Source organism: Tetrao urogallus, assembly GCF_951394365.1.
Source record: "Tetrao urogallus genome assembly, chromosome: 7".
Lineage (NCBI taxonomy): Eukaryota > Metazoa > Chordata > Aves > Galliformes > Phasianidae > Tetrao > Tetrao urogallus.
The window spans coordinates 28,181,934-28,326,112 of record NC_136820.1 but is presented as its reverse complement, the minus strand read 5'-3'; the positions used below and the strand labels follow the sequence as shown (position 1 = coordinate 28,326,112).

At 39.6% G+C, this 144,179-nt stretch overlaps 3 protein-coding genes across 5 annotated transcripts; 2 read left to right on the top strand and 1 right to left on the bottom strand.

Moving 5' to 3' along the window:
- Positions 1 to 36,511: 36,511 nt before the first annotated feature.
- On the top strand, positions 36,512 to 73,925 carry COL1A2 (collagen type I alpha 2 chain; the record flags this gene model as incomplete). The annotated part of the gene is made up of 50 exons (XM_079538435.1): positions 36,512 to 36,607; positions 39,698 to 39,733; positions 41,334 to 41,417; positions 42,711 to 42,767; positions 44,749 to 44,793; positions 44,894 to 44,947; positions 45,235 to 45,288; positions 45,646 to 45,699; positions 46,170 to 46,223; positions 46,439 to 46,492; positions 48,101 to 48,145; positions 48,381 to 48,434; positions 48,544 to 48,588; positions 50,827 to 50,880; positions 52,106 to 52,204; positions 52,293 to 52,337; positions 52,456 to 52,554; positions 53,079 to 53,132; positions 53,232 to 53,339; positions 54,186 to 54,239; positions 54,341 to 54,439; positions 55,227 to 55,280; positions 55,624 to 55,722; positions 56,439 to 56,492; positions 57,207 to 57,260; positions 57,350 to 57,403; positions 57,512 to 57,565; positions 58,397 to 58,441; positions 60,047 to 60,145; positions 60,756 to 60,863; positions 62,284 to 62,337; positions 62,888 to 62,941; positions 63,452 to 63,505; positions 63,611 to 63,664; positions 63,770 to 63,877; positions 64,806 to 64,859; positions 64,953 to 65,006; positions 65,842 to 66,003; positions 66,985 to 67,092; positions 67,524 to 67,631; positions 68,855 to 68,908; positions 69,011 to 69,118; positions 69,329 to 69,382; positions 69,707 to 69,814; positions 70,390 to 70,443; positions 70,577 to 70,684; positions 71,087 to 71,333; positions 71,731 to 71,921; positions 73,032 to 73,274; positions 73,779 to 73,925. 50 exons carry the CDS (start codon positions 36,512 to 36,514, stop codon positions 73,923 to 73,925), a joined length of 4,089 nt encoding a protein of 1,362 aa, XP_079394561.1.
- An 11,490-nt stretch (positions 73,926 to 85,415) lies between these two features.
- On the top strand, positions 85,416 to 109,105 carry CASD1 (CAS1 domain containing 1; the record flags this gene model as incomplete). 2 transcript variants are annotated; one of them, XM_079538525.1, is made up of 18 exons in its annotated part: positions 85,416 to 85,599; positions 92,696 to 92,792; positions 93,221 to 93,341; positions 94,758 to 94,802; positions 95,910 to 95,972; positions 96,565 to 96,609; positions 97,058 to 97,181; positions 98,759 to 98,973; positions 99,779 to 100,204; positions 100,608 to 100,697; positions 101,242 to 101,361; positions 102,914 to 103,070; positions 104,382 to 104,461; positions 105,379 to 105,480; positions 106,530 to 106,670; positions 107,188 to 107,265; positions 107,501 to 107,593; positions 108,839 to 109,105. In XM_079538525.1, 18 exons carry the CDS (start codon positions 85,467 to 85,469, stop codon positions 109,103 to 109,105), a joined length of 2,397 nt encoding a protein of 798 aa, XP_079394651.1. The 2 variants fall into 2 exon arrangements, with proteins under 2 accessions (XP_079394651.1, XP_079394652.1); XM_079538526.1 differs by lacking the exons at positions 85,416 to 85,599; positions 92,696 to 92,792; positions 93,221 to 93,341; ... (2 more) ...; positions 96,565 to 96,609; positions 98,759 to 98,973 and having other exon boundaries at positions 97,161 to 97,181.
- Positions 109,106 to 113,754: 4,649 nt separating this feature from the next.
- On the bottom strand, positions 113,755 to 141,495 carry SGCE (sarcoglycan epsilon; the record flags this gene model as incomplete). Of its 2 annotated transcripts, XM_079538595.1 has the most annotated exons (13): positions 113,755 to 113,805; positions 115,135 to 115,169; positions 116,244 to 116,287; positions 118,026 to 118,214; positions 118,971 to 118,997; positions 119,695 to 119,906; positions 122,979 to 123,141; positions 124,253 to 124,451; positions 125,094 to 125,166; positions 127,364 to 127,521; positions 130,276 to 130,398; positions 134,371 to 134,475; positions 141,375 to 141,495. In XM_079538595.1, 13 exons carry the CDS (start codon positions 141,493 to 141,495, stop codon positions 113,755 to 113,757), a joined length of 1,500 nt encoding a protein of 499 aa, XP_079394721.1. The 2 variants fall into 2 exon arrangements, with proteins under 2 accessions (XP_079394721.1, XP_079394722.1); XM_079538596.1 differs by lacking the exon at positions 134,371 to 134,475 and having other exon boundaries at positions 141,375 to 141,393.
- Between the last annotated feature and the right edge of the window lie 2,684 nt (positions 141,496 to 144,179).

Here is a 144,179-nt window from a genome sequence, read left to right as displayed (position 1 = left end):
GCATGCATCGTCCCAGCTTCTTGTGCGTGTGAAATGTACATGAAGATGGGTTGAGTGAGTGAAGCGGGATCCTTACCCAGACAGGAAAATGAGGAGTTGGAGCAAAAGGGAGCTCCCCACTCCTGCTGTGTTTCTGGTGATCCTAAATGTCGTGCCTTGCACTGTGGTCCAGTGAGCTCTGAGCAGATTGGCCATAGACTATTTGGAATTCCCACTCTATCATTTAGAATAACTTTATTTGGCATGCTGAGGCTTGACCTCCTCTGGTTGATTATAAATAACTGTCGTTACTGACAGCCACGTCGCTCCTCTTACCTCAGCTTGCATTTTTTATTTTCAGATAATTCCCTATCATCTTCATCCCACAGATCACTGCCTTATTTCAGCAAAGCACTAAGGAGAGATTTTCCACACAGCCCAGTTTGCACTGAATGAACGTCACTTCTCTAAATTAGATGTTAGTTTGATTTTGTGTTGGCATTGCATTACAGGCACTGCAGTAACTTCTGTACTAAACAGCCCATAGTCTACACCAGGACAGTACTGGGGGCAGCCAGTTCTAGAACTGCTATAGAATCAGAGAATGGTGTGAGTTGGAAGGGACATTTAACAGTCATTCATTCCTGCTTCCTGCAATGAACAGGGACACCTACAGCTACATCAGGTTGCTCAGAGCCCATCCAGCCTGATCTATAGGAAGCACTGATATGCACAGTGAGTGTATATAGGACAGGAAAACAATCTTCTCAGGCTAAAATTAAAGTGCTTTAAAACTGTGTAATATGATGCTATTGTACAGACTTTCAAACCCTGATTCTTTGTGAAAGTCTGAACTCACAGTATAGTGAAGTTCACTATTCTGGCAGCATTACACTTTGTACATTTCTGCCAATAGCTGAATTTGATTACTTTGCTTTTGTGGAAATACTTACCTAACTGGAGGAGCTGCATATGAATTTCATCAGTTTCATATAAAATGAAGCAAATGCAAAGAGAAATACTGGCCTTCAGAGAGAACGCAGAGAAGTTTAAAACAGAGATTTCAAAATCATCTCTAGGTTTCATTTCTTTCCTTCTCTTTTCAAATGAATTTTAGCATGCCTAAAAAATGCAAGATTGTGACTGGGGAAAATAAACTTCTTTCTCTGACTACAGTGAAGTCGGCAGTCCTATGATGTAAGGGATGATGTCACAATGGGAGAAAGGATGGTGATGTTTTCAAAAGCAATGGGGGCAAAATGAATTCTCATTCTCACAATGCTCCCTCAAGCAGTAGTTTTGCGCAAGCAGCATCTAGAGGAGGCATCTTGCTCATTCAGCCTTAATCCAAATACCAACCGCATCATCTCATTTCCTTTCCCTTCAGAAGGTGGAATGGTTTCTGCAGAGCTTCCTAGTATCAGTCCTCCCTCCTAAGAGAGAGACTCCTCACAATTTGTTTCTGTTAATGTCAGGTTTCTGTAGGCTCCATTTTGTTCTCTGTGCATCAGGCATAACTCTACAGTATGAAAGTATGTATATGTGCCTCAGTAGTATCATATTTTGGGGAGACATAGCAACCCTCACCATTTTATAATAGAGTGAATTTTAGTTCTCCATGGAATATCACTGCATAAAAGAGACATTGTGGCTTGAGTGACTGTATTTATCATTATTCTAGGTACTAAGTCAGTAGAAAAAGTGTCCAAACACTGATTTTAGCTGAATTTAAATCACACTTCAAAGCTAGGATAGCAAGTCACTCCCTCTAGCCCCAGTCCAGCAACATGTCAGTATTTATCCTATGGGAAGCCTGGCAAAACAGAAATATTGTTTTTAGTGTAATGCTGCTATGGCATGTTTCTGTGAGCACTTATTTAAAACATGTGAACAGAACTGTAGAAAAAGTTAGTGAGCACTATGACCAATAAACAGCCACACAGGGTTAACAAGATTCAAGATAGGCCTTCATCAACCCTTAGGAAAAGTTGTGGCTGGAAATGAATCTATATGAATGATGTTGCACAAGAAGTGTGTAAGTAGCATGGAAAATAAGATGTTAATCATTTTGTAGTGAGATTGAATAGCAAAATGCATGGGATGGGATTGTAAATGATGATACTGGCATGGAAGCAAAAATGAGAATTTTTGATTGATGAATTAGACACTAATTCACTAATGCGATCTCCAATGTGATTTGCTTAGTAACTTACAATATTTAACACAAAGCATAATTTGCAGCCTGGCAATCACTTTCCTTAGCTTCCAGAGATATGAATTAAAATGTTTCTCACTCCGTAATAGTGAACAGATTCATATCTTGGGTATAACTTTATATATTCATTTCAATATGGTTGAATTTTAATGTGTGAAGCTTTACAAAAACTATCATTAAAGAAAACAGCTTCTTAGATCAGTACAGTCACTTAAGCAGCCTACCAGTGATTATAATTCGCTTTTTTCATTGCCTGTTTCTCTCTAAATCAACCAAAACCAAATTAGTGTCATTTCCATAAGCTAATTTTAGCATAATAACAATGTTGTTGTAACTGAGGATGCAATAAGCATAAGGGTTCTTGACAGAGGAACAAGTCATTGTTAGATTAATTTATGTATCAGATGTAGAGAACAATGTTTTGGGCACATAGAAAAAACATAATTCCAATCACATTGCATTTTATGTGATCAGATAATGAAGATGAGCATCAGAGGGATGGATTTACTATTTAACCCTGTAAACAATTTAAACATGTGAAAAAATAGGTTTAAATTATTTGTTAATAAGTTCGAGGTGGAAATTATCAGGCTTGTAACCATCAGGATAATCAAATTCAACAGAACAAATGGGACAAGAAATGTAAATAATTTAAGAAAGTTTTTACAAAAGTAAATGTAGTCAATGTAATAGCAGCAGACAGCATGCAGTAATCAGGAGTCCATTTAAAGGCACTTCCTTTATGACGCGCAGAAACCCTTTGGTTTCCTTTTGAATTTTGTTTTCTCATGTATGTTTTCATCCAGAGTTTCAAACAGGGATTTCTCTAGTTGGTCTTGTCCCACCGAGTAAATCAAAGGTGAAAAGTATGGTGGCATCTGGGCAGGACCTGGAGGAATAAATCATATATACCTTAGCAGCACTCTAAAAAGGAAATTAAAAATAAAACTGCAAAACCTAATCCAGACTACAGTCCAGTGGACGCCAACATATATGATATGATTTGGTGAGACAGACTTCTGTTTAAACTTATTGTTATCACATGAACTGAAATGCCTTCACTTTTACAGTAGAAAAGAGGTTAAAACAATTTTTCTAAACCCTGGAGAGAAGCTTTGTAAGTCAATGCCTATAGGAGTTTGGGTGGACATGGCATCCCCCCTGCATATATGAAATACCAATTTTACTTTTATGGATTACATGTCTTAGAATTAACTTATTAACTTTGATGTAGTTGAAGCACACAGTGCGTTTGTTGCTGTATGAAAGTAACATCATAATAAGTAACATCGCATTTTACTTAACATTAATGGCATCATGCAGCAGAAAGTCGAGGTAATTTGAGTTTCAAAAAGAGATTTGTTTATTCTTCCTCCAATTTCCTTACATGCAGAACCGGAAGACTAGCCCAAAGCTAAGCAATGAATGGCAAGTCTAAATAGTTGCAGTTTTGCAGATTGAGACACTATGTCTAAAAAACTTAATGCAAAAAACTGACTCTGAAATCAAACTGTCTTCCTTGCGGAATGTTCGGTAGAGCTATTTTAGAGTAGCAGGTACAGCTCTCCATTTTCTAAGCAAACCAGAAGATTTATAACAGAAATATCCCTCATCATCACACAGTAACAACCACTGAAGAAGTTGATAGCAATTACCATGGGATGGGTTACCTTTACACTTAAGGCAAGTTAAGTGATGCTGTAAAAGCTGTTGGACCAAACTCACAAGAAATGTGTGCTAAGAAAGAATCATTTATAAGAGCAATCAATGCTCTTCATTAGCCCTAGTTGCTAACAGCTAGAGAAATTATTCACTTTCATGGACAGACATCTAAGATAACCTCTCCTAAAAGGTGCCAATTTAAGAAGTAAGTTTAGATGTGCATATTTGAATTCCTTGATTTGTTTATCTGGTATTTTTGATCCCAGTACTAAAAAGTACTGATACTTGCACCCCATCAAAGAACTATATTTGTAGCATGATGCTATGTATCCTGTATACCCTCAGTCAGGACGATGCATCTGTTTCAGTTTTACGTGAATGTCAGCAATGAAACACCGATTCACAGCAAAGCAGACATCTTTCATGAATTTGTTACTAGTACTCAAAATGCAGAGGAGGAGATGAACTCACACCTGCAGTCCTTGCTGCAACACTGCTATCACTGCTTTTCAGTGATGTATAAGCACAAGTCTGATGTTTCTTCTGAAACTCATGTACCTGTTTCCAGAGCTTTTAGATGCATACTTAAGGATCCAATGTTCTTTCCTTGCAGATTGCATCCCAGCTTGCTAACATGCCTTCTTCATCATTGCTCCTCTTAAGGAGATAAAATGTTTATTGAACAATGCATGTTCAGCATCAGAAAACCAGATCATATTCCTTTTAATTTTTTGCAACCAGGAAAATATTCCCAGCTTTAAATACCAGGGCTTGAGTGACACGTCAGCATTCTCAGGAGACTTCACTAAAGATGTATTTTCAGCACTGCTTTTTAAAGTGAGAGAGAGAAAGAGTGAGTTTAGGGCGGAAAGGTCTGAGACAGCTGCTGGACTAGTTTCAGACTGGTAGTACAGAAACAGAAAAAAAACAACCAGAAGTCACAGAATCTAGGGAAGGAAGAATGTAAAAGAGAAAAGAAAACAAGCAGGGAAGACTTTATATTTGTTACCAAGGTGCTTTTTTTCATAACGCTCTCAGTAGCACTGAAATCACAGTGTAAGTACAGGAAAAATATATTTACCTTAGAGTTTTGTTTTCTTAGGAGTGGCAGGGAGTTTTGCAGACATCACACCTATTACCGTTCTGGTTCCCAACTGATTACTGAGGCACTAAAGTGTAAAAGGTTTCTCAAAGAAGTGAGCACTACTGACTGCATCATCATTTTGACAGAATTTTTCTTATGCAGAAGGGACTTAATGCCCTTTCACCAGGAAGGAATCAGGTTGCCATGAGTCCAGCTGTACAAGATAGACAAGCACACAGAAGTATTACAATGGAAAAGTAAAGCCTACCTTTCCAAGGTCACAGAAAACCGACTTGTATCTCACAACAGAATGTAATGAAGGCCATGAGGTTGCCTGGAGCCATCTGAACACATCCAGTGCCTACAGTGCATAACCTCATTGCAATAAATCTTGTGCTAATCAGCTGCAATGGAGGAAACTCAGGATAATTTTGATGTTTCTATTTTTTCAGTGTTTTTACTACTCTAAATTTTAAATGAGGGGTGACATTTCCATTCTAATTCTTTAAGAATTGGAGGCTTGCTATGCAGCCATTTACAAACAAAACTTTATGGAGGACCTAATAAACAAAACATAGCATAAATTATGGTGTAACAGACATTTATTTCGGGAACATTTGAAGAACACCCACTCCACATGACCCTGATACAGAAAGCAAGTCTTGCACTGAGTTGTCAGGTTGGTTTTTTTTGTTTTGTTTTCTGTCCTTGTTTTTCTTTTTTTTTCTTTTTTTTTTTTTTTTTTTTTTTTTTCATTATCTCTGATAAAAAAGAATAGACTTTCTTTCAGTGATAGTACTGACAAGGATATATGCATTAAGAGAAAAAAACAATTCTGATTGTATTCAGGTTATTTTTCAGCACTAAAATGTGAAATTTGTTCAAATGGCAGTTCCAGTGGGAGTTCAAATGGCAGTTCCACTTGAACTGTGATTCTATGACACAAATTATGGTACTGAAAGAAGACAGTAGTTTTTTGAGACTTCTTTATTGTAACCTTGTCAGATCCATTTTCAGCAGTTTCTTCAGTTATGTTGCATGGAGTTTCACAGATGCTACAGATCTACACAAGTCTCACTGTAATAACATGTTCCAGGTAATTGTTGGTTTCTTGGAATGCATTTGCCCCTACTTCATGCCATAATTAAAGGAATCACATAAACTTTGGAACAATCTTTGGAATTCTGAAAATAGGAGTTTAATTTACAAATGCTAGGGTGGAATAGGAAATGAGCGAGCCAAAATCAGCACACAGCCATGCTCATTTGCAGTGCACTGAACAAGGCATCCCTTTTGTTTTGGCCACCAAGACTTACCCAAGGCATCTTTTATATATATTGTATAGTGAGAACAACACCAGGTCCTCTCCAAAAGAGCAAAGTATATTTATTATCAAGACAGGAAGGTATTACTTGAAACTAAATGAAAGGCTTCCTTCAAAGTTCAAGTGGGAACATAGCCATAGGGAAAACAATTTATTAGAAATGAGGCCTTCTCTTATAGCTGTTGAACACTACTGCTCAGAGTAGGTGCTGAAGTCCACAGTAAAAGCCAGGCTCAGGTGGTGTTTTGTTTCAAACAAACAGATGCCCCTAGGGGTGTGAAAGGATTATGCTGCAGTAAGAGTTCACAGAAAAAAATCTGAATGATGCACATGTACAGGGGCCCAAAGGGGAGTGAGAGAGATTTGTCAGGAATATAGTTCCATTGGACTGTTGAACTTGACATGTGATTGAAATCCAGAGGTCTGCAAGCCCTAAGCTGCTAACTCTTTATAGCAGGAGAAGGACTAGTATGCACATCTGTTCTCACATTCCTGTTGAGGCATCTCTGTCAGTTGTATCTGACTTTCAGATGTTCCTTCGGTCCAACACAGTGCAGGTGTATGCTCCTCTGATGACTCCATCAAGTCAACTGCGGGGTGCTCACATAATGTTTCTGTTGTGTTTTCCATTTGTACACTTCCTTTGCATTAAGAGACTGATTTTTGGACAAAAAAAAAAAAAAAAAAAACTCTCAAAATTTCATTGTAGAACCCATGGTTAAACCCAGGTTGCAGCTTATCAAATATATCATTTTTAAAAAACATTTTTATAGCTTTCCCAACAGTGGCAACTCTGATAAGTTAGTCTCAGCAAAGACTTTCTGAAGGTTCCTGTTATTTCCATTGAAACACAGAAAATAATACCATTTTCTATAACCCTTTGAGCCCAACTTGTCAGCCAGTTGTTCACCCATCGCATTATGCTTTTGTCAATCTGTGCTGGACATTTTGTGCAGAAGGATACCATGAGAGCTTTGCTGAAATTGAAAAAGATTACATCAAGTAGCTTCCTTTTGGGTAACTGTCATAAAAGGAAATTATATTCATTAAACTGGACATTTTGCTCAAGAAAGTCCCTTCTTTATTTCTTGTTCCCTGTGACAGAGTGGAAGATGAATGGCTGAACACCAGCTTGCAGTTTACATACCTCTCCCTGAGGAACTGGATGACTCTGTTCAAATGTAAGGTATCCATATAATCATTTGTTTATCAGATTACCAATATCTGATTATGAGGGTTGGGATGATATCAGGAAGGGAATTCACATGAAACAAGATGGTTTTTTATTTACTTAGAATGTATTCCATTTCCTCTGGGAAAAGTCAAAGCACTAAGAATTAGGGAATAAATGGTGTTACATTAATAATCTTTCTAGGCCTGTCATTTATATTTATTGTTTGCTCTGCCTCCTTTGGGTATGCTGACAAAAATACATGAATTTCACAGAGAATTCCACCTGTATGGGTAATAAAAGAGATGTCAGATGAGAAGGAGTGAAAGAGAAATTTGTAATAAGGCAATCCTCAAGTGCATTCAGTGTGCATCAGCAACAAACTGGGAAAGGCTTACAGTTTTCTCCTAAAACTCAGAAGCTCACATCCACCTCAGGCTGAAAATTCTCCTGTTTCAATATCTGGAAAACCTATCAGTTCTGTCCACTGTAATCCAGGGCTGATGCTCGCTGCTGCTCTGAGAGATTTTGCCAAAGAATTGAAACAAGGTATTCCTAATCATTCTTTGGATAACTTAATCTGATCAGAATAATGACAGTTAATGTCCGCTTGCACACGATGATCTTTGTCATGGGAGAGGCACCTCTGACAATGATTTCCAGCTGCAGTCCCAAGTTCGTTTTATGTGTCTCATGGGTGAACAAAAGTAGGCAGCAGTGACAGAAAACATAAATCTTGCACTGCACAGAATGCATTAATGAGCTGACAACAAGCCTGACTTCTTGACTATATTGTGATTACTGTATTATAATGCTCCAGGATTTTGTGTGGAATAAATTTCTCCTGTTCCCAATTCCTCAGTGTTTTCTATAGAACAGAGTATCACAGCATGCTGATGTTCATCTTGCCTTGCACATTTCATGAAGCCTCTGTGTTCCACCATTCCAGATCCACACTTCTAGCAACACAAAGATTTTTTCTTGCATCCATAATTTGCTGCAGATCTAACTACCATTAATTTACCTGTAATAGAGACTGAGCACCCACATTGCTGCCCGTACTGACAGATCAACCTCATCTCTGCCTGAGAGCTTAACATTTCGTGTTTTACTTATGTGAGTATCTTTACTGATTACAATTGTGTTACTCATGGAAGAGAGAAGTCAATTATTATGCATATGGAAGAGCATCTGGAGTCAGTCCTATGTGGTCAAAGTTTCTTCCCACCTTTTTAGGACTGTCATATTGCTTTACCTTTCACTCCTCTTCCAGTTTGACTTCTTTCACTTGTTTGTGCCCTTTGTGAGGGGAACACAACAGAAAAAGACTCTTGTAAGCTTTTTTCCCAGTGCTATTGTAGGCTGCATTTATTCTTCCATTACATCTGCACCTGGCCTCACAGAAATTCAGCTTAGCCCCAGATGATCCATTTTTAATGATGCTTGTAGCAGGAAGCAATAGTTTGACAGCTGATCCACTGGCCCCACTGCAGTTTCCGAACAAAACTGAGAGTTGCCAAAGCAAAAGAAAATATTAGGGAAGGATAATGAGACTATACTATAAGCATCTCCAAAGTTCAAATAAGAAAACAAGTTGGGGGCTATTAAATAAATGAGGTTATTGAGGCACACATCTTAGGCTAAAAAAAGAAATCTTGAGATCTCAAGGCCAAAATAATGCATAGTATAATTCCTTTTAGCAACACTTCTGTGTGCTAAGGCAGTGGGAAGCAAAAAACACACCTGTTTCTGTAACATGAAATGCTACACAAAGTCGACATATCCAGTTTTCCCATAAGCTTTGGGGAGATGCAGGTGCAAGGAGCCAGAGGAAACAGTCATCTGTGCTGAGGCAACCCTCATGGTTCACCTCTGTGCGCTCACATGGGCTGTAGTGGCCATGGAGTAAGGCACATGCTGCTGTCTGCACTGATGACCAAAGCTTCATACCCTTCTTCACTTTCTAGGACTCCTGCCAGGTGAAATGGCAGAAATGGAACACGAACACATGATCTCCTTAACTTTATTTTTCCAGTACATGACTTTATGATGCTAGAGGGCACAGGAAAATGAATTTTAGCATAAAAAACTATGAAACTATGCTGGATACAAAAAGGTGAGTTTCAGCTGCACAGCTAAACCTGTACCTATTTGTTCATGATTAAAGGTCTGCAAACATTTCTGTGTGTGTCCAAGGAAAGGGTCAAATCTACAGTGCAATCCAGCAGCAGAATGCAGTCACTATCGACACCCATCAATATAATGGTTCTTCCACGTTAGCACTGTTTTTCATTTCTTAGGTGCAAGAACACTAAGAATAGCACACAAATAATATCTCTCATTTTACAGAGAAAGAAAACAGAGCATCACAAACTTGCAAGCACAGCACACTAGCAGTGGAATGCTGTACAAATGCAGTATAAGCAGGCATGAAAATGTAAAGTGAGAAGTTTCAACATCTTCATGGTCTTTGCATGTATCAGGAACAGTGTTCATTAATTCAGAAAACGACATTATGTTTATGGTGAAGATGAAATGCTACCAGTGGTTGCTTTTGTATGATGCTTTTCATCTTTTATTTCAGTTGAGAAAAAATCATTCTCAGATTTTTGACTGCAGCTGATTCTGACTTTATAACAGAATAGATTTCATACTACAGAGTTAAAAATGGAATGAGAAAAAAAATCAGACTTCAGCAGAATGATAAAGGATTGATTTTTCAGACTTTTGCATTACCAGACGTATGAAAAAGGATGTCCTATGAATCAGAGAATCATACAATGGCTAAGATTGGAAGGCACCTGAAGGATCATCAAGTTCCAACCCTCCCTCCCTCCCCCTTCCAACAGGAAAGGTTGCCAGCCGCTAGATCAAGTACTAGATCAGATTGCCCAGGGCCCCATCTAACACTGCATAGGTTGGAGGTATTTAGAAAAGGAGGACCTGGCATCACTGAGGTGGCAGTAATTACTGCACTCAAAGCATAAATTGGCAGGAGCTATTGGGAGGAGAGTGGCAGCCTAAACTATAGCACTGATAGCTGCAGCAGGAAAATGGCTACCCACAGACAATTAGATTTGTCAGTGGAAGAGGCTGCAGAAAGATAGACATGCATCTCTTATCCAATTTTTTGAATACTCCACAGCTTTAATATCAAATTATAACACTGTATCTTTCCATTGATTACTATGGAAAAAAAAAGAAAAAAAAAAAGAAGAAAAAGCAAAGCAAAAGTAAAACCGTGCAAACTCTCCCAAATAACGCAGGGAAATATATAAGGATGTGTGACAGAGGAGATTATTGAAGTTGCCTTCAGGAGGGGAATGAGGTGGCAAGAATTTTTTCTTGAATATTCATAAGAGTCCAGAGTTTTGTTTGATTGGTTTAAAGTTGTGTTTGATGGGCTTAGAAACTGTGAAAGAAAAAAAAAAGAAGCAGAAATTCCATCCTGCTTTAATCACTGCCCACTCCAAACTTCCCTAATGACTTCCAGATGCCTTCTTTTTATGCTATTGTTTTGGCACAGTTTCCAGACAACTTTTGGGTCTGTTAACACACACACACAGCCTCACTGCCCTCCTCTTTCTTCTAACAGAAAACATACTTCGCTCTGGTTATATAAACGCGTAATGAGATGGAGAAATAAAAAGCCTGTTGCTGTCTCCCTTCAATCTTCAGGAATCTTTCTGACAGAAAATGGAGGAAATATATTCACATAAATTCCTTGACAGGAAAGAAGTGAAGGCATATTTCCTAAAATCTATTGGTGTTTAAAAAATGAAGCATAATGCTGAATATTAAAAAAACACAACAGATTACAAATGTATGACTACCCATAACAAAATGATTTTCACAGTGCTGTCTGTGCCATTGTTCTCCTGAGCCATCTAAAGCAAATCATCTTGCCCTGTAATGCTTCTGTTAACCCCTGCGAGATGGAGACAGGAATACTCATCCACGCTATAAAAAGCTTTGAAGACCTTCAGATGTAAAGCAATCCTGTCTTCATAAAGGGCTGAAAGAGGAACCTAGGGAATTAGAGTCCTGACAGCATCACATCCCTGGGAAGCTGATGGAGCAGCTTAACCCAGAAATCATTCCCAGGCAAGTGAAGAAGAAAATCATCAGCAGTAGTCAGCATGGGTTCACCAAGGGAAAGTCATGACTGACCAATACGATAATTTGCTCAGTAGAAGAAAGAGTAGTAGATACTGCCTTCCTGGACTTCAGTAAAGATGTTTGACACTGTCTCCTGTAAGATCCTTATAGGCAAGCTGTTGATGTTGTCAGCAAGTCTGAATGGCTGAGCCCAGACAGTCATGATCAGTGAGCGATGCAAAGTCCAATTAGAGGCCAGCAACTAGCAGTGTAACCCATCAGTCACTAGTGGGTCTAGTCCTGTATAGCATCTGCATTAATTAGCCAGATGATGGGATAGAGTGTACCCTCAACAAGTTTGCAGACAACACAAAACTTGAAGGAGCTAAAGGGTCATGCTGTCATCATCGAAAGGCTGAAGAAATGAGCTGACATGAATGACATGGAGTTTGGCAATAAGGAGTGTGAGGTCCTGCTCCTGGGGAAGAACAACCCCAGCACTGGAACATGTTGGTCCCAAAGACTTGTAATGGAATAATTTGTTTACACTGGTATGAGGTACCAAGACACCTGTCTTTCCTATGTATTTATCTCCCTTACCATTCAGCACACTGACAATACAAGAAAGTACAAGTGCAAGAAACCCTCAGCAGGATGCTAACATGTTTTATAAGGAAAGCAATTTTAATTTATTTTTTCTGCTTTGTCATTTAGTAAGTTTAGATAGATGAGCTCTATAAAAGGCCTTCATTAAACAAAACAATGAAATCACCTGGATTTCACTGCTCTGAGAGTATTTAACTTTATACAAAGAACCTTACATATTCTTATATCTATATACATAAAGTTTCAGATGGCTTTGGGGCCTAAGTCAGATGTTTCATATCAGATAATACATACCATATCCCTTGATGTATAAAAGCAACAACTGCTTGAACAGGTGGTTCTGAGACTCACTGGTCTTTGACAGGTTTTTAAGTTCTTGCTCACCAACATTTACATTGTCAGGAAAAGTTCCCAGCTTCTGCCAAGGTTTTGTCAAGTGGAGCTCTTAGGTAGACACTGGAATTAACCTTTGAACAGAAAGTCCATTAAAAATCTAAGACCCTGAGTCTATTAAATCTGATAGAAATACAGAGCTGACAAGTAATATACGACCCAACTCATTGTATATTTATGCAATTGTTTCTTTTTCTTCCTGAAGCTATTTTACTTGTATTCGCTTTCATTGAGCTTTACTTCGCTATTTTCTTCTTTTTCTCCAATCTGATAAGATCATAATGAGCCCTGAGAATATTGGATGGAAAAGAACTCTGCTATGGATTTCTTTTTTTCTTTTTTTTTTTCTTTTTAATACAACAATGAAATGCCCTGAATCAAACATTTGTAATGAAAGATTTTTGATGGGCCACCTGAGTGACAACATTCTCTAGGCTGTTCCACTACAGGACTTCTTATCTTTATCTAACTTCTAAAACTCATCTCCAACCACCATTCTTATTCCTTCATGAAAATTTTAAGGTGATTTTCATGAACAAGTCTTTCTCCCTTCACAAAACTATAGGAATTAAGTGCAGTGACCTGCAATCTGTAATGTAGGATAAAGCTTCTGGTGACATAGCAGGAAACAAGGAATGCCCTTCCCGTATGGACTTGTCATGAAGGAGACTACTTTATTTCATCCCATATTTTTGCAGAATTTCCTGCAAAGTTCTTTATGTGCAAGCTCCCTATTCATTTGTCCCACACCTGACCCTTTGAAAGACTCTGATGAGAAATCTCAACACAGAAGGAAACAAAAATAACAGTGGCAGGAGATGAATTACCTCTTCATTCTACCTCACAACACATGAGCATGCCACAGCTGATGTGACACAGCATTTGCACCAATGTTGTTTCATGCATAAAGCTGAATTAACTGACTTCCAAACACCCTGACCAGAAGATATTTATGTGACTCTGTGCTTGCTATTGATGGGGAGAGGTTTTCAAGTTCTTTTCATGCAAACTTTATTTAAAATAAAAAAAAAAAAACTTCTTTCAAATCAGAAAATTTCCCTGAAGATTACTCTGCTTTATCGTAACTTTGGGCTCTTGTAAACTTTTTAAGTGAAAGATTAAATAAAAATACTGTTTATCAGTCCCCATGTATCTTACTAACGACAGAAGTTTTTCTTAAAAAAAAAAAAAAAAAAAAAAAAAGTTATGGCAAAAAAAGAAAAAGTTTCATAGAAAAGCAGATTTGGTAAAAATGTTGATCACTTGAACTAGCAGGAATTAAAAGGGAGAATGTAAAACTTTTCAGGCAATGTTAAATGCACATTTACAAAACCTTAAAAAAAAAACATAGAAAAAGCCCTCAAAAGTCTTGAATCTTATTTTGCAGAACAATTTTCTCCTTCGTACTTGGTGTCTCCTGTTCCTGAAATCTCAGTAACGTAAAACTCTCCTTCATAAACATTGAGGATTCCTCTTTTGCATGACCATGAGCTGTGATATATTTACTCATGGAGATCCAGGGGGCAGTTTAGCAAAGGCTATTTTGTGCTTTGCCCAGGCCTTGTGCTCAGCCCGAGTATGGTCTGTCATTTGCATCCTCCTGACACGTCACGAAGTGAAACAAGCCAGCTTCCCCTTGCAGAGCTGCTCCATGAGATTCTTTTAATCTGACCGTGCACAGATGGTTTGAAGCCCTACTTCTATCCTGCATGTGTTTTCCAGATGACTTTTGCACTCTTTTGTTGCACAGCTATGTGAAACAGCTCAGATTAGGCTAAAAAAAAAAAAATAATGCCACATACAGTGTTTATGTTGTGGCAAGGAGCAGGGAAACTTTTTCATGAGGGTGGGGAGCAGCAGGGAAGTTGAGACATTTGCTATTCATTAAAACTGCTCTTTCTAACACAGCTGAAGAGACTATTGCTCCTTCTCTGTGTGTTTTTCTAAAATAAAAACAAGTACCTTTCTGCTTAGCTGTAAATTCCTAGTTATTCACTTAGCTTGGTAACAAAATTATAATATTGAAGGTACAGCACAGAGAAGAGTCCTCTAGCTTTATCATGCTTCTTTGTGCTATTTAGAAACACCATAAAGCCACTGTCGTTTTGGATCTTACTTCCAAGTACTCTTATATTGAGGAATTTTATATTGAGGAATTTTATACTGAGGAATGGGAAGTCTCAGAAGTGGCAGAAATTTTCACTCAAGCATGTTAAGCACAGGCACAAAAAGAGAGGGGCAAAATGTCTTTTTCCAAGGTGAAAAGGAAAATGCTAACTACCTTAGTTTTCCAAACAAACTCCCAGGATATAGAAATGCGTGGGGAAACGAATGGGAAGTAGACATGCACTTGGAAGGAATGTTAGCAAAATGTATGCTTATGGGTTAAAGGCACAAGTGCTTGAATAGAGTGCAAGAAAACTTGCAGTTCAAAAAGCAGAGGATTCCCTTCCCCCCTGCTCTGCCTGCATATTTCTTCCAGGGATTTGAGAGCTGCAGGATGACGTGGAAGGGGGTCATAAAACCCTGAAAGGCTCCGGGTGTTCCACAGCCTGGCCCCGCTAACAGCAGCTCCAAACTCTTAAAATTAAAAGTCCCAGGGATGGGTGAGTCATCCTGCCTCCAGCTTCTCCCCTTTCAGAGAGATCAGGCAAGAGAGGTTGAAAGATTTCCCCTATAGATTTCTCGATTTGCAAGCTTTAGTCAAACTCTAACAGTCATTTCTTTAACATTACTGAGAAACTGTAACAAAGGCAATAAAAATCTGGCATCCTGAGATCTAACTGTTCGCAGTCTCTGAGCATTGGGTTGTGCCACTACCAAATTTTTCCTATGGAAAGAAAAAAATAAAGATTATCTTTTTTTTCCTTTTTTTTTCCTTTTTTTTTCCTTTTTTTTTTTTTTTTTTTTTTTTTCCCCAGACTCTTCAATCCTCCTCCATGCTTCTTTTTTTTTTTTTTTTTTTTTTTTTTTTTTTTTTTTTTCCAATTGTATGTATGTATGCTGCATGGCTCTTAACTTGGAATTACTGACTCTCCCCTTGCCCTGACCATCACCAGGGGCATACAGCATGCGTACTGTACCATTGGGAAGCCGCGCTGGGAGCTGCCACGTCTCTAGCGCTGCAGCACACAAAAGGAGGCGGAGGTAGAAGCAGTACCTTCTAGCTGACAAATTTGGAAATTCTAGTGCCACATCAGCAGAAGCCTATCCCAACACAGAGCTGTTCAGTTTGTAGAGAAGTGAAAACCTACAGTAAAAGAATTTCAAGACAGAAAACTCTTGCTAAATGCCTACTTATTTCTGCTCTTCTTTCCCTTGTATCTCAGTCAGGCTTGAAAGGTAACATCACACAATTAAATCTGCACCATTTAAAACAAAATACATGATTTCATTTAGGAAACTAGGAGCATACTACCTATACATCTAGAAGACTCACAATCCAGAAGGTTTTCTGTAGACTGGAAAATAACTGAGGTATGGGGATACTGAGGGTATATCTACACCATATTGTACAATCCCATGTGCAAATACCTGAGCTAATTTGGGAATCAAAGCATGACAGATACAGCCACCCAATGCTGCTCCTACACTCATGCAAATAGCCACAAGTCCCCACTGCTCCTAGTACAAGAACTGATTCAGTTATGTCACTGCAACTCCCATGTGCATATAAATTTCATTTTTAGCTAGCTTAGGTAGCACTAAGTTCACATTCTGAGTACCCACCATGAATGAAATATTCATATTTATCTAGATGCTAGAAAAGGCATTTTGAACCACATGCATGATGCATTACCTGGGTTTGGGCAATAAGGAGAGGTAAATGCAGAAAATGAAAGAGATAAGTAAGTTCTTCCCAAAAGTCATGTTTCATATACATAGAAGCAAGCTGATATGGACATGTAAAAGCAGATATTGAAGTATCCATTTACTTCAAGCATTTTAGAAAAGTTCAAAGAAAACATAAACATAATCATTCAAATGATTGTTGGATCACCTAGAAAATAAATGCAAGTATAGAATTGCCTCAATTAATGACCAGTGTTAAGTCATCTCTCTTGTCTGTCCCTGTGCGCCCTTCTAAATCACCTGAACCTGAACTCCTGATGCGGGGAACAGAGGCAGAATGGAAAAATCTGATTAGTTCACATGTTATTTACTGTATACATTCTGTGATTGAGTGAAATATTAAATAAAATGTGTTCACAAGACTCTTTGATGTCAAACCATCTTCCTCAAGTATCCTTGTGAAAGTGCTGAACGCTAATACAAATTTAACACCTGTAACTCTAATGCCTATTTTAATGTAAAAAATTGAAGAGAGATGAAGTGACTGAAGTGGCATGGAAGGACTGTTTGCCATTCAACCCTTTAATGCCAGGCTGGGGTAAGTATTTATTTTTCTGAAACAACATCTGGCTCCTTAATGAACTTGAAAGGTAGCTACGTTGGTGGTTTCTCATCTCTCATGTGGTTAGAGCTGTGTGTGGACAGCTTAAGAAGCCCATCATGTCAATGACTGATTCATTCAGTCTGAAGTATTTTTGTTGGACTTGGTGAGACTGTGGGATCTGTATAACCTCACTCAGGCCTCTCCTGAAGTAGGTGCTTAAAAGCATCTATGGTTCAGACCGGAAAACAGGACGGTATGTTTGTGTACATAAAGCTTAGCACAGCCAACCTGCTACCTAAACAGTCTTTCTGAAACAGTTTATCCAATTTATAATATAAATAGGAGTTAAAATACATGAAGGCCTAAATTAAAAGAACATTTTAGAGTCAAGCAACCAAATATAAAACAATTAAAGAATTAAAGATTTCTGTGTGGAAAGGAAGTGTTCAGAATCAAGAAAAGGAGTAACAGGTATAGCTTATTCTTTTCTTATCAAAACTATTTTGGACACCTAACACATCACTCAGCAAGAATGTTTATTATGGCTGTAATTTTCTATTGAAAGTTAATATTTTGATTCATCAATGTGGTATGTCCTCAAACTATTGTTAGTGCATAATAAACCATTCTTAGCAATGCATCTGTTCACGCTCTGCAAATCCTGGTGTTTTTCTGTTTTCCAGTATTTTACCTGTTCAGTGTGGAAGATAATGGGTATTAATAATTACATCAAGATAGCAGAGGTCAGAGGATGAGGTTTGGGCTCCACCTTTGTCCAGTTTGGCCCAGGCAAAATGGTCAAAAAGGCTTTCACAGAGACAGCAACTAGCAGATCTTGTGCAGATGGAAAATTCCTATGAAGTAGGAGGTAGGAGATGGATCAAATCTAAGCCAGATCCTGGCCTCCTGGGAAGAAGAGACTTAGCTTCCAGCTCAGTTACAAAAAATAAACAAACAAACAAACCAGAAGTGAGAAAAAAAAGCAAGCCATTAAATGTGTAGCAAAAAAAAGTCTGATTTCCTCCGCCTCTGCTCAGTTACCTGGTGTCCACTAACGTGGCTGTACTGTTATTGTCACTCTCCCAGAGCAGGATGTAGTTTTAATTCATAAGCATCCTGTTTACATCAAACTTTTAAGAGCTTAATACTTCTGAGATCTCTAACCCTCTCTCAAATGTAGTTACAAATGACCATGAAATTAAAACATTATTAGAATAGGAACAGAAAGAAAATGCCACTATTTAAGACTTCTTACTTTAAAAAATTGGTCAAAAAATAAAAAGCATTGAAGAATCACTGCATCACATCTAGCTTTTACCTGATATGTTAGTGTGGGGAAAACTTTTAAATAAGCAGGAGAACATTTTTCTCTCCCTTCTGCTGACTCTCAGGTAAGTTATTCTCCAGTCCCATAAAGTGATAAGAGACAGGGGTCAGACTAGAATAACCTATATTCAGCATATGGGGCAAACAAGTTCTGGAAATCTGGAGCATGCACAGACTGCTTCAGAAAGAAAGGTAAAGTGGGGTCATATGTGCCTTGCCTACATGGACACACCTGTAAGACAGACTGCTCCATGACCCCTTACAAACAGAACATGGATTCCACCTGTACTTATCCCTAGCAAGCCCTCAAGGCCCTCCAAAGGAGACAATGGAGGAATGCAGCCAAGGATCCCACTCAATACAGACTATGTAGCCTGTCCTAACAAGGATTTAGCGGCAGCCATGACCCTACAGCACACTTCCAGCAGGTACATTGATTCCAGACTCCACCCTTTGAAGACCCATTTTTCCTGTAACGAGCCTATGACCACTGAATGAAACCACTGGACTTGAAAATCAAAACCCTCATTGCTACTGGTGAGTCAGTTTCTATTACAAGATCTGCTACTGAATATTTTACTTAATGGGGATGATAAATTCCTGGGACTCTCTCCTGACAAAAGTTCAAAATCTCTCCAGAGATTTGAGTCTGTACAAAGTGGGATACTTCTTACCCTGATGACCATAGATTTTGTTTGGTAAGGTATGATACGGTTCTAGGACAATTCATATTGTTTTTTGGATAAAGGCTCATATGGTGGATTTATCACCTGATGACTTCAGGATATGAATGCTAAAACAAACACCACTGGAGCAGACAATGCAGGGCTGGGAATCTGTGGTCTTCACACTTGCCAAAAAAGCAAGCCCTAGACTGGAGATAAAAAGGAACTCGGTCCTTGGAGAGTGGCATAGTGGCCACATTTGCTCTGCTTTCCTGCAGACAGTTTGCCTGAGGAGGCCTGAACCTGTCTGCAGCCAATACTGTAGCTGCCCCTTCAGTTAGTGGGCAAAAGGTTTCTCTTAAAAGTTTACAATGAGGTTGTTTTCCCTTTACTGCAAACTGATAACAACAACCATAAAAGCAGTTGAAATATTTTTGTTTCTCTCTCTCACTCTCAGGTAAAGAAAATAATGGCAGCATAATGAATTGCAAAAGGGAAATAAATCTTCCTGTTTAAAAAAAAAAATAAAAAATGAAAAGCTTCAAGAAGGGAAGTTAAGCAGAGAGAGAGTATCACAGTCATTCTTTCCATAGCATTTTGTTTATACATTGAAATATTTCTTTCTGGCTGTGGCATTCAGTTGGCTACAATTTCTAGGTTAATGAGAAAGGCTTCGCACGAATTCCATCTCTGATGTGTGACTGCTGCTTCTATGGCAACAAAATGGACATGAAGGGGGTCCCACGTTTATATTAACTCAACCGCAAGTTGCACAATATCATTCATATATAAGGTGAAGCCGCTTGTGACTAGCGAGCCAGTGTACTACAAAGCAACATGAAGTTTTATTTCTATAAGGATGGAGCTTTGCCTTGAGTGAGCCCTTACAAATGCAGAGGACTTATCATTACAGATTCTGTAGTTTTGCTCTGAAGACAGACTCACTCTGAGACTCAGAGGCATCAATTGATAGATATGTACCCATCTGACAGCACCTGTGGGCCTGTCACCTCAATTCTAGTGACACATGCTTAACAACTGTCCATTCATGCTTCCTTTTGTCATCCAGACATGCTGATCTCTTTGGAAATAAGCTACAGGTTGGCAGGAAAATTGACTCACCCAGACACTGGCTTGAATAGATATAAATAAATAGATCTAGATGTTGATATAGATCTTAAACAAATAGATCTAGTGACATTGTTCTGAATTACTTGGATTCTGTAGGACTTCCTGTACTTCTCACTGAAGCATAATATTGAAGTTGACTTCACAGAACACAGAGATATATGTCATGGAATGACAGAGGTTCCATAACAAGCAGAAATACAGTGCAGTTTATTTCATGAGAATATAGTTGCACAGTGATTAATTTCACCAGAACACAAAGGATAATTTCTTTCCAGTTCTGGGTGCCATGGGAGTCTTCAGTATGTGTGTTCACTTCTGTAGCCCATCCGAGATGTGATATCTAAGCAAATGAAGTTTTAACTCCTTACATATGACCACTTTGCTTGTTTATAGAAGCCTCCTCACTTTCTTATTCAACTGAAATAAAATATTTTGAGACGTAACACTGCTGTGTTCAAGCCTGGAACCTGCCACTCTGGTTTTATTCATTTTTATTTTTCTTCTTCTAAATGAAGAAATCAGAAATGATGTAGAGAGAGTCTAATAAATGTCTCCAGGATGGTAGGACTGCAGCACAGCAGGTAGAGCCAGGTGCAGGTAGGGGGTTCCACTGACAGTCAGAGACACAGCAAGGGACAAGCCAGAGCCCAGTAGTGGGTTCAAACAAAGTTGCACTGTGAGACCATGATGTCTACTACAAAAGTGGGGAAAAGACTGGTGGCCCCAGGCTGTCCTGAAATGTCCTGCAGATGGTGGTGAAGGTGCTGGAGTGAGACTGATCACCAGTAAGGCTCATTGCTGGTTTCAGTGTCCTGTCCCTTCTTTAAGGGCGGTATCTTCTAAACTAGGGAAGATGACATGGATAATGCCACTACCTTTAATATACTTTGTCACTTTGTCCATTGGAAAGGACATCATTTGTCCTTTCTTTGTCCGTCATCCTGACCTCTCCAGGTGTATAACTATGAAGAGTGCTTCTCATTTTTACATGCATCATTAACTTTTAGAATTGGAGAGGAAATCTGGAGAAGGCTTTGAGGATACCTCATTGCAGCTTCCCAGTATTTAAAGGGAACTTATAAACAGGAAGGAGCCCTACTTTTTATGAGGGCATATAGTGATATGACAAAGGAAAATGGTTTTAAACTACAAGATGAGACATTTTGATTAGATATTAGGAGGGTATTTTTTATTCAGAGAATGGTGAGGCGCTGGCATATGCTGCCCAGAGAGCTGGGGTGCCCCATCCCTGAAGAAGCTCAAGCCCAGGTTGCATGGTAGCAGCCCTGCCCTGGAACAGGATGGTCTTTAAGGTCCCTTCCAACTCAAGCCATTCTATGGTTCTACGACTTCCATGATTCCGTGGTACCAGTCACCCTATCTTATTTGAAAATTAGCTTTGAAAAAACCAGCAAGAATCAGGATAATTATTTTAGCCTTCCCACAGCATATGCTATACACATCATCTCTGCAGAATGCTACATTCTTCAGGTAACTTTTCTGAAACTGAGCATTCTTCTTTTATTTTGCATAAGATATTTTGAGTGAATGAATTTGAATGAATTTTTCTGATGCAAAAGCAGTTTGCAAGCCACCAATGAAACTCCTACACTCCCACAAGCACAGGGAGCCAACACAGTTTCTTCACATTCCTATGACCGTCACGGAGATTGGACATACGTGGCAGATGGGCCCTGTGCTGGTACTCTGCCCAGGAAATAAATTTCAGCTTCAAATGTCAGTTGCTAACTTCAGAGGCTGAAAATCTGACTCACAAGCTTAGTCCATTTGGTGTCCTCTGCAGAACTGTTCTTCAGTGGTGAGGAGAGGTGGAATAATGTAGAAGTTGACAGACATGCAGCTCAAGGTTTTAATATTAAAGCTGGGATGCAAAGCTCACTGTAAACTGTGAGGGCTTACTCAGCAGGAAAGGAGCTATGGAAATTCTTGCAATGGGAAAACTGAACTTTCTTTCTCCAACTTCATTTCAGGCTGCACAAACATCACAGGAAGAAAAAAAGAAACAAAAAGAAAATGAAAGAGCACTTCTGAATCTTCTTTAAATATTTGTCCTCTCACTCCTGCAATCTAAAGGGTAAATGTGACTGTCATTAAAAGAGAAATGTCCTTTCTTTTAGAAAAAAATTATATATAAAAAAAAAGGAAAATTTATAGTAGCCCTTGAATAAACATCTAATAGGATTTCAGAGATAAGGCAAGACTATACAGTGACTTAGTCTTGATTTGCATGTTCATAAGGAACGAACCTTCCATTAAAAAGAGAATGAAACCATATCCAAAGGCAGCCATTTTTTTAGCTTTGGAATATCTTTTTTTTTTCTTTTTTTTTTTTTAACCAATGTACCTCCACCAATCTGTTGATTCCTATTGTTTTTTGTTTGATGTCAAGACAAAGTTCCTGGGGTAGGAGGCTGGAAAAGAAAATACAGTCTCTTCCTACAAACTGTTAGCAGACTCTTGCTTTGCTTTGCTCACTTTAAGTATTTTGCTTAGTTTGGCTCAATGCTCTGTTTTTTCTGGAAACCTCTCATTTTTCTTTCAGTCTGCCTTCCAAAACCACAGAGCACTGAAAAAGAATTTCTACTATGGCTCATCTCTACTTCAAGGAATGTTAACTTTATACACTCCTATGTACCTGTACCCTATATTTTCAAGACTACATTCTCACAAACAAATAATATTTATCACCCCGTGTTTTTATTTATTGAAAAGCAAAGGTTAGAAGTTTCAGCTAGCTAACAGGGGACGATCCAGCTGGCATCTCTAATGGAAATGATTACCACAAAAACATTTGTGATCACTTAAGCGTGGGCTCCCATGATGCTTAGCAGAAAAGGCTGAAAACAGTTCAAAATAGTTGTAGTGCAATCTAAACAGGAAAGGCAGAAATGAATGACAATTTGCAGCAAACAGAAAAAAAGTCTTTCTCAAAGTCCGCTAGCTAGAAGATTTTAAAAGTTATTTCAGCAACTCTGTTACAGATACATGGAAAATTAACACGTCTGGAACCTACATATATTCTGCAGCTCAGCTGCAGTCCAGCACATCTGTTTCTGGTTTAAGTTATACCTCGCTCTGGCATGGATCCAAAGAGCAGTAGTGGAAGTGAGTCTGGGTCTAACTTGGTGGAGTAAATGGATGCAGCTCTGCTGAGAGGTCTGAAGTGAAATCAGATCATAATGTGGTGCTACATTTCTAGCGAAATATATTTCTAGAGTTTTCCCTCCCTTTTACTCACTTTGTGATCAATCAACTCTTCTGCACAGCAAAAGTAGACTCCATAGCTCAGATACAGGCTTGAGTGCTGTAACTTTATTTAAACTTCTTTGTAATGGTCTGCTGAAAAATATAGTTTGAACGCTATTATATTCAGGAAGAAGTTTGTGTTCCTATCAGGACGCTCTCTTTTTTTTTTTTTTTTTTTTTTTCATTTAAGAGGGTTAGTCACATATTTAAAACATTATTTATAAAATTAAGATCTGAGACATATACATGTGTGTGCATTTGCACATATGTTTTGGTCACTCGTGAAGATTTTCTGTAGCCTATTTTTTATTATCTCAGAATCGTGCAGTGGTGTGGAAGTAATTAAGCACAAAGCAAACACAGAGCTACTGGTCATGAATGAGTTAAATTTTAAACGTTCATTAGAATTACAGGAATAATAGAGGGTTTTTTTGTGTGTTTCTTTAGTATATATTTTTAAAATTCAGTCCTGGCAATCACAGTGATTTGCAGATAAAGATTTCTTTTCCTCCCTTTTGAAAGAAAAATACTGGGAAGATATGACTGCTGTATAAGCATGTCAATGCTGAGTGACCAGTCCACTCCTGTATATTCCTGACACAACCAGAGCCACTTCAGAATGTGTTCATTAAAGGTTTTTATCAAGCTGTAGCATACAGAGAAACGAAGCACTGCTTTACTGTTTATGTTCAGTTTGTCTTGCCTATGCACAGGTTAAGGCACTGCCTCACTTACAGCTGTGTGACATAGTCCAGGACAAAGCACAGGCTGGCTCATCTCAGGCATCACTGCAGCCCTAGGAATGAGCAGGAATGGCTGGGATCAACCTGCACATCCATAGCACCTGCTGTGTCAGAAAAGGACAAGTCAGACATTCTCCTAGGGAGATAGCACAGAGGGACTTGTTCAGAATATTATTTCAGTCCATGAATCCTAACAGTATTTAAGAGAAAAAAAAATTACATGAGCTTTCCCTGTCAGCCAGCATAGGAATCTCCCTTTCATCATCATGCAGAGTGCCACGAGCTCTCCCCGGGAGCCAGCTCTCCCAGATCCCAAGGAACTCTGTCCCCCAGCCCAGACAGGCAGTGAAGCAGGACTTGTGCCTCCCAGGTGCTGCAGCAGCATGGCGGGGCTCACCGCCTGTAGCAGCTCAGCCAGAGGCTGCTGCTTGCTGAGCTTAACCAACAGTCTTTGCCTGCTTGGGGGAGTGTGCGAACACTGCCACATAGTATTTCATATTTCATGTTCAGGCTGCTGGGGGAGGGCAGAAGGAGGCTCTTCTCATTTTTTTCTAAGAGCTGAACAGGCCATGCAGCCTCAGAAAAGAAACGTAATGATGAAAGAATCCTATTGCAGCAACAGCAGCAGTGCCACATGGATAGCGCTGGAACAGAGTGCTCTGCCTGAGACAGAAGCAAACGTGGCTCAGCAGTCAGTTCTCCAACCAAGACTCTGGCTCTCAGATAGAGCAATTTCAGGGAAACTTTGCCACAGTCCTGTCAGGATCAGTAGCCTTTATTATGAAAGCATATCCTATTCATTTCTCCCCTTCCTTCATGCCTCTGAATCCCTTTGCTGAGGCACTGCCTGCCAAAGCTCTTCAGGGTCATGCTGACAGAAATTAGAAGAAACTTTTCAGACATCTGTACCACCGGGTCCATGGGCTACAAACAGCTGCTTCTGACCACTCTCCTCTTTAGAAATTGATGTCTTAATAAAGTTTATCAGCCTGTTTCGCTACTGAAAACTGTAATTGACTCCAGAGAAATAAAAAATGAAAAGGAAACTGCTTCCGATATACAATACAGTAAGAAGAGGAGGCCCATTCCAGTAGATGTTCCAAGCAACTTCCAATATCCCATCAGTGACTCCTCAGTCGCATTAAAAATCAATCTTCATGAGATAAAGTTATTTCCAGCCTTAGACAAGTGCTGAAGCCAATTTTCCAGTTAATTTCTGGGTTGGTTTTTTTTTTTTTTTCCTGTTTTTCTTTTCTTTTCTTTTCTTTTCTTTTCTTTTCTTTTCTTTTCTTTTCTTTTCTTTTCTTTTCTTTTCTTTTTTTTTTTTTTTTGTGGAATTTTCTCATTTTTGATATTTCTATCAAAAAGATTTCCAGAGAAAGCTCATCACTTTTCTGATATTTTGCTAGAAAAAAATACATGTTTTATTTTCACATGCACCAGAGGGTTTGAGTCGTCAAAAATAGGATCTTTTTTAAGAAATGTCTGTAGCCAGCTGAGGTCACTTGGGCTGAGCCCAGCTTGAGCACAGAGGTCATTCTGGGAGCAGCAAGGCAGGGAGGTTAAAAGGGTTAAAGTCCTGAAACACAATCCCTCTAGCAGTGACCCTACCCCAAGCTGTAGGAACAGAAGTAATCTGAACTGCCACTGAATCTTGGTCAGAATGATTGTTTATACTCCGCATGTGCAGAGGCACTTTACACTTTCATAATTTAATCCCAGTTCTAAAAATATTTTGTATTTTCCTTTAGCTGCATGTCCTGGAGTCAGGTGACTAAATACATATGTAAGATTTACATTTGAACAAAATCAAGTTCATCTGTAACATGTATGTTCAAAAAAACAGGGAATGAACAGAGGAGGCCAAGTGTGCACCTCACATTTCACATGTCACGATTTTTAAATCAGTCTCGTGATGAGAGGAGGGGATACAAGACACTGAGCCAAGGATCGCTTGTATTATCAGAAATGAGATCCCAAATCATCCCTTCATGGTGCCATTCACAGCATCTCACCCTGAACCAGGAGCCCTGGTAATCTTTTATTATAAGAACCTGTGGAGTGACTTTAAAATATATTCTAAAATAATAAAAAACAACTTGGGACAGAAAATGTATCTGTTCTGGACCTCTGGAACACATGTAGAGTAATGGCCATATATTTGTCTATCAATAGGAAGTTACACTAAGCTGAGAGATGATACTGCCCAAAAAGCACAGTGCACACGATGCAGTTAAGATGGCTGAATTGCCACTGGAGTCTAAAATGAAAATTTCACTCGATATTGTGTTTAAATAAGAGGAAGGTTGCTAGATGCCACAGACAGTTTAAAACTACAGTGCAAGCCTTCCTTCCCAACTGCCTTTCCTAGGTATCTTAGCATTGTGGATATATTTAGTTCTTTAATGTGTCTGGTTAAAAAAGCCCTGAGCTGTGTGGATTTCATTGAAAGGTAAGTGGTCATTATGCTGACCAAAGGGTGTGCCCTTCTCTGAGCTTTCAATTTTGGGGTCCTTTCTTATATGCCACAAGCTAGCTGCCTGTGAAATGCTGCACAGCACTGATGAGAAATGGAGAAACAGGAAAACAGGAAGGTTTTGGTATCCAAAGGTGTTTCAAACAAACCAGTTAACTCAGCCCTGTATTATTCAGACCACTGTACTCTTCAGGTGAGCTAAAGCATACAGCTGTCCACTTCTGCTCAGGCTTCCATCTGAGACTAATGTCTCTTCTCTTCTGAAGGGATGCACAAAAGAGTGGCTTAAATATAATTATTCGCAGTCAACAACAATTGCCTCTCCCATTTCTGTAACAGCCAGAGTTTCACTTCCATCTCCCTGCCCTCTGACTGCACTCCAGAATAAGGAGCATGCTCAGGATGGATTTGTTCTGCCTGGATACTGAAACTAAGGAGCTGCAAGCAGCTTTAGTGAGAGGAAGGAGGGGAGACGGTTGCAGCCATACAGAGCTTTCAGAGGGCTGGACAGATACTGTACTTCCCAACAGCTGCACTGCATCAAGGCAAACCACAAAATAGTTTTGCAGCTACTCCCCAGAGCACAGTGGAAACAAAAGTCAGACAAGGCTGTTAGGGGTGTTTCTTTTTAATGGTGGAAGGCAGGACACAGAAAGAAAGGAAAGAACAAAACACTGTGACAACACACCACTGTGTATAGGCTGCTGTAAACATATAGGTAGCTGGCAGGAACTTGTAATATCAGGTATTACCCATCTGCTGTGATTCATATGCTGAATTTACAGGATGGAATTAACGGAGCAGTCAGATACAGTACCAAGTTACCAATATGGGTGTCAGCAAATGTAAAGGAATATCTGAAGATGTAAACAATGTTGATTATTCAAATTGGTGGCACTCTGGAAAAAAAAATAATCATTGAATTTACTGGTTACTCCAGATTAAAACTAGTGTGCATGAGGGAGCCTTTTCTGTTACTTTTCAGAAAACTGATGTCAGTTATTTGGTATTTATTCTCTTTCACTTACAGTTTGTGAAAATACAGCTCCTGTAGTAAGAAAAATATGCCTTTCTGTGCTTTTAGCTATTCAGATGCTCAAGTACTAATGAGAGAGTTAAAAAAAATAACTCCTCCCAAGACCTAAAAAACTGCAGCTGAAATGGTAAGAATGTCTGAACTGGTCTTGTCTCCCTCCCTGCCCCCATTCTTCAGACTGTACTTAACTTACATAAACTATTTGGGTTGGAAAACATTCGTTAGGTCTATTCTGACTCATGATTTCTCTGCTGCTTTAAGATCCTTAAAGCACCAAGCAAATCATCATGAGTTTCAATCTACCTAATCTGACAGAGAAAAAAAAAAGTCAAAGAGGCAGCTCCTCAGTTCCTCGAGCACAGAGAGCTCAGTCTGAAGCCACTGCATTGGGTGATGGCTGCTGCTGCATTACGCAGGGGCCCATTCCTAGATTTCCAAGTTGCAAAGCTGGATGCAGAACATGGAACGCCCACTTCTCATTCCAACATTTTTTCTACTTAAAAAAAAAAAAAAAAAAAAAGTTGGAATCAGTACATCAAAATGTAGCCTTTGACCAGTGCAGAATAAAAAGACTGGTAGTTCCACATAAAAACCAAAAGGAAATTGATGGTGTAACAGAGAGCACTGCTCTGGTATTGACACTACAACAAAACTCTCATCTCTTTAGGATTAACACGTTTACTTACCAAACAGTTCCACAAAGAATAGATGTAGGTTCTCCTCTCAAAGATAGCACAATGAACTTCGACAGTCATATGGATTTAGACAGAAACAGGTATAAACCCATGCATACAAATCAAATCAGTAGTTTAAGATATGGTTACACAGAAACTATTTATGGCATTGTCAATATGCACATGTTCAGTTCACATAAAATGCAAACTAATACAATTTACCTTATCCTTTAAAGGAATGGGAATCAAGTAATCTCTTTTTCTTATGTTTGTCACAGATTTCTTAATCTCATTCAGAGATTGCAGCTCATGCCAGTGCCAGATCCCCTGTTAAACCACTCTGTTTGATCAGTGTTAAACCACTGGTATGCATTACTTGTGATCTTGTTGTATGCAAAGACCAGAGAAGACTGATAGGGCTCCACATTTCATTTGTTGATTAGTGTGACCACTTCCCATCCTGGGCCAGCAGCTCTCAGTTATTCCATCTGCATGGGTATCTACACAGAACAATCCAAACATCATGTGGGAAGTGATGTCCATTTCATGCCACATCTGTGTCCATGCACACAGAGCCAGCTGTCTGTTCGCACAGCCCCTGACACCTTGCTGCAGCATCTCCCACACAGCACACTGCTCCTGCTTTCTCTCACAGCTGGCACGCAGCTGCAGGTCCAGGCCCATCAGGAGAGAGGCAGATGTTCAGTGCAGGATGAACAGCAGCCATCTCACAAAGCTCACCTGGGTGAGCATATCCAGCATCAAGCTCACTACACACTGCTGCACAGTCCAGAAAGGATACAGGAATCCAAATCAGCTAGAACGCTATGGATTATGGAACAAGACATGGAACACTTATAAATTATGGGACAAGTCCAGTAACAATGAACTCTGCTCCTGTGCTGCTTTCTTGAAAGGTGGTGATCTGTAGAGCAGATGATGACTAAAGGATGGTTCTTGGAGTATTGAATACTTGGTGAGAAGTAATTACCACATGTAGTTAGAGCTGAGTGAATAAACTCAACACTGAAGGCTCTAACTGGTTTCAGAGCTCAGTGATAGCTTCTGCTTGTGCCAAAATATTAACATTTCTGTGTCAGTTGAAGGTAAGGTAGGGCTGTCTAGAGGAAGAATATTTAGCTCTATTGTTGAACTTCCTATCTTCAAAGTCCTTTGCCAGCATGAAGCTATTAGCCTCACACATCTGTCAGTCATGTAAATGAAGGCTTTTACAGGCATCCTGGAAGGGAAGAAGCAGAGATCCAGGAGGTAAATTACCAGAGGTTTTCTGGTAAATTGGTGGCTTCACATGAAGCTAAATGCTTAAGTATTGGTTTTATGGCCAGTGCCATCGTGCTGCCTTTTTGTATTACTTGTTTGCAAATACTTCATTTGTTGCGTGAATTTAAGAAATTATCTGAAAGCTTAATGAACCTTTGAAATTAGAAGATTTGAGCTCTGTTATGGCAAATAGGGTCTGTACCTAACTAATCTGAGTCCCTTGGCAATATTAATGACCTGAAATCTGAATACTGGGGCATGTGATAGGTTTATTTTGCAAATTATTAAACAAAATTCTGACCAAAATTTGATTAGCTGCTAAGCAAAGCTGTGGAAAGTGAAATAACAACATGCGTTGAAAGCCAAGAGCAGAAAACTATGAAACTAATACCCCAGAGAGTGAATGTAAAGGTGCTCATTGCTTCATTCAGTCTAATTTTGGCAAAGATGTTGAAAATGAGACCCAAATTCCTGTCATTTTTAGTAGTGTGATCCTTGCACCAATGAAACTCTCTGGTGTGCTGTGATAGATTTCCTCACCTGTAAATGCGATTGTTGTTTAGTTCTGAGTCTCTGACAGGTGAGCCTCTGCTCCTGTTCAGGCCTTAGTTTAGGAGCAATTGTTACTTTTGTGAAATAAGAACTGAGAAGCTACTGAATCTCACCTTCTGAGGCTATCCAGACTATCCAGTTTGTAGCCCCAAATTATTCTAAGGAGGCATTGTGCTATGGAGAGCTTGAGGAGGGAATCCATGCAGCTCATGCACTTGAGCACTGCACCATAGCATTTCCTTATAATGCATGATCTTCTTTGCATAACCTGTGATCACCTCAGAGCAGTGCAACCTGCTTGTTAGTGCCATAGCCCAGCTCTTCACCACCACCTGTACTACAGGACAGCATGGCATCAGCTCCACTATGCTAGGTTCCCTACACTGTGTCAAACACAAAACCTGATAGCTTCCTGACGTGAATCCACTGAGATTTACACTGTTTCAGGACTGGGGTCTGCATGCACACCAAGACACCTTACTTCTTAATCATTCTTTCTGTAATACGTAACACTATAAAAATGGACTAACTATATGTTAGCATACACAAGACAGCAGAAATATGAAAATGCATCTTGAGGTGTTCTGTGCAAATCTTATCCATACCCCCTAATGAGCATCTCATTTCATGTCATAAAACAAAAAGCACTTTAAAACGAAATAAGACATCGAAAAGTAATCAGCCCTCAGTTGATTTCCCCTCCGTCCCTATGTCAGGATGAGTTCTAACCACACAAAAAGCACAACAGACGTCTGTCCATAGCTGCTGTAGGACATGAAGGCATTTCAGACACATGCAGAATTATTTTTTTCCTGTGAGATGACAAGAGGTGAAAAGTTTTGAATTCAGGGAAAAGCCTGGACTGACAGGGCTATGCAGTTTCTGAGTCTTGCTAAAACTGGTTGCCGCCTCAACTTTCAAAGCAGGATTCAGATGTATCTGAAAACTACACCCAGTGCCTGTGGGAATTCAGCTGTCTCCAAAGTCAGCTTTAATGATGCGCACTGTCTGAAACAAGCCTTCACTTGCACTGCTTATGTTAGACTGTCAGCGTGCATACCAAGCCTTGTCCACACAGTGAAGGATCAGGGGAGGCATTTCCTCCACCAAGACAGATATTTTTCCATTAAAGTTGCATACTCTTTTTTGTAGCTGGAAATTGACATGGGAAACAACTATCTATTCATGCTTACTGAAACTCAGAACCTGAGGATAAAAAGACTGATTATTTTTCCATCAGCTATAAACAGTCTGATTGTGTTTTTTAAATTATTATTATTTATTTATCTAACTGTGCAGCAAACCTTTTCAATAGTGAATTTCAAGGCAAGGTGCCAATGTCTCCTGTAATGTTGCCTGTGCGATTTTGATTGCCATAATAAGTGTATCAAAGTGATAACTAGAGCTTTATCTGACACTCTCCAGAAACTTTTGTACAAAAACATTTTACACCAAATACAGCCCATGATCCTACTGCTTATTTTCAGCTACTCCACTGATCTCTCTCTTATATTTTCCAGCGCTTCTTTTATTCATGTACTTCTGAGTTCTAAACCTTATCACTTCCAAACCTGTCAAAAATATGAAGGAATGGACCTGTACACATCTGCTACAAATTGTTTATTACATTTTCTTTTTCCTTTTTTCTGTCTACAATAGAAATTCTGAAAGTCCTCAGAATTTGAATCCTTTGTTGCTGTCACTTCACAGCACTATGCCATAATGATGCAGTAGAACTTTTAAAATGCTATTATTTTACCTCCATTTAAGCAATGTGCTGTTTAACAACAGGACAAGCTTGACACCACATGAAAGACTTGCCAGCTTCTTTGGAACCTCATTAATATTTGTGTTTGTATAGGGAAAGTATTCTCACCAGCATCACTTCAGATTGATTTTACTGGAATTCACTGCAACTGATCATCCTTTTTAAAGTACTGTCAGCCTCGATATTATTTTTTCTTCTGTTTTTTGATGAGAATCCTGTGTCCATACACCAAAATTCCTATAATGGAAAATGGAATCAGCCAACAAAAGATGGTTACAGCAAACAAACAAACAAAAAAAAAGTTTATGATGCATCTTAAATGCTTGTGACATTTTTCTGAGGCTTGCAGCTATAGTGATCAGTGGCCTTGCTCTGCTACTTCTGAAGTCAATGGGAGTTTGTATTATATCATCCGATTGAAAACGGAATCAGAGCCAGTGTGGAGGGCCTTTTATAACAGCTGTGTAGACTTACCCTTGACTAAATGGAATGGAGGTGAAGACCAAATGGTCTTAAAATTGTTTTAAAATTAATTCTCAGTTGTAAATTAATCTAGTATTTAATTATCATATAACTTTACAGGATAATAGTTAGCGTTATAAACAAGTAGACTGAGCTGACAATGATCTTAAAAGTAGTCTATGTGTCCTGAATTCTCATAAGCCATAAATTGGTTTGGCTGTAGCAAAGATAAACTCAGTCTTCTATAAATATGTGGACTAAGCCTTTGTTTTGACCTCCTCACTTCCTAATTATGTAATCTTTGAGAAACAATAGAGGAAAACAAAAAAAAGATTAAAGAAAGAAAAACAGTGTACATTTTTAATGAGCAAACAGAACTTAGGAAGCTCAATGACAGTGACTGCAGAAGTCATCCATTAGAGGCGGACAACAAGATATCCCAGTTTCAGTGAAGCAGCTTTGAGTAATACTCTTTTTTGTCTCGACTTAAATATAATTGAAAAAAAATGTCAATTAAATTTGTCCAGTGATCTCTTTAATAGCACTCCTGCATGGGCTGCTGAGGTGCAACTCTTTTCTGTCTGCCTACAAGCAGCTCCTTCCTGAGAATACAGGAGCATTGCTCCTACTGAGAGCAATGAATGATGATTTAAGTGTTCACATCACCCAGGGATCAGGAACTAAAGGCAGCAGTTGCTATAGCTATTCATGTAGAACCTATTTATTTCTCATTAAAAGTCAATTTGATGGACTATTCTCCAAAGCCATTTTAGATGTTTCTGAAAGAACTCTCCTAGAATATCGAGGAAGTCAATGGCTATGGGCTATTTGTACAAAGAACAGCACTCCTGCCTTCATACCTTCAGGTGGCACTGTACAGGCTCCTTCTAAATGCTCGTCCATGTACAGGGCCAAATAATGACTGTGCCATGCTCTTAGATTTCTGTATACCCTCAGCTGCACAAGAGGATGGTGTCCTGCTTTGTTACTCATCTTTTGTTGCCATGTAGTTGGGCTGTATCCATTATCTAAATGAATGTGTGAAGCTTTGTGTTGGAATAGATGCAAAGAAACCAAAAACTAATTGCACCACCCACAAACGCTCTGGCTGTCCATTCACCTCAGTCTGAGGAGAAGTGGGTTCTGAGACCATGCCAGACCCATCTACTCAGCCTGAAGTATGAGGTTTGGGGAAAGCCTAAAAAGATGCAGATTCTTTCTCTGAGCTCTGGCAGTGCTCTACGTGTTCTTGTAATATAGTACTAGCCAAAGAGTATTAAACTGGATGGATGGATGGATGGATGGATGGATGGATGGATGGATGGATGGATGGATGGATGGATAATAAATTTGGAAAGAGCACTAAGGGCAAAAGCTTCCCAGTGTATGTACTGAAAACAGTTATAGCTTTCAGAATTTTAGGTCTGCATTCTCATAAATTGTTCTAAATAATAAGAAACAAACCTGCTTTGACATTACCTGGAGAGTCATTTATTTCAAAGCTTGACTTCACAGAAAATTTTCCAAAGATAATTTTTTATTATAATTGATCTCAGCTTAAATTATGCCACAGGCATTACTGGCTTCACTGTGAAATAGTTCCTTTAACTAAATATGATGCAAAGGGAAAAGGAGTTCTTAGATATTTCTTTGGTAAATTGGCTGATCAAATCACTTTCTGTTACGCTAATGGCTCCAAAAGCAGTAATATTACTTTTATTAATTCAGGAGTAGAGATAAAATGAGTTTCCTCTTTTCCCTTACTATTTCTTTCTTCAAAAATAAGGAAAAAAAATTATGGATATGTGTTAGATAAGAAAATGTCCAAATGGTCCATACCTTGTGAACAGCACCACTGTTATCAAAGCTGCCAGTCCTATAGAACTTCAGTTATGGTTTTTTCAGCATAGGAGACCTACAGTCATAGGGAAAGAGCCATACCACTGAATTATTCTTCTGTATCTCCAACTCCTTTTTTCTTTCTTCTAGGCAAGGGCATCCTTAGCTACGTGCTCCAATCCTGAAATGGTTGTAGCACACCAAAAATGTATCTTTTGAAGTCTGGGAAGCTGTAATGCACAATGTGCATTGCTGAGCTTTTGGTTATATCCCTCTCTCAGCCTTTTGCATTGTGGTAGGAGAATAATTGAAATTCCATGTCTTTGAGGGTTTTTTTTTTTTCTGAGGTAGAGAGAGGGAGACATCTTTTCCATGTGAAATTTGAGGATGGAGGGAAATGGTAGTTTACTTTGGTTTGATCAGGATACGTGTCCACGTTCCTGTAGCTCCAGAGAATTCCATTAGCAGAGAAGGGCTATTGTTTCTTGAAAATATGCATTTAAGTAGGCAAGCAGTAGTTACCTGACATTATATATACACCATTAGAACAGATTTCATCACAAAATGCTCTGAATCTCATTATAAGCAGGCAATGAGTGTCCTGCTGATGCAACAGCAAGAATTCGTTGGACCAAATGAAGAAAAACTGTGGCTATAGGGTTAGATGATTGATTTCAAGGGACAAGACTGAAAAAACCTGCTATTCACTGGAAATGGAGAAGTCAGGAAATAGTCATTCTTGGACTCAAGCTGCAGCACTTTGAGTCTAATTTCAATCATTATTTCAAGTTATCTGAAGCCTACTGAGTAACTTTAGATTTACGCGAGCTTTCAAGCAGCTCACTTTGCTGCCCAGCTTAGTTTTACATCCTATTTGATTTAAATTGTTACAATTCACACCGAGGAAACAGTCTGAAAGAGTTCTGTTCAAGCGGTACACATTTATTACAGCTTTTGTATCCCCATCCACGCTGTGCGCCCACTTTGCGGTCAGACATTCTTTGTTGGATTCCCTTTCGCTAGTGCTGCGTTTCAGCCTCCCCGTAGGGCTGCATTCAGCCGGGCAGCTCCCGGACGGGCTGCGGGACCCGCCCGTCCCCCCACAAGCACCGCGGCCGTTCGCGGCTCGCTGAAGCATCTGAGCGAGATCCGCCCGCGCGGCGACCCGCACCCGCGAGGTGGGTCCACCCGGGGGGAGGGAAGCGGGCCGCCACGCCCTCCTCTCCCCCTCCGCCACGGAGAGGGGCCCGCGCCGATCCGGGACTCCCCTCAGCGCGCGGAGGGGCCGGCTGACCGCTTTGGCACCGGCGGGCACGGCACCACGTCAGCTCGCATGGGCTGCGAGGCCGGGATGGGCGACCCCAAGTGATGCAGCCCGCTGGCGACGGAGGAATGGGAGAGTCTGAGCGCAGTTCTTCCCGGCCTCCCTGAGAGCCGACGGGCGGCCTGTGCGGCTCCCCACCCCGGAAGGCAGAATCAGACGTGGCGAGATCCCCTCGGGCTGACTGCCGGGCTCGCAGGGGGGCTGCGGGGTGCCTTCCCTCCTCCGACACCACAGTCACCACACGGCTCCCGGCTCGTGGGCAGGGTGCGCTGGGGACGGGGGACACCCGAGGCGGCCCCGTGCCGCACGCTCCGAGGCCGGGAGGGGGAATGCGCGTCTCCGTGCCCGCAGGGACCTCCGTGAGGAGGGCGGACAGCCGCGACGGGAAGGGCTGAGCTGCGGCCCCGCGTCCGCCGTAGGGAGCGCGTGGCGCTGCCTTCGGTAGGGCGGTACGAGGGCTCGGGCAGGGGGCGCAGCCCTCCCCCGGCCGCTGCCCCAGGCCCTGGACAGCTCCCGCTCCGAGACCCCTCGGAGCGCGCTCCCGGCGCTGCCCATCGCCCGGCGAGGCCAACAAAGCAAGGCGAGGGGCGGGGAACGTCTGAAAAAAAAAAAAAATCAGACGGCGAGTCAGATTTTCCTCCCGAAAGCCTCAAAGTGTCCACGTCCTCAAAGCATGGAACCAATTTAGCGCCGCCGCCTTCCTCTTCCCTCCCTCCCTCGCCCCCCGCCCCCCCCCGACCCCGCAGCCGAGCAGCGCGGGGATGGGGCCGGTGAGCACGTGACAGCGCTGGGAGCCGCGCGGGCCCCGCGGTCGCCGCGCGCCCATTGGCTGCAGCGCTGCCGGTGCCTCGCAGCCGCGGGACCCTCCTGCGGTATAAGTAGGGCGGAGCGGGGCTTGATTAATTTAGCATCCCGGGCAGCAGGTTTCTGCTAAGTTTGGAGTTACTCCTCGCGACTGTATGCCCGCGTCCTGCACGTAATAGCCAACCACGTCCGGGGGCTCTGCAACACAAGGAGTCTGCATGTCTAGCAAGTAGACATGCTCAGCTTTGTGGATACGCGGATTTTGTTGCTGCTCGCAGTAACTTCATACCTAGCAACAAGCCAACGTAAGTTCTTTCCGCTTGTTCGTGGCATGGGTGGCGGCAGGGGGTGGCTGTCCCGCTCTGCGCGCTCCGGAGACCCTCTCTAAAGCTGCCACCTCCGTCTCAGAGCGGCGCCTCTAGTTCAGAACTACCAACGGATGGCAAAAGGCCAACGAGATAACACTCCCCCTCCAAAAAAAAAAAAAAAAAAAAAAAGAAAGAAAGAAAGAAACAGAAGACGCGCTCGCATCCCAAGGAGCACGCAGAGCTCTCTTCCAGGTGCAGAGGCACAAAGTCCTGGAGCAGAGTGCTGGCCGGGATGCACCCGCTCCGCGCTCCCCGGACCGGGCGCGGCTCTTCCCGTCCCTCCGCCGCTTTGTGCCGCGTCGCCGTGCGCCATGGCGCCGCCTGCCGGCCGAGCGTGGAGCGGCCGCGCAGCCAGTTCCCAAGAACGGGGGTCCTCGCTGTCCTCGGGGGTCTGCTGAGAGGGAAAGGCGTTACGAGGCAGGAGAGGAGAGGACGAGCAGGGATATCAGCTCCTGTTGGAGATTTTAAAGGGTTCTGCTCCCTGGCATGAGGATTTGGTTCTCCCGCGCTTTGCTGTGGGAGCAGCGCAGTCCCTCTGCACGTACATCGATAGGGAGTCTCCCCCACACGCGTGCCCAGGGGAGAAGCGCACTTTTCCCTTGCCTTTCGCCGTGCAGCACTCAGGGAAACGCTGCCCCAGCCTCCCCGCTTCTAAGAAACTGCTTTGCGGGGGGAGGGGGAGGCTGGCTGCGTTACCCGACAAGGACCCGGCCGAGCTGCCCGTGGCCGACGCCCAAGAGCTGCGGCGAGATCGTGCCCGGCGGGGGGCCCCGGTTGAGGCCCAGAGCGCTGCGGGCCGCCCTCGGCCCCTCGCCTCCCCCTGATGACGGGCGGCGGTCGGAGCGCCTCAGCCGGAGCTCTTTGGGTGGCTGAGGGGGCTCGGCTGGGAGTCCCACATACCCCCTGTGCCACCATCACCTGAAACCAGCCACTTTTTGCTATAGGCAATCTGTAATCCACTGTACTTTAGCTTAGTGTTGTTCTGCGCTTCAGTATTGCCTTCTTTTGCTGCATGAACAGCTTACATTTATTGTAATAATTCATTGCTCAAGTGGCACTTTATAAGGGGGAGGAATGTCCAAAAGCCAGAGAGTAACGCGTCAGGTTACTGGCACTGAACTGTGGTGTGAAGTGTTTCAGCCAAAATAGATAATTTGCTGCTTTAAATTTGGAAAACAGGCTTTGAAAATCATTTTCTCCAACGAATTAGCAAAAGCATTCTTCGTAGTAAATAGCATGCAAAGAAAATTGCCTTCCATTTGGTGGGTGACAGCTTCAGATAGTTCTCTGCTCTACACAAAGATGTTTTACAGGGAATACTGGAAATAGATGTTCTTTAACATTCTCCATAAGAGTACAAGGGGCCGCTTATATTAAAATTTGAAGTTACCCCTTCTAATTAATATCTTCATGTATGTCATGTCTAGGTTTATTGAGCTGTTGCATGTACGTGTGAAAATGTATATGTGGTTGTTTTGTTTTGTTTTTTTTTAGATATGTATTTCTAAGCACATTTAAGGGAGGATTGTAGAAAATGTTGCTTTAATTTCATTTAAAGATCTGTTTTGATTTGGGAAAATATAACAGTCATGGCTGTGGGTTCACACAGCTTGAGATAATGGCATTAAGAGAAAGCAATTGCATTAAGAAGGTTGACAAAAATCACATTTTTATTCAAAAACATTGAAGTATAAACCTTTTAAAAGAACGGGATCCACATTCTAATTATCTCTTTTTTTTTTCTTCTTTCCCTTCCTTCGGCAGATGTGAGTGAGGTCAGTATGATTCTTTTTTAATCTAATATCTAATCTTCAACTTCCGTTAAGAAGCCAGACTACCTCGTCAGGGCAGTATTACGTAGTAACCTTAGTTCCCAAGGTGGCCCTGGAAAGATACCAGTCCTGAAGGGCTTGCCTGGAAATGTACCCACCCCAATTTCTGCAGTGGGCTGGCCTTTTTGAGGGACTGCCTTCATAGGTGTAAAGACCATGAGGAGAAGTAACAGAGCATTGGTGTTCGGGCATCATACCTGGCAGTTTGGGGTGGAGAAGGCGAGTCTTCAGGCTAAATTTCATTGCACGGAAGGATTATGAGAGAACTCAGGTGTGATTTTCATTTATGTTATATTTGTAGGCTATAATAAGTATAAAATTGCCATCCTTCAACAGAAGTTTCTAATGTAGGTACATATATCTTTACTATATAATAAACTCTTAACCTTGCTAGTAATTTAAAAAGCATAGGGTATACTTAAATATAGGGTGCTGACAGAAATTGTAGGGTTGAAAGGAGATAAAATAGAGTACAAACTTAAATTCTTTTTTTTTTTTTTGAAAGGGATAATTTGTACCTTTTGTTTCTAATTCTCTGCCTTGTCTCTTCCAGGCATCTGCAGGGCGGAAGGTAAGCAGCTTCATTTTTCTTGTGTGGACCTGTAGATGACATCAAATATTCCTGAGCAAAGCAATATTTTGTGGAATGTTGGATGACAAAATTGACTAAAGTCATTATTTCCCAGTGCTCACTGAGATGAGCAAGATGTAAAAAGGAGAACAGTGGGTGCAGTAACTTAGCAAAATGGTAAATGCAGGTTTTGGATTTAAACTGCTGTATCCAAGAGAAGAACTAAGCATACTAAGAATCCAACTGCATCAAGAAAGGATTCTTGTTCAGCAAGAGTTCTTTTGGAAGGGTTTCATGAATTGAACAGTACAGCACTATCTGTACAGATCTGAAAGGCTAAGTAGATAACCATTTCATTTTGAAAAGTCTTGTTATTAAATAACAGACAGTTACTCAGTAGAGAACAAAACAAACTGTGTCTGTACTTCTGTGCAGTGATACTTCAACTGATGTAGTGATGATAGTAACTAATCTGTTTCTAGTAGCATCTTGAGGTCAAAGATATACTATGGAAAATAAGCGTAGGACCTATCTGTGCAGTTTTCTTTCCCTGTTTTCATGTACATCAATGATTCTTCATGTGTCTCTTTCCCGGTATTATCCTGGAAAATTTCCGTGGTAACTGATAAAATTCTATTTTCTTCCAACAGGGCCCTAGAGGAGACAAAGGGCCACAGGGAGAAAGGGTAAGGAAGTAGACTGAGATTCAGTTATTTGTGGTCTTTGAATAGTTATTGGAAGATCAGTAGGAAAAAGCTAAGTTTAGCTATTAGTGAGTTTAATGTTACTTTAGAAGCTTACAAGCTCAATTTAATTAAAGAGAAATCAAATTATCTATGTACCAATGCTAACCCTGGCAATATCTCACCAACCTTACTTACTAGTCATAACTTATAACACAATAACTTATAGTTATTGTGCCTGATCAGATGTGATTCAGTTTGGAGAGCAACCTAGCGTTCCAAGTGATGGTTTGAAAAGCTTTTTTCCAACTGCACCAGTGGAAATAGTGCGTGAAAATGCAGAAGAGAAAGTTGTTGCATACAGATGCTGTCTTTGAACAGGATAGGATAAAGAGAAGCTCTTTACATAAAACCCAAATAGACAAAGACCATTCTTCGAAGATCATTCAATTCCTGTATCTCCAAAGGTAGCTTGGAAAAGCTCTTCTGTTGATAACTATTAATGAAAACAGATGTTGTACCATTGAAGATTTTTGTAAATGTAGCCATAGATGGAAGTGGTTGGATACTTTAATTGTGATGTCCATTCATATTGCTAATACCTGCTTTTCTAATTTGCTTCTGCATCACTGCTACTTTTTGTGAAGTTGTATTCTGAAATTCATGTCCTTATCTGAGTAGTGTGTGGTTATGTATTTTTTGGTATCATCTTCTGAAAATGAAAATGCCTGTTACTGATAGGAAGCTATTGAAAGTTTCTTAGGTCTTAGTATGCAGACAAACATAATGAGAGCTGCTAGGAAGAGTTTATCTATGTGGTCAGCTGGATATTTGCTTTGGACTACCACTGACTAAATCTGTTTAATGTGATGAGGTACATACTTTGTTCTGAAGATAGCAAGTCTAATTCTGTTTCTTTTGAAATCTGTAAGATTTTGAATATGGGTTTTAGCTAGCTCAACTCAGATGCTTCATCTCAAATACTGTGATAGCGAACCTTGACCAGCTTTGTGCATTGAGAGTGATAGAGTGTAAAGGCAAATATTCAGGACCAAATATATGTCATTTCAAGTTGTAGGAGTGGTCATTACAATGATGGCAGAGTGGTATTGTCAAATCCAGTAGAAAGGCAGTATTTTGTTGTGGTCGGATTTGCAGTTTTAGCAGCAAGTAATCTGAACCAGCATTTGACTTGTTCTGGATCTTTGTTAGTTCATGCTTTTAGGGCTGACCTGCCAGTGCTCAGTTTGTCAGGGAAATTTTTTAGCTCCCACTAACAGTGTCTGACAGGCTGTATGGGTCCATATGGGTAACCTGGTCTTCATGGCTCCAGGCTTTTGTTGCCTCTCAGTTTGGAGGTTATTAGTACAGATCCAATATTACCTTTATAAACCTTCTGAAAAATGGCACTATGGTGTATATCTGAAATGAGGAGTGGCAAGGCAGTGTGAACTCAGGATATGCTCATTTTCAGATGTTAGCCATATATTGAGATTGTGCATATAGCTACAGTGTGTGCCGTAGGTACCTGGTTGTCTTATCACTGCAGAGGCTTCATGAGCTACTTCTAATGCTCACTTTATAATCCTCGTTTTGTCTCCAGGGTCCACCAGGTCCACCAGGCAGAGATGGTGAAGATGGTCCACCAGGTCCTCCAGGCCCCCCTGGTCCTCCAGGTCTTGGCGGAGTAAGACATCCAAACTTTTTATTACTGAAATTGATAATCTCTGCTTTGTGACAATTAAATGAATACTTACTGGGAAACACTGACATTGAACTGGGGAGTAGAGGAAGCAATCTTGTGTGATTAGCATGAGATTAGTGGTCTGAGTTCCAGTGGAACTCTTCTTAGGATCTGTATCTTCCTCAGCAGCTTTGGATTCTAGATTCAACAGTCTTATGCATAGAAGCAAATCAATCTTGTTTACCAGCATTTAATTTGCTCCACCATAATGTGTTATGAGTTAGGAGTCAACTCAAAGCCTCTGCTGTTACATGGAAGGGCTGTTATGTTCAAGAGAAAACAACTGTACGGGAATAAGCTGGAGAAAAGTACCCTTAAGCTATGAGTCCATCCTTAGAAGTCAGCACCTCTCTTCCTTTAGAATTCTTTGTATCTATCTGTATTAATACTGCAAACATTAAGTGGACAGGTGTATATACACCTTCTGCAAAAGCGTCTGTTGTGTATGCTCTGAAGAACGCTGGCTTTAACTCTTTGCTTGACATTAGGCAGAGAGCACGAAGACAATGGTTTTTTTGAATGTTACAAATCCTCCTGCATAGAAGAATACACTTCCCTTCAGAGCGAATAGCTAAAATTTATTTTTGTATTAGCAGACCCCAACTGTTTTTATTAGTTTTTCTTATTTTAATATGCTAATAAAACAAGCAAGAAAAAGATTTTCAATCGTGTTGCATGTGACTTTTTTCCATTTTAGTGAAGAAGGCTAGATGTGTGTTTGTCTATAAGATTAAAAAGTGAAAAATCCAGTGCAGTGTTTCTAAGCCTGCATGCTCCACAGATTTTATTGAAGCTGATGGGCCCTCTTCGTCCAACACTCTGTCAGGGGTGGGCTGTAAATTTTACTTAAATAATGTGGGAAAAAAATACACATAACTTTTGTCATTGGAAATTACACAGAATTATTTAAGAGATTCAAGAATATTTTCAATTTTTTAATGGACATTGTACCTACATACTTTATTTTTCAGTTCACACTATTTCAGGGCCTGTATGTCACTACTTGGTAGATAGTTGAGGCCAGTGTGTGAAAGGGCCTTCCTAATGAAATCAAGTCTTTCTGGAAACAGATGAATAGAAATGTATTTGTAATAGGGTCGTGTTTACTGAGTTTTAAATGTGTTGCTTCAACATACTGTCTAGCAAATGAGATGATGGATACATGTAGAATGGGGGTTATCAATGCTTTCGAAAGTAGAAATTGTAATTATTATTTCAAATTTCTGTCATCTACAGAATTTTGCTGCTCAATATGATCCATCTAAAGCGGCTGACTTTGGCCCCGGACCAATGGCAAGTATATGATTTAACACTTGGTAACTTGTGTAAACACGTATTTAAGTCTACTCCAGCTGTGTTAACTCAAAGCATGGTTTTAAAACTAGTGTTTTGATCCCATATGTAGTCAGGTTGTAAACTTATCCCTAGATAGAGCACAACATGAAGTGTCTGATAACAGTCTTAGGACTGTGTCCTCAACTTGAATATAGCACTACTATATTCTCATTGCAATTTCATGAATCAGTGAATATCAATCTGACGTCAGATAGCAATGCAACAGCTTGATACAGTGTACTTCATCTGTGCTGAGACAGGAGAATTCTGTTTTAGGAATGAGATCAATTGTGAAGACACTGACTACAGGAGACGTTTCTCTAGAAAGTAACTCAATATCTCAGATCCAGTTGGTGACCATTTTTTCTCCCAGAGGCAGGGAGACAGAGACAGGGGAGGTTTAGGTCAGATATTAGGAGGAAGTTTTTCACACAGAGGGAGGTGACACACTGGAACTGGTTGCCCAAGGAGGCTGTGGATGCCCCATCCCTGGAGGCATTCAAGGCCAGGCTGGATGTGGCTCTGGGCAGCCTGGTCTGGTGGTTGGCGACCCTGCACACAGCAGGGGGTTGGAATTAGATGATCTTTGAGGTTCTTTTCAACCCAGGCCATTCTGTGGTTCTGTGATGGTTCTATGATGATTCTATGAGTCTGTGATGATTCTATGACTCTGAGCCATTGAAAGCTAGCACTTGCTATCTAGAATCTATGATTCTATAGTTGTATGACTTGCTACTACAAGGCTATTCTGAGGAGCAATCTTTGCCAATTACTGTATATGATGTTGACATCTAATGTGTGTACTACCTCCTTACACAGATTTCTAACCCTTGATGATGTTAGCAAGAATTTTTCAGTGCATATAGACAGCAAAGCTATGGGTTAAGTTTGCCTATCTCAATAACATTACAGACAGTGAGTCTGATGGGTGGGTGAATAGCATGATGAAAGCTGCCCAGGATTATTCTGGTCAAGTATCTATTACTATTCCCCAAAATATTATAATTAATTGTTGAAATTATGTTGACCTGCATTTAGATAATAACTGTAGGAATACAGGATAATTTTTAATCAAGCTTGGCTTTTGATGTCTGACAGTAATATAGGTGGCTATTTGGGGTGTAACAACTCTAAGCTCTAATTTTTTACTCAGTGAGGGTTCACCAACAGAAAAAGCAGTAAATTCTACCTCCTTGAGGGATTTTTTAACTTCCTGAAATCAAGTGAAAAATGTGAGAGAGGGAAAGCAGAAAAGAAAGGGAAGCAATTATGGAATGTACCCTGTGAACAGACTCAAAGGGCTTACGCAGGATAGATGATTCAAACTGTCCAGAAACAAGTTTGGATTAGTTTCTTGACTAGAATTAGTGTATACAACTATAGCTATAGCCCTTTACTGCATTAGCTTTCCAAAATGATGTGCAAGTCTACCAGTTCCTAGTAACACTGACATTTATGCACATTTCTTTTCCTTTTTTTCTTCTCTACTTTTTTAATTATCCTTATTTCAGTATCTCTTCTTGAAAGTTGTGACAAAATTGACAGGCCCCAAAATACAGCCGTTCATAATATGTCATTATGACCTTTAAAGTCTGGAAGCTCATTCCTGAGAAAGCAATGAATATACAGGAATGAGCCAGTGTGTGAAAGCATTTGTTAATGAGCTACAATAGAATGAGATGCCTGACCACAAGGTTCTCGGCCATAATGGCACATTCTGAATCATCTCACAGGATTCACTGGCATCAGATCTATTTGTATTTGGACTGCCTTTGCAAATTCATGCAGATCTTTTAACTTCCTCAAATTTGATTTGAATGTTCCACACTGGAAATTACCATTTTTACCAGAATTTTAGGAACATCAGAACAGGTATTATAGATGAGTTTGTGTAGTAGTGTTTGGGTTTTTTTTTTAATTATTTATCTTTCCTCCCTAGGGTTTAATGGGACCTAGAGGCCCACCTGGAGCATCTGGACCTCCTGTAAGTACAGTCAATATTAATCAGTATAAGGATTTTTTTCATACCTATCAAATCACAAAGTAGCTTGTTCAAACGCTAACAAATCTCCCTTCCTGTCTAGGGTCCTCCTGGGTTTCAAGGTGTTCCTGGTGAGCCTGGTGAACCTGGTCAAACAGTAAGTACAGATTTCACACAGACACTATTAGCATTAGAAATAATCAAAGATAGGTTTGTAATGCTTAGACCTGCTACTCCCATCCACTTACTTGTTCTTGAATGTTCAAATTGGATATTTCTGTTACAGAAGCAGAGATGAACATTCATATTCACTCCTTACAAAGTGCAAAGGCAGTTAGTGTCTAAGGACCTTGAGTTGGTTCAGTCTGCTATGTCTATACTAAAGTCAGAAACCAGGGAAGAAACTCATCTTGCTTGACATAATGCTCAATCTATTTTTAACAGGGTCCCCAAGGTCCTCGTGGTCCCCCTGGTCCTCCAGGAAAGGCTGGTGAAGATGTAAGTCATTAAGTTTTTCATCTCTTTCAGGGCTGTGATTCAGTTCTAGCATTAAGTTGTTAAGCTAAGCATTCTATTGGCTATCACTTTTACATTGTTCTGTAATATTTGATAGAATAAATAAGCCCCTGAAATGATTATTTATTAGTACAGAAGATGCTGTCTGTTGGGAAAAATGGATAAATTTAAAATCTCTCCAAATACATTGGTTCCTGAACATAGGGAAAGAGAAGCTCCCAAGTTCTCTGCTTATTGAAAGAAATCTTTCCTAATGTATTTTCTTTTTTAAAAAAGCTTTATGTTATTCTTTTATGAAATGAACTTTCCCTCTCAGTGTATTTTTACTCTACTTTTTAGGGTCACCCTGGCAAACCTGGAAGACCTGGTGAGAGGGGTGTTGCTGGTCCTCAAGTAAGTAGTGATCTACTGTCTGTTACATGAAATAGTACTCATATCAATTAAACTCTAATGGTATTTCTGAATTGCTCTCCATAAACAATCCATTAATATCCTTTACATGGATTAATCTCAGCATCTCTGTTTCATTTCTTATTTTCAAGGATATTGTGTAGTTATGTTTTTGTTTTGTTTCCTGCCCCCTCGCCCCTCTTTACTAGTAACAGAGGTAAAATAGCATGCTAACATAGCTGTGATGTCACAGGTTAATTAATAAAATTTCTGGGATTCAGAACTGGGAAATGAAGCTGATTATTGTTAGAGCGGAACAAGGCTGATCATGGGATTGCCCTTTCTCTCACTTGAGTGAGCAAGACCCCAATCTACTCGCTAACATTAATGAAAGACACATGGTTTTTCTTTTTCTTTATTCTTTAACTGTGTATAACATGAGAGACAATCCTTCGTGTTCTGTGTCTTTTTAGGGTGCTCGTGGCTTCCCTGGAACTCCTGGTCTGCCTGGCTTTAAGGGAATTAGGGTGAGTATGTGTGTACTTCTTCCCTGAATAGTTAACTGACAGCACTTCAAGATACTGAAAACCCTGGAAGATCCCCTTGTAGTTAAAAGTATGTATTCTAAATGCATTAATATCTTTGAAGTTTTGAATATTTCCTATCAAAAGAGAATGACAGTTTGTGTATAGCATTTAGTCAGAAAGTATATACTTAACATTTAATTTTCTACTCAATATAGGGACACAATGGTCTGGATGGTCAAAAAGGACAACCTGGTACTCCTGGCACCAAGGTAAACTTAAGATCTGAAAATGCAGGATGCATTTGTAGCTCTTTCTGAAGAAATATGTATGAAATCTTCTCCAATTGATCTTCAGTGTTGTCACTGAATATTGCCCAGCTGCAATAATCTGGAAGTCAGCAGGTCATGTAGGACAAATAGATGCAACTCAAGATGAGAAATCATGTTAGGGCCTTTTTCTTGAGTCCTCAGTCAAGTAATAACTGTTAATGAGTGTGGGTTCCTAATAATTGCCTTTATATAGACTGTAGTTGGAGTTCAGGTGTTTTCTCTAAAGCACGTTAAAATGAGAATCTAATTTGTCTAGAAAGCTCTGCTGTGTGATACATGCTTTAGTGTAAGGCTTTCTGCTAAAACTTTGGATAAATGCAGTGCTCTCATGAGTTAATGCTACTCGATTTTCAGACTTCTTCCTTTTTGTCTTCCTCAGCTTAGTACATGTTAGAACACTGTGCTTAAGAAAGCTTTCCTTAAACGTGATCTAGAAACATTTAGTAAGCTCTTCCTCTCAATTTCTTTATCACTCCCACTTCAGTGCCTGTTAGCTGTGTTCTTAAAAAAACACTACTGCTTTTTTGGGTTGTAGGAAATTTTAATGTTGGTGATTCATTCACAGTAGGTCTGCATTCAAAAACTTTTAATGTAACAATGTAGGGGTCAAATTCTAATCCTCATTGTTGCTTGTTTACAAGAGCTTAGCACTACTTGCTTATAGTTATTAACTGTACCCTGGTATTTTCCAATATCACTGCAACTTGTTAAGCTCCAGAAAAAGTTTGGTAATGAGACAGATACCAAGCACTCTGTCCAATCTTGGGAGACTAAAAGCAGATGAAGTAAATAATTAAGTGAAGGAACAGTTATTAGGAATGCTAGTTTAAGTGAAAACACAAGTATGATGTTTGATTTAATTGTGATTAAGGCAAAAACTTCTACAGTTTGCAGCATTTAAGGCTTGGAGCTTTCAAATATGCTCAGGATTCTGGTGCCCTGGAACAGACTTTGTCACTATAGGCCAGTCTAGACAAACTGTGAGCTTACTGAGAACTCCTAATATTAAGGGAGATAAGTCATGTTCTAGTAGTTTCACTCATATCAGTATGATTGGTCATAAGAATTTGACTCAGATACTGCTGTCTTATTTTTAGTCATTTGACAGCACAGATTAGGAATTTTGTCACCTTAACCTAAAGCAAAAGAAATTATTTTCTTTCTCTAGCTAAAAAAAAAAAAAAAGTTGCAGTTTGATCAGAATTGGTAGTTGACAGTTCTCTAGTCCTATCTCTTAGGTGTGTGCTACAGATATACAGATATAACAGAATGAAGAAAGGGAGTAAAGACAGCTGAGATTGGCAAGTGAATCAATTTGCTCCAAGCCTTCTCTTTTAGGAGGATTTCAGCTGGCTTTGCTCCAGTGTATAATGGGACAGTCACAGCCTCTGCACCATTAGGAGCCCATGTTCCATTATTCTATGCAGTGCTACAGCAGACAAGAACAGTAGAATACAGCAACTGAATATTTCCTCTTTAGCTGGCTTTGTGCTGTCAGTCCAAGGAATTCTTTGAGTAACTTAAGCATGGTAATTTTTTCTTTCATAGGGAGAACCTGGTGCCCCTGGTGAAAATGGTACCCCAGGACAACCTGTAAGTATTTAGTGCTGCTGTGGAAAATCTGATAGGTGTGGCTTAGCCAGCATTTTGGCCAATTATTTTCATCAGTGGCAGTCCAGCTGGCTAGATGCTCTAATGTAATGATACATTAATATTTCAAACAGAATTGTTTGATTGCAATCCACTTTGCATAGGAGGACTTAGCAAGTGAAATAACTCTGTATGTTTGTTTAGTAGACAGATCTAAATGAACTAATTTCTCTTTCAGGGCGCTCGCGGTCTCCCTGGTGAGAGAGGAAGAGTAGGCGCCCCTGGTCCAGCTGTAAGTGGCTTCCCAGCTGTCCACTGGTACCAAAGATCAGCCCCTTACTGTGGCTTTCTCTGATCGTTGGCTGTTGCCTGTCTCTACTCACTGTGTTCTCTGCTTACAGGGTGCTCGTGGGAGTGATGGCAGCGCTGGGCCCACTGGACCTGCAGTAAGTTCCAGACTTGATCTTTAACAGCTTAGCTCTGTTAGGCCTTATGCCCATCTTTCCATTCATAGAGAACTTTTCAGGCCTCAAAGAAGTTGATTGTGTGGGTATTTTGTTGCTTTATAGGTTGCCACAAAAAGCATTCAAAAACTGTAAGTTCTTTGCAGACAACGTGCTGTGATCCTTGGGATTTATTGTAAACCCATCTATATCTATAGCACAAAATATTCTCTCATTTACACTGATGAATTCATCATAGTAAAAGAGCTGGTGAATAAAATCCTTATTTGCACCAGTCTAACAGAAGAATTCTCCTCCCAAAATTAAAGATTATACCTTTTAAAAGGCAGCTTTAATGCATATGTTGCAAATGGCTAATACTGCATATATTCTAAAGCATTACATTCATTCTATGACATGAGTTTGCACCTGCAGTACAGATTTACCCTTTTTACAGGAGTTAGTGTTGCTGTTGCACACCACTGATTTTAGTAAACCTCATTTATTTCAGTGGCATAAATGTGTGTACATATAGTTTCAAAGCTGTAAAAAATTAAAAAAAAAAAAAAAAATTAAAAAATCAGAAATAGGCCAGAATAGCTTTTCCTTCTAGCCTTCAAAATGTACATCAGTGATGCAGCCATACACGATCCTGTCAACTTTACCAAGAGTTGATTCTAATGCTCCTCATCACAGCAAACATCTGCCATCCTTCAGCAGAGTAGGAACGTTAGCAGAATTATGAATTTCAGTCCAGTCCTGCTATATAGGGCATTCTAAAATATACATGATTGAGCATTTAAAATGCAGTCACATAGATACCTTAGCCCAGATCGGATGTTATACTCTGTAGAAGATCCAAACTGCTTTAGCTATGTTGAAGGTAAATGAAGTACCCTAGGAAAAATAATCTGATGCTGCTCTGATTGGACAGCAATAGAAATTTGTATTGGGTTTTGGTGTCCATACCATAAAGTTATTTTGCTTAGGTCTTCATGTTGCAAGCATTCTGTAAAGGATTTTTTTCTTTTAAGCAAGAACAAAAATACTGTTATTCTCCTTTGCCTCTGGGAATTTAAGAAGAAGAGTCACCATAATAGAAATTCAGAACATTTATATTTTCATAGGTATTTTACAGAGCATTTAATCTTTTTTCTTTGCTTCTGCAAAACCAGTGAGAATGCCACGTACCCAGTTATCGAACACCAGGAGCCAATTCCTCTTCATTTTGTAGGCTGACCTATTTTATTCCCTTGGATCCATGTAGCAGTTCTACAATAGGTATTAGCTCACAAAAGCAGATATCAATCCCCAGTAGCTATGAATGAGTTTCATGTTTTATTAAACATCAAAGAAAAACTATCCCTTTGTAGTACTATGCATTAAAGGCTAACAGGCAATGAATCCCCTAATGTCTTTTCTCTGTTGGTGTCTGAGTACTGTATGCTAAGAAGCTTGTCCTATCATAAACATAAATCTCATAGCAATCACTAGATACAGTAGCCTTGGCAAGCTGAAATGCTGCTGCTTTTGCCGTAAGAGAGGTTTAAGCACACTAACTGCCTCAAACTGTATATTTCTGGGTATGAATCAAGATTTCTAATTCATTCATATTTTATAAGCAACTCCTATCTTCATTAGCTGTTAATTGATCCAATTTCTTGAATCCATGGACATTCTTAATGACCTTAATATAAGTTGGGTCAAGCACTATCTTGCAAAGAGATGCAGAGATCTTACTAGTTCTCTTGTCTTGTGTGAAGAAGGAAAAACGCTATCTGCAAGAATGGACTCTTGCAATAGATCAGACCAGTTACTGGTGTGAAAGTGCACACAGTCATCCCTATACTGTAAATGTGTTAGAAATGGCCACTCTAAAACCAGTGTTTGCAGGGTGCAGCACTCCTCCTCATTTGTTTAGGGACAGTACAGCAAGGCATCTTGTCTTGCAGATACCTGTCTGTCTATGATGCCTATCCTCTGTTTATTCTTTCTCAGGTGTTTGGCTTCATTGCTTAATTCGTTTTTACAGATACACTGCAAATGTTTCTTCTGCATTGACTTTACTCTCAACTGTTTGTAGTGAACCAAACCTGTCAGTTTAGAGTTGCAAAAGGCAAATAATGTGTCATTGTGCAGAAATGTCTAAGTAAATGTGCTTTTTTAAAATTTGTTTATTTCAGCAAAATTCTTGTCATTTATTGAAAGCCTTTGCTCAAATGCTTCCCTTTGGTTTCATAGGGCCCCATTGGTGCTGCTGGTCCTCCAGGCTTCCCGGGTGCTCCTGGTGCTAAGGTATGAATGTCTGCTTATGCAGCTGCATTTGACAGTTAATACAAAATGTGGTAACTAGTACTGTTAGGCAGCAGAAATCACCTGATGTGGTAGTACCATCTTGTCAGCTACAGGTCAGAATGAGGAAGAATTCCAACAGTATTTGGAGGAATATTTATATGAATGCTGATATAGTTATTAGTTATTCCACAGCTGATACACACACACACATTGAAAAGTTCACGTTATTTAAAACCGTATAATATCAGTGGAAGAAGTAACCTGCTTTGGGATCCAGGGCGTGATCTATTCCAGAAGTTGGCTGTATTGTCTTGTATTTTGGATGTACATCTTCATCTGTCACACATATAGAAAAGATCAGGAGGCCAGCATAGCCAGCAAATCATGTCTGGAAGCTGTAGCTATGATTGAGTTAGGAGGGAGCTGATTCAAATAATAGATGCTGTGCAGGTGTAACCTAATTTTTCACATCTTACATGCTGTGGTTGTATACACCTTTGAAAGGTGATGTAGATCATGACAAATAAACGAAGTAGCAGTTTACATCACTTGACATCAGAAGAGGAGGGTAAAGAAGCTTTAGTTGTGTATCAGGCTCCTTCCAACCTGAGTTCTTGAAATTGATGGAGAAATTAGATGCAGTGGTGAAACAGTATTTAAACTTTTCAGGTTTTGGGCAGTATCATTTCCTTCTTGTCTGATTCTTGGTTGATCTTCATGATTCAGTTCCATAATAGATTTGGTGAATGCAAGTTTCTGAGATTGGTATCAAGAATCTTTTTCCCTGCTATTTACACCACTGAGCACTAGCCTGTAGTTCTCTGACCAGGTGCAATTTGCATCCATGCAAACAACAGCTTATGTACAAGGTAACTGTCAATTAGGGCTCCTACACATTGAGACATCTTATGCCACTGCTGGAGACTCATCATTGTAGAGAAGACTGGAATCTTAATTCTAATTTTGTAGGTTAGCTTTCTGTAATAATGCAGATATGCTGATCATCTGTTGTTCCATGTTGTCCATCAGCTTTGATGGGATCTACCTATTTTTACCAGCTTCAGTGCCTTTAAATTCCAGTAAAGGCTTTCAGCCTCTTGTTCCCCTAGACTCTGAAACAGGAACCTATATTGGATTGTCTTACAATGTCAGGCTAATTAAATTACTTTGCAATTGCCCTAACACTCTGGATACTGATACAGAGCTTTACCCTTTTCTCAAACAGGGTGAAATTGGACCTGCTGGTAATGTTGGCCCTACTGGTCCTGCTGGTCCAAGAGGAGAGATTGGACTTCCTGGTTCCAGTGGTCCTGTTGGCCCTCCTGTGAGTATCTTGCCAGTCTTTATCTATTGTCAGATGGATGCATTTGAGACTTTGAATTAACCAGTATAATTTTTTTCTGCCTCAATAGGGCAACCCTGGTGCTAATGGTCTTCCTGGGGCTAAAGGTGCAGCTGTAAGTATAGCCATGTGCATACTTATTTGCTTTAGGAAAAAAAAAAAACACACAACATTTCAGTTAATGCATCAGAAAAGATAATGAGCTTACGGTAAGTTTTCTCTGTGTTGAACAGGGTCTTCCTGGTGTTGCTGGTGCTCCTGGTCTGCCCGGTCCCCGTGGTATTCCTGGTCCTCCTGGCCCTGCTGGTCCAAGTGGTGCTAGGGGGCTTGTTGTAAGTGACTGTCTCCTGCATGTCTTCATTTGAAAACTGGATACAGCATCCATCACTGTGAAGTATTTCTTCCAGATTTGAGACATCTAATGCAGACACTTCTCTTGCTTCAGTATAATTAAGCATCTTAGCTTGTTTCTGTCTCTCACTGAGACTGAAGAGGTTTACTTTGTACTCACTTTGGCTGCAAGAACTGTTAAGCTCTGACCCTCTTGATGGTATCAACAGAGATGTAATAACAGTCTCACAATCAGACCCTCAAGAGGTATCCTTAGTACAGGAACCAGCCCAAAGTGTTTCTTAGTTCAAGTACTGTAATTTCTAAATATCTTCAATGTATTTGTTTTCACGCCCATTAAGCCTAAAGTACAGCTACATTAACTGACTATGTCAGAGTAGAGTCAGGCATGACACTGGGTGATTAAAGATATTTTTGATTCATGAAAATGTACAGGTAAGATTTATAGATAAAGAACTTCAGAATGGTGCTTAATCCTAGGATCTCTTTTTATGTTGGACTCTAGGGTGAACCAGGCCCTGCTGGTGCCAAGGGAGAAAGTGGTAACAAGGGTGAGCCTGTAAGTATGGCAATTTGTGAGTGTTGTTTCAGTGAATAGATTTCACAGTACCTATAGCTCAGCATCTGATTTATTCTTTTCGTCTTTTGGCTGAAATAGGGTGCTGCTGGCCCCCCTGGCCCTCCTGGTCCAAGTGGTGAGGAAGGCAAGAGAGGCAGCAACGGTGAACCTGGCTCTGCTGGTCCCCCTGGCCCTGCCGGTCTAAGAGTAAGTTTTCTTTTCGTGTTCCAGAAGTAAAAGCAAAAAGGAAAGAAGAAATACAGCTGTATTCACAAAGGCAAATTGAATAATTATAAATGACTAAATTTGTGTTATTGCAACTAGACAAAGGCCATTTTGCTATTCTGAGCCTTTTGATTTGTTGGGACCAACCCTATTTTTGCTTGCATTAATGCTGTTTATTATCTTATCCCTGAATTAATTATAGGTTGCTTAATGGTGTTATCCATTGATTAGTATTTAGAAAATTAACATTGATTTTGCTATAAAGCTTCATAATGAGATATAAGTGCTTGAAAGAAATAGTCAGCTGACTTGTAATGTGAGAGAAGTTTAAACCCAGTATCTTCAAGGGTGTCTGTAGTATGCTTATCACTGGGCCAGGAAACAACATAATGGCTTTCAGGAGGCACATAGCTTTGTGCAGGTCCCTTTTTCACTGGAAGAGGCTAGGAAAAAAGGCTATGCTTTCATCAGTTTTTTTTATGGTGGAATTAAGAATTCATTATTGCACCTTGCATAGGTTGTACAGAGTCCAAGAGAAGCTAGTAACACTGCAGAGATGTGCAGTTGAAACACCTGCCAGGTTGGTGATCCCAGCTGTTGGCCAGACAAGCTGTTAAGATTGTGCTAAACACTGAAAATGCTCTCATAGAAGCAGATTAGAGTATAGAGAGATGGAAGGGAAATGAGAGGGATTTCTTTCACAATATGCATTTGCGCTTATATCGTATTTAGCAGACTTTCTTGAAAAGCTGAAAGTTAGCTGGCACTCCACCTCATAGGAACATATTTTTCTTTCCCTTTTTAAATTTGATTTGTATTCACTTGTAGGGTGTGCCTGGATCTCGTGGTCTCCCTGGAGCTGATGGCAGAGCTGGTGTCATGGTAAGGCTTATCTGAGTCATTTCTAAACCATCTTCTTTCACATACAAATGTGTGATACTTTTTGCTACCTTTCTACTTTTATTTACTTCTTCTGTTATTAGGGACCTGCTGGTAACCGTGGTGCTAGTGGTCCTGTTGGTGCTAAGGGTCCTAATGGTGATGCTGGCCGTCCTGGTGAGCCTGGTCTTATGGGTCCAAGAGTAAGTTTGAACTGTGCAAAAAGAAAACTACTTGCATTTTGTGGACAAAATTATTCAGAAATCCAATTGCAGGAAGTCTAGTCATGCCACAATTAAACTATTTCTATCAGCCCACTGAAAAAACATCTGTGAAGAAATGATTAAGCAGCATCAAAATGTTTATTGAAATTCATTTCTTTAGTATGTGGTAGCATCTAATAGCCTTGGTCGTGGAGCAGCATTCTCTTGTACTGGATATTCCACTGACTTGTTCTGCTTGTTATTATTTACAGAATGGAACCATTAAGATCACAGTTGAGGTGTATATCTCCTCAGTGATATGAGATGACTGATCTCAATTATTTCAATTTATTTTGCTAATGATTTCACTGAAAACAGCCATCCACTTTAGTGGTTCTGGATCCACCTGGATTATGCACATGTCAATGACTTTTGTCCTTTTAATCTTTTTACCCTTTGTACCCACCTTTCATGAAGAGAGTGTTTTCACTGAATTTGTGAACTACTGAGGGTCTGCAAACTTTCTGCTAACGTAGAGCCCAAATGAGCTTATCTAAGCAAAACACACTAACCTCATTTTTTGTGTGCCTGGAAGCACACACCACCAAATTAAACTTCAGTTTAGATGAGATGTAAACTTGATAGAACATACAGTCCCATTTATGTGCATGCAAACACATGCATGAATTTGTAAAAAAAAAAAAAAAAAAAAAAAAAAAAAAAAAAGTGGCTTAAATGTTGGCTGGTTTGATTGCCTTCTAAAAACATGAAACCTTTCCTTTCTCAGGGTCTCCCAGGTCAACCTGGAAGCCCAGGTCCTGCTGGCAAAGAAGGTCCTGTTGTAAGTACTCTGGTTTTAATTGTTTCCCCAGTGCATACAAAGCATCAATGAAGATTTAAGAAGCAGAAATCTGTACTCTAATACAGCTACTTAAAACCAGTGAGATTCTACTACTCAATTACTCAGATGTGTAAAAAGACTTTCCATTCATTTCTGTGGGTCTTAGACGGGGTCTTTGTCCTGGAAGGGGAAGAAAAAATACAGAGCTCTGTAAAAAGAAGAAAAAGGGAGGAATGCAGGTGCATGTGATATATGATCAGTGCTTAAAAGTTAAATGACAGTGACTTTCTGTGAGTACACTTTTCTCCACTAGTCATTTCATAGGTGTGTTTTCTTTTTCTAGGGTTTCCCTGGAGCAGATGGTAGGGTTGGGCCAATCGGTCCAGCTGGTAATAGAGGTGAACCTGGCAACATTGGATTCCCTGGACCAAAAGGTCCCACTGTAAGTATAATAGAGAAAGTTTCTTTTTCTATTTCCAGACTAAGTTGTAGGTCCCCAACTCTTAACAGCCAAATGCATCTGCATATTCCTGTACTATATTGAATGGCATTTGCTCACTTTCAAGAGTTCTTTCTTAAATTGCTTCCCAATTATCTAAAATACAGATAAACAGTAATATACTTAATTGGGAATGCTTGGACACTGAAGTGACAAGATTAATAATGTCTGTATTATCATTTCTTTGTGTCCATTTTTTCATTTCTGTATATACAATTCAGTAAAAGTTCTGTGGAAGTTGGACATGAAATCTTTGTCTTTGGAGCACAATCCAAATCTCATTCACTTTAGAAGAAAAGCTACCATCAAGTTTCACTGAGGCTCTTGATATGACCCACAGATGAAACAGATAATAGTTTTCCCCAGATGTGTGGTGCTGCTGTGCACACGTGCACACATAGGTATTAGTGTATTACATACGAAACTGCACAGCATATCAGGAGCTTGCATTACTTTCTCAAAAATAATCAAACGGAGTTTGGAAAAGACAAAGTACTTATTTGCATTATTGCTCTTCTCTGATTCAACAAGCCAGATGCAGTTTGTGGCTTTTTAAATTAATGTTACAATGAATCCTTCATCAGGGAAGTATCACCTTCTATCCAGTAGTATAATCTGATTAACTTCCTTTTTTTCTTTTTTTTCTCTTTGACCTTCAGGGTGAACCTGGCAAACCTGGTGAAAAAGGCAATGTTGGTCTTGCTGGCCCACGGGTATGTGAATATGTCTTCTTTATCAACCTCCAGAGAGAAAAATGTAGATTTTCAAGGCCTCTTTTATAAGATAGCATTGTCTTGTAAAAGCATGAAGGGGTGACGAAACAGGAGAGTACTTTGGAATGCATTCACATAGCTTCGTGTCAGTGGAGACTGTTACTTGAAGACTAATATTAGTGCAAATGAAAATTACTCTTGTTAGATATGGATTAGGTAATTAATTATTGGGTATTAGCTTCCTATAAAAAAAGGAATAAATAGCAATTCCTTTGTAAATTTTTGTGGAGAGTGTATAGTTTCTATCTTACTTTGTAATTTTTCAGCGCTTTCCTACTGATAAATGGAAGATTTTGTAAATCTCAACTAAGGAATCAAATAATTGATCTGTTCTGGGGAAAAAAATGCCACCTATTTGCCGGATTTCTGTATCTGTAATTCCAAAGGATTTTTTGTAAGGATAAATGCACTGCAATAACATAAAATTACCTATTGTAATTTAGTTTTGTAAGCATCTGTATTACCTTCTGATAGTGAAGCTCTTATGAGCAAATGGGTAGGTTGAAGAAGCATAGGGCTTCAACTTAAATGTAGCAGTATGAGTTCAAAATAAGCAACCAGAGACCTTTGGTTTTGGCACAGAAGCACTTTAGACAGATACTACTCATAACAAATAAAAACTTTGATAACCGCTTTCTGCTTGAACATATTTAGGGTGCTCCTGGTCCTGAGGGAAACAACGGTGCTCAAGGTCCTCCTGGTGTCACCGTAAGTAACAGCCTCCACACAAATCCAATTTGTGATTTATTTTTCATCACTATGACTTCTGATTTTCAAATTCATTTTCTTCTATCCAGGGCAACCAAGGTGCAAAGGGTGAAACAGGTCCTGCTGGCCCTCCAGGCTTCCAGGTAAGAAGCTATGTGCTCTGCCCTACTTTACCTATTTTTTTTTTTTTTTACAAAGCATAAAGTTCTTCTGCCTTAACTTTATTTGCATCCTTGTTTCTTTACACTTAGGGTCTGCCAGGTCCCTCTGGTCCAGCTGGTGAAGCTGGCAAACCAGGAGAAAGGGTGAGTAGCAGATACAGTACTGCTCAAGTAAAGGCATGTATTGCATAAGCCTTTTGTTAACAACTGTGGTGAAGCAAGAGTCCATTGAATCCATTTGCCAAAATGGATCTGTGTTATATGCAGAGTTTAATAATCCCTTTTGTTAAAATTAGCCACAAATGGAGAAGGTCCTTTGGCACTTGGAGCATACTTCCTTTCTTAAAAGTTCCTTTATGAAAAGGAAAAAAAGCAGTCCTTTGCTTTTGAGGCCATAAACAACAATAAAACATCCCCCATAAAAGACAAGCCAGCACATGAAGAACGTTGTATTCCAGATTTCCTTTGAAACAGGCAAGGTTCAATCTAACCAGCATTACTCCAGTTGCATGCCTTTGCTCATCTGCTGAAGTTCAGTGGGTTTACATGGCATACAATGGAGATAACTTGGCGATAATTCAGGCACCAGATTCTGCACAGCTAGTGTGTGATGGAACCTGCAAATTGTGCATCCTGTGCATCGTATCAGTCGTTCAAGTTGGTAGTTAATCATTCTGTGATTCAGTGTGAAAGTTTGTGCTGCATATGCCTGACCAAAGAGCTTGAAATTTAGTAACTAACTCCCTTCAGATGAGAAGTGCATCTCTTAGCGTGTGTGCTCTGAGATTTTGTGCAGTTATATGAAAACAGTTTATGTATCTAAAAAACTGGTTTTAGTCTGAAGATTTTTCAACATACTGCTGAAATTTGAGAAGCATTTCTATTTACTGCTAATTAACAAAGTTCAAAAGTTCAATGTGAGCTAATAAGTCTGCTCTTGAAATAAACTTTATCAATCCATCTCTTCTCTTCTAGGGTCTCCATGGTGAATTTGGTGTCCCTGGTCCTGCTGGCCCACGGGTGAGTGACTCATCTGAAATCTAGTAGACACTTGTCTTCGTGCAGTGTTTAGAATTAGTATGAACTGTATGCACTTACAAGTTTCTCAAGACAAGCTACTTTTCTCAAGTATAGAATATCATGTATTGCAGTGGACTGCCTGGAAGCAGAATTTTTAATGCTCTTTCTGCTTGTCAGGATATACCTGATCACACCATACAATAGTTGCCACTGTTAATATCCTTCTGGATAAGGAATACAAGTACTACCCAAGTAATGATGTCCTGATGATCTGGTTAAATACGTTTTTTATGTTAACTTAGCAGCGGGAATATGAGTGACAAAAAAACAGTCCTACAGTGTTGCAGTGAGGCTTAGTGCATATGAGAATTTTAACTCCATTGTCATCTACCCAAAGGGGTAGATTTATGAGCCTCACCAATTTTGTTATACCACCCTTGCTAGCCAGCTTCTGCCTCCCATGTGGTGGTGTTGTGAATGAAAGGTAGGCTGAGTCCAGAGCCTGGAATAGTCATTATAAAATACTGCCCTCAGCTCTCTTCACTCCTGAACTGTGAAAAAAGGGTTGTGGAGAGCCTCCACAGAGCAATAGGGAGTCAGCTCTCACATTCCAGTTTATAGAATGCTCAATTATTTATTTGCTTTCTGAATCTTTATAAAAAGTTGATATTTAAACTATTCTTCCTCTTTTCTCTCACTATAAGCATTCTGCCTTCCTGACTGAATGTACTTGTGAGTGACAAATACTCCCATTCATTCTTACGTCAGTCAGCTGTGAGGCTGTTAGTAACCATGTCTTCTTTAAAATTTCATTTTGCTAATCTATCCAGCCCAAGCTCCCTTCATCATTGTAGCAGCAGTTAACTGTCTTTGCTCTAGCTTGATGTTAAGCATCGTGTACTCATCTGATTGTATTTCATTCAGTATTCCAAATTAGGTCTTAGCAATGTTCAGTATAACAGAATTAACACTTCCTAAAAATTCCACAGTGCTTGCATGAGGTCTCACTGGTGCTTTTCAGAGTGTGCCATCTCTCCTTGAGTCAGTTATTTGATCGCATTACAGTTCTTGCTCTAACCCCCACATTCTCTCATGTAACTGAAAATTTCCATTATGCCCTATCAGATTACTCACTGCTTTTCAGCTTGATTACGCTGGGATAATCCAAGATTTCTTTGTTAGTGAAAATCATATAACTACATTTGATAATCTACTGAATCTGAGCCCAGTTTCTGGCTATTTCCAGTTAATATCTTCTTTGAAATGTATCCTTATTCCTGTTATAACGTTCAGGTCACATTAGTAGTTTTTAGCTGTCACCTTTATTTCCTGGTGGCACTTGCCACTGTAAAACCAATTATTTGCCAATTTCTGTGGCCCTCATTTCTCTAGGATCCATTGTCTGACCTGATTGGTACTTTGCTTTATTTGTGTCAAAAGCTAAAGCCAGTTTTTCCCACCAATTTAATGTGCATAATTCTGATATTAACAATGGTTTGTTCAGCTAAAAATGCATCATAGTGTCACTGCTACCAGTTGGTGCTTTTAAACCTTCAACCTACAGAACAATTAAAGGAAAAACTCAAATCAAACTGTCTCTCACAGGGTGAGCGTGGTCTTCCTGGTGAAAGTGGTGCTGTTGGTCCTGCTGGTCCTATTGGAAGCCGTGGTCCATCTGGCCCACCAGGCCCTGATGGTAACAAGGTATGTCTTCTCCAGCTACCACTGCCTCACTACTGAATTGCAGATGAGGGCAGTCAGAAACGTTCTTTACTCAGTATAAATGGTTGCTGCTAACAGGTAATCCACACACATCATAGGTACTGGGCCCTTTCTTCAAGTAGTAAATCCCTGTAACAGCTAGTCCACACTAATATGGATTTTTTTTTGTTTTATCACTGATGAGAGGGAATATGTTACTCTGAGATTTTGGCTAAAATTCATACTAGCCTGTTTATACCCTCCTGGGGAATGACATTCTTGTGTCTGGTAAGCAGTATTTTCCCAAAAACATTAGCATGATCTTCTGCATGGTCTTCTGCCAAATTAAGTGTGGGGCTCAATTTACAAGATCTTCATATGCAGTCTTGCCATGAAGGTTTAGTTTGGAATATGGGACCACAAATCAGAGAGTTCATGTCCAGCGTCTTCACTGAAAAGTTACAGATGCACAATAGCTAGAGACCAAGTGCTACTACTCAGTATATTTACAAGCCAATAGAATATGAACTTATAAGTAACGGAAAAATTGTGTTCCATATTGCAGTATTGTTCCATATTTCACCATTCTTACACAATAACCTGTTGCTGCTAGGGTGAGCCTGGTAACGTCGGTCCTGCTGGTGCTCCTGGTCCTGCTGGGCCTGGTGGAATCCCAGGAGAGAGAGGTGTTGCAGGTATTCCAGGAGGCAAGGGTGAGAAGGTAAGGCTGATGCTCTCTGTGTTATATATACACAGGTCTGGGAGATGCTTGAATTTCACTAACTGAAAAAAATGCAGGTTACCCAAATACAATTTCTGTTTGCTGTGAAATTGTATTTCATGGTGTCTCATTAGTTCTCAGTAAGTAAAGGTTTTGTTGGTCCAACAGAGTGGCAATATTTTGAGGTACAAAGACTGCATTTGATCTTTGCTCAGCATTTGGAATTGGTTTAAGTGGCAGGTAGGGCTTCACAGGGTTGAGTAACAGTGAGCTTACCTTTATGAAAGCAGTGTTAAATCTGAATACAGGCTTTACAGCAGGAATGAGCTTATGGATCATGAAGAACTGAGTGTCATCTGCTTAAATCCGTAATAGCTCTACTCTGATCTCTGATGCAGTAGGTAAGATATATAAATAAATGGCTTAGTGAGAAGTGTTGGTGGTAGGTGGGCAGTTGGACTGGATGATGCTGTAGTTCTTTTCCAACCTTGGCGATTCTATGAAATTACAAAAAATTTTTGATTGTATCGGATGCATGTAATAAAAGCAGGAAACTTCAGCCAGTGCAAGCACTCGCACGGAACCAGACTTCACAGTTTTGTGTAAATCCTGCTGCAAACTCTGATTTATTCATATAATTATCTGTAAAATGGATTTTTACCTTGTTAGGTACACTTTGTTCCAAGTTCTCCTCAGTTCATTATTTAAACTCTAAACTGAGATTTCCATACCTTTAATTGTTTAGACTAAAAAATCTACAACTGCATTTATGCTACATGACTATAAAGAAATTAAGATGAAAATTGCTTGCAACTTTTAATAAAAACTATGTACAGGCATGCAGATTAATGCAGAAGAGTAGGATTTCTTCAAAAAGAAAGAGAACAGAGTGCTAGTCTGAATTATTGACACTACCAATGACCTAGATACTATTTTTGTTATATAAAACATGGCCTTTTACATGACCACTCACGACCTCATTTTTTTTATCAGTTCTTTTCTTGCTTCAAATAGAAGACATAACATAAATCCCTAGGAAGATTTTTACATTTGGTTCTTTTTGTGACCAAAAGAAAAGGGGTTTTGAGGTAGTATTTACGTTCACCAGTTGGAACAGACATCTTAATTTTGAATTTTTAATTCTTGTTACCTGGAAGAAAATTAATAGGTTTATACATAGAATAAAGTAACAATTCTGTCAAGTCACACCAGTCCTTTTTGTCTACACGTTTTATCTTTGTGAGTAGGTACGTATTCAGCAAATAAGAATTAGATAAGTCAAAGTCCATTCCCAAAACAAAACCAGCATAGGTATCTCTGTAGAATGTGTGCATTCAGAAAATAGCTCAGGCCTTCTTTCTGAGAAACTGTTTTGTACATTACTGAGATAATGCTTGCTTCCTCTATGTATTCACTTTAGGGTGCCCCAGGTCTGAGAGGTGATGCTGGTGCAACAGGAAGAGATGGTGCCCGTGTAAGTATCTTTTGCTTCTACTTGAGTTTACTTGGATGCACCTGACTACATAAGTGATTAAAAATGATATTTATGGCTTTTATTTTCCAGCGTATTCCATTTCCTCTAACAACTGCTTGCTTTTGATGCAAGTCAGTATGACTCTGTAGTCCCTTGTTCAGGGGTGTTTGAATTTGAGGAGTGAGAGAGAAGCAATCACTCGTCATGCATGAAAGCAGAGAGATGACATTGGCAGAGATCACTATTTCATAGACAGTTGTCAGTGTGATGTCCTCTGGAACTTTATGGGCCCAGCCCATAGAGCTAATTGTAAAGGCAGCCTACAAAGCCACACAACATTAATTTGGCATTTTGGCTGTTTGTGCTAGATTTCATACTTTGGGAGGAAAGTAACAACATAGAATTTCAAGGACACCAGGTTATGTAAAATATATTAAGAGTAACTGAGATAAAGTCACATACCTATCTCCTGGAAAAAAAAGCAAAAAAATGTAATTGGTGACTCTTGCTTATATTTTGTTAGAAATGATGTCCTTCTCTTAACCTGTAGGGTCTCCCTGGTGCAATTGGTGCTCCTGGCCCTGCTGGTGGTGCTGGTGATCGGGTAAGTTTGCTCTTTGAATGAAAATGTATCTTTTTTTATAGTTTGCCCACAGTATGAATATTTAAGAGGAAGATTCTAGTCTACTAGAAAACAGTTGCATCTTGTTAGGGTGCACAAGTTTTGCAAGTTCTCACATTATGTGAAGCAAGTGTTATTGGGAGTTTTCCATTGTGCCCCATACCTTTTCTTTAAAGGGCAGGGAATGGATGTACATCTACATGGCAGTGGTTTTTACAGAAAATCTTCAGATTCGAGCTTTGTCTGAATTCTTTCTGATTGAGGCTATGATCCTCCTCACACTGGGAAGAGGTTCTGATATGGTGTCAAACAACAACACATTAGCTCCTAATGACTCGTCATCCTATCCAAGTATCATTGGAAATTATTCTTAACATGGGGTAGATTAAAACAGAGACATGGGGAGATAGAGTGTATGCATCAATACCACAAGATCTGTTTTGACATGTGTGGCCTTCCCCCATGTAATGTAATGTCTCCTGTCTGTTTCAGGGTGAAGGAGGTCCTGCTGGTCCCGCTGGTCCTGCTGGTGCCCGTGGTATTCCTGTAAGAAGCAATTCCTTCAATTATTTCATCATGTCAAAGACATGATATTCACAAAAATGCCCTTGTAAAGCCAATTCCAACTAGTCCTCATTGTCTTCTCTTTAGGGTGAACGTGGTGAGCCTGGTCCTGTAGGTCCTAGTGGATTTGCTGGACCTCCTGTGAGTACTGTTTTCACTTTCCTCTTATTGATGCCACACCATTCCTTTACTTTCTTAGCTTACTTTTTCAACTCCTTGTTCTTTGCGTTTCTTTTCTGCCTATAGGGTGCAGCTGGTCAGCCTGGTGCTAAAGGCGAGCGTGGCCCTAAGGGACCAAAGGGTGAAACTGGACCAACAGGTGCTATTGGGCCAATTGGTGCTTCTGGACCACCAGTAAGTGAACTGTATCTTGGTAAAATGGTTTTTAACTGTGCTATGCAAGCAATATGCTAACCTGAAGGCCTTGAATTTTGAAAAGGTAATTAAAAGAAAACAAACAAACGAACAAAAAAAACCCAGAAATTCAAATTAGACTGTGAGGAAAGTCAACATCCTGATTTTCACACATTATATAAACCTAATCAGTTTATTTGTGTGGGCTGAGATCATGAGCCTGGAACTGAAATGAAGAGAAAAAAATAAATAATTTTCAACTTTTGCTGAAGATCAGCAAAATCTGTCTTGAACCATTCAAGGGATGTTTGTGGGTAAGTTCCTGAGCTGAGGGCCTTAGAGATAGAATGTTCTATTGCAGCCTGACTTTTAGATCCAGTTGTGCAGCTGTGTGTGTGCAAATTGGTGCACACTCTTGCAAATGAGCGTATAATACAGTCCAAAGGTTTCACATGCACACAGCCCATTACTGGGGAATTGATGCAGAAAGAAAGGTCTTGGTATCTAAAATACTCTGAAATATTGCAAGGTAACATAGGCAGAGGGTCTTACCATACGCTTCTGTAAGACCAATACCAGATCTTGGAACTACATGGCTGTAGCAGGCATACTATACAAACAGGACTCCTGCTGTTCTTTGCCTTACTACACCTTTCACATTTTACTTCCAGATTTGCATAGATGCATGTAACATTGGCAAGGCAGATTCATTTGAATCGTGCATGCATTATGCAACACTTCAATCCTTACCATATTGATTTAAAAAGTCAATGAGACCCCTAATATCATCACATTCTGTTTTGGGGCCCCAAAATTCTTCAGTTAAAGTAAATAACAAAACTGTTTCTTTTTTGTAAGAGTGAGACTGGTCCCCTTTATAACAGGTCTTTGCTTGACTCATCTCTCTTTTTCTACCCTTCACACATAGGGTCCCATTGGTGCTGCTGGTCCTGCTGGCCCTCGTGGTGATGCTGGTCCTCCTGTAAGTCCTCAGGCTTTTACCATTCGCCCTGTTGCTTTCCATGAAGTCATTGTTTCCTTTAAACTAAATTTTCCTTTTGACTTTTATTTTTAGGGCATGACTGGTTTCCCTGGTGCTGCTGGAAGAGTCGGTCCTCCAGGCCCTGCTGTAAGTGACTGATGGAGAAGTTTTAGTGGGAGACAAGTCTGAAATTGTACTAGTTAGGGATAATCCTCATTTTTGTTACATGACTCAAATTCTGACTACCCTGGAATCGCTTCAGATCTTTACAGGACTGGATAGGAAAGAAAATTCACTGACTGGGAATTATGTATTTAGGTTTTGGTGTTTTTTTTTTTCACAGGCTAAAAGGCATCTTTCTGCACCATGAAGTGCTTTGCCTGTTGTAAAAATCTGGCTTTTTTGTTTTTATTCACAGAGAGTAACTGCATAGATACTGGTTTTGAGTGAAATAAGGTCATATCCTACCTCAAAAAGAATGTAGAGATTATCTCGTGTCAACACTTTCCAAAGTATCTGCAGTTCCAACTGCTGTCTGAAGCAGGGGAGTCTCTGATTATGTCTATGAATGTGACTTACTACTTTCTTTTTCAGCCCAAACTTGTTATTTCCAATTGACTTTCATAAAACTTCCTTCTAACAACAGTGTTCCAAGCCTTAGGAAGAGGTATTCCTTTCCTATATTTTAAATCCCGCCATCCAAAGCTAAACAATCCTGTTTGTTTTTCTTTTCCCTGTAGGCTTTATAGTTGCAATTGATGTCTCTAGTATCAAATCTACGTGCAAAATTTTGCCACATTCCCTAATTCAATAATTCTGCTGATTCCAGCTATGCACTGCTTAACAGAAGTAGTAACTGTTGCTGCTCTGTAGCAGCTGATAACCTGTTTATTGCAAAGCACCATTTTTGTAAATGGCATGATACTTCTCCCTAGTTCTGGTCTGTGTTGTAATGATGACACTTTCATGCTTGATCCTCTAGGGCATCACTGGTCCCCCTGGTCCTCCTGGCCCAGCTGGCAAAGATGGTCCTAGAGGTCTGCGTGGTGATGTTGGTCCAGTCGGCCGTACTGGTGAACAGGGTATTGCTGGCCCACCTGGTTTTGCTGGTGAGAAAGGTCCATCTGGAGAGGCTGGTGCTGCTGTAAGTAACTGAGTATCACATCTCATCACAAGTGTCTCTCTGTGTAAATGTTACAGCTTCTAAGATACTTTTGGTACTTTCGAAGGGCATTTCTTCTTTACCAAATTTAGCAAAGTTTTTTAAGCAGTAGCTCCACTGAGATTAAGGAAACTTTTTATGCATGTTTGACCAACAGACCCTAAAAGTGAGCACTACCTCTGTGCTAGGTGTCTTATAGAAGTAACTATTTGTGTGAATTACCTCTCTCTACCTTCTCAATGTAAATATATAGAAGTTTCTTCCATAATCTGTAGAAGTTACAGCTAAGAATACAATGGTCACTGTCACTGTTGGACATGTATGCTAAAAATTTGTAAGTGACTGTTGAATATTTGCCCTGTAAGGTCTGGTATAAAACTAGATTTACTGCTTTATATTGTAGTTGAACTAGAGGGTGTGACTGCAATTAGGAATAACAAAGTAATATTTCAGCATGACCATTTACGCCAAGTTTAGTAGCACATGCTCAAATTTTAAAGAAATTGAAAAGTCTCTTAACTAAAGATACTTTGACTTTTCAAAGGATCAGTAATGAGCTCTAAGGCTTGTGGGGAGATAGAAAGTACCTAGATGGTACATGATAAGACTGTCACACAATCAGATGGCTGGTTTTTCACTATGCAATTCCCTCAGCACAGTCATCTTCTCCATTCTGAATACCCCAGTTTTCATGTACCACCCACTGTTAGAGAATGGGAAAAACGCAATAGGAGATCTTGTCCAGAAAGGAAAAGCAAATGTACTTACTGGGGTCAGAATATAATCAGCATTACTTTCTTAGAGACCTTTAGGTTCAGTCTTCCACCTTGGTTACAATTTTTTCCATTTGGAAACTGGCAATGACCCACATTGAGATCTTTGGAAGAGTTACAGAGCAAAATAAATGAGAAATACGGAGGGACTTTTTTACCCCCCCTGTTAATAGAATCTTTCTTCTCACAGGGCCCTCCTGGTACCCCAGGTCCTCAGGGTATTCTTGGTGCTCCTGGTATCCTTGGTCTGCCTGGCTCTCGGGGAGAACGTGGTCTTCCAGGCATTGCTGGAGCAACAGTGAGTATATGACTCGTTGACTGCACTAAACTACAAAGAAAAATGCTGAGGTCTCCTCTTAAGGAATAGTGGTGGACAGGAGGTATAGATTCTGTTTTCATTTCTGCTGCAAATGGATCTTGGTTAAATGGAGCCTACAGGCTTGAGCAGTGGAAGAAATTATTGCTTGTTGCAGACAAACAAAACTTGTATCTGCAGGTGAACATACTTTTGAATGGCATCAGAAGCATCTGTTCTTAGCAAGACACAGAAAAGCTAGAAACTTAAATATTGTGCTCTAGTTAGATATGTTTCTCATTGTCTCCTGTTTCTGTTTCACTTCCAGAACTGACTGCAGAGAAATGTTTCTCTTAGATATAGGCTGACAGTTCTGTAAGACTATTTTTTGATGTATTATATGTCACATTCTGTTTCCACTGTTCCTATATTAGGGTGAACCTGGTCCCCTGGGTGTTTCTGGTCCTCCTGGTGCTCGTGGTCCCTCTGGTCCTGTGGGTTCTCCCGGTCCTAATGGTGCTCCTGGTGAAGCTGGTCGTGATGTAAGCTATGACTTCTTTCCTTTCCAAGATTGCTTTGCTTTTGTTCTGAGCCAAAGACTAACACACAGAGAAACTGAATGCAATTGGATGCTATTCTGCTAGCAAACTTGTACCTTCCAGTGTCTTCAGGGAAAATAGTAGCAGGATCCCAATACACAAATCCCTTATTGGCAAGGTCTAAAACAGAGCAGTGGTACCAGGGAATCTCCTCATCGTGGAATGAATTTCAGTCCTTTTCCCCAACAGCTCTGACTAGGTGACAAATTCTTCAAGGCATAAATTGTATCTGAAGGATATCCTGGAGTCACAATCAGAATCTTTTGACTTTTGCTTAATTGCCAAAAAAGATTGAGTGAGAAGAAGCCTTCATTGCAGGAGCTGGTGAAAGCATTACATCCCATGCAACAAGCTTTTGGCTGTAGAGAGGGAAGCTACATCAGGGAAGCTGATTATCTGTGATAATTTCTTTTAATGTCAGGTATATACACAATGTTTCCTGACACGCATTCCTTCACCATGAGATGTAAAGGAGGCTAAAAACATGACAAAACAAACTCTGGCCTGTGTGGCAGGTACTGCTGAGCTCCACAGATAAATATAGGCAGTGGAGTACTTGTATCCTATCTGGAAAGGGGTAGTGGAAGCACTGCAAAGTAATAAATTGCCCCCTTCAATGCCCTACCTCATGGATGATTATTTGGTGGACTGGGCCCTGCAACCAGCTTTTCATAGAGCAGTGAATAAACTTATCCATTCAATGCAGCCATCCAGGTTAGTAGTTTACCTTGAAGGGTATCCATACAGTTTCTAGGTATTACTTATACTCTAAGAAAAGTAAAATATTCACACGTTATAGTTCTCCTTAAGGATTTAAGATATAAATTTTTCTCTGGGCATTATCAGGGAAGTTTATGTGATAATCTGAGGCACTGTTAGTACAGAACTCTTGTACTAACTTTTCATTTACAGAAATAGAACCAAAAGTCATGAATTTTCCTTATATTGGTATTGTAAAATCTAAAATATTCAAAGGCCACCCTATTTTTCAGAGAATGTTAATCTGTGTAAGGGACTTGAAGTGGGACTTATAAAAAAGTTTGCCTTCGAGATTTATGCTATTCTATCTCAATGTCTTCTAGATTTCATAAGGAGCAATTAGGCTGGGTCAAAGTTCTATGTGAGATATTGATAGACTTTAATGTTTTTAAATGGTACTTTAACAGGGCAATCCTGGAAATGATGGTCCTCCAGGCCGTGATGGTGCTCCTGGTTTCAAGGTGACTACTTCTTTCCTTTTATTTCATATTTGTGAAAGAAATCTTCCAGTATGTATAAGTCAGTAGTAACACAGCATCACTCTTGCATTCCCTTATGCTCAGGGTGAACGTGGTGCTCCTGGTAACCCTGGTCCCAGTGGTGCTTTGGGTGCTCCTGGTCCTCATGGCCAAGTTGGTCCTTCTGGAAAGCCTGGAAACCGTGGTGATCCTGTAAGTTGATGAGATTTTACATTTCTTTTGATTGATACAGGACTAACATTTGTCCATCGTACATGCACATGTGCATTTTATATACATATATGTATCAAAACCCTATCATATGTGAATAATTACTTTGCTTTCTGTAGAGACATGCTTAGCATGGATCCTTTATTAGGTATGATATGCATCAATGACATGCATTTTCTTTTCCTGTTCCAGGGTCCTGCTGGTGCTGTTGGGCCTGCTGGTGCTTTTGGCCCAAGAGGTCTCGCTGTAAGTCTTAATTTCTGTATACATTACTACATTGATACAAGAATTGAAAACGTATGCTTAACATTAAGGGCGTACAACTGCATTCAAGCACAAAAAGTAGTGCTTAAGGAGCTGCAAATATTTATATATCTAGGATCTTGATCATCTTCTCTCATGGGATTGAACCTGAAGCTTTTGGGATTAGCACTTTTCCTGGGCATCTTAACAGGATATGCATAAATATATCAGGGGCAACCTGTGGCATAATGTAGAATGCTTATACTGAATTCATTCTGTTGGTAATATCTAATTCAGGCCTTCTTTAGCATGTATATCCTTTCCTAGGGCCCACAAGGTCCACGTGGTGAGAAAGGTGAACCTGGTGATAAGGGACATAGAGGTCTGCCTGGCCTGAAGGGACACAATGGATTGCAGGGTCTTCCTGGTCTTGCTGTAAGTAAATGATTTTCAATATTTTGACTTAGTTCACTCTGCATCATCTTTCTAAAGCCATATGATCCAAACACTCAGTGCTTTCCACATAATAGGATGAATTTTAATAATGCTGCTGATAGCTGATTTTAGAACTGTACGATTTTTTTGCTCTGAAAACTACAAACTACATTTGGCTAGCACAGAATTCAAAAAGCTCTGCCTCTGTTTAATTAGTATTCTTCTTTTCTGGTCAGAAATTGTAAAGTTTCTGTGTCAGAGAGAAGCGAGTCATTTACAGATTATCTTCCCTTTAAATTCTGGTATCGTCTTTGGGAATTCTGTCTCTTATTTTAAAGAGAAAAACCTAAGAAACAATATAGAGACTCCTGTAGGTTATCCTTTTAAACAACTATTTTCACTCTCTTTCCTTTTATACATTTTAAATCCCAACTGCAGTTGGGATACTAATGCCAGTTGCCCTAGATTTCCATTCTCTGAACCCAAATACATCTGCTGATTCCCCTTTTGAATCATGTTAATACAATGTGTGGCATTGCACTTTTTAATGAATATGTATTTGTTTTTCCCAATAGGGTCAACACGGTGATCAAGGTCCTCCTGGTAACAACGGTCCTGCTGGCCCAAGGGTATGTGAATTTAAGAGTATATGCAAATAATTCTCTCATTCTTTTTATGGAATATATTTCTGTGCTCTAATTTGTATGAATCCCTATTTGTAGCATTCCCTACTGTCATTAAACTGTTCAAGTTTCCTTCCAGGGTCCTCCTGGTCCTTCTGGTCCTCCTGGTAAGGATGGTCGCAATGGTCTCCCTGGACCCATTGGCCCTGCTGGTGTACGTGGCTCTCACGGTAGCCAAGGCCCTGCTGTGAGTATAACTTATGTCTTGTTGATTTAACACATGTAGGTAACAGTTAAATGAAAAACACTTTAAAATCTTAGTTTATGGAGAGATTTATTTCTACTTTAATAAGGGATTTTGAAACGTTGTTGTTTAACATCCAACATTTCCCTAATAGATTTAAACCTGACGTCTTTCTTCATTCTTTATGGCCAGCCAGTATAAGCACAAAGGTGTGGTTGTCCTACACACTGTATCTTCTGCTTTAGTTCACAGGAGTTACCACAGAGCAGGTCCATAGGTCCTTCCTCAGATTACTGCTGAGGGTGCTAAGTCTTCAGTAGGACAATGGATGTGTGAAAATAGTCGTCTGAAATAATCATATTTGTAATAGAATACTTCTTGACTTTTGCTTTTGAAAAACTTTAGGGTCCTCCTGGTCCTCCTGGTCCCCCTGGTCCTCCTGGTCCCAATGGTGGTGGATACGAAGTTGGCTTTGATGCAGAATACTATCGGGCTGATCAGCCTTCTCTTAGACCCAAGGATTATGAAGTTGATGCCACTCTGAAAACATTGAACAACCAAATTGAGACCCTGCTGACCCCAGAAGGCTCCAAAAAGAACCCAGCTCGCACCTGCCGTGACCTCAGACTTAGCCACCCAGAATGGAGCAGCGGTACGTTAGTGCCAGATATTTGCCTCTTCTGGCTCAGCAAGTTATTTTCAACTTATTAGCTTTCTATGAATGGTAACCCTGGTCAACCAGTGAGAATACTAAATGGCTAGTGAAGATGTTCTGTGCCTCCAGTGAAAATGCATATCTGTGAGGATATTCAGAGACATTCAAACATTTACTGTTGTGGAATTATTGCAGTCTTCTTTAAAAATAATGCAAAAATGTTTAATCCTAGTTTTTGAATACAGTTAATTTCTTACACATTGACAGTTTAAAAGGTGTATTTCTCCCAATTATCACTTCAGTACTGTACTTAGCTGTGACAGTTATGACCTCTCTGAATTTCTGTATCAAACCAATGAATATAAACTGAACGCAAGTGTTTCTTTCCTCAAAGGTTTCTACTGGATTGATCCTAACCAAGGCTGCACTGCAGATGCTATTAGAGCATACTGTGACTTTGCCACTGGTGAGACTTGCATCCATGCTAGCATTGAAGATATTCCAACTAAGACCTGGTATGTCAGCAAGAATCCCAAGGACAAAAAGCACATATGGTTCGGTGAAACTATCAATGGTGGTACTCAGGTATGTGATGCACTGGAGGATGATTGTTTCCTGCAGTGCTTTCTGAATAATTCCCTACCCGCTGACACTCAGTGAGCAAAACTCATTAATTAAACTCTTAGAGGAGAAATATGAAAAGGGGAACAGCTACGTTTTATCTCAAGGGAGCAGGGTTCCAGTTCTGGCTTCAAACACAGTTTGCTAAAGAGATTTTTTTAGTATTGTTCTAATTTTTCTTAGTGTCTGCCAGTGATCAATTCAGCATGATTAGTGGCCAGACCTAAGGGAATCCTGGCCTGGAATGTGCTACTGTAGTACAAAGACAGTCTGGAAACTGAGAAAGGAATAATAATAATTTTTGCTATTTTTTAAGTTGGGATTTATTTTTGACATATTGTGCTATTCTTGAAAAAATATTTGTATTACACATGACAGATCCTAAGTATATGCCATTGTAGCACTCAGAATTGCCATTAAGTAAAATCAAGAAATATATCTACCTGCATATCAGACATTGTACCAGCCTGCTGGAAAGTCCTTTTTGTACAATTAAGAATTAATTTCATAATTTTTAAATGAAATTGAATCAGTCTTATGATGAAATCCCAGTTTCCAAGTTCTTTAATACAAAATCAAAAAAGTTTATCACTGGGTCAGAACAAGGACCCAGGGTACTCTAGAGTCCTATTTCTCACATTGGCTGAAAGCAGTTGTTGTCAAAGAATATGAGGAAGCAAACATTCATAACATCCACAGACGCTACTCTATAAAACTAAAATAAGAAATAAAAACTCAGGGCTTTCTTGAGCCAGGCATTGTCTGTGTATTTGTGGAAACAATGGATTTCTCCTCTTTTGAATATGTCTGATCTCATCTTTAAATCCACATAAATTGCTAACAACCACCATATCTTGCATCAGAGTTTTACAGCTTAACTCCATCCACTACTTGTGCTCAGCTTTCACCTTACTTCCTGCTAGTTGTGTGGTGCTGTCTAGCTCTGCAGTTGAAATAGCCAACTGATCTCAGACATTTGTGCTCTTTAATTTTTTTTTCTATTCCTACAGAAAATATGTAAACACTCACTTTTCCCCAGAAATTCAATTGAGTGGGTTTCTTTGTCTTTTTCAGTTTGAATACAATGGTGAAGGTGTGACCACAAAGGACATGGCCACCCAACTTGCCTTCATGCGTCTGCTGGCCAACCATGCCTCCCAGAACATCACCTACCACTGCAAGAACAGCATTGCCTACATGGATGAGGAGACTGGAAATCTTAAAAAGGCTGTTATACTCCAGGGATCCAATGATGTTGAACTACGAGCTGAAGGCAACAGCAGATTCACTTTCAGTGTTCTTGTGGATGGCTGCTCTGTAAGTAACACAGAAAGCATGGGCAGTATGATTGTATTAATGAATTGTGCTTTGATTCAGAACTAGATTATCAGTCAGACCAGAAAAAATTTATCCAGTGAGGATAAATAGCTATAGAACCACCTGTGCCAGGTCTTTAGTAAATGACAAAGACTGGGGTGCTTCCTGTACTGTGCAATGTGACAAAAAAAGCTTTTCTGAGGAACCAGACCCAAATTCTGTGGAAACTGAAGCATGCTGAGAAAGGTACAGGAGGGGCAGGGTTAAGTCTTCAAAAGATCAGGCAAGGGTCACTGAGTGTTTAATCAGCATGAATAATATGGAAAGGTTAAAATAAATGTTTTCTCTGTATTAGAGTTCTAAATAATTGGATATGGCTATCTTATTTGCAAACAGTGGCAGTAAAATTTAAGTAAAATTATTTCAGAATTTCACCAGTTAGGTGAAACAATTCTCAATTCTATGAACAGTGCAATAACAATTCTAATACATCTTCTCTTGCAGAGAAAGAACAACAAATGGGGCAAAACAATCATTGAGTACAGAACAAATAAGCCATCTCGCTTGCCCATCCTTGACATTGCACCTTTGGACATTGGTGGCGCTGACCAAGAATTCGGTTTGCACATTGGCCCAGTCTGTTTCAAATGAATGAACTAAAATTAACTTAACGCCCCCCCCCCCCAGAATTATTCTTTGTCATTTCTTTTTGTAATGAGAGCTGACTCCTTCCATTTTTTCTGTTCATCTACTTGCTTAAACTCTGGGCGAAAGAGAAGGAGAAGAATTGATTGGAGCATTGTGCAATGAAACTTAATACAGCCCCAAAAGGACTTGGAAGTCTTTCAAGATTTAACACCTTGCTTTGGGAAATGTCAACCTTTGTAAAGAAAAAAAAACCAAAAAAAAAAAAACCAAAAAAAATAAAATAAAAAATCATGAAAGTTTGCACCACTTGTGGCCTTTGACTATCTTCCACAGAGGAAGTTTAAAACCACAACTTCCAAAGGTTTAAACTACCTCATACACTAAACCAAGTGTGATCCACATCCTTTGTAGGTACTTCTCCTCCATATCATATGAGTTACTTTCAGTTCCACTCAGAATATAGTGGTGCTAATTTCATTATTCCAGAGTATGTTCCAATACTTGAATTTTGATGGTGCTAGCAGCAGTTAAAGTATTACTTCTCTGTTTCTTTGAAATCTATCTCATCCCCAGCTTAAGCACGTGGATCATTTTTCCTCATCTTTGTCCTCTTCCTCCAAAATCAGGTATTTCTGCTTACAAATCTCATCTTCATCTCTCCAATGGATAAAAAAGAATCATCATTTCTCAAAAGAAAAAAAAAGAAAATGTATTTTGTATATGTGAGATGTTTAAATAAATTGTGAAAAGAAAAAAAAATAAAGCATGTCCAGTGTTCCAAAAGAAGGTATCGAATGAGTAAAGTTACTTGCTTAGGTGCATCAGCAGAAATTCACTTAGAGTGAAGAAATATTTTACAGCATTAATTTAAGAAATAATGCAGCATTCAGAGACTGCCTACTGCTGTCTTCTGACTGTAATTGTCTACTTGACCCTTCAATTCAACATGCCCTTTTGAGGAAGTCTGAGAGGAAAAGAAAAAAAAGAAAAAAAAAAACCCGGAAAAAAAAAAAAACCATGCCTCATGGTAGGCAAACTTCAAAAGTTGAAGAGATTCTTCATTTTATCTGAATTCTAAACAAAATTAATGACTAAAAGGATAACCATCTCACATAAAATAGACAGAAAATGAGGGCTCTGTCTTGTGAAAACTTACTGTGGGGAGAAGTCTGTTGGCTGATGCTCTGCTGCAATCTGTAGGCGTGTGTACTTCTGAAATAATGTGGAGGAAGAGTCAGAAGATCAGACTTCATTAGGCCTTTATACTTCATTCAGTTGTGTATGAAACAGATCTAGCTGCTGTTAACTTAAATAATTTACTGTCACAATGAACATGCTGAAAACCAAAGACATTTCTTGGCTGAGACCTTTTAAGATGATGCTATCATACAGTGCTTTTCTAAAAGCCTGAAATGAACAGCAGTTTCAACAGCTGTGTTTCGGCATTGGGAGGGTCTTGAGATGTGCTGGAGAGATATGCAAGAACATGAGGACAGCAGCTGGAGCAGGTAAGGGAAGAGATGAGATGAGCTTAATCAGCAGGAATCCACAAAGAAAAGCCTGGAGAAAATAACTGGAAGAAGATCCTGTAACATGAACACAGCACCATCCCAATGCTGGTGGGTGAGTAGAGTCCAAAAGCTGCTCTGGACAATGAAAAGAGAAATAAGCACTATTTCTAAAGGAAGTTTTTCATTCTTGCATGCAATTAATTGCTTAATGGAGAAAGGGCAAATAGGAAAACACAGCCTGGTGTGCAGCTGCTGTGTGCTCACAGCTAGTTGTGTGCTGCACACATAAAAGGGGTAATGTTTGCAGCACTGTGCTAGATTAACAATAGGGAAATTGCCGTGATAAAATATAGCCTTTTTTCACTTAAATGAGTAAAATACAGTTTAATGTAACTACCCACTGTTATTCATTGGACCGTGATGATTTGTGAAGTGTTAGCATTTCACTGTCTTAGCATTTAAAAATATATACTGCTGTTGTAAAGAAAAAGAAATATTGAAATATTAAGAGTTTTCTCACCTAGATTATCCAGAAGCCAGGAATTTTCTACTGGACTGCAAAGGTAGAATTACTTTCCTGAGTCCATGTAACTCACTAGGAAGTATGCAAGCATTATTGCCAGGGCTGATAGGTGAGCTATTGCTGCCCATACCTTTGTGAGAAGGGAAAAAAAAGTGCAATACTTGTGATTTTGAAAGGAAAGGGCAAATATTCTCTCTTTGGTCATCTTCTGATTTCTCCTGTGCTCTGCCTGATCTATTTTATGGCACTTCCTTCCAGATGAAGAATGCTCCCATTCTACTTCCACCAGCCCTTTAGTTGTACCCAAGGTCTGTGTCTTTTTTGCACCTTTGCCACTGAAGTGGGCTTAGTCAGAAATCAAACCAGAAGAGAAAAAACAGCCCCCACCTCACATTGGGTGTTAGCACCTGGGCAATACTGTTTGGCTTTTGGGTTTTGAACTCATCAGAAATTACTGCACAATCAAGCATTATTCTCATGCTATGCACACTGTTGCAGAGCTTCTTTCTTCTCCAAGGACCATAGCTGACAATAAGTAAGGTGAGCTGCACACAGTGCAGGGAGTCTTCATACTGTCTCATTTCAGAAATATAATGTGTTGAATAAATTTTTGGTGAAGTTTGCTTACTTGTTTCTGGGAGTCATCTGCCTCCCTATGCAAATTATCTCTGCAGAACTTAATAACAAGCAGGTATGCATCAGCAGTAACATAAGTAGACCATCAGCACAGAGAAGCTTAAACAGTAGGGTTAAAACCACTGCCAAATCCAGGGCTCAGCTGTGGTACAGCTGTAAACGGCAGTACTGGAGCATTTGGCCCAATCTGTGCTGCAGGTCCAAACACCCACCTGTGCGGTCAGTGGAAGTGTTCTACCCATCTGCTCCTCTCACACAGCCTTCCTAGGAGACAACAGAGGCTGAGATGCTCCTGTCAGTAAGTTGGCTGGAGCCTGATGTCTCCAGTGCAAATATACTTTACGGCATCCATGATGGTTACTCAGAACCTAGCAGAAGCAGGACTTTCTGCAGCACGTGCCTTTGTAGGAACATGGCATAAGTAGGTGAAAAACAGAGGTGGGGAAAGGGAACGTGGTGAATTCAACCAATGCAGAGAGAGAAAAGAAATGTTAAAACTGGAAAGAAGTTATGGAAGGGAAAATTGTAACTGTCCAGGTTTCTTCACTGGGGAGAAAAATCATGACCCACTGAGAATCATCTCAAAGATCTGCATAGACCATTTTGAAACATGAATACTGTGCTCAGGGCTATGAAAAGGCAAGTTATCTTCTGTTTCCATGATGCAGCTTTAAACTGCACCTTTTGATGTGATTTTTGGTTTGTTCCGCTGTAGTGCTTGGAGGTTTCAGACAGGCTCTCCTAGAAGCTGTTATTCTGGAACCCACTTGATCTGGTTTTACAGTTTTAGAATCGTGTATACTGATGCCAAACAATGCAAGAATAGCACATTCTAATAAAGCAGTTCTCAGACACAATATCAGAAGTGGCTTATAATTCATCTCCTTACATACAGTCTTTGTTATTGGCTTATTAAAAAAGCATTATTTTTCCATATTGTTTCCATATACATATCAGAATCAGCCTGAATGTGCTCTGCAAAGCATATGCAAATATATTCCACAGCTATGACTATTTCTATGCTCCTGGGCTGGAACACATTAGTCCGTTTTTGGACATTGAGTGGTTGGGTGCAGGTATTGCATGAAAAAAATTTTCTAGCCACAATTCCAGGCTTACGTGTATTCTCTAGCTAATCATGAATTGATGGCTCTCATTAACCCAAACATAAGCATCCGAAGAAATACATTTGCCCTAAATACATTTTGATAGCAAGATTTTGAAATCTATGTAATTCATTACAATAATTATTTCAATGTAAAAATCATATTATAAATATATATATGTGTATATATATATATATATATATATATATATATATATATAAAATTTTCTCACGTTGCTTTTCAAGCTGCAGAAGTTGGTTCTTTGAGTGAAATCAAAGAAGTTTTCCTGAACGCCAGTTCTTAAGACCATGAGTGAAATAGCAGAGTGATTCCACAAGTGCAGTGCACCACCTATTGACTCAGGCAGTCATTACTGGCCATTGAAGAATTCTAGTGCAGCTGCTACCTGCCGTGGCTACTATCAAAATCTTTTGAGCTGTGTGGCCAGGAATATCCCAAGGGATATGTCAGCAAAATATCAGCTCCACAATTCTACAAATAAACTGGCTTGCCAGAAGAACACCCATCCAACCCAGGAAAGACCCTGGCAGCAAAATGCAGCCCTATGTGGGGAATAGAAAAAAAAAAAGTCAAGATGAGAATACTTATAATCTAGTTTTCAGTGACTATGAAACCAAAGCAGGAGAGGCAAACTCATCTGACTGATAGCCCCTCTGTCAATTCAGTGCTCATTCAGCTCCCATGCATGGGCCTCAGTCTTTGAGCATACTCTTTGCTTTCGGAGAAGAAGACCAAGTGGAGAAACTGAAGTTTCATTTCCATTTTGAAGCTGTTTTACATTTCTCTGAACTTTGAGGATGCAGAGAAGTCTTCTACAAAACAGGAGGTGTTTGTAAGGTTTGTGTCCTCTACATAAAGTGGAAGCACTGTCAAAGGCAACATGCCAGACCAAAGATCTCTGCTCTTTTTATTTGCTGCTCTTTTGCACCTAGATCAAGGCCTGCATTTTTCCTTAGCTGTTGGTTCACCTCTTCAGCAGAAAAATATCTTCTTCCTTCTCCTGTATTTGAGAGTTTTTGCCTTCAGCTTTGAAATAGTTTTTAGATCCTTCTGCTTCAGCACTATACAAAGGATGACATCTCAAGAACATTAAATTCTGCCGTGTACCATGAAAATATGCAGATGAGCAATGCAGAGAGCCCTATCAATTTCTGCTGAGATAGGCTGATTTAAGGCGTTGCTGAGGATACAGGCTTCAGTAGATTCACTTCATAAGAATTTGTTCAGGTTTTAGGCTTTAGGGAAAGTCATATTTTGTTACTGAAAGATTTCAATACAAGTGTTTTTATAGCATAAGCAACGATATGGAATGAAAAAAATTAGATCCATATACTCCATAAACTCTCACTTGAGTGATTATTGAAGTGTGTCATCCAAGGACATGTGAAGCTACAAGCAAACAATAACAGCTGCCTTGCAGGTTCCAGCTCACCAGGCTTTTATGAATATTTTATAGGAATGGCATAGCTACTCAGCTATCTCTTAATTCCCAGGCGATAAATCTTTGCTAAGTCTGAGGTGTGCAGATGATCCTTCTGCATGCATGTTTACATTTCAGCATCACAAAATTGCTTAGACCCATGAGAGTTCACAGCAACCCAGCGGAGCACCACACAGACAAACAGATACAGCAGAGCAGTGTGAACCCGAAGGACCACTGTAATCTTCTGCTTAAATTAAATTCTTTCTTTGCAATTTCATCTTTCAATAATGACTCATGGGAATATTCTATTCTGTTAATCTATTGCAAATACTTGAACAGTGTTTTACTGAGCCTGAAGCTAAAATAGAGATATTTTTTCCAATGTTATGATTATCATCCATATAAGAAGTTATTTTCCTTCCTAAAACATAATTACCTTCCTAAAAACATTGGCTCCAAGTAGTACAGATCCCCTGCATTAGGTTCTATGAAGTTACAGACTGTTGCAAGATGAAAATAACTTCACAATATGATGATTCATTCTGGTAGATTATTTTATATAGCATTATAGTATTTATACAGTATATCTCAGTCATTTCAGATTTCAATGTAAAAGCTACTCAAAAGAACACTGTGTATTCCAACAAAGAATTAGAATACAGAAGAATTAAGATAATTCTTACTAGAGAGGTCAGATTGGCTGGCAGGATCTTCCTCTTAGTGGTGAGGAAAGAGTTCTCCTCCAAAGCCTTGATCCCTCGACCAAAATCAAAAGATGTTACGCATATTCCCACATGACCTCAGGCAAACACGCTCAGTTCCACCCAATTTTACTCATTTAAAGAAACCTGGGATAGTAGCCGTTACTCTATAGATGCATAGTTTCATCAAGTTCAGTGAGAAATGAATTTCTGGAGACATCCTTATAAAATTGACCTCTTCCATTTCTAAACAAGAGAATACATACCAGTTTTCTGGAAAAGGTAGAGCTGACAAGACACGAAATAATTTCAAGGAAGTGTTTTTGCAGTCCAAAACAGCCCATGACAATTTTTCGTCCATGGTAAAGCTTCCTGTACTTGGAGTTTTCCATTTCAGCTTTTTCCCATAAGTAGTCAGACCTTCTCACTTTCACTTTTGTTTTTAAATTGTAAATTCACGGCAGGATCCACAGTGAAAGTATGCCAGTTTCACAGCCACAGTTTCACTGTCTGAACTACTGCCAGATAACCACATCCACCGAGAACATGGAGGGCACACTGTTGGAAGAAGACAGCTTAAACGTTGCCCAGTGGATCTGCTCATTCTCCATGGCCAGCTGAAGGAATGCTGTGAAGCCTCTCTCCAGCAGCGTTAAATGATCTGGTCAAGTATTTGCTGAGCAATGTAGGTATATTTAGTATTTCATTTTCTGTTTCAGAGAGGTTCTGAAACACTGAACTACACAGAAATAGTCTCAGTCATACATCAGCAGAAAAGCTTGGTTATCTTTGGCACCTTCTGAAGTTCTTCATTCTTCCAAGCTTCTCACAGGCAGTAGGAGTTGTCGCGTCGTTCATCATTAACACTTACATTGTTTTTAATTTTTCTTTAACCAAACATCTTCTTTGAAGTCTGCCTCTGTTTGTTCTCAGGGATCACAGTTTTTTTTTTTTTTTATTGGCTATCTCAGCATCTCCGGCTTTACTGAAAGCAGAAACAGCTGCTGCATTGCTTCTCTTTTTCTCTCAAAGAAAAGCTTTGCATTCTTGTTGCAGCTTTTCACCTACATTCAAAATGTCCTGCATTCACCTGCATTCAAAATGTCATTCCTTCTCTACACTGTTTTTATGCTGGTGAACATTGTTTCACATGGGAAATTCAGCTAACATCATTATATGAGCCTCTTAATGATGTTCTTTTGATCACATTCTAGGTTTTGTCTATTTTCCTGTTAATCATACCCTTTTCTTTGATGCCCTATATCGATTACTGACTGCATTACAGACTCCAGGCTTCTAAAACTAAAGTGATTCTTTAATAATTAAGAGAATTAGGAGAACTGTTTTACAGAGTTTTATCTTCAACTGTTTTATCTTCAACTACCTTTCATATCATGTGCAGGAAAATTTATTTCTTCCCAGATAACTTTTCTTCACTTTGTGCTATTTCTCAATTTACTTCTTCCATACCATCTTTTACTGCATTACCATATTTTATTATATTATTTTACGTCATTGCTGTATTCCCTAGTTAATACATTCTGTATAGTTCTTCCTAGAATTGTCCAGCTTCTCAGCTTCATGTCAAGGATATCAGCACATGAAAATCTCCACTCCGGCCCACAGGCACCTGTCCCTTTATCAGAGTACAGTGATCTAACATCTGTGACAGCAGTGCCTGCTGTAGCTGGATACACTATGGCTGCACACCATGAGCTAACAGAGACTGTGATGAAGAACTCCTGGAACTCAAAGCTAAGCATTTCTTCTAATGGGCCAATATCACACAGACTACTAATGTATTGTACAGAATGTTAATGGCAATCAGTATGAATGATTTTTATTATAGATTATTACAGACTGATAGAGGTGGAAATTATGTATTATGTTCTAAAGAGAATGTAATTACAGAATGATACTTGCATTGTTAGCAGCCAAAAGAAAATGCTCTAATGCTCCTCAAGCATGACACAGCTTGGACAGCAGCTGCATTGGCTTCCAAAGACTGCCTCATGTGTATACAGAACTTTCAGTTTTAAAGGGGCAAATCTGGGACCATAAGGGGCGACCAGCAAAAGAAAACAATGAGAAAATGAAACTGACAAAAAGAGAACAGTTTGGCTTGGCAGGGAGCTATCATTTTCTCTTACCTAAGAGTCAAAAAAAAAAAAAAAAAAAAAAAAAAAAGAGAGAGAAAACAGAAAAAAAAAGGCACCTACTAGTTAACAACCTACTGATAAAAGCTGAACATTCTGAACCCCTTATATTGTCGTATACAAGGCTTTGAGGGCAAGAATCTAAGCAGCTGAAAGAAAAATCGATTTGCATTGATGAGCTGTGCAGAGTCCCCATCTGACCTCAAGCCTACGTGGCTGCATGGTGATGACATCCCATGGTGCAGAAAGGTGCATTCTCTTAATGGAAGAGGAGAGAACACTTAAACATTTGGATTTTGTCTATTTCCCATCCCTCCAACCCTTCCAACTCACTTATATTCCAGATCCATGGATACGTGAAATTAAAACAGTAATGTTCATGTTACAGAATTGCAGATACACTTATCTATTAGTGATAAAGCCAAATACATTCCTTGTGCACATGATTTCAAAACTACTTTTCTTAATATCAGCTTCCTTTTAGTGCAGACAATTGAGGAATACTACAACTCTTATAAAGTTAGAAATCTGTAAATGCAATAGTCTGATAGAATTTCCAAGATCTCAGGAGCCTGCCTGAGACGGTAATCTGTTTGACTGAACAAATCTTGTTGTTCTTTGTACTCTCCTTTCATTAACATAATTAAATATTTGCAATGGATGGTTACCACACACGCCTGCCACATGAAGACGTGATGCTTACAGAAAGACTGGTTGCTTTTCCGAGGCTGAACACTCAACAACCAAAATGTTTGATGTTGTTGTTTGGTGATTATACAAAGCTCCTGAAGGAAAACCTGCACTACCGACAGGATAGTTCTCTCCAGGAATCTGCTGGAAATACAGCTTTGTTTCTGGAATTACAGTATCTGGGTAGCAAACTGATAATGATGCACAAATTAAATTAAGATCTGATATGGTTTGGGGTATGGCAGATCCTACTTACTGATCATTCAACAAACTTAATCTATCACATAACACGGAGACTCATCCAGTCAGGAAATCACAAACAGTATGTTCCCAAAATAACACAAGAAATGTACATTTTAAACACACGTTGCAGTTTTTCTTTCAGCTTTGGTGTCCATATTCCTCATTATATAAATGTATGCAAAATTAATTCCACTCCTATAAGCATGCAAAAACTCCGAGGGGAAAACAGCACATGGGAAGGCCCTGACTGAGAACACATGTATACATAACCTCTCAGTAATAGATAATCATTGTCCCTGTTTTTCAGGCTTCAGGTCTTGGGACTGCCCTGTGACTTTGACTGAGGACAGTAGCTCTCTCTAGAAGCCACACTTGGCTGCAATGCTGAAATCAGCAGAACCAAGAGAATGAGGTCTCCTGGGAACTGAGCTTATCAGCAGACTCATAAGTGCATACCCATTACAACCTGCAGCACAGCGTTCTCCTCCCATTAACACTGAGCCTGCCAAGCAAAACAGGAAGCAGTAAAATAAGCATTATCTTACTTTAATTACATCTGTATAAATGCCATCTGTCCAGTTTAATTATCTAAATTCAACACAGGATTGCCATACCTAACAGTGAGTCTATCAGCTGCATTCTTATCTATGAGTAAGAAACTGGTGCCTCTCTTCCACCAGTCCTACAGAGGAGTTCAGATAATGAATTTAAAATAAATAGACTTACAAGTGGCTGGAGCTAGGTGCAGTGAACCCCATCTCTCCTGACCATTTTATTATTCTGACACTTTGGGGAAACAGCATGGTTGAAAACCACAGTAACATTTTCAGCTGTTTTATTTTCAGTAACCACACATAACACCACAGCGTCTTATCAAAATAATGAATTCAGTTAAGCCAGGGCTTTCCTTGTAGAGAACAGAAATGGGAAATCTCTCCTGTGGCTGTTCACTCTTCACAGCCATTACCCAATTTGCGAAGCACTCTCACACTTCCTCCTGCCTCAGATGAATTACTTGTCGCTGTGCTGAGCCTTTCTCCATGACTGCTCCAGACCTTCCCCTCCCACCTACTGCGCTGGATGCTTCCACCAGAACAAGCTGAAAGCCAGTGCCAAGCTCGAGCATTTGGAAAACAAAAACTGAGGTGTAATTGCAGGAGAGCTAACGTACTTCTGGTTTACTTCCAGCACATTAAATTCATCAGCAGACAGGAACATAAAGTAGATATTTAATGGGAATTCCAAAGCTTCTTCTAGCTAATTCATGTTTGGAGTCTATTTCATGGGTAATCTCTAATTACCCTCTTGTATCAGGCCTTTCCCGTATAATGTTTGTGGTGTAAATTATTCAGGTGTAGGCAATGATGTCAAATTCCATTAGCTTGTAAGAAGCAAGGAGGTACCCATATGAAAAGAATCTGCATGCGTGCAAAGCACTGCCGAGCTCATGGCACTGCAGCCACAACTTCCAAACGCAATGAAGGAGACCTCTTGTCAAGCACCTGCACAACCTCTCCAAAGGAGCAATGAAGCAAAAGCAGACATTCTGCTTACATCCACTTCAATATTTAGTATACAAAAGTTGCTAAACTTAATTAAGGTACTTAACTTTTAATAGTATCAGTATTCATCAGTAGAGATGTAAAATCCGAGACGTAATGCACAAGTAGGGTTCTGGGGCATCACTTAAGAGTAAGCTCAGTGTTTCAGGGCAAGTGAGGAGTGCCACTGGACATCCATGGACCAATCTGAAACAGCACTCAGAAGGCTGCGGGACAGAATGGCTACCCCTGCATGTTGTAATCCTCTGACATATCTATAAACAAATGTACATTTGTTTTTTTACCTTTCGGAGTTCTGCTCTCAGCTTCTCAAATGCTCTTCCAGTATAGCCAGTAAACTTAACACAGTTATACTGCTTAGGACACAGGCTGAAATCCATGTGTTCTGGTTGGATCAAAATCTGTTTATCAATAAATATTATGAAAACAAGTAAAGAAGAGTATCTGAGATCCTAAATGACTGCAGAAAAGATGCCCAAAGAACACTTATAACTCCAATCCTGTACATTTGCCTGAAGTTCTTCAGGTAAAACCTGAAAATAGAATTTGCAGCGTGTAGGTTTCCTGGCTTTGTTTTGACAATTTAATTTCAGTTTTAATCACGCTCTCTTTTCCATTTTTAACGCATTGTCAGATATAAACAGCAGCAGATCTTCCGGAAGATGACTTTTTTGGCTCACAGACAGACAGGAGGGTGGTGAAACAACAACCAGATGTTTCGGTGCTCCACATTCCGGTGTTCCACGAAGAGCCCAGCGCTACCGCGGCCGGCAACCCTGGAAAGAGGGGAGCGAGGAGGAGGAGGAAGGAGGCAGCTCCGCCCCGGCAGCGGGGGGCCGGGCTGCTTTTCGCCGCGCCGGTGGGGACGGTGGCAGCCGGCGGCGGGGGCTGCTTCGGCAGCCTGCGGGGACCCAGTGCTGCCCCGCTGCGCCCGCCCGCTCCGCCGCGCACTGTTGTCATGGAGGAGCCAAGATGGCGGGCCTGGCCTACACCCTGGGCAAGCGGGAGATCAACTACTACTTCAGCGTGAGGACCGCCAAGGCGCTGGCGCTGGGCGCCGTCCTGCTGCTCGCCGCCTGCCACGCCGCCTCCCGCCGCTACCGAGGTGAGCGGGGCCGCGGGAGGCGGAGCTGAGGGAGCGCGGGCGGCCGACGGCCCTCCGGCCGGGAAGCCGTGTGGGCCGGGCCGGGGCCGCCCAGGGCTCCCGGAGGCAGCTTAGGCAGGGGCTCAGCGGGAAGGCCGTGTTCGTTGTCCGAGCAGGCGGAAGCGCGGGGCCCTGTCCGCCTGTGTGCGAGCCGCCGCGCGGGTCGCGCGAGGGTTGGCAGCCGGCATCTGGCGGGCAGCGCCATTGCTGTCTGAATTGGTGGAAGGTTTTGGTATACTTTTCTTATTTCATTTTGTTTTTTTACCCTCTGTTCAACTGTTGGCTCAAAATTCAGTCCCTTGGGTTGATGCAGCAAAATGAGCAGCTGCTTGTTTTTGTGTGTGGTTGGTGGACGAGCACGGTGTTGCCCTATAAACAGCAGTGAGAGCCACTGAAGGAAAGCCTTCTGCTCTACTCTTGAACATGGAGCGTGTTTTTGTGTGTAAACCGTGAAGTTGATCCAAAGGCTGCGTGCTGCTGGACAAGGGGTGCCGTTGTGCACTGAGGCTCGTGACCTGCGCTCCAGGACGATGGGGATGAAGCACTCTATTGTGGAAGTGCGGAAGGGAATAGGGAGCCTTTACAGATTCACCCTCCAGCTGACATGTCGGTAAATCTAACAGACTGAAGAGCAGTAAGTTGCGAGGCATTGAGGTGTTTACTGCCTGCTAGAGGAGCTTGGATATGAAGTGACTGAGCTTGTTGTGCTGTGTAACCAGAGGCTGGAATCCATCTCAAAAGTAGATGGAAGGAAGCTAGAAAATGTGATGCTTTTTTTAAGAGAATGATTGCAAGGCTGGCCTGAGAAAGCAGGGACTTCCACATACAGCAAATGAGCAAGAAGGCACTCTGTGCATAAATAGGATGCACAATCAGAGAGCTGTTGGGGCTCTCTGTTGAGTCACAAATCACATTAAGGTAGGAGTCTATAGGCCTTTGTAGAAGTTGGTTGAGTCAATATAGATTCTCATGAAGTTCTTTCACCTAAAGCTTTTAGTTTCTTTGAGCCACTTTAGGTTGAGTGAGGATTTCTCAGAAAATAGAAGCTCTATCCAGCTTGGTCTTCTTTGAGCAGGTAGCATTCAAAATACACAAATGGTTTGGAAAAGGAAGATGGAGCGTTTATAGCAGATAGAAAGGTTTTGGGGATAGGCAAAAGCAGACGTTGCTGTGAGATCATTTTGCAGCTGTTCAGTGATCTTAAACATCTGGCATTAAGCAAACTAAGGAAAAACATAAGATTTTACTGTGATACTGCGAAGTGAAGCTGAGTTATGTCTTGCTTATTGTCAGTGATGCTGATGAGTCCCTCTTGGCCATAAAATCCTCACACAGGGGTTGTAGAGGGAAGGGCATGGATCAGGTGTGGTCTGCAAACCTGCTGTCATTGGTAGAAGTGAGGTTCTCAAGGCCCAAAGCAGCAGGGTGGTGGGCATTGGGCTGTGCCAGAGGAGGGAGCGCTCTGTTGTGCTTTTTCACACTGTTTTCAGGCATCTGTCATCGGCCACTGCAAGGAAGAGGAGAGCAGAAAAGGCAAGCTGTCATGGGAACAGCAAAGTACCCATTCGTGTGGATACTGTCTTTCTTTTGTAGATACATGGGAATGTGGAGGAAAAGGGGAGCTGCATATAAATAAAAAGTACATAAATAAAACCACTGTGGAAGGTTGTTTCTTATCCAATAAATTGGCTCTTTCCATAATGAGATTCTTCAGATACTAAAGCATGCATTAGTTTATACTATTATGCAAAAATGCTGGGCTGCAGTTGGGGTAGGTTAAATTCATATTCAGGGAGACTGTCATATTTAGAGATTGCCTAATTTTCTTGCAAAACTTTCAGTGAATGAAGTTAAGCTGTCTTTAGCTTTAGTAAAGTTTCTTCATAGGCTTAATGGTACTATATATCTTTATAATATCCAGTAAAAATCAGTAAAAAGTTATCAGCGTGTTTCAGTTATTAGCATATTTCAAAGACTCAGTCTTACAGCTGGTTGGAAATAAGTTTCTATTTAATTTGTTTTTGTTTTTTGTTTTGTTTTGTTTTTTCATTCTTAGAGTCTCCATCATTGAATGATCACATTCAGATCTAGATTTTAATCTTGAATAGTAGTGACTGCTTGGATTTCCATTTCTTTGAAATTCTTAGCGTTGATCTCATTAATGGTTAAGAAGGTGCATTTCCAGAGGTACCATCTTGTATGTAACTTCCAGTTTACTGTCTTAGCTGCTGTTTCCATCTTTATTGTTGTTGTTTCTTCCTCACTGTCCACTGTTGCATTGCCTTCTACAGTCCACCCCCTCTCCAAGCTTCTACTACTTTCTTTAAAAAAAAAAAAACAAAAAGCCTCAGGTGTAAGTAATGCTCCTAATGGATTTTAGGAGCTTTCTGTGTTGCTTATGGAAGTATTCAGAAAATCAATATCTGGAGCTGGGATAGAAAACGTATCTCTGTTCCCTAAAATATTATCTGTGTAGTTAAAATTAATGCAATTAATGTTTGGGATGCAATTTCAATAAATGCCCATAGGTTGGAGGATTTTTTTCATTTGTAAGCAGTTCTGATGGAGTGCCATGCAATGCACAACTTCAAAGCTTTGGTTGTGAGCTCAAGGCATGAAACGTGCTCTACTCTGAAAAGGTGGTAAACAAAGATCATGAATTTCTTCAGTCTTGAAAAGAAATGATTTATGAAGGATTGATAGTGGTCTACAGGTTGTGATAAATACAGGAGGGATCTGTACAAGGCTTAGGGAGTGCAAGTAAAGCTGGTAGGAGCCGTATGTGAAGTAAAGGCAGGCAGCAGCTATGGATATGGAGAACTCCTGCAGAAAGATGCTGTGAAAGATAATAAAAAAACTGAGGAAAAGATTACATGATTTGGTGAGAAAGAAATTTGTTGGAGGTTCTGTAATATATGAAGAAACCATGTCCAGCTCAGGAAGTCCTTGGACTTGGGATAATATTGGATGGGAATTGTACCAGGCTGATGTTACCACCAGTAACCATCTGTCTTCTGCATCTTTCTCAGCAAATTAATGGGTTTCAGAAGGAGCATAGTGGTGAGTTTTCCTTTATATACTTTGCTCTTCTGTCACTTTGATGCATCATCATGTTTTCATCACCTGCAGAGCTGGGGTTTTTGTTTCCATAACAATAACTGTAAGTCACCTATTACAAGCAGCGTGAGTTTGTTTTGTTTTGGTTTTCTTTTAGCAGTTTCATTTTTAAGCAACTTACTAGAAGTGATGTGGTTTAAGTAGGTGCATACATTGAGAATTAAAGAAATTACGTTACTTGAAAGCCAGTACACAGAAACATATGACATGATTAAGGAAAACTGAAACTATGGTTGTCTTGAGTTTCTGGTTTCTATTAAAGGTATCTGAGCAGCAAATCTGAGCTGTGCCAAGACAGTTAAAAAGTAGGCAAGGATCTGTCTTTGTATGTCACTTGCTGTGTTCTGAGCTACTGCTGCAGCAATTCTGGCAGCAGGATCAGCGCTGCTGTGTTAAGTGGGAACGGCTGGAAGAGAAGAAGAAAGGTGCTGATAAACTGCTTTGGGAAGACCTGTTCACAAAAAGCACTGTGCTGACTACTGAAACAAGCACCAGCTGCAAGAAAAAGCTTGTACTGCTGAGCTGTACTTGTTGAAGAACAGGGGAGTGACAGAGCCTGGCTTTGTGGAAATCCCTGAGGGCAGCCCGCACCTCAGTTTGGCACAGATGGTGCGTGTGCGCTGCGGTTAGATGGAGTGTCGGTGAGAGCTGTGGGAGCTCAAGGGTTTGCTTGGGAGGTTAGTGGTGAATTCGAGGGAATTCCTGAGCTGCCATGACTAGTAAACACGGCAGAAGTTTTTTATGGCGGAAGTAGGAGTTCATCACTGTCTGTGTATGTTTTATTTAAATTTTAAATGCATCTTTTTTTCATGCATCAAAAGCTGCTTGACCCAGAGCTTATCATGCACGCTAGAAGCATTGTGTGTGTTGCTCCTGTAGAAGCAACCTCAGTTCGGAGCTATGACTCAGAGATGTTTATCAGGACTCTCTTTTCAGGACTGTTATAATTCCTCAGGTTGTTTCAGCTTTTATTTTAGTAGTCTGATGCAATTCATTTTATTTTAATAGTCTGATGCAAAAAGTCATTTTAGTAGTATGATGCAATAGCAGCGCTAAGTGGTTGAAGTTCCAGGAAAGTAAAAGGAGCTTGGTTATTACAATTACTTTTTGAAATGAAGGAATGGGGAGCCTAAGTTGCAAATTATAATAATTGATTCTGTTCCCATTGCTGGATTTGGTTGAATAAATGAGCTGAGGGGTAACAGGTGGGATACAGTCTGTTCTACATTCCCATTTCTGATTTTCATGGAAATAAGTAGGAGGAGTTTCCAGGAAGAAGGGAAGGACAGATAATGTCTTCAACTGCCAGTTCTTTCTTCTCCAAGCTAATTTTATGTCCTGCTCCAAGAAACACAAGTTGCATTGTTTGTACTTCTGTATCTGACATGTTCTTGGTGAATCCTAAGTAAGAGTGTGCTGGAGTTCTGGGGTAAGAGTTAATTCAGAGCTTTGTCTGTCAGCTGTGCTTTAAACATGCATTTTATTTTTATTTTATTAACAATGTTTTCCTAGTTTCATGGATAAGTCCCTTTTTATTTTCTGGGTGGACTCTGAAGTATCAGGCAGCTTAGGATTAGCTCACAAGTGATTGTCACCAGTGTTAATGGAAGAGTTATCTGGAAAGATCACTGCAGTCCCAGTTCTATGTTGTAGGAAGTACAGATATATTTCCATCATCCCTGCGTTCATTAATGCTGATTTGCCCTGTGTGGTGACAGATTTATGTTGGCTGGCTATGAAGTCCCTTACAGGACACTTCGAAAGGGAGTGCCTTCTACCTGCAGTAACTGAGATAAAGAACAATAACACTGCTGAGGGAAGAAGAGGTCATTTGGTGACAGGATGCTGAGAAGCCAAGGCTGCAGCACTGCCTCCTTCATGTTGCAGTTACTCCTGCAGGAGCAGTGAAAATGTCAGCGTTGCCATCTCCCACGTTTCCATGCTCCTCAGCAGCCCTGTGGGAACAGCTCACATATCCATAGGAGCTTAATCTTAATATATTTTTACTGGACTATTTTCATCGGGAAGCCTGGGTGGATTCGTGCCTTGTGCAGCACTTTTTGCATGCTGTAGAAAATAATCCAGTTCAAAACTTCAGGGACCAAGGTACTGGGCTGTCACTCTGAGGACTGTGAGCTGGAGCAGGGTCAGCAGCACTGTGCCAGTTCCCATTCTGACCAGCCTCAGACATCACCACGCCGAGCACTCTCTGTTGTCCTGCCCGATCCACAGATTGAGATAAAGCTTTAGATTGCCTCTTAATAATTGAAATATAACGCCTGCCTGTCTCGTCGTGTGTGGCTTCCAGCAGCTTAGAAAGGAAGCTGATAGAAAATACACCTTCTCTAAAATTAGTGCAGGTTTCTCTGTAGGAAAAGAGCAGATCGTAGCTGATTTACTGAACTCCAAGTTCCATAGCAGGCACTAGCTAGGGTTTGTGGCACACGGTTTCTGCACATGCCAGCACAGGTACTCACCGTTTCATTCACCACCATTTTCTTGTTTGTTTGCCAGCTGTGACAAAAATGTTGGCAGGCAGCTCTTTGCCAGCACAGTATGGAGCTGCACTTAGTTTCTGGCAGCAGAAGCAGATGTGTTTGCTGGAAGATCAGTCACTGATTCCATATCAGGTATTTTATTTATATGAATTGAAAAAGTGACCTGAAACATCACAACTTGCAAAGTGATTAATTTTAATTAATGTAAAACTAATGGACTGGAAAATGGTAGGTGCAATTCAGAATCATCAGTAAAATCTCAAATAAACATTTGTTGTTCTGCCCATTAACCCGGCGTGTAATATCAGCTGTTCCAAGGTGACAGCTGCATCTTAAACAGGGAAATGGAAAAAGATTTTTTTTTAAATCCCATTTTGAGCTTCATATTCTGTACAAGAAGAAGTGCCTGGTAATTCCATGTACATTATTTAACTCTTTTAGTTTGTTCTTGGATAGTAAATAGCACAGCAGATCAATATCTTCTAGTGGAAACACCATTCTAGGTCACAACTTTCCAGCAGCAGAAACGAGATCTCTAATGTTTTGTGAACATGTTGCTGAAAAGAACAGTATAGAAAGTGACAATTTGTAAACACCTGTGCAAAATGTTTTTACAGTTAAGTTAAACTTGGTTAATGCTATTGTTTGCTTTGATTCTTTTATGTCACAAATGCTCTGTGGAGAAAGATCTGTGGGTCCTGATGGATGACATGTTGGCCGTGAGCCAGCAGCGTGCTCTGTTGGCCGATAATGTCAAATGGGATCCTGGGGTGCATTAAGGAGTGTGGTCAGCAGGTCAGGGGAGGTGATCCTCCCCCTCTACTCTGCCCTGGTCAGGCCTCATCTGGAGTACTGTGTCCAGTTCTGGGCTCCCCGGTACAAAAAAGACAGGGATCTCCTGGAGAGAGTCCAGCAAAGGGCCACAAAATGATAAAGGGCCTGGAGCATCTCCCCTGTGAGGAAAGGCTGAGTGAACTGGGTCTGTTCAGCCTTGAGAAAAGAAGACGGAGAGGAAATCTTATTAATGTTTATAAATATCTTAAGTGTGGGAGTCAAAGAGACGTGGCCATCATCTTTTCAAGGGTCTCTGGGGGCAGGACAAGGGGAAACAGCCATGAACTGGAGCATAGGGAGTTCTGCACTGTAATGCAGAGGAACTTCTTATCAGTGAGGGAGACAGAGCACTGGAACAGGCCGTTCAAGGGAACTTGTGGAGTCTCCTTCTCTGGAGATATTCAAGACCCATCTGGACACCGACTTGTACAGCCTGTTATAAGGAACCTGCTTTGCAGGGGGGTTGGACTCACTGATCTCTAGAGGTCCCTTCCAACCCTACAATGCTGTGAAATATTATCAGAGTTATTTATTTTTTTAACAGCAGTGAGGCTTTGAAAATAATTTTCATGTGTCTGATTTCTAATCATAATTTTACTGTTTTAAAGGTGATGATACGTGTGAGTATCTTTTGTCCAGCGGGAGATTTCTTGGAGAAAAAGTATGGCAGCCTCATAGTTGTATGATGCACAAGTATAAAAACAGGTATGCAAATCCTTCTGTTGTTCTTCTTCTGGGAAAGAAGATTAATTGTTGTCTGCTGCTGAAATTGCAGTCTCATCCATGTAACCGTTTCTGCCTCTGTATTAAAATACAAATAAATGCTGGTAGCAGTACTGGTGCTTGTCACGAGGAGCTACCAGGTAGTTTGGAAACTGCTTTCTTTGTAGCACTGTGGAATAGGAAAGCCTACTTTATCATTCCAGTAATCATATTAGCTGAAGAGTTGACTTTCATTTATAGGCAAATTATGCTAAACTCCTAATTATTTCAACACTGAAAAGATGTACTGTTACTTTGCACTGGATGTAATACATACAATTACCTATATTGATCTACAGATTTCACTAAATACTTTTCTCTGATCTATTATAAACTTCCTGTAACACGAGTATTGCTGTTTTGTTTTTCAGTGAAGCAAAAAATTGCCTCATAGACAAACATATTGTGTTTTTAGGAGATTCTAGAATTCGACAGCTGTTCTATTCATTTATAAAAATCATAAATCCTCAAGTCAAGGAAGAAGGAAATAAGGTGAGATGGTGTATTTTGATGATTTCTGTTTCCTTCTTTTCCAATTTACTTCATAACTCTTCTCTGAACCCATTTTGCACTGCTTGCTGGGCCAGGAAAAAGAAGCACAAAAAGGAATAGCAAGATTAGACCAAGTTAATGAGAGTTTGAGAAATGAAGTAGGAAGCTTGAGAGCAAGCTCCCAGCAGTCTAAATAAACAAATGCAGCTGACTTCCCCCATAGCTTCTTAGGTTTCATACTTTCTTCTTGTTGAGAGAATGATTGTTCCATTCATGCTCTGCAGTTTGGTATCTTATATGTCAGTTAGATTGCTGACCTAACCTGTCCTAAAAATCCTTGGGCAATGACAGGTTTCCAGGTTTAACTTGAGTCTGAAGCTGTAACTAAAACCGGCTTCTGATCTCAGTGTGCTTTTGATTGTTGCTGAAAGGTAGGTTTTTATAAGGTGAAGAACGTGAACTGCAGCTTACTGGGTGGAAGCAGAAAGAAAGGATTTAGCTGTAGACTATCAGTTTACTTTATTATGTGGCACTTCTTAGGTCTGATTCTTCATGGGTGCATATGTGTATGTGAGGGAAAAGACACACTTCACTTCCAACTGCAAATGAGATCCGTCATAAGTACTTATGTGGTTTTAAAGGGCAAGATAGCAGCTTATCTGATAGAAAGGATGCCGTCACTTAGGCTTGTCAAAACAAAGCATTTAATTGATGGAGTAACTTTCTTTTTTTTTCCTAGTTATATCATATTTGCTGCCTAAAGGCGAGAGTACATTGAACAGCTGTGAGATGACAGGGTGCTATAACTAATTTTAAGCTAAGAGGTATCTTCTGTCAAGTATTTATGAAATCCAGATCTGTTCATCGAAGATAAATATACTTTTTATGAGGATCAAAACTAACGTTGTCTTAGTACTTAAAGGATTGTAAAGGATTGGCTGCTTTCTTTCTAGTTTCTCACAATCTCACTCAGAAATGTAATGATACCTTCCAGGCTTTGTTTCTTTCTGAAATTAATTTATTCAGATCTTTAATTAAAGCTGTTTCATTTGTTCTGTGCAAAGAAGATAGATGGATGAACAGGAAGGCTAGGGGAAAGGAAGTCAAAGAAAGAGGGAAAAAAAAATCTACAGGTTTCTCATTTGGGGAGGGAAAGCTTAGGAAATTATTTAATGAGACCTTTCTGAGAGAGTGAACAGAAAGCATTTCAGATGTAATTCTACCATGAAAAATAACCCTCTGTGAGAGTAGTTTGTTTTATCAAGAAAACAATACAAACACTTTGCATTGAAATACTGACTTGTTTATACAAGAAAATTCTGAAGGTAAACCTTTGGGTAAGAGTGAGTTAGCATAGCAGTTTTTTCTTCTGAAGGTTATCTTACTTTGCTTTGATTGGTTTGTTTGTTTTGGCAGCATGGAAATATCCCTTTTGAAGATAAATCTGCTTCAATTAAAGTGGTAAGTTTTTATCTGGCATTAAATTGTATGCCATAATACTTTGTATCTTATTTCGCACAGTGTAATCCAAGCTGCAGTCAGTTTGATTTTTTTCAGACTTCTGCAAGTGCTGAAAAGTGAAACGTAGTTTCAGAGCATTGACATTCTTTATAAATCTTGAACAAATTACATAAGAGTGTATCTTCAATGCATTATATTATATATCAGATACTTTGAGAGACTTCAGCTTTGAGTACCCTCACAGATTCTACCGTTCCATGTACTTACATTATTCAAGAGAACTGCAAAATCTTTAGATCTGCGGTAGTGAAAGAGATCTCCTTTCTGCTGGGAGTATTTCTGCATTATGAAGTGTCCTTACAGTAATTTTTGCATATGTAGTCCTTGCAACTTCACTTGAATGTGTGTTTGCAGTCCTTCTAATACTTCTGCAGAGTAACTGGCTAGTCTGAGCTTAACTGGGAGATATAGTAGCATTAGCCAACATGTGGATTGTTTTTTAGCTGAATGTTGGGCACTGCTCTTGACATCTAAAATAAAAAATGTAGTAGATGGTGGGTTTAACATCCATGACGCTGTTAAGCAGGTAGCAATTTACAAAGTGGTAATGTAAAATGTTGGGATTTCTTTTTGTTTGAAAACTATAATTCCAAGCTTTCAGTCATATTAGTCTCTAAAGTTTCAGATTTAAAAAAACCCATTGTTAAAAATTGGGAACTGAGGAAAAAATCAAGTCAGTATGTACAGGTTATAAGATGTGAGTTTGGTTTTAGCCATGATAGCATGGAAGGGAAACCTGAGGACATCCTATTTGGCAGAGTCTAAAAAGTTAGTTTCTTGATGAAATCTTGACTCTTGAACTGCATGTTATTATTATTGTTATTTTAATGGAGAGAACTTGTGGTTTTTGTTTGATTTGGTCTTCCTACCAGACTGCAATGTCAGACTTACCAGACTTGCTGTAAAGGAACTCTCACTTGGGCTTATGTGGTTTTCTTTTACACTTGAGCTAATGCTAATTAGTTTGTGTTTCTGTTTTGTTGGGTTTTTTTGTTAGTCTACTGCTTGTCTTAGTGCTTACAGATTAAATCTGCATTTCTTTTAAAGGATTTCCTGTGGTATCCAGAAGTTAATGGCTCTATGAGGCAGCGTATCAAATCTTGGACTGAGGTTAGTGTTATACTGTTTATTTTAGGAAAATGTTCTGACTTCTTCCTTTCATAAAGATGGCTATAAATACAAAAAGGTTAACAACTGCAGCATATCGCACTATCTGCAGTCAGTTATGTAGCAGAGGTCTGAAATCTGGCATCAGAATAATGAAAGGGAGCATGTGTGTGAATATGTGCTTATTAGCATCTACTGTCTGCCAAGGATGCCTTTACTTGGGCCAAAAAAGGCCTCACTAGGAAAAAAAAAAAAAAAAAAAAAAAAACCAAACACCTGCTTTCTAGGAGCAGGTTGATTCATCACAGTAGGAACTGAAAGAATTTTTCATCTGATTTGGCAACGTTAAGTTCTCTTTAAAAGCTAAATCAACAGTGATTGTAAGTGCTTATCTGCTTTCATTCTTGCAGATTCTACGACATGAAAATTAGTATTTGTGATATATCTGCAGTCTGTTGTTATGTAACCACTAAATGGACAATTTTGAGCAACTGTTATTTCAAATGGAAGTCTTAGTTAACTTGATCAGTACATTAAATGATAACTATGATTTCTGAATATTTTAAAACTAATTTCTTTCTACTTTGTCTCATAGGGGTCTGTGGCAAAACCTCATATAATTGTAGCAGGAGCTGCCACGGTAAGTTACGCATGTATGTGGCATCTAAGTAAAGGAGGAAGATTTAGTAGGGTAATTTTTATTCTTTCAAGTTAGTTATGAGATAAAGCTGTTAATCCCAGTTTATGATGAAAGTCCCAGTTATATATAAAAGTATACTCTCTGTGAAATTCCTGCTTATAGCAAGTAGTTAATTCTTAAGCATTAGGTTACAGCTACGTGATACGCATTACTTGGTTTAAAAGCAGTTTAGTTCAGAGACAGTTCAGGTGTTCTACCATTGTAGGAGATCCACATAAATCCATTGAGCTTTAGGAATCTGTTTGAGGCTAGAATGTCTCTGCTCAGTCTTTCTACTGAATGAAACATGCTTCTTAAAATGTATGTAAAATACTGCAGGTATTTTAGCTGTGTAGATTTAGCTACAGGGAGTCATACAGGTTCTGAATCTTTTTATTTCATTCTCCAGTGGTCCATCAAGATTCACAATGGCAGCAATGAAGCCCTCACACAATATAAAATCAATATCACTTCAATTGCACCTCTTTTGGAAAAATTAGCAAAAAGTAGTGATGTTTACTGGATCTTACAAGGTAAAGTAATGAACAATAAGTAACAAGAATTCATACTGTCAATGTCAGTTGAACCAGTCTCATTGGTTATGAAGAACTTAGTCTGTACTGCTGATTTACTGAGTACATATGTTGGCTGAATTGCAGTGCAGCTTTTTGAGCAGTTGTAACTAGCTGGCTCCTAACTAGCTGTTAGTAGTGATGGAGATTTTCAAGTCTCTCTCAGTCTCTCTCAGACTCAGGATGCTAGGACTATTTTCTGTTTTCCTGTGTTTGTGTTCCACTAAGTTCTCAGATTACATGAATTGTGGAAGAGGTTCTATAAATGCAGCTTGTGCATGTCTAGAATTAACTCTGGAGAATATTGAGAATTTAGTTCTCTGAAGGCAAACTTGCATCTGTACGCTAAGCATTGGTGAGTTCAGATCAGGAGCCAGAAATCATGGCTCAAAATGAGTCTGCGAGGTTTCTATCATGGCACCAACCTTCTTTAGCTTTTCTTCAACAAAACTCAGGTATGACTTTGATGCTGAACAGTGAGCTGATAGGTAGAATTGTGTTTTCTGAGGTGGTTTCAGGTGGTTGTCATCTCCGTGAGAAAGATAAGGAGGTTTTGAGCCCTGATAGCAATATGTTCAGCTGTATCCTTAAAGTCGTATGTAAGTTCCTGTCAAAGATGGTTCTAGAGATTAAGCTGGATCAACAGATCCATCTTTTCACATTACTTTCAAGACTAAATTTGTCTATTACAAAAGCAGTTAACTGTCAGACATGCTCCAACATTCTGCTGATAAAGATCCAGTCCATTTAAGTAATCTCTGAGCTCTTTATAGTTGTAATGGAACAAATAAGAGCAGAAACTGTACACAGAGCATAGTGTAAGTATGGTTTGTACGGACTTGGATTATCCAAAATAGTCAAGAGGCAGCTTGAGTAGAAAGCTTAAAGCTTTTAGTGTGTTTTACCAGTTAAGAACATCAGCAGCTTTTCATAGCGACTTGGTGATTTTTTGATCTGCAATCCTGTGTAGCTTAGTGTTAAGTTCCAAGTAATCCATGTAGCCTGCAGGCAGCTAAGTACTGCTCCAACCTGCTGAAAAAACTAAGATTCTAACATCAGTTAAATTGGGATCAGCAGGAACCAGAGGAAAATGCTTATGGAATGTGGCTTAGTGAAGTGAGAAACTGGTTTCATCTGCAGCAGCTAGAGTTTTGAGATTCTTTTTCCCAGTGTATCTGCTCTGCCTGTCTTCTACCATCTTGTGTTTGGAACCTTTACTTGGAGCATTCCATTTCTGAGAGAAGGCATAAGCAGCTCTACTCCAGCACTGTGCTCCACATGGAGCACAAAAGCATTCATGTCTGGCCAAAGCTTTTTTTGATCTATTAGTACACGTGCATAACTGGGGAATAACGTTAAGAGTATTCCAGTATAAGCTACTCTGGTTGCAGTAATGGTCACTGATTCCTCACTGGTTTTGCTATGTCATTAAACGACTTTAAATACCAAAATGAAAGGAACCTCTGCAATCTGAGCTAACCAAATGTGTTTGTGATGTAGACTCTTCATGTACCCATTTTTTATCCTTTCAAATTCAGATCCTGTTAATGAAGATATGCTGAGTGAGAGTCGGAAAATGATCACTAATGAGAAAATAAATGCTTATAATGAAGCAGCTGTCCGTATTTTGAACAGCAGCTCCCGAAATTCAAAAGCTAAGGTTAAATTGTTCAGTGTATCAAAACTAATAGCACAAGAAACGATTATGAAGTCTTCAGATGGCTTGCATCTGCCTGAATCAAGCAGGGATACGGTAAGTATTTTTAGCACTGGTCGATGTTAAAAAGTAATAATAGTAAAACGGGATTGAAGGGAATGTTTTGAAACAGCAGACAACATGAATGTAGTGAAAACCTTCCCATCCTTCAGGAGATTTTGTTCAGAAGATCCCAGTAGGTGGAATGTCAGGCAGTTTTGCTTATTTTTGTTTATCAAAGAGTGTGAAACGGATGAGAAAACACACAGTATAGATTTTCTCCACTGTGTGGAGTGCCAGTGGCTTTAATTCTTTATTATCTTTAAGCTATGAATGCCTATGCATGTCATGAGCCTCTCTGAGTGTGGTCAGAGTGCTCTCTCTGTGACTGAACTCTCCTGCTGTATCAGCATTAGTTCCACTCCTTTGCAGGTTTCAGTTGCTTTTGAATATTGGATGAGCTAAGTATCATCTCACCAAGGTTTTAGTCTCATTGTCATGTTGTAGACATTTTCATTACCCTGCCCCTTGAGGACGCTAAATTTGTGAGCTATATTTTATGTATAGTCTATATATTTAGTTACAGCTCCTTTTAGAGCCAATAGAGAGAACCCTTCTGTTGTAAGAATTAGGCTTAAGTCATTCTGCTTACCTCAGGAAGCTAAAGATTGTAGTGTTTGGAAGAGGTGTTTTGATTCCCATGCTGAATGCAACGAGGATTATGGGGGTTCCTATGAAATTTTTCCTATATGATAAGGGGGAAGTGCATAGTTTTTCTGTCAATGCATGATCTAGTTGAAGAAAATTTTATGTGATGACAATATTTAGAGATTAATTGGAGAACTGTCTATTTCTTTGACAGAATGCAATGATTCTTATGAATGTCTACTGCAATAAGATAATGAAGCCCATTGACGGCTCCTGCTGCCAGCCTCAGCCTCCTCTCACTCTGATACAGAAATTAGCTTTCTGTTTCTTTACTTTGTCCATTGTTGGATATTTTGTTATCAGTTTAATTCATCGGAATAATTATCGAAAGAACAAATCATGCACTGATTTGGAAATTGGAGAGGAGAAGAAACCTACCAGCAATACTCCTAATGTTTCTACTTTAGAGATGCTGTTACACTGTTTCTGCAAACTTGGTCTAATCATGACCTATTTTTATCTATGTGACAGAGCAAATCTTTTCATGAAGGAAAATAAATTTTATACACACTCATCTTTCTTCATACCGATCGTCTATATCTTGGTTTTGGGGGTATTTTATACCGAAAATACAAAAGAGGTAATGATCAAGTTGACATCTTACTTCTGATGTAGTTTGACAGTTGGGGTGTAAATTTCAGATTGCTGATTATTGGAAGTAAACTTTTTAATATCAGTATAACTCATCTGCAGAAAATACATTTGCAAGCAATGCAGTGTTTGCATGGAATTAGATGTAGAATTTTCTTAAAAGCATGTGGGCATGAGTGTGTTTGTTCTTTGCTGCTGTCAGTTTTTAAGCAAGTGTAGCTCTGGTATATGAGAGTGTAGATCACATCAACACGTCTGTTTGCAAGAGGGCTTTTACAGTTTAGACCTATTTGCCCATAAAGTGGTTTATTGTTTTGAACTTTTTCTCCTCGTTTTGTAGATGTTCGTTGTACTTTTTGGAATAGCAACACTCTTGTTTTGTTTTGCACTAGACTAAAGTGTTAAACAGAGAACAGACTGATGAATGGAAGGGCTGGATGCAGCTTGTTATTTTGATTTATCATATCTCTGGAGCAAGCACTGTAAGTGAATTTCAAGGTTTCTTTGGGGGAATGCAAATTGGGCACAAAGCACAAATACTTAATAGAATTGAATAGACTGAATAATTCATACTATTGTTCTGATAGTTTTAGAAATGATATTTGCAGAATTAGGGTATTTTTCAGTTTCCCTGATATGAGCATGTTATGCACAATTCACCCATATACGCAATGTACTTGATTTTTTGATGCAGAAGATTGTGTTATTTTCACTTGTCAGCAAAACTTTATGTTCAGAGCTCAAAACTATTGAAGTTAAGCTTTCAGATATCCCTTCTTAACTCAGTCTTAACTGATTAAAGAATATGAAAAGTGCAGAATGATAATAATAAATAGAATCTGAATACAGTTCTTGTAATGATATGGGAGAGATGGGGGCAACAAAAGAGCTTAGTAAGAAACAAGAAATGCAGCATGTTTCTTTTCCTTGCTAAACCTGATTTAGTGAAATGCAGAAAAACCAAAAAAGGAAAACCAGAAGCATCTATGTGGTCATTTATAAAAGGTACATTATTTTTCCCCACAGTTTTTGCCTGTGTACATGCACATTCGAGTTCTGGTGGCTGCATATCTGTTCCAAACAGGTTATGGGCACTTCTCATATTTTTGGATAAAAGGGGACTTCGGTGTGTACAGAGTGTGTCAGGTAAGGATAGATTTACTTACTCTTTATAGAAAGAATTTATTTTTCAGGAAATAGGATATCTACAACACATCCATACTCCCTAAGTAGTGTGATGTTAGTGTACTTAACCAAAGTTTTCAGATCCAAAGTGGATATGGTTTCTGTGCAATCCAACACATTTAGTGTTTATTTGTTATTATTTTGCATATGCAATGTTGTCATCAATGTAAAAAATGCCTTAAAAAAAGAAATCATGTTGTTAAATATTTCGTAATGTATAGCAATGGAATTTCCATTGTGATGTGTGTATGAATATATATGTATGTATATATATAAAATGATCCAAGCTGGTATTTCTTAAAACTTTTTTTTTTATATGAGTTGATAAATATTTGGTGAATTCAAGAGGCATTTGTGCATGGACTTTCTTTATTTGCCTTCCACTGTGAATAAAGGTAATTGCCTATTGAGTTATTCAGCATATGGGTTTGCTTGCTCCCAGCACTGCAAGTCTTTAAGTAGATGGAACAAATGCTGTCTTGTGTCTGATTTAAATTAAAGCCATTTCCAAGTTGTAAAAGCTTTTAATTTTTGCATGCACTTTGAGTCTTTTCCTTATTGCTGGGGAAATGAAAACTCTTTGTTTGGTTTGTTGGGACCTTTAATAGTGTCCCAAAACACTTGCAGTATTTTTCTTTTTCTTTCCTTCAGATGAGTGATGTTTTGGATCTGTTGAAGAAACTTTCCACATTGCTGTTTCATTGAGCATCCAACTGTTTTGTACTGAAGTAGATTACTAAAACATGAACAAGAGGCATCACTGCAGTATTTGCTGCCTCTTTCAGAACTTAGCAAAGAAAGCATCCTCACATGCTCCATATTAATTTTTGCACATTGCAGAATCTATGCTGAATTTTTCTTCAGTCAGGACAGAGTACTGCATGGCAGCAGCTTGTTTAACCATTTGGTGTGTAGAATATCACACTCTCTAACATTTTTGTTTCAAAATAATGAAAATTTCACCAGCTTATCAGGTGTAGCTGCTTCCTTGGGAGAAAAGGGAGGAATCAACTTATCTTTCGTTGTAGAATGTTTTGTTTTCCTGAAACCTTTTCACTTGAGGGTTCAAAAATTTCTAGATCCAATGGCAAAATGGAGAAGAAGCAAACATTCTCCAAATGCTTACATTAATTCTCAGGGGGCTTTTTGGTTTATTTTGTAGGGTTGTTTTTTTGTTGTTGTTTTCCCCTCAAAGACACTATTGTTAGAGACTACAGCAGATGGGATGCTCACTCAGTTCCCAGGCTGGGAGCAGCTCTGTTGTACCCTGTTTTCATTGTTGTTGCTGCTGAAGTAGGCCAGGGTAGACTGGCCCCATATCACATTGAGATGACAACCTTGAGTCTCATGTTGCTCTGCTGTTGTTCCTATGTTTCAACTGAAATACGATCGTCACGTGAGGTGATGTTTTCATGTAATGCTAAAGAAACATTCTCCCCTATCTCTGCCAGCTTTGCCTTCCAGTCTATTTGCTATTTAATGAGAATGCATTCTTTCCTCTGGCTCCCTTCAGGTATTATTTCGCCTCAATTTCTTGGTCGTGGTTCTGTGCATAGTGATGGACCGACCATACCAGTTCTACTACTTTGTGCCACTCGTTACTGTCTGGTTTATGATCATTTATGCCACCTTGGCTATGTGGCCTCAGATAGTCCAGAAGAAAGCAAATGGTAAGATAATGCTCTTTTGCCCTTCTACTCTAAAGCATGTGTGTGTTCCTGCAGATGTTAATCATGCAGAAAGCTGCTGTTTGTAGATCTCAGCCTTTTTGTACAATAGTACAAACATGTTAAATGACTGCTCACAGAAGTAGGTTGTTACAGATGAATGATACGTCAGTTGAAAAAGTAAAATATCTCTGCTTATAGTCGTATAGGATTCTTTTTAATAGCTTTGACCGTCAGAAATGTATTCTATCAAGAGCTGTAGCACTAATAAATGGAAGCTAAAAACATAGATTGCACTGTCTTTGCTGGCTGAAATTACTGCCATCTTGTAAGGATGGTGCAGCGTGAGCAGTGAGCATCTGCACATTGCCATTCTGGATTGCCAACGCACTGATCCATCCAGAGCACTGTTTCTGCCTCATCCTGCCAAATAAGGGCTTGAGGTTTATCTTTAGCCCCTTAGATTAAGGGAACTGTATAAAATATTTCTTGGGATGTGAGAACTAGAAATAAAAATTGAAGCGAAATCCATGTTTTTTCATGGATTATACTTCTGAGAAGAGCTGTCACCTTGTGGTAAATGCCTGTTAATTAATTCACCTAAATTAGAACCTACAAACCAAGAGTCTTAAATCTCCTTTCCCAGTGCAGAGAGTAAAATGCAAGTTTTGCAGTCTGCAGATAGAAAAATGAAATGCATCAAACGCATGCCAGGAATAGGTGTTGGAAGAGACTCGAGGTGTTGGAGTAACTTGAGTAGACTTTAGTATTAATTGACAGCTTCAAGGAACAGTTTCTCTGTCTTGTCTTAAGAAGGCATTTGTCCTTAATGTACTCCAGAGCTGGTACCCCTGAGTTTAATGATATATGCTCTTCTTATTTCACATAACAAAAGCTGATGGATACTGTTTTGTTTATTTTTTGCTCAACTAGAGTAAGAGATGCCTGTGTTGAATATTTGGGAAAGCAGAGGCTTTAGAATATTATTTCTTTTGAAGAAATTCTGTTTGAAGACATTCTGTTTCTTTCTGTGTGGATGCTGACTCTGTTTTTAGGTGTAAGGTTTAGTTTAGGATTATTAGATTGAAAATTACTGCAATTGTTTATTTTAGTTACTTCAAGTAAAACGTAAAATGTAAACATCTAGGCAGTGGTAAAGTATTGTTCATAATATTTGAGTATTTGAGTATATTGATTCTTTCTAGTACTGAGCATAGCCACACTAAATAGTTGGCAATTACAATACAATGTTTCCTTGTATTCAGTAGTGGAAAAATGAATGACCATATATCAATTAATTTCTTTTTTCCTCAGGGAACTGCTTATGGCACTTCGGTTTACTGCTTAAACTGATCTGCTTACTGGCCTGTATATATTTTCTCTCATATTCTCAGGTTTGTAAACTTCTCATATCCTTATTGACTAACAATATTATTAACTGTCTCTGCATTTGACAACATAAGTAACTATTTCTACATTTTAGTGCTTGAGTATTTGCTTCTTTGTCACACATACAGAAGATAAACTGGAACCTTCTGTTTGTTTTGGTTTTGAATTGGTGTGGTTGCTGGAAAATAAAACACAGTTCAGTATCTTATTTCTTTGTAATGCTTGACGTGTTCATTACCCTACTACAGATGTAATAAATATGAAGTTGTATGGATGTTTTCTTTAGTGATGTTTTTTTTGTGCACGTGGTTGGTTTTGGTTTTTGTGTTTTGTTTCTAATGTGTTCAGAGTTAGCAGGTTTTGTATCAGCAGATGGTGTTACAGACACCCGTCTTTCAGGGACCTGCTTTTGGCTTTGATGCTTTATCCTAAGAGTGAATCTCATGCTAAATTACTGTCCTCTTCCTTGCTACGAGTATGGATGACATAAATAAGGACAGCACCTGTCCCTCTAGAATTTGCAGTGGCTTTTGTGTTTTTCAATCCTCTATTGGTTTTAAGCCTACCAAACTGTACTCTTTTGTGGAGCTTGCATTAGTTATCCCAATGTGTAAGTGATCTCTCCCTTTGAGTCTCCAATACAAATTGGAAGGAGTGCCAATACCTTTGTGGGGAGGCAGAAAAAGGTATCTTTCTCATCTGAGCAAGTACTTTTGACTTCATTTGTTAATTAGCTTTGGCAGGAATAGGGAATGCTTCAGAGGAAGCCAATTATTTTGTAACACCACTTAGCTTCGAGTTCAGAGTATCTAAACCAGTGAAGCTGGAATGACATAAATCAGTTAGCTGTCTTTTGATATGCAATGTAGTAAATATAGTTAATGTCAATGTGAATGCTTTTGTGATGTTTGTTTTTTTACAGGGTGCATTTGAGAAGGTATTTTCTTTTTGGCCACTGTCCAAGTGCTTTGAACTGAATGGGAACGTCTATGAATGGTGGTTTAGGTGGAAGTTGGATCGTTATGTATGTGCCACTTACACATCTTTATACTGTACTTTTAAGTGGTGGGTTTTTTTTTTTTTTCAATTTGGAGGGTGTGGGAGGGTTGGTTCCCCTTCCTCTAGAGAAAACAGGAGTTTGTCACGGTGGGTTGTTCACTTTAAGCCTAAGACACATCCACTTTAATTCTGCAAATGTCTGCAAAGACCTTGCTTTAAAGAGGGTTGTTGGCTTGCTTACTGCTACATCCTGCTTACTTGCTTAAAAAATGATCACATTTTTATCTTTCCTCTGAAATGTTATTCTGAAATAAAACAGAGAGACACAGTTCTTTTTTTTACCTTCTTATAAAGGTAAATGGATTGTCTGAGGTGAAAGTGTTTACCTACTAACCTGATTCATAGCTGAATTGCCTGTGTGCTTTTCCCTCTGGCACTCTTAAGTGACTTAAATCTGCAGGGTCCCTGGGGCACTGCCTTGCAGCATTTCAGATGTAGAGCTCTGTTGGTTGTGAGCAGTGCATGTTCTGTGATGTTGCTGACAAGGAAGTTCCAAATTAACACTGAAGACAAGCAACACATGGGACTGAAACAGCATCGTGTTGCTAGCTAATGAGAAACTGGTGTAACTTCATAAAACACTCAGCTGAAGAATTGTGCCTGTGAGAGAGGAAAGCACTTGTAATGCTTCTTGAGTATTTTCACCTGCCAACTTGGGAGAAGGCCAGGGCCTCATGACTTTTCCCCAGAGAAAGCACATTTCAAGTGCTGGCACAGATTGCAGAGAGGATAGTGGGTACTTGAGAGCATCTTGAAACTTCATTGTCCTGAAATTTCATGTCTTTAACATCCTGGGAAGAATTAGTAAGAATGCTTTATCCTTAGTATTTCAGCTAAGTTTAAGAAAAAAAAAGCAGCTTATGACAACCTGGTGTAGGAAGCCTATTTTTGATAGTTTCAGTAAATCCCTGGGCTTTGGTGTTACAAGTGGATTATATGTAGCTTTTCTGTTGTTGAAGTTTGTGGCTGAAGTACATGTAAGCCATGAAATGCTCATTATGTTGTCTTTTGCAGGTGGTTTTTCATGGGATGCTGTTTGCTTTTATTTATCTGGCATTGCAGAAGCATCAGATGATTTCAGAAGGGAAGGGAGATCCACTTTTCTCCAGCAGAGTTTCAAATGTTCTATTATTTATTTCAATTGTATCCTTTTTGGTAGGTACCTCATTTACAGATATACAAGGCTGATTATACTTGTTAAAGAATTCCTTCTGGTTTTGAAGTTCTCCTTTAGAGAATATACTGATTTAAAAATCACTTCTTGATCTGGGGATGCTTCGGCTGTGTATTTTCGCGCAGCCTGAACCGTCTACTCACTCATACAGTTTTCAGTCAACTGGAGGTGAGAACTTCATCAGTTTTTCACATCAATGCAAAAACTGTAAGAAAAACAGATAAATAATATGATAGATAATGGAGCTCTTACCTTCACCCTTGATCGATAGTGTAAATGTGGTTTAAAAAAAATAATTGTCAGCGCTGTGTTTTCATCTCGTGTGTGAGTAATCATGGTATTTGTCAGTTGCAAAAAGGGATTTGGGAGAAACACAAAAGGTGTTCTTCCTATTACTGCCCCACAGCCAAATACTGCTGAAACACTTCAAAATAGTCTGTCGTTTCATTTGTCAGTGTTACACACCACTGTTACTCAGCTGATATTTGTATCTTGCAGACCTATTCCATTTGGGCTAGTAGCTGTAAGAACAAAGCAGAGTGCAATGAACTGCATCCTTCTGTTTCAGTGGTGCAGGTAATGATGTTTCTTTTTCTTACAGTGATAAATCTACACTGGCAAACTGCAGACTGATTTTAATTATGAACTGTTCATAAAAATATATATTAAATGTGATGAATATGTGTATGTGATGCACCTGTGGTTTGGTTAAAGTGAATAAAGTTGTGTGTATGTGTGACCTACTTGTCACCCATAATGACATCTTTAACTTTCTTTTCTTTTTCTTGTTTTCCTTTTTTTTTTCCTTAAGATTTTAGCTTTCATCCTCATCAGGAACATTCCTGGTTATGTCCGTTCCGTATATAGCTCTTTTTTTGCCTGGTTTGGTAAAATTTCTCTAGAGGTAAGTATGATAACAAAGCTGCCTAGAAATGCAGGGTGCTTTTTTTACATAAATTGCAGCAGTATAAGATGAATATTGAAAGCATATTGTTTTATTTAATGCTGTTCTTTGACCTGTTTTATTGTAGCTTCCATCCACACTAAAATATCACAGCTGAAATAGTATCAGAGTAGCAGTCTTATTTCTTATGCTGTTTTGGGGGAGACTTGTAGACTGTGGGAGTTGAGGTGTTGTACTGGGGTAAGTTGTAGTGTGTATGCAGCTGGAAGACAAAATGTGAGTCGTTTAAGGAATCAGCATTAACTGTACTGGCAGAGTAAGCACACTTATAAATCAGGTTGCCCTAAAAAGCTTTGCTGCATTAATAAAGAAATACAGCTTCACAAGCAGAAGCCTTTGTTGTGCACATTTTCTTGTTCCACTGAGAGTATAATTTGAAAGAGTAGGAATTACCTTGCTTTCTATGTTGCTTGCTCTTTATTAATATTAGGTGTATAATTTTATTATTAAATACACCTTTTAAAAGAAAGGAGAGAAAAAACTTATAGGAGAATCTCAGTGTGATACAGTGGAATCCATGATGAAATTTTTCCTTTAGGGATGATGTTTTCAGCATCCTGATCTGTGGTGGATTTTAAGGTGCTGATCAGCTCCAGGGGCTTTTCCACTCACCAGCATTTAAAAGCATTACCTTTTGTTTGCAGGCACATTAGTAAACAGAGGGATGGTTACTGAGTGCAGGTGTATTCCTGATCTGTCCTGATAGAATGTAAATTGTTTGTGTCCAACCTGCTAATTCTATGTTTTTGTTGTCCTCTTTTTTTTTTTTTTTTTTTTTAATGTTTTAATACAAAGTATTTAAAAGATAAGACTTTTGTTACTTACATACTTCAACTATAACTGTATCCCAGTTAACTATATGCAGCCCAAGACAATTCCTCTTCATTCATTGTGTCCTAGGCAAGCCAAAAGGTTGAACACCCATGAAAGGATGCTCCTATATGCCTTGTTGGGTAAAGTCTAAGCAAAGTTAATTTGCTGTGTGCTCTCTCAGTTAAAAATAGTCTTCAAGGTCAGATACTGGGCCTTATCTAAGGGAGCTTATAGCAAAGATGTGTGGAATACATCTTCTCAAAGAATATTATTCAATCCTAGGTGTCTTATTTGAACGTTGCTTTGCTTGATGCAATAGTAGTAATGTGATTTTTATGTGCACAAAAATATTTAAACATTCTTTTCTTCTAGCTTTTCATTTGCCAATACCACATCTGGCTGGCAGCAGACACAAAGGGGATCTTGGTGCTCATTCCTGGCTACCCGATGTTTAACGTTATCGTCAGCACTTTTATCTTTGTGTGTGTGGCACATGAGATTTCTCAGATCACTAACGATCTAGCACAGATTGTGGTTCCTAAAGATAACTCAACTCTGCTGAAAAGGTTACTGTGCATAGCTGGGTTTTTTTCTGGACTTCTCTTCTTCTCAGCAATGCAAGAGCAGTCAAGGCATTAATTTGAAAGAGTTCTTGAAAACTTTCTTCAGGTTTGCTTTGTGTCTGCCTGAATAAAAATTCTCAACTGGAGGTACAAGCAGACATTTACATGAGGTGAGTGGAAGATGTATATAGTGGAAATGTACATATTTCATGTGAAAATAACCTTCTCCAAGAAAGTGAGAAACAAGAATGCACTGTACAGAATTGCATGTGAAAACAGGTCTTTTTTTACTGGATATATGTTTCTGTTTACATATCTGTATAAACGTGGCAAAACAAAGTGAAGTGAAATGGAATAGCAGTGTCATGTGCGAATCATGGAATGGTCTGTTCCTTGGGTCCTCCAGATGGAGGGTGGATGCTACTGCACAGCGCGCAGAGTAACGCACGCTGTAGTCATTCTTATCAAGGAATGAGAGGAGAGCAGACTTGCCCTCCTGTGTTAATGGTCACCTTTAGCTGATGTGAAACATGAAGTTATTTCTCTGGTAAATCAGGGCATTTTTCTAAGCCAAGTGGTAATTTGTTGTTCAGGTGAAAATAGTATCTGTCATGTGAAACCCTTTATACACAGAAATAAAAAGCACCACTTCAGTGACTTAAGATGACATACAAGTTTACAAAACATTTTGTGTGTTTTTAAGACGTTTCCAAGAAGTATGGTGAATTATGAGGTGCAATCTTGTTAAATATATAGAATTGGTTTTTTCTCCCCTAAAGCTGTTTGCCTTGTTGCAAGTTTTCCACTAATTCATGTAACTACATGCAGTTCTTTCTGTTCAGTCCCCATGTTGAAGCTGTTGGAAAGATACTGAGCTGTTTCTTCATTGTGTACGTTATTTCCAATGTTTGGAAAGTTATCCTCCTTAATGAGAACGTGAATCACTGAAAGATGTGGTAAAGGTCAACACTGGTGGACAGGATGCATTGATTGCCATCTGTGCCAGTACTAGCAGTCATGGAGAACTTTGAACTTGAGGGGATGATGTTTGTTTCGTTCTTCACGAGCTGAGTGTTGTAGATATAATTTTATTTATCTGTTGTACAGATTTGGTTAAAAGATTTATTTTTAATGTTTGAAATAATGCACTTGTTTACTGTTACTGTACGTGGGATAAATATATTTTCTTTTCATGTTACATAATATGAAGTAATTTAAACATTAAATAAATGTGCTGTGGATGCTTATTTTTCTAATGGGAACAGCAGCGATGAAGTAGAAGTTTTTTTTTATTGCTTGACTCCAGCTGGGCTGCAGCTCACTACCACACCTGTTGTAAATTGATGATTAGTATTGCAGAATTTCTCTGAAGTGATATTCTGGACACTGTTGCTGCAAATTCAGGGAAGATGTTCACTTGCATAGCTGCATGTCTGCTTGACCCTGAGTGTAGCGCCGGGGCTAAAGAAGCCCTGCCTGGTGGTCCTTGCAGAGCACACAGCTGGAGGTACAGCTCCAGCAGCCAGAATCGCTGCAGTGTGTGGGTGATGCTCCAAGGTACCATTGCTGGGGAGAGAGAGAATGCAGTCCCCTTTGGGCTATAAACCAGAAGCTGTGGCAGATATTTCTGCATGTAATTCGTGATCATCAGTGAGATCAGGAAACCCATCCTTAGTTTGTTTGGTTTAAGGAATTTAGCTTAATGTAGCTGCTCAGGTCCCATACAAAGTAGTTAACATAAGAGGGGCTGCTCAAATAAGGGATTCAGAGCATGCATTCCTCTCCCCGAGTGCGCAGGGAGGTGTGGGGCTGTTCTCTCTCACGTGGGCACCTGAACACAGTGGTGCAAATCCTCTCCCATCTCGTGTTAAACAGAAACCCTGTGCAGTGGGCACCATTTCTTTCTTTAATTCTGAAGCACTGCCATCTGACTGACCGTAACTGTAAAAAAAATTGTTCAGGCATCATTATGTAATAAACAAGCAACGACATTGCTACTTAATAGTTGTCTTATTTATTAGATTTTACACTTCATATATTTACAGAGACACCTGTAGTGCTTTTTACTTGATTGTAGACAATCTGGTTACAATATCAGTTGTACTGTCATTGCACATTGCTAAAAGAGGCTGTAACTTTGCCATTCCATTTATCACCGGTTTTAACTATTATTAATTCTTTAACCATCAAGTGTCTTCAGTCAGCTTTATACATCTGTGCTTCTGTGGTAATTATTTTAATAAGTAAAAAATAAATCATTTCTTATTAAACTTACCTCAGCTGCCTGAAGATTTCAATCATAAAACAGTTCAGGAGTGCTTAACACCCATCAGCTACATCATCAGTTTTGTTCAGAGGACGTGCAGCACCTGCTGCTACCACCTGATTCTTTGTGCATATATGTAACAGAGTAAGAGAGTTCCTTAAATAAATTGGCCCTCCTGTGTTTTAATATAAATAAAATGGGAGCAGCTCAATTGGTATTTCAGTGATTGTCATGTCGTCCTAAGGTTATCAGAAATGATTGCGATCTGAGTTCAATACTATTTACAAAATGTCTTTAGGTGAATAACAAATCATTATTTAAAATCTGTTCCATTCATTTCTGTTTCAGAGCACTGACAGCTCATACATTTGAAATTAGCAGCAGAAACCCAAAGGCTGATTTTATTCAACTTTTTTGCAGTGTGACGAAAAAAAAAAAGGTACATTTTTAATTTAGCATACATCTCAGTGTTCATTATCTGGTCTTTAATTCACTTTTCCCTGATAGCCATCCGTGCTGCTGGGAAAGCGGTGTTCTCATAGGAGACTGAGTGATGAAATCTCCCGTAGGACATTTTGAATGAGGTTGGAATGAGGCACGCCTCTTGGAAAGCAAGTAGGAATGGCTCTTTATTCCCCCTGTTGCACAAATTGACTTGTTTTTTCAGCTTAGACGATAGCTTGGGCCGTCTTTTGTAGTATGGTAACCACTGCCAGTAATCCTGTGGCTAAGTGAGCTTGCTAGTAAAGTGGTCCTGGCATTTAGGGGCAGCTCTAACTATGGGCATTAAGGCTGGACAACACAGGTACAGACAGCACGTTGGTTTGGTCCTGTTCGCAGTGCAGGTGGGATGTGCTCACCCATCCTGTCCTGAGCACCACTTGTAGATACAGCTGCAGCCGTTACACTTGTTGCACAAAATGTGTCTAGAAGCTATCTCAGGACTTCCTTCCTTTAATTAATTATTTGCCAAGGTGTTGCACTGAAGCCTGTGCCTTAAAAAGGAGCGGCCTTTCTCAAACATGTTACTGTTTTCAAGGAACAGTGTCATGAGAAAGGGGAAAAAGCCAGAGACTTCAGTCTTTCTACAATCAGAGTAATGATTTTAAAATGTCTTCTTAGGCTCGGTCTCAAGTCCTTAAAGTGGTCACAGTTTCCCTTGGGAGAGACCTGGAAAACCTCGGCTACAGAAATATAGTCAAAATACAGCAATTTTAAAGCAGATTCTGCTTTCTGCTTAAAATGCCATGTTCCCACGAGCATAAAGCCTCTGAAAGAGGAATACTACAGAAAATAGGACGCAACCAAAGCAAAGTGTCGGCTTCAAACAGTGACGCTTTGAGAGGCAACCACACACAGCTGGATGGAGACCCTTCCATCCTGTGTTCCACTCTGATGCTTTAGAGAAGCAGCAGTAAAAAGTGCCAAAAATGCCACTTGAGATCAACGACCACCATCATCCAAAAAATAGGGAAACTTCCATTCAGATCCCTACTGTTACCAAGTTCCTACTGTTAAGCATCCTGTTGCATAGACAAATGCATCTCAAAAGTACCGACCTCCCAGGACGTGCTGTACACGGTCTGCTCCTTATAAAACAGCTACAATCCCCAGTGTATGGGATGGGATGGCCAATTCTCTCACTTTTCTTTTTGCTCCAGACAACGAGGATGTAAAAGATGGATCGCATTGGGAACGCCACCAAAAGCTTTTAAAGAATGTTTTTAAAGGCTTAAAGGTAAGCGCACACATGCCAAATAAAATGTACCCTCCTTTATTTGGAGACACTAATTTTTGCCTGCAGTGCTTTGTGAGAGTTTCCTCTAAAATAATCCGGTGAATGAATGGACAGATTTTAAATTTTATTGCTTAGAAGTCATCACAAGTTAAAATGTCTGTAAAGTAACAAATCCAATTTTCAGCACGAGTAGTTAAGATTGGGGGTCATTTTGTTGTTTGATTTCCCCTCAAAAATAACTTCCTACATTCCAACCATCTCTACGAAATGAACAGCTAATAAATCTGGATGCTATTTCCGAGCCTCGTATTGCACCAGTTTCCATGCTTACACAGTCTTTTGGTGTGCAGACATAAGGCAAAGGTACCATCCCATAGCACAGAGTCTAAAATCCTCTGAACCTTGTGCTTGTTTTCTGGTTCTGATTTCCCTGTTAAAACTTTCAGGAGAGATCATGAGACAGAAAAAACTTGGATATTTATTAATACATATATTTGAAATATTGTTTTCTTAATGTAACAAATATAAAAAGTTATCAGTGTTTACAAATTGTCAAAAATGTCCAAAGTACAAAAAGATACAGTACATTGTTACGTGGAAGTGATTGTACTCTCTGGCACTGGAATCGGCTTAATACTGTGGGCATGCACAATAGACACCAGGAAAACTCATGCATCAATCGGAACAAATAAGGAAACAGGACATCTACTGCTTTCTCTGATCACAAATTCATTGCTTCTGTTAGTTTTCGTTCCTCAGGAATACCATTTACCTGTAAATAGACAAGAATTCTTAGAATCCATCAATGGCAGACGATGCCTTAACAATAATCAATCAGCAGCACAGCATGGAGGTACTGCTGATTCATCCTGGGAACAGATGGTTTAACTGGGAATACATCTTTCTACTTCAGACCTCACATTGCCCTGGGAGACTGCAAAACTCCACATGGAAAACACCGAGTAGGCAACACGTGCCCTATTCAATCTTTTGTATTATAGGAATATCTTACACCTTTGTTCACCTGGCCTTGGGACAGCCCTCACTGACCTTGCCAATCTACAAGAGAAATAATTATAAAAATAAAAACTTAATTTACCTTTGTGTATTGGAGGTCAGCAGCAGTTTTCAGTAGTGTTGCATAGACATTATATACAATTCCTTCCCAGTTATACCAGCTGTGAAGTCTAGTGGCTGCATTTTACGTATGGTTAAAAAAACTTTGTTTCTTCTGGAGCTCTGAATGGCTCCTGAAGAGGATATTGCTACTATGCACCCCCTGCTCTTCAAATCAAATACTGTAATTGGCTGAAGTTTTAAAAACAGAAATATCCTCTTAGTCATGGTGGTGAGCGTATGATCGCAGTTCTGAGCACAGCACTGGGACTTCTCCACAGGAAAGGAAGAAAAACAAACCACGAGTGTTAAGTTTACTGTTTCTTTGGCCTTAAGCACTGTAGGTCTCTACATTTCCTAGTTGAGCAGACCAACAAAATGGACTGCTATCTTTGTACCAGTGCTACTCAGAATTTTAGGAGAGCCTGAGTTTTCCATTCAGCCTGACATTTTGACCACCTGAAAGTCTTCCTGGGATTCTTCTGTTTCAGGAAGAGCAAACACTGCAACCAAAATTAAGTACTTCAGAAAATACAGACTTTTTTATGGCACTTCTTCAGTGCAGTTTGTAAGTTAACCCACGTTAACTTAACAGTTCAGATCTTTTATAAAATTTCTCTCTGCTATCAACATACAGTGCGCTACCATGAGATTTTGCCTGTTTTCACTGCAAGACTGTTCTTATAGGAAAACTGTCATGATGGAGCAGCTAATATTTGTAATGTTTTTTTTCTGCCCTCTAAGTTCCTGCAGTAGTGAGCATTCAGAACTATGCTAACTTTCAGCCCAAACCAGTGCTGGAAGATACAGGTGGATACTTCCAGGGTCATCCACCATTTCCACTATACATCTAACAAAGCACATAATGGCAAAGCCAATAGCACAGCATTAAGGTTGGGTTTGTTTGGTTTGTGTTTTCTTTGTTTGTTTTTGATTTAAAAAAAACAACAACAACAAAGTGCAGAAGCATCTTCCATATACTTGCCTCAAATCTTTGAAATGTTGTCATACGAAATTCTCCTTCAATCCCCGAAAGCAGTAATGAAGAAGAAGGATTTGAATGAAAACAAAGAGTAGCTTACATAGCCCCTAACTTAACACAAATCTTCCTCTCAGAGCTGTAGTTCACACATTATATTCTGTATACACATATTTACAATTTTGCCTAAATACCTCTTTGAATATTGAAGAACTCTACTCTGGGCTCTACATTTTCCTTATATCATCCTTATGGCCTTTCCCATGTGGAAGACTGCATCCTTCCAGTACCAAGAGGGGGAAAGACTGTTTGTGTGGGTGGATAGTGATAGGACAAGGGAGAATGGTTTTAAACTGAGATGGGGAGGTTTAGGTTAGGTATTAGGAGGAAGTTGTTCACACAGACGGAGGGGAGGCACTGGAACAGGTTGCCCAAGGAGGCTGTGGATGCCCCATCCCTGGAGGCATTCAAGGCCAGGATGGATGTGGCTCTGGGCAGCCTGGTCTGGTGGTTGGCGACCCTGCACATAGCAGGGGGTTGAAACTCGATGATCTTTGAGGTCCTTTTCAACCCAGGCCATTCTGTGATTTTATGATCCTTCTCAGCACTGACACAGTAGCTAAAGTGAGCAGTCAGCCTTAGTCACAGCCTCAGTCAATACACACTGTGAGTTGACTAAAAGGTGTAAGAGTGAAGACTAAGACACTGGAGACCAGCATCTCTCAGCAGATTCACTACTATCAACTGTTCATGCCTGTTAACAGCAATAAAAAGCTTCTTCTTCAGTGCTTAACTAGTATTAGTAGCAATGAGAAATTTTGATTTTGTATAGAGTTTTAGGGAATCTGAAAAATGTTTGGGAATCTGGCCAGAGTTTGCTGTTGTAATAGAAAATGATTTATGTAAGGAGGTTTCTGTCTTAGCAGTACCTAATTCCAGTATTTAAAATTGAGTCTACTTGTTCAACCAGTGCCATCTCAACATTTTCACTGAGGGATCCAAAAATGTCTGGAAATGCTGTAATAATTATATTAAAAAACGTTTTCCACTGACTGTAGGTGTTTCGATTGCCCACTGATCATTTCATAGTCACAGTGCTTTTCTTTAGTACTGACCTGCACTCTGCTGCTGTGGAATCTGAGTCTGATGTGGCAGGTTCCTACAAAACACAATTGAATATCTTTAATGCTTCCGCACCAAGGCTGAAGTGTGTTATGCATAAAACCTCAGTAGGTCAATTTAAAAGTCGTGGGGTTTTGCTTACGAAGCAGTAATTGATTTTTTGCTTCACAAATACAGCTGTGAAGAGGTCACCCACGTCAACAGAAGGAAGAGTGAATGAGTTTTAAGGGGTAGTTCCTATAATTTTACATAGCTTCCGGGCTCATTGGCTCAAATTTGGTGAAAGGCCAAATGTAGCAAGAGGTTTCCGATGTGATGCAAAGTTCAGTTTCCAGAAGTGACGAATATGGAAGAGGTGACAGTCTTTGCCAATTATTGACTGCAGATTGAACAAACATTCACTGCACAGCAGACAAGTTCACTTATTGAGGCAAAGTCAGATTCTGTGCCCTGCTTAAGTGTCTGGGACCAGATATTAAGGTTGCTTTTGCAGAAAGGCATGAGGGGCTGGAATGCAGAAGTGGATAGGAACAGTATGTGCAACTGCAGAAAGCCTTTGGCTCCAGGACTCTACTTATAGGGTTATCCAAACTTATCCATAGGGTTGACTTTCTTTGGAATTAATCAATTGAGTATAGGCAAATATACACAAAGTTTTACCATGCCATCATCTGACGTGTATCAAGTACAGAAGGGAAAAACCATCATGGAAATATAATTTTGGCTCTGTGTGATTTCTTAAACTTGTCTGCATCTATATCTTCTTAGACTTGTTTCTTTTACCTTCTGCTACTGTGCAGTAACAGGATAGAACACTTCACAGTACAAGGGATAAGTTATACGGCTATGCTTTCTGGAGATTTTTTGGGAGTAGAATTTAGTTTAGGAAGAAGGAGAAGAAAATACTTAGTGCATATCTACATTATAAAGGGAACACGTGGCAACCAAGCATGTATTAGGGCCAAGCTGGTCAGGCCCTGGACCAGACCACTGGACTGGAATCATGAAGGTCATGCAGTTCCCATTCACATGCACCCATGAGATGAGCAGCTTCCAACCTGACTTTCTGTCTTCCCAGGCATTGAGTAATAATGCCAGTTGTATCCAAGGCCATTGTCTCAGTTCCACACACCTCAGTCGAACCCTTCCAGCAAATGTCTTTTTCCTGCACTACCTACTTGGCAATTGGTAAATGTGCAGAGCAGTAGATGACTCTGTCTCAATAGTTTAAGTTTTGATAAATTGAGGAATGGAATTGAATATCTTTCAGGTTTGTATCTTGGCAACAATGAAAATGGCTGAGCATTCTGAACATTTTCATTGTTAAGTCTCTATACATTATCTCTGTAAAGGAAAACTCTCTTCTGTTCCATCTTAACACTTCAAACACAAAGCATGAGTGACAGGTACATGACTAAATACTTACAAAGACTGGATCTTACGGGGCTGCTGTTATTTTTAATACCAGAACTCCTAAGAGGCAGGGTTTCTAAAATGGAACAGCCTTAATTGCTTCCTCTGTCAAAAGTAAGTTTCTCCAAAATATGAAGGAATGTGACTGTTCCCCATGAAGCCTCTTGCCATGTTTGCAGCCTGAAAATCCACTCATCTCATTTTATCGCAGGCCTTCATTTCTGCTTGAATGGCAAACATCAGAGCAATCTCGAACTACCGAGCCATGCACCCCCATAATAAACACGTTTCAAATGATGAGCACTGTAACAGTTAATTTATGTAACAGAATAAGTTTGTTTTTTTTTAATGGAAACACTTACTGTTGTGTTTGCATCAGTGGCATGCTAGTATTGTCGTAGCTGTCTGGGTGAAGGGGTGGCACGATCTCACCAGTCACTGGGTGGAACACTGGCAGCGTTGAGAGAGGCCATGCTATCTCTCTGTTTTTAGACATGTCACGGAGCTCTTTGGTTGATTTCTGTATAGCACTATGGTGGACCAACTGGATGCTACGTCAAAAGGAGATATAACAGTGAATGCAGGTTTTAAGTGCTCTGTCTAAATGCATCGATTTTTACAGCTATTACTTTTAAAAAAATTTGAGGACTGATGTGTGCTACAGACTCAATAGTGCACCAATTACAAGAAACCTCTACACAGGTAATTGAATGAACATTGAATATATTTAACCTTGCAGGCAGTAATTACACCACTAGATTTTGCTGTCTGGATGAGTATTTCACGTAGGATCCACAATTGTGCAATTTACCTCTAGTATTCCATTTATTTGCTGCATTTAAAATAAGTTTAGGTAACTCCTGATTCTCACGGTAGGTACATAAAAACTCATAGAGAATTAATTCTCAAACATTCTATGCTGTAGCAATTGGACACCTTCTGGGATACTCCTCCTGCCCCCCGCTTTAAAGATACAGACTGGGAGGTCTGATCATCAGGAGAATATCCTTAAGGTCCCCTCCAACCTAAGCCATTCTATGACTCTATGAATAAATTATATTTTAAGATATTTATTTTAAGAGAGCTAATTTATTTTGAATTCATAGTTATTAATTTCAAACCCTTTTTATGCTGATTCTTCTATCCTCACCAAGGCTCTGATTTAAAAGCAGCTTTCACATTTATGAATTAAACCGTGGGTTAGAGAGAATGACAGAAGATTATGACACACATGTATGAAGCGTGACAAGCTACTGAGAATGAAAATTAAATGACAAAAGAAAAATAACAGGAAAGAAGACACTTACTCTGGTGTTTGCATGTTTCTCTTTTCCCTAAAAACAAAACAAAATTTATGAATTAAATAATAGCATTGATAGTTGGAACATTAAGTCTGTCTGATGATGGAAACAGTACGTGGTACAGAAATGCTGACAACGTTTCTGCTAAACGCAACTTGGCAGCATTTGCAGCTGGGTTTATGATGTGGCCTCGGTGAACGCACGTGTGGGGATGCTCTGATGACAGACACATACAGACACACACACAGAGAAATGGAAATGCAAGTTAAGGAACAAGCTTCTGGCTAAAATAAATTCTGTGACAAAATGAAACTGTAGTTTGAGTAAGAATGGCAGGAGTTTCGCTACTTGCTGCTTTCCGTTTAGGTTCTGCTCTTAGACATCTAAATTCAGTGCACATCCTCTGCCCGTTTATAAAAAATTAGCATTTAGAAATTATTTATTATTTTCCTGAACCAGTGATCCTTTATTAGTATTTTATTTGCTTGGGGGAGATAAATTTCACGTTTATGTGGGGATTTTTAACCCTTTCAACTCGAACCTTTAGAGTCCCTATATGCATGACTGTATGTGTTTAGCCAGCTCGGTATTTCAGAACAGATGTCTTTGGGCCTGTTCTATTTTTTTTTATTTTTAATGAACTGAGTGGAATCCTTCTAATAAATAGTCTCCTATGCATTTTAACCTTAGAAAAACCTGAAACTTCTTACTAGTGCATTAAAGTACTCACACTCCTTCCCGTCGGCAGCACATGATGTAGGCAAGAATCAGAAAAAGCACCAGTGCTACTGCCGAGGGCACCGCCAGTGTAATTAGGAAATCCGAGTAATAGTCTCTGCTTTTCAGTGTGTCAGAAGGCGGCTTGTACTCCCCGCCATCAGGCAGTATCCCCTCTCCACGAATCACTTCCTGAAAGGTGGAAACTTGCTTTGTGTTGTCAACCTGACAGCCAGGGAAAGGAAAGAAAAAAAGAAAAAGACAATTATATCACAAAGGAAAAGAATGTAAAACCAAGCAGTACTTAATCGACAGGCACACAGAATAGAACCTATGTTGTGCAATGTTTATCAAATTTGATAACATTTTGTCCATTTTTTAAACAATATATCCTTTCACTTTGTCAAAAGTTTTTGATAGAGGTGATTTCAAAATATTATTTTATTATAGTATTACTGTACCGATTTCTGTGTGATGAATACATTAATTTCTTACTCATCTTCCTAAATAACAATACTGCCCTCTGTTGTATGAGGGTGGTAGAGATGAAGAGTACCTCTCCTCTTGATGTCCTATTGAGCTTCATATAGAATCACCAAGGTTGGAAAAGATCTTCGGGATCATCCAGGCCAAGTGTCCACCTATCACTAATAGCTCTCACTAAACCGCGCTCCTCAGTGCAACATCTAAACGTTTATTGAACACCTCCAAGGTCCGTGACCACCACCTCGCTGGGCAGCCTGCTCCAGCTGTTTCTGGACATGTAGCACCCAGAAGTGCAAGCAGCAGCAGCTGAGGGCTGAGCAGCTCTATGCCACCCCTCCCAACTGCCGCAGGAAGCGTGGGGTGCTCCTGAGATGAGCATTTTGCTTAACAAACCCAGACTTCCCAGGTTTTCCCACCTCCTCATTCAACTAACTTCCAGAAGGGTGCATTCCTTGCCACGTGCTTTTTTCTTTTAACATCTGTATCTAAACTTCCTGAAAATACAAGCTTTTTGGTTGCCAAATTTCATATTGCATTTAACTGATGGCCTTTCCCATAATCTATTTTTTTACTCTTATTATCTTCATCTACCTAATTGAAAATAAACTGTATTTGCCTACCCGCTTATCCTTCTGCCTGTTTGTGAGAAATCTTGCAGTTGATGGGCATGCCTTTATCATTTGTAATTTAATTCACAAGAGGGCGCATTAAAACTTGTGTGGAGGATGAAAAGGTTTTTGGGTAACACCAGAAGGAAAGTATTTTTAAAGTGCAAGACTCATTGATGTTCTGCAGAATATTTTACACTCAGTACATCAGTTCCACCTGACTGCTTAGTAGAACCTCCAGACCTAGACAGCTGCAGTTTATGCACTTACTGATGTGAGAGGCAGACATCCAAGCAGGGAATGAGAACAAACTATCAGACAGCAGTGGAAGAAAGCAGCAGAGGAAGAAACTATTGTTGTCCATCTTTTCAGAATTTGGGTCCCACTAACTCTTTGATGTAGGTGATAATTGCCCAAGTCAGCTCATACAGTGGGAGGAAGAGGATGCAGTGGTTCTATGTTCACTCACTGGTCAGTGTTATGGTTACAGGAGATGGAGCTCAACTTTTCTAGTCCACAGATCTTGGAGGACTTTCTGCCCCTTGTCTTGCCTCAGGAAAAGCAGACTATGATCAGAGAAAGGCTTGGCTCTTTTTCCTCTTTGAGGCACCATGTTATAGACTGCAGAAATAATGCTATTGGCAACAGCAAACACCCCTAAGACTGTCTAAATTCAGTCATGAGGGTACGCTGCCAGAGCAAGCGCCAAGTGCCAAATTTAAGAAGGTCGTGTAATTAACTGCTGTAGAAAATTATGCTTCTCATAGGGAGTCCATTCATTTTACACATCCAAGGTGACCTCTGCCTTTCTCAAGACAGCAGGACAACGTTGTTTCATGATCAGTTTATGAGCCATCGCTCCTGTCCCACCTTTTTCATGGAGAAGTAGTCCTAAACACTTGCTCTTCATTCTGCACTTGCAGAACTGATTATTTGTGCATTACTGTGCAAATTCCTCTGCTTCTCCTTTTGAAAAGAAATTCGCTATTGTTTCCAAGGCTATTTCTCCACTGCCTCATGGTCTTCCTGAATTCTTCCTGGTCCTTCCATGGCCATGCAGTTCTTTTCAATTTCACGGGGCTTGCCAGCCTAATTTAATAAGCACATTCCATCATCCATCATATTAATGGAGAATGGCAGGGAATTATTAGTAATTCTGCTGCAATAATTCAGGCTATCCAACCCGTTCTCCACTAAGACCATAACAGTTTCATTTAGGTCATGTTTCCTCAGCTCACTTATAGGATGGTATCAAAAAACATTATCAAAAAGAAATGATATCAGCTTTCCTAATTCACAGTATATAGAAGGAAAGTGTTGGAGGGTATCTAATGGACTTTGAGAGTGAATAATTTCTCATCCTCAACAGTTTTTGTTTATATTGTACAAAATCCTCCCACATCTCCTTTTCATTTTCCTCTTGAGTAATATCTGAATGTTGCTCACCAATTATCCATTTTTATTTTATGTACCTTCACCATCTTTGTTCAAACTTATTGCAAAGTCACCTTCGAATACTGGATCACTTCTTGATCTTCCTTACCAAAATTAAGTAAAAATAACAATAAAAACCTTTTTGTGGATTATAATCCTTGAATGGAAAATAAACCTTTTTTCAGTCACCGTTCCTATATTCATCTGCCCATAAGAAGAGAGTTCCTGTTGTTTTGATTTCATTAGTCAAGACTATTCTCTATTTCAAATCTTTTTAACATGAAATAAGTTTAAACAATTTGGAAAGGTATTTTGACAGCACAGAAATACTATTTAACTACTTGGTGCTGTAGACTCAATATTTGGGGGAAAAAAAAAAAGGTAGCAATACATCATTATATACTTTGTAGGAAAGCAAGTGTAACTAGCAGTATTAGCACACTGAATTAATGAACTGTCTAAATAATTCTCATTACTTTTAGCTCTGTAAGTCTATATAGTTCTTCGATCATCTATATAAATCAGTATTAGCAAAAACAAAGATGGTTGTTTCACTATCACTGTATTCTAACAGAATTCTGCCCACAGAGTAAAATCTTTTCACAACATTAAGGGTGGCTGCTAAATGGGAAACAACATCAATCAGTCACAGTTCAGTAGAATTTAGAATGGTGGTCTGGCCAAGCTGGCAAAATTCTTACCTAGATGATGTCTAGAATGAAATACTGTACTTCAACAAATATTCTTATGCAATAATAAAACAACTCACCAGAGAGATTTTACACCAATCAATATGGAATTGAGTACGAAACTTTTTGTCGCACGTTATTGAAGGCTCCATTTCTTGACTGCATCTCAGTTGATTCTGTGGGTTTTCCACTTCCCGTAAGCATGATGAGAATGGAACATCTGCACCAACCATAACATACACACTGCAGAAAGAGATGAGTGACAGACTCACCAAAAAAGGCAAAACAAGGACTCTGAATCCAGAATCTTGTCTGCACATAGCTTGGATTTAGATGTACCAGCCTTTCTTATACATTACTTCACCAAAAATATCTTTCAATAAGTAACAATATATACCAAAAGAAACCTTTGATTTTGCCAGAGAAAAGCACTGCCACAACCAGTACTTTGGAAAGACTGGATTATTTTATAAATGAAATATCATATTTCAGAACAGAATGTATGGTTATGAATCACGTCTGGAAATACTGGGACAGTCTGCCAGAGAGGATTTGGATGCCTCACCTCTGGAGACAATCAAGGTCAGGTTGGATATGGGACCCTGGGCAGACCGATCTAGTGGCTGGCAACCCTGCCCATGGCAGGGGGTTGGAACTAGATGGTCCTTAAGGTCCCCTCCAACCTAAGCCATTCCATGAGCATTTAGTGTTTAACAGTGTCACGTGTAGCTACAGTCTTTCTTGCTGAAATCCATGATCCTTAATTATGTGCTTCGGGAACATTGGACAGATGAAAGGTATAAACTTGAGGTATCTGAGGAGTTTAGATACTTGACTGTAAAGTGCAGGAATGTGCCTCACCAGCTGTAAGTAAAACATTTCTTCCTAACATCTATCCTAAATCCACCCTCTTTCAGTTTAAAGCCACTTCTCTATCAGAAATAGAAGTGACTTTGTATCCTATACTCCATACCATTCTGTTTCAAAAATTTTAATTTTGTAAACTGGAAACTATTGAATACCCAAAAACCATACTACACAATTTCTCAGTATTAATATTATACTTTCAAAATCGTTTACTACTATTTTGTAACTAACGGAATTTGTTGTTGGACAGGTATTTGTTGGACTGTAAAAATCGATGGATAGGAACTGTTATTGTAAGTAGCACAATAAATCCATGGTATAATGGGGGCTTGGAACATTAGTAAACTTTTCATATCTCACACCAACCTGGATTCCCAAAATATAAAACAGCCATTTCAAAGTTTCCAGAGAACCTGAATAAAATACTAAGCCTTTCAGTAAGAAAAGAAGAGTAAAGCAAATCTAGCAGACTGATACGTGTGCTTACCCCTCCTTCATGTCATTAATAGGAAGTGGAACTCTCCCTCCCCTGTCTAGTGCTGAAGTAATGTTTATAGCATTCAAACGTTCTGGCTGCCATACATTTTTCACTGCTCCAAGAAAGTCTCCAAGAACTTCACTTGCTAACATCTCTTCTACATTCATATTCCTTATGAAGAATTCCGCTTGATATGGTAACGGAAAATCTAGTTGCAATGAAGAAGAAAGAGTCTGGCCTTAAACAGTGACTTCATAACAAATCATTTAAAGCAACAGTTAGTGCAATACCCCTTTAAAATGGATAAGCCTTTCCAAAAATCTTGTATTTAAAGCACCCTGCTTTGAGCCTAAAATGGTTACATTTGATTAAATTAGTTATTACTGAAGCTAAAATCACGAGTCATTTATGGAGTTACCCTGAGAGGGAAGACGGAACTGGAGGGACAGATTCTCAGCTCCTGAAACTTCATTAAATGAAGTTACATTCGTGCTAACATTGGAATCAAAACTGTTACCTTGCTACCAGAAAATCTGAATGCACAGTTTCAACTGCAGATTGCTGTAGAAAGTTCTGCTGTGCTGAAATATTTTACATTATGAAATTTGTTCTTTCAAAAAACATGAAGTACTTTAAAGCACCATGACATGGTTTTACCTGACAGAAATAATTTAGATAAAAATAAAAAAATGAAGCAAAAGAGGAAAATCTGTCTTACATCCCCTCTGTACCCCTACATTTGGTTTGAAGCCCAGACAACTATACGTTGTTCTTTATCTTAAAAGAACCGGGGTCCAAAAGTTTTTTGATTATTCAGTTCAAACCTCAACAAGCTACTTTCTGTACATACCTTCTGCTGACATAATATTAATGATCAAATTATGTCTTGCTGTCTCAAAAGTACGCCTGTTATATGCAGTGATCTAGAATAAAAAAGAAATTATTACAAAATGGTGATGGAAATACCAAGATTAGGTAAAGGAAATACTGAAAATGAGCAACTTAAAAAGACTTATCATCTTCTAAATGCTTTTTTTCCTGTTTGATACAGTTTAAGTCAGGACATCAAAATTCTCTCTATCAGTCTATAGACAAATACAGTTATCTATGGGATATATCCAAATGTAATATATTTTGGTCCAGATAAAAGTTTTCTGCCATACATGTATGTTCTTTCCTGTTACCTTTGATGTAAAAAGAACCACAAGCAAAGATGGGTTTCTTCATGTTCCATTCCAACCCACACCCCCAGTACTGAAATCTACATTCATTGATAGCCCTTAGGGATCTAAACTAACTAGATATATGAATAAAAGATCATTGGGAGCCAAGCAATTGCAGTCTTTGGGAACAGGATTTAGTTTTAGTTCTAGTCCCAGTGAGTTTTTATTCCATGAATGGATTCATAAGCATTCTAACACAAGTAGTTTTGAACAAATACTGAAATTTGTTACTATAGACAAACTGAAAACTAGCAGATAGATGCAACTCTCATGCCTTTTCTTTTTTTTAGAAACTTAAGTACCCATTATCTAATTACACAAGGACACCAATCTTGTATTTTAAATATATGAGGTGCCTGAAATGTCACAAATGTCAAACAGAGTTCTCTGTGGTTACTGCACAAGTACTCAGAAACTGAACTACAATCATGCACTCATTCATAACAAATACAGAATGAGCTTGGATACCACTACTACTATTTTCTCTACTTTTTTATTTCTTGAAAGGTAATAAATCTTTCACAAAATAAATAAAACCCACCTTTCTCTTTAGATTCAAAGTTCAGTTTGTTTTACTAAAAGAGAGGTAGAGCAAATCTCTGGTTGTACAAAATCCACATATCAAAAGGAATATAGCCATTTTCAGTCTGCACTTCAGCAATGACGGTTGCTAGTCTGGACATCTGTATAGCTCTGGCTAGTAAAGCAGCAATGGTGGAAACTGCCCATGTGCTCAGTATCCATTCAAATAAAACTGTCATTACACAGCTTTCAAAGGAGATAATCTCCTTTGTTATCCATTCTAAGCATGATATCAGGCCCTTCTAATTACAAGGTCTCGTCCAACTGATTTACCTACCCACGACATCACCTCAGGCATTATGGCATGATGAAATTAAGATTCAGGCCAAGAATATGCAACTGCCTTTCTCAGATTCTCAGATGGTAGTAGGAATTTTCTACTAGAAGCACAAAAAAATGCAACCTGCTCTCATCTCATTGTATGGAATTAATTCAAAAGCCACATATAAACATAGGTCCACAACGAAGTAATCTGTATGCTAGACAAGACTGAGTTCAAACATAGGCTTGTGCTCATTCGTGCAGCGTAGATCTTGATTTAGACCCTTGAATGTAAAAGCACAAGCCATTTTAAAAAGGACAATTTAAAATAATGGTTTCCTCTACAGAAAGCTAACTGAAGTCTGCAAGTACTTTCGCACACGATTAATTCTGCAGATGTGATTAGTCATGCTGAAATCAAAAGTGAATTAGCGTGAGTAAAATTATCTGCCATATAACTTAACTTTTAGAGTTGTCATTCTCGAGGATGACAACTATATCAAACACAATTTAGAGAAAAAATCTCATCAAAGGCTTAAGACAAAAGTACAGTCAAAGAAGCAAAATGGCTGAAGCAAGTTTAATTAGTAGATTTTCCTTGACACTATGAACTGCATGGTGTGTCACTCATTCTGCTATGATATACATGACAAAGTATAGCAAATATATATGTATTTTTCCCTTTCAATTGCTGCTCAGTGAATAATCGATGCTTTTAAACATTTGGATAGTTGACTGTCAAAAATAAAGTAGGGGATTGTCATTGCCACACACAAGAACTGAATTAGATACATGAAACTGGCAATTAAAATAAAATCCGTCAATAAATACAAATAATGAGCCAGAGAATATTTGATGAAAAACAATCTAATTTTAAAAAAATTAAAACCTGTTTATTGATTGAATGCAATATTTCCCAGTCTGGCCCATATTTAGGGTAGAACGCTACAAAGTTCAGAACTCAAATATCTGAATAAGTACAGTTATTTATAAGCCGTTTTTGTTTTGTTTTCACAAACCAAGAGGCAATACCTGTTGACAAACAAGAAAATACCTCAATGATGGTTGGCTTGCCCACATTTTCTACAGTTGGTGAACCATACAGCACTCCGTCACTGTATGGTGTCCTTTGTATATAGCGGAGCCATCCAGGTCGGTCAGGGTAACCCATTAAATTGGTATTAAACGTTATAGGATCATTGCTTATTTCACCTAGATAGGAAAAGCAATATTAGAATATTTATAACAAAAAGTTACGTGCATTAATTTTGATATTTCAATTAGGAAAAATCTTATTCTGACTTCCAGCTATGTCTTCCAAACATGTTCAAAGAGAGAAAAAAATTGCCAATCTTTAATACATCAGAATTATTTGGTTTCTTGTTCAACATTTGTAAGCACCAAGAAATTCATATTTAAAAAATATAACCAGATACAAAGATGAACATTCTTGTACTTCCTAGACTTTCAGCTAGCTCAGAGCTACTGGGTCTGATTTTTCAGCTCTACCTAGGATCAAACCATCTAAGCGCCCTACCGACAAAAGCACGAAGGTCTCAGTCCTTTAATTCCCAACCATTTTCCTCTCTACTGAGCACTGGTGAGGCCACACCCTGAGTACTGTGTTCAGATTTGGGCCCCTCACTGCAGGAAAGACACTGAGGTCCTGGAGTGTGTGCAGAGAAGGGCAACAGAGCTGTGAGAGGTCTGGAACACAAGTGTGATGTGGAGTGGCTGAGGGAGCTGGGATTGTTCAGTCAGGAGAGGAGGCTCGGGAGTGACCTTATCGCTCTCTACAACTGCCTGAAAGGAGGTTGTGATGGGGTGGGAGTCAGTCTCTTCTCCCATGAAACTAGAAGTAAGACTAGAGAGAATGGCTTCTGGTCATGTCAGGGGAGATTCAGACGAGACATTAGGAAAAACAACTCCAAGAGTGGTCAGGCACTGCAATGGGCTGCCCAGGGAGGTATGGATGGAAGACTGAGTCATCATCCCTGGAGGTGTTCAAGAAAAGCTTAGATGTTGTACAGAGGGACACAGTTGGATGGGAAATATTGGTTATAGGTGGACAGTGGTACTGGATGATCTTAGAGATCTTTTCCAATCTTGGTGATTATATGAAAAACGTTTCTTAGTTACTTTTGCTTATTTATTTCACTTTAACGATGTGCCTGGAAGGGCTTAGCGCAAAGTGCAGCCGTGTAACCATTGATGCTTGAAAGCTTCTGTTATCTAGACATAAAAACCTTCAGCACAAACAGCCTGACAGACGATTTTTTTTAAGATAATAAATTAATTCAAAAAGAGGAAGAGACGTGCTTGCAAAATGCATCCACAGTTGGCCACACTTGCCCATAGTTCAGATGCAGTCTCTGAGACCCCCTGAAACCAAACTGCAAGACCAATTCTTGTGTTTCCTACTGGTACTCTTCCCAATGGCTGGTTTCAACTGCTTATTTTAGCTTTTGCAGATGAAGTCAGCCATGGCTGAGGACATGCAGATCCTCAGTGGCACAGAGCCAAGCAGACCCATTCTGCACCTATTCACACACATGTGCACTAAAGCCCTCAAGCTCAGCCAAGAAGTGGCACCTGCAGTGACTGTCAGATGGTGACATCTGAAGCTGACAGCAGGCTGCCATTGAGGGAAGAAAAGTAGCCCAGGGAAGGAAGGAGGACTATCATCTCCATCTGAGGGACACATACAAAGAGCTGCCAAACAGTGACTAGCTTTCAGGCCAGCTTTTCCACATCTGGCTGTGGGTAAGAGGACAAGAACAGTAGGAAAGCCACACTAACCCACCACCAAGGTGCAATGCGACCTTCCTCTCAACTCCCTTGAGTTGTCACAGTGATCTTCTGGCATAGTAATTGAAGTTAAGCACCACAAATGATTTGGGGAATAAAATCTCAAAAGCACTGGTGATACATTCAGGTTTGCCATTGTCATACCAGTGGCACAGCACAGCCTTGCAAGTGGCAGATATAAATACAGGGACTGTGCAAGCAGAGTAGGCTTTGGTCTTACAGCCAGTTTCTGATATGATCACAGTCTGTCTGCTGGTCAGAAAATTCAAACCATGTGAACTCAAGCTAATGCTGCAGGCAAATGGTGCAGATTGGGGCTGTGGGGATTTGAAGGACAACTCATCAATCCATAACCAGTAAATGCTCAATCTTTTTCCCCTTTTTTTTTTTTTTTTTTTTTTAATATAGGAGTAGAGCATGTGTTCGTACTACATTAAAAAAATAATAATAATAATTTTAAAACCTATGCATATATTCATTCCCTTTCGTTAATGTAGGACAAGATGTTCTCTCTTTCTCTTTTCCCCTCCTAAGCTTGTTTATTCATATTCTGCCCTGCCATTGATCAATCCTTTGGCTTTAACTTAGATGAGTGTCAAAACAACATATACAAGAAATAACACTCTCTACAAGCTAACTGCCTAATAACATTAAACTCTGCCTAAATATAGAACTCAGTTTGAATCCAAAAAAAGGTTTTGTTTTCAATGAAAACAAAAAAAATAATAATCATTGCATAGCCTCATATTTATTTTCATCTTCTGTCTCAAGATCACTATATACTTGAAAATGCCCCCTTCGTCAAGCTCCTTCATATTACTTCTGGAAGACTGATCAAATAGAAGGCATTTTCATCAAATGATTATTACCCTTCCACCAATTCATACTTCATGGAAAGCAAAGAAAATGTATCCTCCTTAAGCTCTGATACACAGTTGTTATGCCTTTTCAAATTAAGTACATTTCTCAGAACATGGGTATATGCATCATTTCACAATTGATAACAAAACAGAAAACATTTGAAGATATCTCAATAGAAACAAAAACTATCCTTTGCACATTACACATTTCACTGCAACACATGTTAAATATGTTTAAATCTTTAAAACATTTTTCTCAACATTTTCACGTAATATGGAAGATCTTAGCATCCCATACCAGGCTTTGGGTAAGGAGGAAATTCCCCCTTAAAGTACTCTCTCTCCAAAACATGAACAAAAAGAACTCCAGCAGAAGGGTATACATTCCGATCAGAGTGCACCTTAGACAGAATCGTGTACACTGAAAAGCAGAAGGAAAGAGAAGAGACAGAACAAAGCAAAAATGAGACATGCTCTAGATCATACTGCATGCATTTCAATAGCAACGCGGGCATCTGGGAAAAGGAAAGCAACAAATATTAGATACCTGTTAATAAATTTTTAAAAGGTTGCACGGATTTAAGAACAGAATGCAGAGCAAACTCTCTTTCCCTCACAAGATCCCTTCCAAAGTTGCAATTAGCAAAACTGGCTGCATTAGGATTTTGTAAGTAGCACAACGTATTCATTTTTATTACAAGGAAAAAAAACGGAGGGAGCCCACTGTAATTTTTATACTTGGTTTATTTGCAATATTACACAAATAAAAGCATATTAAACAAGTGATACAATCACATTTCCTTAATGTCTTACAATACAAGTAAGGAATATGAGGAATTCAGAGGAATCTTAGCAATAAATGGCCCAGATTCCTCACTAAACAAAAAATAGCAGATTTTTCAGTTCTAGGGCAGAAAAAAGCAAAGCAATTCACTTCAGGTAAGGATTTATACAAGTCCTTACAGCTAGATTTTCTTGCACCAGTAGGGTCAAATATCCTACACATAAACATTTGCTTGGAGAGCTCATACCCGAAGATGTTCCGCTTGTATTGAAAATGGCATTGGTAATTATGGGTCAGTCAGGTGACACCGACTGCAAATAAACAAAAAAAAAAAAAACACCAAAGCCACAACTTATAGGATTCAAAGCTAAAAAACTGAAGGAAACTCATTTTAGAACAATATGCCGTTTTTGCACAATTACCAACTTGGATGATGAAAGTATGTCTTCTTAGCTATATTTTAGTGAACTGGAAATGACACATTAAATGTATAAAATGCACTTGATTGGCAAGTTTCAATTTCAAGGATAGGTGGACAATACAGTTCTAACAGATGTCTCACAGGATCTTAACTTGGTCATATTACTATTCCATATTATTATTCAAGGTCACTGACCTGCAAGAATCAATCACTGTGATAAACTTTGTACATTAAATGAGGATTACATAAGTGGTAAATAAAGATAAGCCACAGACACAGAGATACGCAGTGCCTGCCTTGCTTGCTAATTGAAAGAAACTTTAGGAGAGGTTACATCTGGAGGCCATACTGCATGGCAATACTGTATTATGGAAGAGTGATCCTCAAAGAGATTTTGGAGTTGTCGAAACAAACTCGTAGGAACAATCTCATAGCTCCTAGTAGATGAAAGAGCTAATTTCAATGCTCAGATTAATGAGCAACAAATACCAGAGGTTTGTATCAAGCTCAGTTTTCTAAACCTGCTAAAATTTCCTCAGACTCATCATTATACCAATCTTCTCGTTTCAGATCCACTTAAAAGAAACACTACTAATTAGGAATTAATCACAGATATTCCACCCCTCGTACCACGTACTCCTTGTGGAATCTATCTCACCTAATTTTAGATGCCTACAGAAACAACATCCACCACTGAGTCAGCCCGCTCCTTTTATAGTCAGCAAAGAGAAACAGACGCTTCTAGGGGTTGATTAATGTGATTTCTCCTGTAGAATGAGATGAATCATGTCCTAGATTCCTCACTGCTCTCTCTAGATCTCCACTCAGTGCTGCCAAGAGAGCAAACATCTGTACTGCAGAGCTCTATGTTTAGTTGTATACATCCCAATCTTCTCAGGCCGATATTCAGAATTAAATGGTCTCAACCTGTCGATACACCATCGATCAAATTCCACAGCTAGAAAATTTCCATTGAACATCACTGCCTCAGTAAGACACCATAAATAATGAATTCTCTTCTAAGGATTGATGACAGGATCTTTTTACTGTTAGGAAGTGTTAGATGCCTGGCTTGAAGTAAGAACCAGCTATTTTCCTACTAATTTATACAAAACTGGTTGGAAAATTATCAGCCGTACTCATGCTCCCTTGTTTATCTGTGTAATGATCTGCTTATTGGAGTTGTTCTTTCACAGTTTTAGAAGTTCCTTTTGACAGTACTGAATAGAATTGGCAGCAAGATTTTATCTTAAAGAAAATAATTAAATTTGACCTTGGAATTTAAATTAGTTCAGAACAATTTTTTGGTTAATAAACCAGTTATCATAATTTTAGTTATGTAGACTTTGATTTGCAAAATTAAAGTAAGTTAATGATCCCAAACACTTCTGCATTTGCTTCTGTGAATAAGCCATAAATAGAACAAGAAAACTTCAGATGCTTTCAGAATACCTTCAAGAAAAGCTGGAAGGGTGCCTATGACATTAATGAGATTCTTCACAGAGCAGAAAAGCTGAGAAAAATACAGTGGCTGGTTGAAAATGTGATAAATCTCAAACGTATATATATATATATAAATGTATATATATATATAATTTTTTTTTCCAGCAATGGTTCTTGGACTCTACAGTGAAGATCAGTTCCAAACAGAAAAACCAGAGAAAAAACAATGTAGATCTTCTCCATAAATCATAGTTTTAGAAAGGAATGAAGTTAATAGTACCAGAAGTGACAGAAGATGTCAACTTCAACAATGTATTTCTTATATCTGATAAGAAATCTATTGCCACCACTAAACACTCACATATCCCTAGCAATGAGTCACTCTCTCCTGCTAAGGTAAGCATACTAAGTATACTAAAATCCTTAGTGGATTTTCACTAACATCACTGTTATAGGCATGAAAATAATGCTTCTTCAAAGGAAAAAAAAAATACATCTTACAATGACAGATACAGTGTAATGACACAACTCTGGAGGTTAAGAATTACAAACTTCTTGCCCTCCTCCTTGTCTGTCAGAAAAGCTCACCTTTTTTTCCCCAGCAAACTTCCTTCAGAATCAGAAGGGACCTGATGTGTCTTCAGCTTACAACAGTAATCACAGCTTTCCAATAATGGAACACGTGGAATGCTATTTTCTCCAGAGGCTTTTAGAACCCACAATTAATTTCGTAAGATTGCCTCAGACTAAAGAGCAATGTGTAATCGTCCTAAACGATCCACGGATAAAGCTGAACACACAAAGCAATCTCTAGATGCTTATCTCATACAGCAACTGCCAAGCACGTGTTGGTTGGGCAAATTCTGGGGATTCTGAAAGATTTCAATAATACTACAGAGGAGAAATCTAAATTTTTCACTACATGGGATCACAACAAAACATACACCATTTTCTTTGAACCATGTAGAGAAACTGTCCCAGCTGTCCTTCTTGTAGAGATGCTGAGCACGGGCACAGCCAGGAATTCAGCCAGGATTCTATCAGTCTCCAGTCCAGAAGCTGTTAACAGCCACACAGCAGAGCTTGTACATCAGATACAAATGCCTCTAGCCCACAGAAATTTCGGAAGATTCACCATGTTTGTTAGAGTCTGTATATTGATGATTTTCAGGAAAAAAAAAAAAACAAACCCACACACTTTCTCTGTAAATTTCATTGAGCTCTTTCCCCCATTGCCTTTTAGCAGAAATCCTATAAATTCCTTGATTTAGGGGCAATTTAGACTGCCTACCTGGATGGGAAGTTAATGCAATGACAACTTTCTCGATAGTGTACCATGGCTACAATCATTCTATGTATATCACAAAAGACAATAAAATAGTCTTTTTAGGTATGCATACACAGGGATTCTTTTTAATCGTTTCAGAAAAGTTACTGTATTAAGCAAGCTGCAGAGATATTTCCAAGCAGACAGCAGCAGTAAGAAAATATGCAATATTAGGTGTACACACAGCCATTATTTCAAGCATAGCTATAGCTGCATCAGGAAAAGTTGGGGAGAACTCACATACACCCACAGGTCTGCAAATGCTTAAAAGACTGAAGAAATGCAAAATCTTCCAAATTACTTACCTTGAAATAGCACCTTATTCCTAAAACAAGGACATGACTGAAAAAGCAAGAGTAAAATTAAAAGCATATTTGACTGAACCAACATGGGGCTTAAATTTATGACCTAAACTCACCATTCTTCTCAACAGCCTTTATTCTGCTGATAATATAACTGTTGGCTTGCTTAGTCTTCCAGTTAACAGTTCCATTACTGCCATCAGCAGAGCTTAACAAAAAAGCTTTTCAGAATAAAACAAATGAAAAAAAAAAAAAATTAGTCAAATCAACAGACTTCCAGAAATTACATATCAGATGGGATCAGATGCCTTCTCAACCTGCTTTTGTATTTAGTCAGACCTTAAGAACCTCAGGTAAGAAAATGATGGTGTTTGACATGAATATTTATCAGTATATAATATTATTCCTGATGATCACATTTTGACATTCATTCTCCAAATAAGTGCAGTAAGTTTGCTCTAAATGCTTAAGCATCTACAGTATATAGATCTATATATATAACATCTACAGATGTAGACCCTTCTGCTGACATAATTATACTGGTAAGAAATAAAACGAGGCACTGTGATAAATATATTTGCACTGGTAAAATCTCAAATGCAGGCAAAAAGACACGCTAGAAGTTACTTTTGCTAGCATAATATATTAGGACCAAAATAGGGAAAGTAACATAACCAAGAGCACAGCTTTGTTTATATGAGGACACCAGCATGCGGGGCTGAACGTCTTGCCTTGCAGCATAACCAATAATCTACACTGAGAAAAGAATCAGTCAAAATGTTGTTCTCTTCATCCTGCACAGCCAGAGAACTGCCTGAAACATTTCAATCAGAACAGCTAAGGGCACAAGGTTTAAATGTGGTGAAGAGCAAAGCACAAAGGAGAGTGAAAGCAGCAGCAGAGATTTTTTTTGTCAGCTGTAGCAGAACCACCTGAAGAAGCTCCTTCTTCACCTCCAGCTTTTTGTTCTTTTGCTCCTCTTCCTCTGTGATGAATGATGCACCAGCTATTTGTATAGTTACAAGCAACTAAAAGTGCAGATATAGGGGACCGCAAGTGAGATGCTAGGAATGGGAGAATGGCCATAATAAATAGTGGGTTTTTTGACATACTTCAAGGAATACAAACTCCAGCCAGAAGTTGTTATCAGACTAACATCTTAACTTGCGTATAAAAATAGCTGTGTCAGAAACAAGGAGCAGTACTTTGTCTCAGATACATCTCTGTTGACAAACATGCATTCTAAATATGCAACTATCTTTTATACTAGAAGCTTAAAAATGTGTGGAAATTTCTGCTGGCATAGCTACTCCGGCCAGCTATTCCCTCACTGACACTGCATTGGATTTAGGAGGTCAGCAGACCTTCAAGCACCAGTCAAGGTACACAAACACTGAATTTATGCACGTGGCTGAGACGTTTATTAATGCTAATTTACCCCAAATACCTAAATTTAATTGAGGTTAAAGTGCAACAAAACCCCCTATGTACTGAATACTAGCCATACCAGTACAGTAATGTTTCTAAATTCTGAATTCATTAAGGTTTTTATATTTTCAATATACACAAATGATCCATCAAAAAAAGCATTATTCACATCCAATGTTTTACATCTGCCTCACAGGACAGTTTCTCCCTGCTGAATTGAACCACCTTCCACGGACTGTCTTAAGATAACAGTCCTATGGGTTGTCCCACTCAATGCTGCCCATGACCTTTAGTGCAAATTTTTAGCAATACTAAGAATGCTCAAGAAATTTAAAAAAAAAAAAAAGGAAAACTGAAGTTGTTCCAGTATTCCAAATGAATGAATGAATGAGGAAATTCGAGTGTTTTCAGCTACACACCAATCCCAAGCAAAACAATTAACACCAGTTTTGATTAATGAAGAATTAAATGGAGAAGAGTACTAATCACAAACAGGGGTTTAATGCATCTTTTCAAACTGATTCTTTTGATGAGCCCACAGATTTGTCTGATAAAGACAGCAATACCAACATGTCACCCCTGGACATGCAGCACATCACCCAGCACTGCAAGAAACCAAATGCTAAATCACTTGGGCAACTTTAAGCACAATAAGAATAATAAAAAAGACAGGTTCCAAGATGCATTTCTAACTAGAAGTGTCCACTGTCTTTGACTTGCCCACAAGTTTCCTATCCTTAGCAGTGGGTATGCTATGCAGCAGTCCATATGGGAGCTGGAAAAGTATGTCTGTTAATCAGATGCCACACTTTACAGTGTAATGTTTTAATATAAATACATATATATATACACATATCACCATCTATTTGATTTTAAATGGAAGGTGTGAAATGGGACATACTGCCCATTCAACAGTTTTCACCATAAGGAACAGGAATCTCTAGCAAAAGAACTGGTCTGATGGGTATTCATTTGTTATATCAAATTTCTCACAAAAGTCTCACAATGTTTTGGCACTGGTCTTATGCTACAGGAATATTTAATTATAGATATATGACCTGAATATATGTATATACTGCTATGATTAGCAGATAAAAGCAAAGGCAGGGAGTTTAATAAGTACTGGAAATGGCAAGCCACTACACAGAACACTGAGCTGTTTGGTAGGTTTAAAGTGGTTGCTGATGTACTCTTCAGTAGCATAAAAAGCAAATGCATACCCAGGAACAAAGAATGCATGCCATACTTACATTACAGAGCATGCAATTCAAGGATCCCGAACTGCGATGACAGAAACTAGGCAGATGTGGCAGGTAATGACAGAAGCTGGTTGAACAGAAGCTTTCTGTAGAACACTGCTTAGAACAGCTAATACATGAACAAGCACACCAAGGAGTAGCAGGGAGATTTCCTTGTTGTGTTTGACACAGATACAATCACCCTTCAAATGCTGTCTGGCATTTACACGGAGCCTTCAAGCAGCACAGTGACAACGTGAAGAAAGCTCAGGGAAGATCTGTGAATGTGATTAAAGGACAACAAAAGAGGCCTTATACTAAAGAGTGCAGGGGTTCGTACTCATTTTTATCAAAGAGAAATCCTAGAGACAAAGTGATCAGCTTTCTTCTCAGTGTGAGTGCAAGGTTAATGGTGTCAGACTCTTCAGTTTTCTACGTGTTACCAGCTGCCAAGACACGCACAGGAGCAACTGACAGCTCCGGGCATGGGACTTGATCTACAGGGCCCTTCTTCTTTAATTATATTTGCATAGGTTTTATATGAAGGTTTTAAATATGAATATTTAACAGCAGAATGTTAACCAGAAAAGATATCCCCAACAAGTTCTGCCCACATCACAATCCGCAGAGGGCCTGAGCACCACAGACCAATTCACCTTCCCCACTGCTGTGCTGTCCTCTAACATTTGCCCACCATTCTGCACTACTCCCTGTCCTCCTTACTGCTTCCTCAGCAAGGATCTCTCCTCAGTCTCTCACATTACTGATGCAGCACTGATACAGCTTCACTTCTCAAAACCCTGAATTTCCCCCCTCTTCCATAGTTCCATCCCTATAAATGTTCCTATAATTACCTGTGTTCAGTAGGTAATGGTTACCTGTTTCTGTTCCGTTCATTCATGACTGTAACATCTTCACATTTCAAGATCTTGAGAATCCTACCTTACTTCTTGGTTCTCTCTAATTTCCCATCTTCGTGGCTTAGACAGCCACTAAAAATAATCTACATTAAAAAGACATTTTGATTGTTTGTGTTTCAATTGTAACAACATTTAGGCAGAGTCTCTACTATTTAGCTGGAAGGAAATGTCCAATGTAGCTACAGTCATGAACTGATGGACATGGAAAGTTGCCCTATTTTTACCAGTATTATTATTAGGTATTACAATTAAACAGTTACCAGACCTGAGTTCCTTCTTCACTACTGAGACAGCAGTGTGATAGGATGTTGGTTATTCAGCAATGAAAGCACGTTCATCCCAAGACATTATGTTAATTTATCAATATCTACTTCAGAAGAATCCAAAAGTAGTAGCAAACTATATATTCTTGTCTTCTTCAAAATTTGTTCTTCTCAGTTTGATTGTTAAGAACCTCTCTTCTGAAGAGAGAGCTTTATCGTGGTGACTAATGTCTGAAGTTCTGTAAGGAACTCTTAGCCAAGTATAAATACATCATGAACAAAAATAGGCCTTTCTTTACATACTATAATTTACAACTAGAAGATAAATTCCTGACCTCTTGCAGTCTGGCTTTAGGATCTCTAAGACATCTCCTAAACTGTACTACCCATAAATAATGACCTTCTGTAATGAAAAGCATACTAATGGAATGACTCTTCCCTTCTACAATTATTTATTCAAGCAAGTACTCCCTGACAATAGATTTGATTTATAGATCTGCTCCAGACCAGTACAAAGACTTAACAGGCATCATCATCACTAGCTGATACTTAGAGCCCTATATGAGGATTAAATCTTTCTTTGTCCTTATGGTGCAGGGATTCACTCCTAAATCCTTGTCTCGATAGCTTGTGACTTCATAGTTGTTTCAAACTAGCATTTTCTAACAGCCCGGCTGAAGGAGGGGAATCCCAGCTCAACCTCGGCCATACAGCACACACACCAGTGCAAACAACACCAGTGCAAACAACCCTATAATGATCCTGAACAGTAAACAGATTACAGAGAACAATTTTTGCTTGTGTGTGGACTAGTTCTTAGCCAGATGACCCTATTCACTGGCACTGTACAAGTGACTGAGTGCCCAGAAGGGAAGTACTGGAACACACTAACCACAGAAGGGAAGGAAAGTATTTTCTGGCAGCTTCAGGCCAAATGAATGTGACTACATAATGACAGCTTTTGAAGTTGAAGAGAACTAATAAGCTCCTTCTTTATTTTGACCACCTTCATAGGGAAGGAGCAATATGGCTCAGTTGCTCTACTGATCCCCATTACTGGCTCAAAACAGAGATTCCGGATCACCTACAACTAATCTTTCACTCAAGAAATACAAGGTAACTGCAAAATGGTCATCCTCGCTCAACTAACTTTTTGATGACCACACATTCTTTACAAGCAGACAATGGGGACAATTCACAGGCCTAACAAACTCCAGTATGGCAGAATAGCTGTACTTTTCTCACATAAACTTCTACCATGTCTTTTATTGTAACAGAAAAGAACAACTGTCTAATTTGTATTAGAAAAGTTTAACCTTAACTGTCACTTACAACAATGTCAAGATCCATTTTTCCTAGCACTGGAGATGATCACCAGCTACTACTTGAGAGTCAGTTCCTTCAGTTTGAGTGCAATACTTGGGATCAAATGTGGGACTCTGAAATTGTTCTTTAAATTCTTGAAGTCTCTGGAAGTCCCTGAATTTTGAGTTAATGTTCCATGGGGGGGGGAAGGAAGAAGTCAAGACAGAGTGGCCAATAACCTGGACTTCTGGCAGCAAACCACCTCCTTCAAAAAGCTTCCAAGTATATATTTCACAGATCTTCAACAAGCACAAAAAACATAAGCCAGGTTTCTTCTGTGGTCAATTGCTACAAGAGAAACAGGAAAACCTGATCTCTATTAGTAAAAGAGGGCTCAAATCTAATCACGGGCCTTGTGGTTCTTCCCATGTTCAGTTTTTGTCTGTAAGATGTATTTTTGTGCTTAAGCAGTGCTGCAGTACTGCATCATCTACTAAAGAACAAAAGTGAAGAGGATGGATTGTTATGCAGGGCTGTGGCTTTTCTTGAGGCCAGCAATCCTGGTTGGACGTTCTCCCACATTGTCAGGTGGGGTCAGGTTCTGGGAAAGCTGGGAGATGGGTTCAGCTGGAGGGCTGACATTGGAGAGGTATGATGAAAACGATGTTACTTTTTTTGCTTACAGGAGAAAAAAAATCAAGCTAGCACTTGAGACAGTTCATATCATTTGAATTGCAAGAGTCTATGCAGGAGTTGAATTCAGTACAAACACACTGCAAAATCCTGTTCTGATGAAGATAAAATGTTATATAAGTATCACTAACAAAAATTTCATACTGTTCACATTTCCTTTTTTGCACCACTCTCAAGCAGTCTATTCTGCTGTTTGAAGTTAAGAAAGTCTGATGTGGAAAATTAACCCTAAAGAAGTCCTCAAAACTTCTTCCTCTACTGGAGAGCCTGGTTTAAGCTCACAACACAGCTTCAAGAAGCTCATCTCAGTACAGCCTTTTCAGACTTAGTATCTTAGCTGACAGAGTTCACCTCAGGACTGTCATAGTTTTCCCCTTGTTGCTACGCCACAGCTGCGCTCTGTAGAGGGAGACAGGAGAGGCAGGACAAATTTCCACATTAGGAGAAAGCAGTATCTCGCAGTACCTTCTACCCAACAGATTCAGAGTTTTATCCTTGCACAAACCATCTAACGCTTAGGTGCTAAATGCATCTGTACTATCTCTGGTGCCTCATGACACACCTGCTGTCAGTACCCTATGACAAGTACAGTCACACACATAAAGTATTCGATGTTTATTCAAATGTCACCCAGAAAGATATTGAGCAAACTGTTGTTTTTCAGATGATACGCCACCGATCCCCCACATCACAAAACAACCTGCAGAAATAAACTTAGATCTAACAGCAGATTTTGCTGCCCTGGCGTACAGCAGAGCCCTGCCAGCACTGCCGGCTGCGGGCGAGCAGGAGCAGCTGGAAGTCTTTCACTCTGTGGAACACTGCGGGTGCGAGACCGGAGCGTTACGTGACAGCCGTTATTTACACGACGAGGGAGCGAAAGGAAAACCTGCGCAACCCCAGTCCTGCCACAGCTGCACCAAGCGCTCGGGCTGGTAAATAGCTCCGACGGGCGGGGCGGGACGGGACGCGAAAGGCCGCTCTGTGCGCGGGGCAGGAGGCGGCCGAGCGCCCGTCCCAGCGCGAGGAGGCAGCGGCCCCGCTCCCAGCACGGAGCCACCCGACCGCGCAGCGCCTCCGCGCCAGGGCCCGGCCCTCTGCGGGTACCGCCGAACCTCCCCCGGCCTCCACAGCGGCGGGGCGGGCGGGCCGCCCTCGGGGCGAACCGTAGCCGCGCCGACCAGCGGGGGAAGGAAGACCGACGAAGCCGGAGCCGGAGCCGCCGCGCACTCCAGCCGGGCCCGCGCCCGCTCTCCGCGCCGCCGTGACCGACCTGTCAGCAGCAGCGTGGTCAGCGCGCCCCCGCCGCGCGGCCCGGGCCCCGTGCAGCACCGCATCGCCGCCCGTTCCTCCGCCTGCTGCTGCAGCTGCTGCAGCTGCTGCCGCCGCCGCATCCTCCTCCCGCCGCCGCCTCGCCCCGCGGCCGCAGCATCCTCCCGCCCCGCCCCGCCCGTCTCCAGGCAGCGCGGCGGCCCCGCGGGGCATGCCGGGAGGAGCCGCACACCGCCCCCGGGCCCGGCGCCATCTTGCGTGGGGGTGGCGCAGCGCGGGGTCAGTTGGGGGTGCCGATGTGGTGCCAAGGAAGTCTTGCATATATTAAGGTTCCTATCGCAGTTTTACTTGTAAGCCCAGTGTGTGTTGGTTTTGTTTTTTGTTTTCTTTTCTTTAAACGTTCAGCAGCACTCCACCTAGCAGAGTGCTGGAGGGGCAGTCGGAGACCCTTTCCGGGGTTGTGGTGTGAGTGGAGTTCACTGCTCCGCAGTGCTGCTGGCTCACAGAGTGAAGCCTTCGTGGAAGGATGCAGTCGGTTTGCCACATCAGGCCTGGTTATTCCAGGCTGCACAGGGCTGTGTGTGCTTTCTGGAATAGCTGCTGGTGCCTGACTGCTGTTTGTGTTGCAGCCCAAAAGGAATGACAGTGTTCACATCTTTGGTGGAAGCAAAGGAATGACAGCTTCACACCGTGGAAGCAAACATCCCTGTGTGGGAGCTGCACGCTTCAGCTTCCTGTGTTGTATAGGCAGCGTAGTCCCTGTAGTGAAACTGCATACAGAAGTAGAACAGTGTCTGGTTTTATGTAATATCTAGTAAGCTTGATTAACTTACTAGTTAAACTTGCATTACCTTAGGACAATTAGGCACAGGAGAGTAGATTTTTTTTTGACACATCAAATGTTTTACAAACTTTTTCCTGCATATGGTAGCACAAGAGCCCTTTTAAAAAGGGACAAGGTGGTTAGTCTTCCATTATCTATGCAGATAGCACTCCTTTGTTGTGCATAGAGAATTCTGATTTCATGGAATTCTATAAGTCTAAATGTCTTTGCAATAATAATATGCTCTTGAGGTTTGGTAATGAGAGAGAAAATCTGGCTTACTCAAAATACATTTGGACCTACTGAGCACTTTAGAAGCAGAGGAATAAAAGACAAGCATAAAAGACTTCACCCTGTCTGCTTTTAATCTTGCTACAGCTCCACATTTCCTATAATCCTTCTTAGGAAGAGGAGCCCTATGTAGTTAGAGGCTTTTTGGTATAGAAATTCTGCCTGACGTAAAGGTGCAAAATCCCCTGACATCCTGCTCAGCCAGTTCATTGTCCCAAATAAGGGGTTTTTGGTTCTCTTTCCTGTGAGACTTTCTTTTAGAATGTATTCACATTTCTTATTTGACTACACAGATATTTATGAGCAGAAATTACACTCTTTCATTTAGCACTGTCTAAAAGTACTCTTCTGTTTCATGGTACTTTATATTCCAGTAGGCTTACTTCCACTCACCTGTTAATGTGATTTTTTTATTCCTTTCCTTGTGGCATTGTACAAAGTTGCACAGGTGCAGCTGTGCCATAACCACATCAGATAGCAAGGTCATCCAACAATAATTCTGATGCTAATAAAAGGTCTGATGTTTGTAAACACGCTTGGGCTGCCATCACCATACTGATTACCATTTTCCTTACAAGTCATGTAACATTGAGGTATTTTTCCTACCAATATATAAAACTGTCACCATCAAGGTTTTTCATGCAGTAGCAGCAGTTCATTTCTCTGCCAGTCTGCACAGAAAGAAGACTGCATTTATCTGAAATGTATTTATGGGATTCAGTGTCCAAGAAGAAGTGGTTACATGCCATCAATCCCTAAGAAAATGCATCCAGAGCCTGCCTTGGCCTGTTGCTTCCTTCACTGGAGCCCTTGGGTGTGGCTGCTTATGTAGGTATTCTTCGTTAGCCATGTCTTGAGGCTGCCACTTCTAAGTGCAGAGTACAGACTTCCTTTGGCTTATCTGAGAAACTTTGGGTAATGCTGTGTGAGCTTTAAGAGCTCCATCCTTACTCGCATTCATAACACGAAGTGATGTGATCAAAACAACTTGTTTATGTCCGCCACCGATGAGTTGATACTGGTGAGAAATACTCCCTCTGGAAGTATTTCTTTCTCCTTGACCCAGAATTGAAAGGCTGGCTGTTACAGAAGTGAATGGAAAGGAATGCAGTGTTGGGACATTTTTATGGAAATTTGTTCATCTTCCAAATATAGTACATTTCTTTTGGCAAGTAGAAGAGCTGGCTTCTAACACTGTCCATGATATCTTTTAGGTAAAACTTTTAAATTCAAGAATACAAAGGCCTCATTTTTTTTAATGGATGCAGTAGTCATAATCATTGCTTCCTCATGCATTCTGCAGCTTTGATTCACAGATTTATTTTCTTATTCAGGCATAGTTGACAGTCAACTTCATGCAGAAAGAATGCAACCAGATCCATTTGCTTCTTTGTCTCTTGGAACATAGGTGCTTGTAGCTTGTTCTTTTTCTGAAACACTTGCAAGTGCTCAGTGCTGCTGGAAATCAGCCCACCTAAGGAGGAAAAGATATAGTGTATATATATATTTTTTTCTTTTTAAGGCACTCTTGTAGAGAAATTAGTAGGTATTAGGTAAGATGATTAAGACTAACTGCAATTCTTGTTCCTGTTCACCATTTCTGAGGAATCTGTAACACTTTTTATTACTTTTCCAAGTACTTGTATTTCTTTCATACTTGTGTCTTTCTAGCAATGACTGGAAGCCTTTTGG